This window comes from Acinonyx jubatus, chromosome A3, assembly GCF_027475565.1.
Source record: "Acinonyx jubatus isolate Ajub_Pintada_27869175 chromosome A3, VMU_Ajub_asm_v1.0, whole genome shotgun sequence".
Lineage (NCBI taxonomy): Eukaryota > Metazoa > Chordata > Mammalia > Carnivora > Felidae > Acinonyx > Acinonyx jubatus.
This window is the reverse complement of record NC_069388.1, coordinates 113,265,464-113,397,977: the sequence shown is the minus strand read 5'-3', so window position 1 is coordinate 113,397,977 and position 132,514 is coordinate 113,265,464. Positions and strand designations below refer to the sequence as shown.

The window sequence follows — 132,514 nt, the reverse complement described above, 5'->3', positions numbered from 1 at the left end:
ACTTCAAGACTTAGCAAAATTAAATATGGATTAAAGACTCTACTTTTCAATGGTGTTGGAATAATCAGACATACTTATGCAGAAAACAAACTACAATCCATACCATACCCAAAAATGATCTCAAAATAGGTCACAGAACTAAATGTAAAACCTGAACCTGCAATATTTCTAGAGGAAAAGAGAAGAGAATCTTTGTAAATTTGTGTTCGGTAAAGATTTTTTAGACTATGACACTAAAAGCACAGCCCATGAACAAAAGAATTGATACATTTGACCTCATCAAAATCAAATACTGTCAGAGACTCAAGAGGCAACCCAAAGATTGGGAGAAAATATTTGCAAAGCATAAATCTAATAAGGGACTTGTATACAGAATATGAAAAGAACTCTCAAAACCAGTGATAAGAAAACAAAGAACCTAATTAAAAATGGGCAAGAGACTTGGGCACTTCAACAAAGAAGACACATGGATGACCATTAAACACACCAGAAAGTGTTCAGCATCATAAGGCGCTGGGTAAATGCAAATTAAAACAACTACATTAAAATACAAATTAAAACCACTACACGGAGAAACTACTGCATGTCTATTGAAATGGCTAAACTGTAAAAGACTGACCATGCCAAGTTTTAGTGAAAATACAGAGAAACTGGAACACTAGTAGTAAAAATATAAGATAGTACAACCACTCGGAGATCAGTTTTTTTAAATGTTTATCTATTTTTGAGAGAGAGTGCAAGCGGGGGGTGGGGTAGAGAGTGGGGGGCAGAAGATCTGAAGTGGGCTTCATGCTAATGGCAGCAAGCCCAATATGGGGCTCTAACTCACAAACTGTGAGATCATGACCCGAGCCAAAGTCAGATGCTCAACCAACTGAGCCACGCAGGTGCCTCTGTAAATCAGTTTGATAGTTTAAGATGTTAAACCTACAGTTTCTATGTGATTCAACCCTTCCATGTTGAGGTGCTTTCCCAGAGAAATTACAACATACATCTCCAACAAAGACTTGTACAAAAATATGTACAGCAGTTTGTTTGTAATGAATGTCCATCAATAGGTGAATGGATAAACAAATTCCACACAATGGAATACTACTAAGCAATGAAAAGGAATGGACAGGAGTAAATCTCATGATAATTACATGGAATGAAAGAAGCTACACAATATAGAGTACATGATCTAGGACTACATTTACAAAAAGTTCTGGAAAGCACAAACTAATCTATAGTGATAATAACACAGAATAAATGTTTTCTTGAGGATGGGGATTAGGGAAGGCAGGAAGGAAAAATTACAAAGTAGAATGTGGAAACTCTGAGAATTACCAGGCTTCTGCCTTTGGAAATCTCTAGACCAGAGGTAGGCACTAGTATAGGGGGTGAGAGGAAACTGCCATGCACCCTCCTCTTTCCCATAGTAAGGGAGGGCCTACATCAGACAAGTGTTCCCAGAACATTCCCCAAGACTCCCCTTGTCATATGGCCCCAGCAGCAGACTCAGGAATGTCATCAGGTCTACAGCTCAGTGAATATCAGTCCAGCCTCGGAACAGGGCAACCTCCTCTCATTGACGCAGACACTCAAGTAACCAGGGGTCTCTGATAATCCTCTTGCCAGGTTGCAGGGGAGGAGCCTCTCACCGTGAGTTCCAACAGCCTGTGGAGGCCCTGGCCCCCCTGTCCTCCCCCAGGCCTCTTCTTGCACATTCTGGCACCACCAGCAGGTTGAGTGGGCAGAGAACTTGGTGTTTGGTGGGAGACAGTTCTCTTCCTGAGTCTGAAGGAGGGGTTGGTGCCCCTGCAGGTGGATTTCTGAACTGAGACCATGGGCCCTTAATGCTTTCCACCCTCAGCTTCGGTCTTCGGCTGCAATTCTGGGATGTGAGGAGAAATCCCACTTGGCATCCTGTTTCACCATCCAATATAGTGTCAGCTCATTCCCGTGCGTCTGACCTCGCACTTCCTGAGCTGTTATCTTTAGTGTTGATAGTGGGGTAATCATCACACAGTGGAAAGGGCAGCCCAGGCTTCAGAGCCTGGCTCTGCCCCTTACATTAATGGATAGATAATAATCCGCCTCCATCCACTACAGATTTCGTGTGAGGACAAAATGAATTAATACTTGTAAGGAACTTAAAACAATGCCTGGCACAGAGTAAGCGAAATCTGAAAGTTTGCGATTATCTCTTATCATCCCATTGAATAAGCCACCTCACTCCCTGAGTGGCAGTTTCTTGCCTGCAAAATAGGCTCTAACTCCACTCTAATAGGTGGAGTTTGAGGATTGGCTGAGATTGCTCATAAAAAGCACTTGGTGCAAACGCCTGCACGTAGCAGGTGCTCGGTGAACGTGAATTCCCTTCCACTCCCCTCCACTAGGGTCATTTTGGAAGCACGCCCCTTGCAGCAACATCGTTTGTCATAGGGGAGTGGGAGCCAGGTCCCGGGAAGGTGCTGTGCTGGGTAGGCTGGGCCAAGACATGGAACCAAAAGGCAAGAGCCATCTCTGCTTGCCTGAACCAACAGGAGAAAGAGTATTACTGCCTTCCTTCACGTGGGATGGGCCCTGGGCAGGGAGGCACAAGCGTTGGGCTCTGGCCTCAGCTCAGCCTTCGAACCATTTGTTGTGCAGGATGGGACAGGTGTCTGAGGCCTCTCTCGGCGGCTCCCCATGTGGAGAGGGGCGGGGCCAGGGGATGTGCACCCCGGGGTTAATTCTGGCCAGTCATTCCCTGCAGACCTGTCCGGTGCCCATCCTCCTTCCCATCCTCATCCTAGAGCTCTCTCTTGTCAACCTTCCACCTTGATGATAGTTTTTGCTACCAGATTTTGTCATTCTCTGGCACAGCTCAGCGTGCTCATTCCTCCTGGACGCACTTCTCTGCTCTGCCCGGAGGATGGTGAGGAAGTGACATCTCCATGGAAACAGGTGTTGATCCCACAGTTGCTTAGCGATGTGCTGGTGTGCTGCAGGATGATGTAAGCCGTGCTCTGGTTTCCCTAGGGGCTTGGCGTCCTTTGATGTGTCTGTACTATTGGAGTTGGGATGATCCCTCGCTTCTACCCTTCTTATGCAAAAGTAAAAGGCAAAAAGAACTGTTGTAAGAGGAGCAGTGTCAGGAGTCACAGGTGAGATGATGGTGACACTTTTGCTGGAGGCCGACAGGCTTGGGGAGCCTTGGACGCTGTGTGCAGGGGGGCAGCTGCCAGCCAAAGGCGAGTCCTTGGTGCTCCCCCACCATGCTGAGGGCGGCCACAGTGCATTTCCCCTCCAATGGCCCCTGTCCGCACCCAAGCTGCCCTAGCCTTTGGGGCCAGGACGCAGACGGAAGCCTACACACCAGATCTCCGATACTTAAAATTGTAAACCAGGCCAGCAGATTGTTAAACAGAGTATATTCAATCCTCTGGCCGTGGCAACGTGGCAGGCAGAGTAGTAGCCCGCCGAAGACGCCCACGTCCTAATCCCAGAAACCTGAGAACATGTCATGTTACATCAACATTGTAGGCAGAGTTGAGGCTGAGGAGTTGACTTTATGACACGGAGGTTTGTGGCAGATTATCTGCGTGAGCCCTGTGCAGTCCCAGGGTCCTCAGAAGCGGGAGAGAAGGGCAGAGTGGTGCCATGTGAGAAACCCTCGACCGGCCTCTGACGGCTTTGGAGATGGAAGAGGCAACAAGTCAAGGGATATCAGTGGCCTCTAGAGAAGCCTCTAGAAGCTGGAGAAGGCAGGAAGACAGATTGTTCCTTCGAGCCTCCAGAAAGGAACGCAGCCCTGTCGATATCCGGTGAGACTTCTGACCCAGGAACTCTAAGATAGCAAATCTGGGTCAGTTTAAGCCCCTGGGGTTGCGGTGACTTGCTGTAACTGCAGAAATCAGTACAGCAGGTGTGGCCTGTGGGGATGGGCACAGCCACAGGAGACAAGAGTGGGTCTCGTGCTGGGCACGGCACAGAGAGGGGCCTTCTTGCCTGTGTAAGTGCAAAACTGGTCCTACCACTGGAGGAAAAAAATGCCATTTCCTTCCTTTGGTAACTTTCACAAAACAAAACAGGGGCACTTGGGTGGCTCAGTCGGTTAAGCATCCGACTTCAGCTCAGGTCATGATCTCACCGTTTGTGGGTTCAAGCCCCATGTCAGGCTCCGTGCTGACAGCTTGGAGCCTGGAACTTACTGCAGATTCTGTATCTCCCTCTCTCTGTGCCCCTCCCCACTCTCACTCTCTCTCTCAAATAAATATTAAAAAACAAAACAAAGAAAAAGCCCAAACAAACCAAACTAGCCCAAAGCTTCCCCATAAAGCCAAAGCAAACTCTCCACGCAGCAGGAGAAAGTAACGCAGCTCTTCCGAGTGAGGAAAGACCGTGGGGCCTCCTGGACTGGCGTGCCCTTGCTCACTGGACTCCACCGCTAACTGGCCGTGACCGTGTTGGACCTCAGAGTTCTCACCTGCGAGATGGAATTCAGCGAGTACTCTAGGCAATGAGGAATTCTCTTTTCCTTCCCTTGGTTATCCGGGCTAAAATGTTCCCCTCTCTCTATTCCATGGACCTACGTCCTACAGGCCCAAGACACAACGCACCTCCTCCAGAAAGCCCTCCCTGACCACGCTCGTCGGCAGCGCTTTCTGGCTGTAGCCCTCTTACAACCTTGCTTTCTTTGTGTATAGCGGCACGGTATGCAAACTTAGAATAAACTCATCCGTTCGATGACTGTTTCCTGCCCCTAGTCACTAATAGAAGCGCAATGCTGGCCACTGCAGGTCTCACCAAATCATTGTTGGGCAGCTGATCATCAGTTACAGTGTTCAGGGCCTGGGACAGCTGGGTCCATTCAAACGAAAGCTTAAAAGAACGTGTCAAGCTTAGGCTTACCTTCTCTGCAGACAGCTGTAGCCTGTTTGACCCCATGATCTTGGAGCCTCCCAGACTCCTCCTTCCCTGGGACCACTTTGTCAGCCACATGTAGGCCCAGCCCTGCTGGGTCCCTGCGTAGATTCTTTCCTAAACTGGGGAGAGTTGAAAGTTCAGCAGCTGCGGGGGGTGCGGGGGGGGGGGGGGGGGGGGCGGGGATTTGCCCTGGAGGCAGCCTAGCCAGGCTCCTTCGCTGGCCTGGAACTCAGGTCTACTAACAGGCTGTTTTCCTGGGGCCAAGCCCCGCCCCCAGCTCTTGTTCTAGTTGCCATCTGCGTGCTCTGGGCCTTCACAGCCCACCCCAGGTCTGTCTCTTCTACAACTCACCCTGGCTGGGGTCTGCAGAACTGCTCCTGAGACCCCGTGTCTTCTGTATGACCTTTACGTGTCTCCTGCTCTCGGGACACCTATTGACCTGCCTGCCAGGACACTCACCCCCCACCCGTGGCTACCCTGCCCTGTCATAGCCTCCCTCCTGTCCCGTCTCCTCTGTATGCATCGTGGCTTCCCAATAGGATTGACTTTGCCCTCCTGCCTGCTCTAGATCCGCCCCTCTCTACTTACCTTACCTGGTGCATGCACAGCTTCAGGTGAGGATGCCTCTCTGCTCGGCTCTGGCTTGTATCTCTTTTCATTCCTTAATTTATTTGTTCACTTAGCCAGTCAGCCATCCAGAAAATATATGCCTAAGGCCCGCTCAGTGGCAGGCAGCGTACCAGAGGCTGGGCTCTGTGCTCCAAGCCCACACAGGACTGACACCCGAGGCTTCCCCCTCTGTTCCTCCCTGAGCCCCCACGTGGATGGTGGATCTGATCGTGTCCACCTGGAGAGCTGTTTATACAATTACATTAACCGCACAAGGAAGAATAATAGATTCGATTAGCTTACAATGCTGATCTTGCTAGAATTCTTTGGTATAGCAAGCACTGGTGATAATAAGTTAACCCATAAGTGCTACATTTAATTTTTAGATATGTCATTTCAGATGTGCCTTGAATCTTTCAAGAAGTCCTGGCTGAGACTTTTTTACATCCGGGAGTTGGGACAGGAATTGTCTTCAGCCAGTTAGAGTTCAAGAAAAAGATCAGCTTGGCTGGCTGGCCGACGTGGCCACCAGGAGCCGCCCGTGCTGGCAGAGAGACCTCCGAAGCAAAGCGAGAGTGTCCGGTGAGGGTTGTAAATGTGTATCACGGTGTGAAGGTCAGCGTCACGTGGCTGCAGACAGCACTGCTGTGCCGTTGCTCCCGTGCTACAAAGTCAAGCTAGAAATCTGAACGCTAAACATGTTCACAACAAAAGCACAGCAATAGTTACACATTTTTAAAAAGCTGTATATTTATTATCGTATCCCACGGGGTATTTATACTGGCGACATTTGGCTCCAGCTCAGTGTTTAATACTTGGCCATTCTGCATTTGGCCAAGATGAGTGTTCCGTGCACCTCGAAAAGGATCTAATTGAGACTTCTGTGTTTCTTTCCTTGACAGATATTTTGTCCCAGTTAAAAATAGTGCTTCGCACAAGAGCTGAAAACAGGCTTCTTCACTAAACGCTTCCTCAAGCTGGTTCTCAGCCTCCTCCTGAATCATTACCCTCAAGCCAGTTCGCTGAGATCTCAGGGAGATACACGCCAAGAAACGCCACGCTTCCTCCGGGGAAAGTGCCAGCGGGTGCCCACCCCACTGCGGTTGAACCAGCCCACACCAGGTCTACGAAGTCAGGCAGGGCTGTCCATTCCAGGACCACCTCCTGGTCTTCCTCAGGTGAAGAGGAAGGACCGCCCCTTCTGACCTGGTTGAAGGAACCTGCAGTCACTCCCGGGTCTCTATTTTACCACAGCCTGTTAGCAGCCCAGAATAGCTCCCGAGCCTTCGATTCCGTGCTCCGGGCAGAGTCTTGAACCGTCAGGAAATGGTTTTTGCGGTGTGCCGAGGAGGCAGAGGGGGAGGCAGGGATGGAAAATCCAAACATCCCTCCCGAGTCACAGCGAAGAGGCAACCCATGTTTTCAAGTCAGTCTGGATCTCAAACATTGAGTGCCACTTGCGCGATGGGTTCCTGCCATTCTTCCCTCTGGTAATTAGAAGAAGTCGTGACAGCCTGTGGAACCATCCAGCTGAGTAAGGGGAACAGGTCCCTGAGCTGGCGGGAACTGTTACTGAGGCCTCGCCCACACTGAAGATCATAATGCCATGAAGAAAGTTCTGGCAACTCTGGAAACCTAAGGGAAAGCATGCCTGTCTCCCCCACCCCTGCCAGTATTCAGTCACATATGTGCTCTTCGTCTTCTGTATAACTTCCATCTTGGCACGTTTGAGAGAGAAGTTTGCTGTGTTTGTCTGCCCAATGGGCTGCCTTCATTATAGATTGTAAATAACTTCTTTCCAGAATTTCAAGAGTTTCTTTTTTTCTTTAGGATGACATTTAATATTTTCCATGCAGTTTGCCTTTCTGGGAGAATGTTCTCAGGGATGAGTAACTTTGGGTTGTCTTCCTTTCAACTGCTTTCCCTATTTTAAAGGTCTCATTCTTGGGGCGCCTGGGTGGCTCAGTCGGTTAGGTGTCCGACTTCGGCTCAGGTCATGATCTCGCGGTCCGTGAGTTCGAGCCCCGCGTCGGGCTCTGGGCTGATGGCTCAGAGCCTGGAGCCTGTTTCCGATTCTGTGTCTCCCTCTCTCTCTGCCCCTCCCCCGTTCATGCTCTGTCTCTCTCCATCTCAAAAATAAATAAACGTTAAAAAAAAATTAAAAAAAAAAGGTCTCATTCTTATATATATTTTTTCAAAGCGATACGTTTGATTTGAGGTTTTAGGCTGAAACCCAGCTTTTTCGTACAAATTCCTGCCCATGTGCCATTGTTTTATCTTCTAAACGAGCTGACAGAATGAAGCCTGCTGGTTAGCTGAGACCATTTCGGGTACTGCCTCTCGAAGTAAGGTCTGTGCGACATCCGTGTCCACAATCAGTGTGCTTCCTGGAAATGCAGTCTGCTGGGGCTAGTTGCAAATATATTGAATGAAAATTTCAGTGGGGCAGGAGGAGGCCTTGGAATCTGAATTTTTCACAAGGGCAGCAGGTCGTACCTGTCACTGTGGAGTTTGAGAACCACCATTCCAGCTGAAGGAGCAGGAGTGACCTTTACCGGATGTCCTTCCCGCCTGCTTTTCTCCACCCATCTCCTCAAGCTGGGCTTGGGTCTTCTTGCTGGCCCTGGTAGCTTTCAGTAACTTTCATACGGTTTGGAATCTTGACGGCCAGGCCGCAGGCAAGCTGCACTATCAAAGCTGGGCCCCATGGAGATGAATTTGACCAGAGTACCTAACGTGGAGCTGGTTAGGCAGAAGGCGGCGCTTGGGAGGTGAATGCTTCCCCCAGTTTCCCCCATAGAGGCAACATTAAGAAAATGATGACATTTGAACTGCACATGGAGATTAACAAATGAGGTTTCCCAAGGCTGTAAAGTGCCAGTCTAGAGGCTCTGGCCTGCTGCCCCCACCCCCACCCCCCAGCCTGGTCTGGCACCTCAAGGGCTGAGGAGACATGCATTAGATGCCTGTGGCTCTCATCCAGATAAGAAATGAATGGTGGCCTGTAGAAATAGAGAGGAGGAAACCAAACAGTACATATTGAGGGTAGGAATTTAGACTTAATAACCGATTGCATGGGGTGCCTGGGTGGCTCGGTTAGTTAAACGTCCGATTCTAGATTTCGGCTCAGGTTATGATCTTGCGGTTCGTGCGTTTGTGCCCCACATCAGGCTCCACACTAGTAGTGTGGAGCCTGCTTGGGGTTCTTTCTGTCTCTCTCTCTCTCTGCCCCTCCCCAGCTCACTCTCTCTTTCTCACTCAGAGTAAATACGTAAACTTAAAATACCCCAATTGATTGGATGTGGGGAAAAAAAGAAGAGAAGGTGTCAAAGGGCTGTGGGTTCTGAGCCCAGATGGCATGTTGGGCCACGGACAGAAGTAATGACAGAGCCCAGCCTTGTTGCTGCGGGAGCTACTCCTTCACTCCTCACCTGTCCCCTGTGTCCTGCCTGAACCCACATGCTCTTCCCTGGTCATCTGTTCCAGGCACTACTCTAAGAGATCTGAGGCTACAGAAGGTAGAGATGACTGCTTTCCCCTCCCAGCCCCTGGGCTCCTGCTAATAACGGTGCATTTCCCTATTTTATTTTTTAGTCGAGAGAGGCATACACAGGTTATATACCTTGTTCCATGACTTGCCAGGGGGATTTACCTCCGGCCTTTTCATCCTTAAATCAATGTTTTGTGTGTTTTCACAGTCATCACCGACATTTCCACCTCAGCCCACTGACAGATAACAAATTTTACTCTTTCTAGCAGTCTTGCACTGTGGGCAGATCAGGCTTCTCAAGTGCATTCTACGGGGGAGGGACTCCCAGGCTTAGAGCTGATGCGGCTGCACCAAGTCTCCTGGCCAGCAGGTGGCAGTACAGGGAACTACCGCCCTGAGGATGGCGCCCCCTTCTGCCCCAGCGAATCATCAAATCCCTTAGCCCAAAGTGCAATCGCTCTGTAACTTGCAACCCCAAGTCGGCTTGCCAGTCCTGAATGGCAGCAGGAGGGGGTCCACTTCCAGGCTGTGCAGAACCAGGGGACAACTTTAGGGTGGGTTAGGTATTGTGGAGCCTGAAATTTGTACATTTTGAAGAGTGTCTTTAGGAAAAAACGTGCACACATACACTATCGCAAATTTCACAGCAAACAGGGGACTGTGCAAGTGAGGGGTCCTGGAGACGATGCTTCATTGTCTCCCCAATAACCTGCCTCTGTGTAGCCTCTGCGTAACGGGCTGAGCGCTGCTGAGGGCGCGCAAAGCCTTGGGTCACTTTTCCCTTCTGCTTGCATCTTGCCTGGCAGAGGTGCAAAATTACAGTATCTTTGCATTTGAAAACAGCACTGTCATCCCAGAGCCCTCGGAGCCCATTCTACATGTCAGGCTAATTATTAGATGATGAAATAATGGTTACAGTGTGTGCCTTCTGGGTGAGCTCAGCAGCTGCTAAAACACCCTGAGAGGCCAAGTGACATGTTCGCAAAGAGGGGAAGAACTGAGGGTTTCAGTTCTGAATGGTGAAAATTCCGAGCTGAAGCTGCCTCCAAGGCAGAGGATGGGAGGGAGGCTGTGTCCCTGGCTGGAGGGGCCTGCTGCAGGTACAAGCCTTCCCCAGGGAAAGGGTAGCAGTGGGAATTTATGGAGCCAGTTTAGCTCTTTGCGTGCATTGTTTCCTTTCATTCCCCAAGCAACCTTTTAAAGTGGGAGCTATTATTACTGATTACTAGATGAAAACCACAGCCACACAGCTGGTAAGTATTGGAACCCAGATCGCCCTGGGCTAGGATCCCCAACCTCTCCTGCCTTTTTTTTTTTTTCCACGAACACCCAGAGGCCTCACCTTGCATTTATAAATGACATCCTCTGACTTCGCCTTTCCTGGGGACCTCCCTTGCGCAGGGCAGTATGGGAGGTATGCCACCAGCAAGACGACCCTTAGAGAGGGTTGCATTAGGTTGATGATTTGCAGATGTGCTGTGTTGAAACCTAGGAAGTCCACGGACCTTCTGGGAAGGGGGAAAGGAAAGGGAGGGGTGGGTGGGGAGGGGTGGATGAGGGATAAGGCAGCTCAAGAAACTCCCCCCACCCGCCCCCGCCCCCAATCCAACCAGAGCAGGGAGCTCCACCTTCACACGCTGTGCTGGACTGGGCTTCCTGATACATTTTTGTTGGAACAGAGGGTTCTGTGTGCCCCCAAACGTTTGCAGCTCTATGTGGACCCTACTAGCCCTGCACCCCCCACACTGGCTGGTTGGGTGGGAGGATTATGCCAGGTTATCCAGGGAAAGTGAAGGAACTTCTTTCTTACAGCAATCTGGTGAAGTTTATGAAGCCCTCTTCAGAGCAAAATTTTTAAATGCATTAAAGGAGAATACATCCGATTACAAAAGGCCTCCAATCATTCGCATGGAAATGCGGTTATCAAAATATTTTTAAAAACTTCAGATTTGTGATCCCGTATCGCCTGTGCTCTTTTGTGAACACATCAACAAGATCAGTGACAGGCCTGACAGGCACCGTAATTCTGAAGTCGTGATGAGCTTAAACAATAATTTAAGACTTCTGCAACAAGTGCGCTGTATCTGTGGATTCTACTGGTGACAAATCACAGACGCTGCTAAATTTGTCTGAGGTCCCTTGCATACATTCATCATAGCACTATGCAAAAGCTAGTGCTTTTAGAAAAGCTAAAGTTTGGCCAAGGTAGTGAAAAATAAAGATGTAAAAACCTTCCGTGGACTCCTTGAATTGTGCCCACAGGCCGTAATGTAAACCTATCAGCACAGGACAGGTGAGCTATTCAAATTCATACCCATGATTCCGGTGGTTGGCATTTTCTTCTGGGTCCACGGAGCCCTTCGTGCTTAACTCTGTGCTCTAAGTCCTGGTGGCCAGTGCGGAGGGACATTTGTCCACATTTTCACTGAATTATGATCCAAGTGCCTCTGGCCTGGAGACTGACCTTTGATGTGTCCCCCCACCGGGGAAAGCTGCAGGAGGAAGCCTGTGGGGTTCGTTGTAGGTCTGCGGCATCTGATCCATTGCCCCAAGACCAGCACACTCACTCCTGCCCTAGCCCATGCTCAGGCACACACTACAGGCTCATTCCCCAGGAGAGAGACTCCAGAAAGACCCATCAGGTGGCCTTCTCGGCTCTTTCAAAATAACAGAACATCGCTGCTGCAAAGGCATGGGACTAGGCAGCCGGCAGAGCTTCAGAGAGCTATTTTGGGACAAGTGGCTTATTTTCTTTCCCTGTGATGATTTGTTTTCAGACTCATTCACAGAATGCCACGCAGGCCAGAGGAGCGGAGGAGGGGGCGGGGCTTCCTCCCCTGGGCCCCGTGGTTGGAGGAGGTAGGGGAACAGGGCTCCGCCTGCCTCTCCTGCTCCTGGGGAAGGAAACTGCCGGTGAGAGCAGTTTGCGAGAAACCCCACTGTGGTGGCCGATCACCTGTGGGGTGGCCCACCATTTGGCAGGCTATTGGCTCAGGCTGGAAGATGGAAAAGGGCTGAGCAGGGCTTGGAGAAGCCCAGGTAGCGTCAAAGAATGTCAGAGCTGGAAGGGACTGCAGAGGGCGTGCAGCCCACCCCCCTCGTGGAGCAGATGAGAAGTCAGAATATGGTCGGGCAGGCAAGTTCTCCGGGCCCAACGCCACATGGTACGTTAGGGAGGATTGCTTGAGGCGCTTGGCTCCCTCTCTATGGGACTTTCCTCTATGCACAGCACCCAACCCCAACTAGTATCTGCACACCTTCCTCCCCTGGCCTGTGAGGTTTGTTCCCATGAAAGCATTTTAGGCTCCTTGGCCCAAAGCAGACATGACCAGCTCAGCTCGGAGATCTCCCTGCTCTGGGAGACTGCCCAGGGGTCTGAGGTAAACTGAAAGGACACAAACTCCCCAACTCAGGGAGCAGGGAAAGGGTTTGGAGCCACGGACCCACCAGAGGGTGGGGTGGGGGTCGCTGGCCCTGAAGCAGGCCTTCTTTTCGGGAGCCCCCTGCCGGAGCCATACAGAGCCCCTCGTTCACACCCAGGGGCCTGGTGGCATCACAGGGCAGTTAGTGGAGGCTTGGTGGGGGTTGTGGGCTAGCCTCCCGATGAAACTCAGACCTCTGGATTCTCTGGCTTTGGCCTGGCGCCACGCCTGCCTTTGCACCGGTGAGAACGGAAGGCTGAACTTCTTTCCTATGTGGTTCCAGATGCCTCCTCACCAGCCCTCTGGTCCCTTTCCTCTTGTGAAGATGCATGGCAGGACGGGCACTTCGAGTAGGCCCCCCGGGGCGGGAAGCCACAGAAGCAGGACTGACCGCACACTCTTCCTACCTGGAAGCTTCTGGGCCTACCTCCTGCCACTCTGAAAGGGCAGGCCTACGCTGGCCAACTCCATCTTGTTCTGTGTCCTTCACCTTGACCACGCCTCCTCCCCTTGAGTAACCTCCCGATCACCTGCCTAACAGGACTCAGACCCTTCCCCAGCCAATCGGCTGGAGCCACAGCCATTACCTCACCAACTGCCCCTAGGCCCCAATAAACCCTTTGTCCTTTTGAAACTCGCTCTCTCTCCCCGGTGTCTCACCGCTGCGTCGGTGCAGGTAGGGGACTGAGCTCGAGCTAGCTCGAATAAAGGCTCTTTTGCTTTTACATAGGACTCGGCTCCCTAGTGGTCTTTGGGGATCACGAATTCTGGGCATAACAACTCCTGGTCTTCTCTCTCACCATGCCCTTGTGTTCCCTTGTGAGTTCCAGTCATAATTGCCCAGTGACAGCTTCCCAGATACCTCAGGGGGGCTCACACTTTGCACACACGCCTCCTCTGCTCGATGCTCTCCCTTCGCTCATCTGCCTCAAATGCCCGAGCCATCCCAAGCCTGGTTCAAACCCCAGCTGCTCTGTTGGGCTCCCTCCATGAAGGCGGGACCAGGTCCGATGCTTTGAACCCCCTGGGCCTGGGGGCGCCTGGGTGGCTCAGTCGGTTGAGTGTCTGAGTTCGGCTCAGGTTGTGATCTCGCAGTCCGTGAGTTCGAGCCCCGCATCGGGCTCTGCTGACACCTCAGAGCCTGGAGCCTATTTCAGATTCTGTATCTCCCTCTCTCTCTGCCCCCCCCCCCCCAACTCATGCTCTGTCTGTCTCTCTCTGTCAAAAATAAATAAACATTGAACCCCTGGGCCTGCCTCAAAGCTGGACTCAAAGTAGGTGTTCAGAAACTATTTATTGAATGACTTTATTATGCACCAGCTGTGGACTCTGCACTTTGCACTGTCTAAAGCATAACTGTCCTGTCTTTTGGCAACTCTAGAAGCCAGGTGGAGAAAAACAAGATACCAGCCCTGCCTGGCAGGACATGTGCTCGCTGAATCAGACGTACGAATAACCAAGATTCAAGGAAAAAGAAGAACAACCAATGCCAAGTGTGGTTTCTGCTGCTGGTGGCCTCCGGGGGAGGGGTGTGTGTGTGTGTGTGTGTGTGTCCCCTGTTCACTTGTTCTACAATCGCAGGATCAAAATGTAGATTTCCTATTTGTGTGTATTTATAGCCTTTTACTTTACTCTGTTTACATTTGTGAAAGTTTTGATGTGCATAATACATTGGTACAGTAATGTGCACCATACATTTAGAAATAAATATGGATTTGTTGGAGGGCATGCGGAGAGATGTTTTGACTTTTCAAAAAGTGTTTATTTATTTTTGAGAGAGAGAGAGAGAGAGCATGAGTAGGGGAGGCGCAGAGAGAGAGAGGGGGAGAGAATCCCAAGCAGGCCCTGTGCGGTCCATACAGAGCCTGACGCGGGGCTCAAACTCACGAACCGGGAGGTCATGTCCTGAGCCGAAATCAAGACTCAGATGCTTAACTGACTGAGCCCCTCAGGCGCCCCTGAAGGATGTTTTGCTGGTAAAGAGTATTAGATTAAAATGGGTTTAAACTGTTCTGAGTGGTAGCCTTCTGCCAGAGGGAACGCTAGGAGGGGTCCTGGGAATCTGGCCCCTCCCCCGCCTCACCTCTGCAATGAAGGACACAGCCCTTCCCCCGACCTTGCCCCTTCCCCCAGTCTCTGACTTCCTTCCGAGGAGATGGGGACTTCCAGAATCTGTGCTCCTTGACTGGTCACATGCTCCAGCCCCTGGCAGCCAGATCTGTCACCCTCCCAGGCCTGGGCAGTGAGCAGGGAGGGGACACAGCATTTGGACTTCCGGCTGCAAGGAGAGCCTCACGCTGCCCCCAGGGAGAGATGCTCCGTGGCCGGGATGGGTCTCAGCTGAGCCCACCGGGGATAGCAGTTGACATGGAAGCAGATGGAAGTTTGCAGTTCAGCTTTCCCAACAAAAACCACTTGGAATTTATGTCCGCGAACACACCGTTCCACGTTTCTGCCCAAATTCCTCCCACTGCTGCCCAGAAGCCTTTCCATTTGCAAACAGCCCTGCCCAGCACTCGGGAGGTCAGAGCCATCCATCACTACCAGGAGTTTATTTCAACCGAAATACTTTAAGTCCCCGCTGAGAGCCAGGCCTGGGGACAGGCCTGGGGACAGAAAGCCAACACAGACAGGGAGGAGGGCAGAGGCCACCCTTTCGTGACCTCATTTTCAACTTTGTACCAGGGACACAGCTGTCACTTCACAACATGATTCGTCCTCCAGCAGACTTGCGACGTACAGATTATCACCCCATTTTACACATGAGGAAACTGAGGTGTGGAAGGCTGAATAATATTCCCTCCCTGAAAAGATGTCCATGTCCGAATCCACGAACCTGTGAATAGTTTCCCATACTTAGCAAAAGGAGCTTTGCATATGTGATTGGGGATTTCAGGATGGGAGATTATCCTGGATTATACAGACGGACCCGTGGAATCACAAGCATCCTTAGAAGAGGGCAGCAGTAGGGCCAGAGTCAGAGGAAGAGGCTCAGTGATGAACGCAGAGGTCCAAGTGATGCTGGGCCACCAGATGAGGAACACGGGCGCCTCGAGACGCTGGAGAAGACACCGAAAGGGATTGTCCCCTACAGCCCGAAGGAGCGCGGCCCTGCAGTCACCTTGATTTTAACCCAGTGAGATGGACTTTGACGCCTTTCCTCTAGAACTGTGAGAGGCTAGAACTCGTGTTGTTTAAGGCATCAAGTGTGTGGTATTTGTTTCAGTAGCCCCAAAAAACTGATGCATGAGGCATTGCTCTCCCCACGGCCACAGAGCTGGGAGTGGCAGAGGTGGCATTTGAACCCGGGGCTGCCTGTCTCCAAGGGTTCGGAAGATGCTGAGACACTTTTCACCAGGGCTTGGAGCCCAGGAGGAGCTCTGGCTTGGCCAGGTAAGGGAGGCGGTCAGGCCCGCAGCAGAGGTGGAGGCACAGGTGCAGAGTCCCTTGGAGGGGGCTCCAGGAGGAGTCAGGAGCTGAGAAGGTGCTAGACCAGTGATGTCCACAACTGTGCAACGGCCCCAGGAGCCTCCTCCCAGAGGACTTGCAGCTCTGTGTTCCCACAGGGATCTGGACACAGCGGTGCCCCACTGTGAGCTCAGCTGGCTGAGCGGGCAGGGTGGCCTTTCCTTGGGCTCGCAGAGGAGCAGAGCCCAGCTCTGCATGACCAACCACGGGGCCTGGGAGAAATCACCCAGTGGCTCCTGTCCTCAGTTTCCCCATCGGAAAGATGGGGGCAGCTATAGCTACCTCATCAGGCTGCTGGAAGGGTCTGTTGTGTGTGGGTCACAGCGGAGCCGAGTCTCAGCTGGCATGTAGTTCTTGGGCCCCGAGTCTCCCCTCCGTCTGGCTGGCAGGTGCTTCTGCTATACCGGTGGCCAAGTGATTTTGATGGCACCTTGGGTCTGGCCACAACATCTGGTAAATTCGCCTCTGTGGGGCTTCTTTCCTGTTCTGAGCTTCCATTTCCCCATAATAGAGAGAAGTAGCCTCTCGAGTTCTTTTCCATGGGGGAGACTTCTGGCAGCCCTGCCCCTCTGGCCAGCAGCCCTTTAACAAAGGAGCACACCACTCCTGCTTCTCCCCTTGGCCAGAATCCTGGGGGAGGCCGGGTACAGACGTCCCTCTGCGCTCGTCTTCCTGACTGTGCCCTGGGAGCATGGGGACGCGGGGGACAGGAGAGCAAGAGGGGAGAGCCAGCACCAGCAGTCTCTTCAAGTGACTCTTTCCGGATGTGTTGGGAAAGTTTCGTTTGGGGACACATCTACTCATGTGGCTATATTTATCTGTGAGAGAGGCAGGGTATTTTTGAACGGATGTAATTTCTGGCTCTTTCCCTAGAAAAGAAACTTCTCATTCCTATTCGTCTCTTCCTGCCTCTGCGTCCACTGCTCACACCCTTCTTCTGTACAAACACATACATGCACACACAGACACACACACATGCAGACACACACACGTACACACAGGTGGCAGAAATGCAGATTCTCGGTTCCACAATTACTATTCCGAGACTCTCTGTGGTTGACTCATGACTACCTCGTGTGATAGACAGAAAGGCTGGAGGGAATAGAAAAAGCACTGAAGAAATTGTGGCTTTGAGCATTTGTTTTCTTTCAATTTCACCGCACACTCACCGCGACTGAGAGAATGAGGTGAGGGCGGGAGAGAAGGACCCTAGAGCCCCCCCACCCCCCCACCCCGCCAGGCTGGGGGCAGGCGGGAGGCCTCAGGTTGCGATGAGCAATTTGTTCTCTGGCTCCAGTGAAGGCTGCTGGGCAGTCGTACCCTGTTTGCGGCCCACTCCAAGCCGAGTACTGAGCACCGGGGTGAGGAATCTGCAGGAAGATCCCGGATGGCCAGGCAAGTTTGAGAGACACCGCGGTGACCTCCTGCAAGGATGACTCCTTCAGTTCTGCATTTAAATTAAAATAACAACTGGGAAGTCAATCAGGGAGGTGGGAGACTGGAAACGGGGCTCCAGGTGTCTGTAGCTACATCATGGACAGGTTGTCTCCGGATAGCGAAGTCACAAGGTTTTCTTAGAAGTTCCTCCTAGAAGGTTTATGATTTTCAGTTTTACATTTACGTCTCTTCCCAGTATGTAGCTTTACAGTAAGTTTAGTAAGTCTTTAAACCAGATAATGTGTGTTCTCCAACTTGGCTTTTCTTTTTTCAGAGTGGGTGTGGCCATTCAAGTTCCTTCCCCTTTCCATGGAAAATTAGCATCCGCTTGTCAATTCCCTTTCGACATTTTGCTGTGGGGTCTTTTTGACCCTGCACTAAATCTACAGATCGACTAGGGGTGAGCTGACTTCCTCACAAGCCCCCACTTTAGGGATTCCCTTCGTGCCTGTTTCTCAGAGAAATATTCTCTTCCTGCCCTTGATCCCCCTTTGTTATACGTTGCTGTTGGTTGTTAGCATTCCTTACCCTGGGGGTGAAGTTGGGGGTGGGCTGGGGTGGGGGGGACACTCTCTGCTGAGCTCAGTGTCAGTGTTAGGCAGGTGCGGTGTCCCTGTGTCTTTGTCGGAGGCTACTTCTGTCACCCTGTCCCTCCCCCTCCCTAGATTCCTGGTCTGTGTTTCCACCCCTCTGTGAGGGGTACAGGGTTTACTCTCCCTTTTCCTGGACACATCGGGTCCTCACCTGTGCCCTAAGAGTGACAGCATTTGCTGCCCTTTTCCCAGTGGCCTTAATTCTTTTTTCTAAGGGCTATAGGGAGTAGGATCTGTGCAGGCTTCGTCTTTTTCCTGAAGCACTGTTTGCCCCAGACCGGATCCAAGACGTTTGTTCGGGCCTCCCCACTCCTCCCTGCCCACTGTCCTTCTTGTGAGCGCCTGGTGTGGTCCATGGTGAAGGGAGTACAGGGGGCTGGGTCTCTGCTTCCTGCCTGCACCTCCCGAGGGACCTGTGCCTTCACGCAGGCCCCACACTTGGCCTTTAGCAATGTTCAGAAGTTTGGTTGACTTCTTCTTTCCAGCTTGTATGGTGTCCAACATTTGGAACAGGTAAGCGAGCACCTGGGTCTTGTCTCTCCTTGGAGGTGCTTGTTTTCCCTAAGACTTCGGCTATGTGTATGCCCTCTACCTCGCTTCTTGAAGGGAAGAAGGGGTCATTTTAAGGAAAGGGGTCATTTGGTAGATTATTTGGCTTTTATTTTTGATAAGGGTAAGAGTGATGCTCTTTGCAGCAATCCTGAAGCCTTTGAGACTAAAAGTCTAGAAGCTTAATTTATTGAGCGGCGTTAGGCGATCTTTAAAAATGGAATTTACGGGGCACCTGGGTGGCTCAGTCGGTTAAGTATCTGACTTTGGTTCAAGTCATGATCTCATGGTTCGTCTCAACCGACTGAGCCACCCGGGCACCCCATTCTTGTATATAGTTTTAAATTGAAGTTCTGAATAAGCTATACAACCACATGGGTCTCTGTTCAGTAGCATACAATAAAAAGTCTCCCTCCCTTCCCTATTAATCCACCCCCCCCCCCCCACTCTCTCCAGGAAGCCAGCGTCACAGCCCCTTTCTTACCGTTTCGGGAATATTTTACGCGATGACCAGAGCAGACGGCTATTCTTTCACTTGCTGCGACACAAGTGATGGCACACTGCACACTGCCTCTGTGTTTTCCCTGGGCAACCTGTGATTTGGAGACGGTTTCCGACCAACACAAAGGGTTTTCAGGAGCTGCTGTCCCTCAGGGGTCCCTGCCTCCAGAGGTAGCCACTGGGGGGTGGGGGTGGGCAGGTAGACACTCCAGGTTAACCGGAGCTAACTAGTTCTGACTGCCTGTGAAGCCGCAGGCTCTGCCTTAAGCCCATTAAACAAATGACCTTAGTAAGTGCTCACAAGTATCCCTACAGGCAGCTCCAGGATCTTCAGCCCCAAGTAAGAGAGGTGGAGCCCGAGGCTCCAACTTCAAACAAGAGCATCTCCCGGACAGTCTCTCAGGGTGGAGGGTGGGGCCCCACTGGTCAGCTGCCCTGTCCCCACACCACCAGGCGCAGGCTGTCAAATGAGACCCACAGGAGGGAGGACAGAAGGCAGACTCTGAGTGGGACAGGCTGGTGGTCCCAAGGTGCGGTTTGGCACAGACCCACTGGCCACCATGTGCCTTCCCTGGGGACATCTGGGGATGAAGGGATTAGAGGCCACGGAGCACAAATGCAATTGCTAAAGGAGTTCAGGCAAAGGAGGATTAGCTGGGGATTTGGAGGAACTTTCCCACAAACCACTGTGGCTGCCAGTGGCAAAGATCCCTCCGGGATCCAAAGAGGTCCTGTTGGAGGAAGCAGAGACAAAAGGACACTGCTTTCCTGGGGTCCTCGGCATCTCTCGGAGGGCCTAGGCTGGGCCTCGGGGCAGCGGGGGCCTTGACCGATGGGAGCCTGGGCTCAGTGGGCAAGGGCACCCTCAGGGACTCGGGGCCCTGGCTCCTACTCGCTTCCCTCCTTGAGCCTTAGGTCCAGGTGTGACTCCTGAACCCCAGCGGGCCCCGAGTGTGGAGGGCACTTGCCAACAGCTGTGGGGGGTACTGAGTTTGCTCCCGGCTCGGCCCCACTGCAGACGCTCCCATCGGTGCCCACGGCAGACAACTGTGCCCTCCACACATCCGTATTGCTCCCCTGTGCCCAGCATGGTAAGAGCTCAATAGACAGCTTCCAAGGATCTCTGGGAGCGCACTCTGTGAGGGGACAGCCAGAGAAGGCTCCCGTTCCACGGCCCCATGCTGCCACCTGGCTGTCCCAGGGAAGGAAATGACAAAGACGAAGAGGGGATGAACGGATAAGGCTGATGCTGGGGATTGGACATGGAGCTCTCCCCTGCACCTGTCCTCATGCTGTCCACTGAGCATCTCGTCTGAGGACAGGATACCGAACATCGCATATCGACTCAGGTGCTATTGCCATTTGTGTGGCCGGAAACATCACTTGTGTTCTTTTACTTAATCCTTACCACAACCCTGTCGGGTAAAGATTTTAGTCTTTCCACCTAACAGAGGACAACAAGGTTCAGAGATGTTGAGTGACTTCCCAAGGTCACACAGCCAGGACATGGCAGAGCTAGGACTGGCACCATGATCTGTTTGGAGCCAAGCTCATGCTTCTTTGGGCTCTACATGCTCTTCCCAGAGAACCTCCCAATCCTCTGATGGGCTTGGGGCCAGGGGAGGCGACCGGGCAGGGAGGACAGGTCCGACCATGAGAGAGACTCAAGGGGAATCAAGAGCTGCAGCCAGGAAGCATCTGCTTTTGTCCTCCATCCGCCCTAGACAGATAGGGGCACAAGGTCATAGCCCTGCAATCTTCGACGTTATCCAGCCATTTTCCAAACAAGCATCCCATTTACAAAAGGTGGGCTCAGAAATGTGGATTCTACGGCACAGCCCGGGAGGAAATGTATGTCTCTGGGAACCTTAACAAAACAAAATTTTCATGTTGATGCTTTGGGTCCGTGTGTGCGCGGTATTTCTCCCAGAGCATTTGAACTGTACTGTACAGAAAATACTGTCACAAGGAAAGACTTTACAAATTGTCTGGCTCATAGTTGGCACTCGGTAGTGAATTCAGTGAAAGAAGGAAGGAAGGAATTCCAGATGGGGAAACTGAGGCACAGAGAGGGAGAGATATGTTCCCAAGGTCACAGAGCTACCCCAGAGTTGGGTTTAAGACTTGGGGCTCCTGGGGCTCCTGGGTGGCTCAGTCGGTTGAAGCATCCAACTTTGGCTCAGGTCATGGTCTCGCGGTTTGTGGGTTCGAGCCCCACGTCAGGCTCTGTGCTGACAGCTCAGAGCCTGGAACCTGCTTCGGATTCTGTGTCTCCCTCTCTCTCTGCCCCTCCCCTACTCACGCGCTGTCTCTCTCAAAAATAAATAAACATTAAAAACATTTTTTAAAAAGACTTGGGTCTCCTGGTACCCCTCTGCTCTCTTTCCACCCCCTGAATGGCACTCGGAGTGGCTACTGGATCCAGCAGCTGGAGGGAAGGTGTCTGTCCCAGGCGAAGGCACTGAGGAGCAAGTGAGGATTTTAGAGCAGGGGAGTTGCCAGCCAGAACTGTGCTTTTGCCAGATAGCCAAGTCCTTCCCTGTTCTTTCATTTGGCTCTGAACACTTTTTTCTGGAGAGAGGGAGGGACAAACTGATCTCACAAATCCTAGTCCTGGGCCTGTTATTATGCCCAACCCTGGGCTGCGTTTGTCGCCTGTCTCATGACGTTAATGAGGTTACTTGGCCCAATTCTCAATTCACTCAGTACACCTGTCCCCACCCTCCAGAGGGCTCCCCTGGCAGCCGAGGCAGTGACGGAGGTGATCATCAGGCTGCTCCCACCATCGGGGCCCTCCGGGGTCTGCAGGGGGCTTCAGATGAACCCCTCACTCAGTTACCACGGGCCTCACTGTGGGCCCCACGGGGTCGGGGCCTTCGATGTCACTATCCTAATTAATTCTCCCTCAGCCTTAAGAGGCAGTACTTTTCCCCTTTTAAATAGACATTGGTGTTTTGAGCAGTTTTAGGTTCAGAGAAAAAGGGGAAGTTGAGAGAGTTCCCGGATACCCTGTCTCACACGTGCACATCCTCCCACCGTGAACATCTCCCCCCAGAGTGGGACCCTTGTTAGGTCGCCAGCCTACACTGACGTATCATTGTCTCCCCGAGTCCACAGTTTACCCGAAGGCTCCATTTGGATGCTGTATGTTCTCCGAGTTTGGACCAGAGGCGGTACTTTTAAGTGCCTGTTTCCAGAGGAAGGCAGCTGGGCCCGGAGGGTGAGGATTGTGCCACCCAGCCGAGAGGTGTCAGGATCTGGGCCTTGTCTTCCCACTCCACACGGGGCCACAGGGCTTCCTGCAGAAAGCGCCCTGTGTGGCAGAGGTGGCTGCTGGAGACAAGCCTGAGCATGTGGAGCTGGCGGGGCCACAGACTCACGGAAGCCCACATCAGCCGATAGGGAGATGCCTTGCTTCTTGCGCTGGTTGGGCAGTGTGGCATGGGGGGGAGGCGTTCAGTTGTTCTCACCCTTTTGTGGGATTAAACAATCTGCCACTAGAGACATGTCTGAATTTTCCCCCTTCCTGGATGTGATTTGAGAGGTGGCCATTTCTCAGAAGGATTGATCAGCTATTGTAACGTCGGCGCCCTCCCCACTGGGGCGCTTCTGGGGCCTCCTAGGCTGTGCTGAACCACCCCTCCCAGGGCAGCAAACATTTGGCCCCTCTCAGGACCGGCCTGGCTCTGCCCTGGCAGGACCCCAAGCCTGGAGCTGCTTCCTCTCGCAAGGCTACGTGGGCTCCCAGAAGAGACATGGGAGAGGTGTTGAACCCCAAACCCCAGCTTCTTTGCCCTACTTTGGCTTTGGAGTGACACCCCGGGCTTCTGAATTTCAGCTCTGCCTCTTATATCTGTGTGGCCTTGGGCAAGATCCTCAGCTTCCTCATCGGATAGTGGTGGTATTAGTCTCACAAGGAGGTTTAAGGATTGGTGATGAAGGCACAGAGCTCCTGGCACATGGAATTTTCTCCAAAAGGGGGGGTCTTTTTCCTGAGCCAGATGGGATTACCTCTGGCAAGCTCTAGCTCGGAAATGCCTCCCATCTAGAAAAGATGCCTAAAGAGGCTGCAAGACAAAGGGGCCAAGGAGTCCCGGAGCCCAGCCTCCAATTATCCAGCTGACAAATAGGAATCAATTCTACCTCTGTTACAGTCATTACAACTTTATCACCCATGAAGCAGATCCACGAGCCCTATTTGATTTTCATTTCAGAAACCAGCTATCAGTAGTGACCTCTCCACGGGGTGCTGGGGCTGCAAGGAGCTTGTGAGCCTGAAGGCCCCCTCCCCCATCAAAGGCCAGGTGGCTCCTCACTTTCTATCTCTGGTCCAGTGGAGGTGATGCTCCTCTCTTGGAGTGCACCAGACCTTGGAGAATTTGTAGGATGTAGAGTCCAGCCTCCTCCCCCCAGGCTACTGAATTGGAAAGTGCAGAGGTAAGCCCGGGAGCCTCCATTCTTACCAGGTCTCCCCATGTCTCTGGTTTGGGGATCTCTGCCTCAGAGCATCCACTGGGCACCTGCCTCCCTAGGGAAAGAGTGCAAGAAGCAATGCCAGAAGTTTATGTGAGTTCACGGAAGAGGAGAACAGGATCTTACTGTCCTTTATCCTTTACAGAAGGAGGCACTGTTAGCGTGGTGGAGAAACACAGACTCTGGAGTCACACACACATCAGTTTGAACACCATTTCTATCCCGTATACTAGCTGCTTATCCTTCTCAGCTTACTCCTAGCTTTTCAGTGCCTTCTCAACATTAAAATGAGAATGCTAAAATCTATTTCAAAGAATTGTACGTGAGCTCTTATGAAATCCGTGAGGGACATGCACAACACAGGGCCTGGCACAGAGTAGGTGCTTAACTCCAAACCCAGCTTCTTTGCCCTACTTTGTAACACGGGACCCCGTAAAGGTGTCTCAGCTGGTGCAATGCCAGCCATGGACAGCAGAGGGTGCGAGAGGGACACCGCAAGGCATACGGAACAAGAACTCCCCCTCCTGGCTCCAGGGGGCCTTTTTCTTCCTCCAAGGTGACTGCTGGTGGCATCTGGGTCCCCTCCCCCAGGGTGCTCTCTCCAAGGAGTTTTGCTGGCACCCAGAAGGGGGCCTCCTGCACTCCACTCCAGCCTGCTAGTGCTCCAGTGAACTTCCCCACCACCCAATGGGCTGTAGCCACACTCTGTCCAGCATGGTCTGAATCTCATCCAATTTCTTCGTTCCTTCTTTGGGTAACCTCCCTCAGCCCTAGAGGTGGCAGCTGCTTCCTGCATCTTCTACACCTGTCTTCCTTAGAGTCCTCTATTGCCCCTTTTCATAGTTAACTACCTTTCACTAGCTAATAGTTCTCTGTATTAAATTTTCCCTATTCAAACAGCAGGTGTGATTTTTGTCTCCCGACTAGACCCTGACTCATAGATAGTAGGTGTTGTACAATGACGATTCACCTGCTCTCCATCTCCAAAAATGTGTTTCCACCTGTACTATTTAACGACCAGGGAAGATTATCACTCACCACATCCCCAACCTGAACCAGTGACTTCCTTTTCCGAGGGATTCCAGAGTGCCACCTCGGTATACCTCCCGGGACGGTGCAGGGGGAACCGTGAGGAGTAAAGGGAAACAGACTCAGCGATGTCTAGCACTTTTGCAATTTGCATATTGGAAAAACCCAAGGTCTCTTGTGGAAATCACATACCACTCAAAGACTCTACTTTGGGAAAGATTAATAAGCCAAAGACCAAAAATTGGTGATAAGTGACATGGTTCAAGAGGTGGAGAGCCCAGCTCTTCCGGTATCAGAAATAAGGTGGGACTCAGGAAAGACTCAACCAAACTCAACCTCTTTGTCCTCAGCTGTGCCAAGGTAGTGTGAACACCTGGGCCCGGTGGGGGGGTCCTGAAGCCTCTGCACCAAATCCGTTTCTTACTCTTTGTGGTTTGTGGAGTCAGTATATGGAGGAAAGTGTGTTAAAAAGAACCCATCTGCATTGTTCTTTAGGGATATATGAATCCTATGGACCCCACCAATGGGGCAAGATTCTGGCACCCCAAATGGACAAAACCAGGTGAACTGCCCTGACCCCAAAAGAAAGCTCAACAAGGCTTCTTTCTGGCTGGTTCTGTTACTTTCCCCCACCCCAGCAGCTGGCAGTCAGGATGGAGACGTCCTAGGCCTGAAACATCTGCGGTCAATGGACTGGCCATGTGGTCCTGTCTTGTGGCCGTGTGGAGGTGGGTGTGCGGCAGGACTGGGCATGATCACGTGGGTGGAACCCCAGGGCTCCAGTGGAGAAATCTGTCTGGGCTGTGCCTTTCCAGTAGGGACATCCTGCCCTAAGGATGGGCCTAAGATCCTTGGCTATATGCCATAAGTCACGGGTTCTCAGAGTCTCAGGGGACAAGGCAGCTGGAAGAAAGACATAAAGGCCAAACTCCTAGTTGGAAGAAACTGAGGGCAGATGGAGAGATAGTTGCAAGACTGAGACTATAACCCAGGGCCCTTTACTCACGCCGGGGGTTACTATTTAGCAGTGGGGAGTAGGGTGCTTGGCAAGCGCTGAGTGGCAGACCTGGGCTGTGACTAGTGGGGATGGCCACTAGGTGTCACTGTCCCACCAGCATCAGCGGCCCCACTGTGGCCTGATTCCACCTCCCAGGGGAATACCAATGCTAATGGCCAACCGTGGAGTAAAGGGGCTTTTGAATTTGGTCACAAACATTGTTGAGGAGCAGTGACTCCCAGGCCGAGGGAAGAGAGCACTGTTCAATTTGTTTCTCCAGAGAGTGGGTCCCAGTAAGAGCTGTCGCTGCCACAGCCTCCTTTTTCCTGGCTAATAGCTGCCCCTTAATGATGATTATGGATTAGAATCATTAGGACCTGGCTCCTTTGAGTTTGTGATGTGGAAGGGACCTTAGAGAACTCCAACTTCAGCCTCTTCGTTTTAGAGAAGGAGGCCCAGAGAGAGAAGGCCTGAAACACATACAGATGGCTGGAGGCAGAACTGGGACTTGAGCCTTACACTCCAGAGTCCTTGTCCAGTGCTCTGTCTGCTCCACCGTGCTCCCTTTCTTTGCATATTTTCACTCGTTTGTTCTCGTTAGCATGCAATGAGCACCTACTATATGCTGTTTTCTTTTTCTTGTGGCAGAACCAAATTGGATACTCTTAAAGTTGTAAGATATCAGTGACCAAAGCAGGATGGCCCAGATGGGGATCAGTTTCTTTTCCCTTGGTCCAGAGTATTTGCCAACATCATCGACTCTTTATGCAAAACACGGCAGAAAGGAGACCAGAATCGGAGGCAGACAGGTGATAGGACAGTTCCACGGATGTCGCAGCTCAGATGGTGCATGCTCCAGGTGGGTGTGCTGGAGGTGCTCCTTGAGAGGGAAGGGGCCTTTGGAAGGTGGATGCTTCGAAGCTGCAACAATTGTGGCCGCCAGGGGGCAGTGTTTTATCACATCCTGCGTGGTCGCCGAGTGTTATTTTTCCCAGTGCTGAAGAAAGTAAATCTTTTAGGGGAATAGGGGGGTGTTTACAATAAGAGTCTAAGCGTGAAAAACAGAAAGATATATCGTCTGGACTTGAAATGATCTCTCAAAGTCAGTGATTTCATCGTTCTGCCTGTCTCTGCTTTCACTCCAGCAGCTATATAATTGGCATAGCTGTAAAGCTGGAGAATTATGTCCTTGGGTCCAACCCCCTTTCCTTCAGCTCTTCTCCCGTGGTCCAGAGTTGTTCATAACCCTAGGAACTCTCTGGGGGCTTTGGGCGGTCTCAGAAAGAATGGTCTAGAATCTTGTTAGATATGCCCCAGCCTGTGGGGCCTCAAGCCAGTCCCCCTGCCTCTCCTCTGTCCTCCGCCAGGCTGCAAAGTCAGGCCCAATCACCCGTTCTGCATCTGCCTTCTCAGACACAGCCATCACCTGCTTTGCGGCAGCCCAGGGCTGCTGTACTCGCCATTGACCATTCCGCGGGGATATTAAGCACTTTTGGCTTGGCTTGGGGGATGGTTAATCAACAACCTTGTCAGAGTGATGGATTCTTCTAGGATTATTGCTTAATTAGCTTGTTTGAAGGGAAAAATAAAGCAGGACATCAGTCGTCTGGGGAGCTGGGAGAAGGGGGAGAAGGCAGCTGGGAGCGGGGAGGAAGGACTCCTGGAGATCCAGCTGACAGCAGCAGAGTGTGGCTGGGGCAGTGCAGGTGGGAGGCGTTAAGCTGGGATTCATGGGGCATCTCAGGGCCACCCTGGCTGCATCACTCAGTGGAGTCACAAAAGCAGTGACATCTGAAATGTCACCCAAGGACTACAGGCATCACTGGGGAGCTTTAAATAAAAGCGGATTCCCAGGCCTAGCCCTAGACTTTCTGGATCAGAATCTTGGAAGCTTTTTGTAATGTTATCCCCAGTGATTTTGATGAGCAATGACATTTGAGAGTTATAGGCCCAATATCGGTGTCGGGCAAGTCAACATTTTTGCTGGTAGTGGGTCTCTGATGACAGGGAGCCATCACCCACACCCCCACCCACACCCATGGTCCGTCGTCTTCTTTCCGTGATCTTCTGATCTGTCTTGTCCTCTGCCCCTCCCATCTTACTCGTCTGTCTCTATTGTTCCCTTCCCAGGCCTCGTTTGTCTGCCCCACTGGAATCTTCCCTCTTCTCCTGGCTCTCCATATCATCTGCTTGTCTTTCCTTCTCTCGCCCTGTTTCTCTCTTTTCTGCTGGCACCTGACACTCCTTACATCCCCTTCTATATCCTCTCCTGTCTGTAAGGGACTGGAAGCCTGAGAACAGCCTTGCCAGGAGAGTTCCCGCCAATTGTAATGGGGTGGCAAATTCTTCCCCGGGCCTCAAGGATCTCATCTATAATATAGCAAGGAGAGCCTGGCCTCCCTGCTTCCCTCATGGAGTGGCTGCCGCTGTAGAGCTTCTGAGAGTCTGGGGGTCAGGGGGCAGGTGAGGCCTTGTCATTTGTTCCTTGAGGTCCCTCACCCCTCCCCACCCTCTGCCTGGCACCGGCTGTGTTCCTTGCCCTCTGCCTCACTCCCAGGGACAACATAGCCTGTTCTAGGAACCACAGGTGAAGGCTGGCAGAGCCAGAGTGTCTCCAGTCCTGCTTTGGGGGATTTTCTTGACCTTGGCTGAAGGGTGAGGGGAATCCTGGGAAGGTACAGCCTGGGATTAAGATGCCTAGTCTGTCCTGTGCCAGGGCTAAGGATCAAGGCCCTTCCCTCCTATGGGGACATGAGGACAAAGTCTCCCCCCACCCCCACCTTCCAAGCAGAGAAGCCAGGCGCGCCCACAAGGCCCATGCAGAGCCTCCCTAGGCCCTCAGCCTCCAGTGCCTGTGTGGCTGTGAGAGTCAGCTTTTCAACTAATCAGCTGAGTAAATTCTGCCATATATCCTGTTAGTTTAAAGAGAAAATGAGACTGGTTCTTGAGCAAAGCCCTGTGAGGGAGAAAACTACTATTTTGTGGACACCCATCCAGTGGGGCAGAGGCAGCATGGCCACGTTGGGCTGCTCACCGCAACCCTAGATCTGCAAAATTCCTTCCTTCTTGTCTCCCAGGGCCTCAGAAGACCCAGAAGAAGTCTGGAGCGACATGTAGTTGGGGCAGCAAAGTGTGCAGGTGTGTTGGTTTTCCACCTGGACGTTCAGGTGAAGTCCTGCAGGAGATGGGCTCATTCATTCTTCTGGTCTTCAGCTCCCCATCCCCCCCCCTTTTTTAAAGCAGAGTCTGTGTTGATCTGTTGGTACCAGTGTTTCACATGCAGAAAATCTTATGTAAGAGAGAAGTCTGACAGCCCAGCAGTCTGAGTCTTTAGGCATTAGCTCTGTCTACCTCCTAAGTCCATGCTGATAACTGTGGCCAACTATCCTGACTAAGCATAGGGCCTGGAGGCGAAATGACCTGGTCCGAGGTTAGCTGTGTGGCTGTCTCTGCTGTACTACTGACATGATCATGAGCACTTTGCAACAGCCCCTATAGGGTACAGCTTAGGTGGCTGTGCTTGTTCCTCATTCCAGGATGCATCCACTTCCAAATGCTGACTTTGTTCCTGAACATGGACGTTTGCAATGGCGTATCCCTGCCTCGTTCCATCTGCCTTGGATGGTGTCTGTTCAGAAAGGTTACAACTCAGGAAGATCTCCACCCTCCTGTCCTCTTGAGTTCTATTTGTAAGGACTCTCCCACTGGGCCATGCTTCCAGGAGTGCTTTCTCAAACTACAAATTCTCCTGAGTGGGGTATGGCCTTGTCACTCTCTGGAAACTCTTCTATGTTGTAATGGGCCATGATGTTTGGGAGACACCTTCATGGATGAAGAGGGAGGTAGGTACCTGCCTTGGTGGCTGGATTTCTCTTTCCCCATTTTTTTTTAAATCCATAATTATGATTCTATTTCTCACAGAGTCCAAGACCTTTGTAGAAACTGTGTTTTGTTTTGCCATTTGGCTGTGAAACAATCGGGATTCAGACAGTGGAAGTATGGTCATTCTGCGACATCCAGCAGACTTCTCCCTTATCACCCTCTGGACCCATGGGTGGGCAGACTGACTCACTCTGGCTTTTCCTGGAAATGTATTGGACTGGAGGGAGGGGACTGAGATGCCTCTTCCTCCCTTCTTTCCCACAGTGGAATGTCTCCTGCTTCATCTTCCAGAGAGTCCCAGGCTGGAGTCCCGAAGTATCCAGAGGACCTGCTCTGTGACCTTGGGCTTACTAGAACCCGACCCAGCCGAGGGCCTGGCCCAGGCTCCTTGAAGGCAGCTTTGACTACATTTCAGGGAAGGGCAGGTTTCAATGTGTCACCACCACAGAGGCAGCGCCACCTCTTCCAATGAGAGCCAGGTTCTTGAGGGACTAATAGAAGCTTGTCCTAGAGAAAGACACAGATGCTCAAATGCAGAAGGCTAGGGGAGAGTAAAGAAGCTTTATCTTCCTTTGAGTGACCACAGATGCCTGGGCCTGTTCCCACAGATACTGTTTGGGACCACCCGACAACAGCGGAGAACCTGTACCACCTGCTGGTGAGGCTGGACCAGTTCCATTACACCCATGGCTCCCCAGTGGATGGGAATGTCTACACCTCATTCTCCAAAATTCCTCGGAGGCCCCCTACCCACTTACTCTGCCCTTAGTCCAAACTGCAGCCCCCTGGGCACCTGAGTGCCTGTGGCAGAGTGGAGGGAAAGGTGGGGAGATACTCTTCTGACTCCCTGGATGGGTTGGAAGGGCTGAGACCAGAAGCAGCTAGAATAAAAACAGCTCTGTCCTCTGTTCCAGCAGGATGCTGGTCTGATGGCTGTGGATTCTGGTACAAGAGTGACTTTTCTCAAGTTGCCCATATCCTGGATGAAAGAGTTCTTGCATGGACATTTTTTTTCCTACAGCTATAATCAGCTAACTTTCCTGGCCGTGTGGTAAAGAAGAAGCCTTGATTCTTCTTTTCTATCTCCTTCCTTTTCTCTTGAGTCTTAAATTCTTGTCTCTTAGTCTAGTTACTAGTTTGCTTATTTATTTTTTCATACAAGTCTAGCCTAATGTACACAGTTTAAAAATCCAAATAGTATAACAAGGCGTGAAGGAAAAACAGCAGTCCCCTGTCCCATTTGTGTCCTAAATTCCTCTCTGCAGACTCTTTCTTCTGATGCCTACCTCCATATTTCTAAGTGATATGCCTGCACAGTTATCCCTGGAATTGTCAATGTTAAATGCTACTGACTGCTTACGCTGGAAGATTGGGCTGGCATGCTTCTAACCTATTCCATACCTGCTTTTCTCCATTCGATTCCCAATATATTTATGTCACTTTTTGTTAAATCAATGTTCAATTTTTATTTTAATTATGGATGTACTGTTCACTGCTGACTGAAAAAAACTCTAGAATCACTTTTCCATTTTTTTCCTATAATTCTTTGTTCTTCCAGGAGTTAATAATTACCTCATTAAAAAAAAATCTGCTTAATCTATGTCATTATCCTAACAATTCTTCCAAAACTTTCCAGCAAAATTTAAAAATCCTTCTGAGCACAATTTTACCCATGATTAAGTAATCAGATAAACTGCTGATTCCATATTTCTCAAAGACCACTCTTTTGGCTCCTTGCTGGTCACTCCCTCTCCCTCTCTGTGGGACTTCCCCAGTCAGTGAAGGGTCGTGTTCTGATTCATCTGTTTCCTGGATGCCAACTCTTCCTCCTTCTTGCCTTATGTCATTGGAGTACCCAAGTCATTTTTTCCAGCTGGATACAGTTCTCTTTAAGAGCCAGGTATGGAAGCACCTGGGTGGCTTGGTTGGTTAAGCATCCAATTCTTGATTTTGACTCAGATCATGATCTCACAGTTCGTGAGCTCAAGCCCTACATTGGGCTTTGTGCTGACAGCGTGGAGCCTGCTTGGGATTCTCTCTCTCTCTCTCTCTCTCTCTCTCTCTCTTTCTCTCTGCCCACTCATGGTCTCTCTTAAAATAAATAAACAAACTAAAAAAAAGGCCAGATCTGGAAGGCTGGATACCCCAGGCTCTATAGTCATCTCCAGGTGTATGTTGGCTAAAGCAGGTAAGGAGTTTCACCTTGCTACAGGCAAATCCAGACTTCCACATCTCAAAAAGAATGTCTTTGGTCTGCAGGATACAGGAGATGGATTTACTAGAATAGGAGAAAAATGTTGTTGGTAAATCAGCAGGATCGGAGCCATTGCCACTCACATTTCACTTTCATGCAGAGTGAGAGAAACTGGCCCCTTGCACAGGACAGTTTACTTCCACGTAGTGGTAAATTGTTACAAATAATAATCTCCTTAGATTAAAGCATTTCGCTACCATATTGAGGGTAAATAAACATGAATGTGGATGACATTAGCTAGACAAACTGTCAGCAGAGTGTGACTACATTAAAACTCTAGACTTGAAATCAATTACTATCAACGTAGCCTTAATTCTCCAAGCACCATATACCAATGCATTGAGTTTTCGTATTTTTTTAAGTATGAATTTGATATTTTAAAACAATGTTAACACAAACATTGTCTGCAAGATGATAATGGGGGTACATGCTTTGTTCAAAAGAAAAAGAAATAGATATGACGTGAGGGGAGGAAGAGGAGTTGTCTGATTGCACATTTCTATATCCTAATTTACTAAGTCAGAGCACAGCAGATGGGTTGAAGATGAGAGAGAGAGAGGGGGAGGGTAACAGAAATGTCCCAATGGGAGTACATGCCAGCTTGCCTGGTGGGTCCAAAGAGACTGATGAGGGGGCTTTAGTAACCCTAATCCCTGGGGAGAAGCTCACTTAACTCCTCTGACAAGGCCTTCACTTGTTCCAGTGATAGCTTCATTGCCCAGAGGGCCAAATGAACAAGGAGAGGGAATTTTCCTTGTGTTGGATGTTGGCCAACAGTTAGAGTCTCTTTGCTAACCTGGGAGTGATGGAAATCCTGGAGGAAAGTAACTTTGACCTCATGGGAACAAACGAAGGAAATGTTGGGCAGAGTCGAAGTGTGCCCTGGACTCAGGAAAGCATATTTCAAATGGGTGAGAGGCTCAACAGGTCAGACAATAGCCTTTTATAAAAATATATATATATAGGTCATGATGTACTGGAGATTATAACAAGATAATGTTAATTGTCTACTTTCTAGTAGTCCTGATGAGCAAGAAACTAGACAGATAGCTGGGAGTAGGAAGAACTGGGTTGAAGACAACTTTTACAAAAGTTGGGACAAGAACAAATAAAGGAAGACACGAACCTGAAAGGGCATTTCTTTAAGTCATTTGGGAAGTTGTTATTGAGTAGTTTCTGTATGCCAGACTTTTGCTATGTGCTAAGGAGATAGCAGAAAAAAGACATATCTAAGCTGATAGTCCAGCAGGGAATACAGATATCAAGCAGGTAATTAAAAGTGTGTCAAATAAGCAAACTACAAATAGAGGGGAACTTCCTCAGCTTGACAAATATTTAACATTATTCTTATTGACAAAAGACTAGGTATTTTCTCCCCAAATCAGGAACACCAAGCAGACAAGAGTGTCTGCTTTCTCCATCTTTAGTCAGGGTTGTACTAGAAATTCTAGCCAAGACAATTAGATAAGAAAAATAAAAATGGCATCCAGATTGGGATGGAAGAAATAAAACAACTTGCAGGATTGCAGATGACATGATTTTGTATATATAAAATCCTAAGGAATCCCTTAAAAGCAATTAGAATAAATGAGTTAAGCATGGTGGCAGAATATAAGATCAATATACAAAAATCAATTTTATTTCTATACACTAGCAATGAAAAATCTGAAAATTTAATAATTTATAATAGCATCAAAAATACAATACTTAGGGGCGCCGGGGTGGCTCAGTCAGTTAAGCGTCCGACTTCGGCTCAGGTCATGATCTCGCGGTCCGTGAGTTCGAGCCCCGCGTCGGGCTCTGTGCTGACCGCTCAGAGCCCGGAGCCTGTTTCAGATTCTGTGTCTCCCTCTCTCTCTGACCCTTCCCCATTCATGCTCTGTCTCTCTCTGTCTCAAAAATAAATAAACGTTAAAAAAAATACAATACTTAGGGGGCACCTGGGTGGCTAAGTCAGTTAAGTGTCCAATGTCAGCTCAGGTCATGACCTTGCCATTCATGAGCTCGAGCCCTATGTCAGGCTCTGTGCTGACAGCTCAGAACCTGGAGCCCGCTTTGGATTCTGTGTCTCCCTCTCTCTCTCTGCCCCTCCTCCACTTGCACTCTGTCTCTGTCTCTCTCAAAAATGAATAAACATTAAAAAAAATACAATATTTAGGAATAAATTTAACAAAAGAAGTACAGGACTTTTACAGTGAAAACAATAAAACATTGCTGAAAGAAATTAAAGAAGATCTTAAAAAATGTTCATGGATCATGTTCCTGTTCATGGATCAAAAAGCTTTATATTGTGAAGTTTGCAATACTCCTCAAACTGATCTACAGATTTATTCAATTGCTATCAAAATCCCAGCTGCTTTTATTTTTTCTGACGAATTTGTCAGGCGGATGCTAAAATTCATATGTAAACACAAGGACCCCAGAATTACCGAAGCGATGTTGAAAAAGAAAACAAAGTTAGAAGATGTAAGCTTTCTGATTTCAAAAGTTACTATAAAACTATAGTAATAACACAGTGTGGTACTGGCATAAGGACATATAGATCACTGGGACAGAACTGAAAGTTCAGAAATAGATCCTTACATTATGATAAATTGACTTTTGAAAAGAGTGCCAAGATAATACAATGGGGCAAAGAATAGTCTCTTCAACAAGTGGTCCTGGGGCAATTGGATATACACTTGCAAAACAATGAGCTTGGACTCCTACATCACCAAAATTATCTCAGAATGGATCGAAGACCTAAATGTAAAAGCTAAACTATACAACTTGTAGGAGAAAAATATAGGAGTAAATATTCATAATCTTAGATGAGGCAATGATTTCTTGTATACAACACCAAAAGTTTAAGTGACACACACAAAAGGTAGGTAAGCTGGGCCTCACTGAAATTAAAAACTTGTGTTCTATAAATGATATAGCCAAGAAACTTAATAGACAACCTGTAGAATGGAAAGAAATGTTTGCAAATCACATATGTGATAAGGGACTTGTAGCTAAGATTGTAAATTCTTACAAGGGGGCAACAAAAAGTTAAATAAACCAATTTAAAAACGAACAAAGGATCTAAACAGACATTTCTCCAAATGGGCAATGACATTTCTACAAATGGGCAGTGAGCACTGAAAATATTCTCATCACGAGCAGTCAAGGAACTGCAAACCAAAACCACAATGAGGTTGTCACTTCACCCTCTCTAGGATGGCTCTAATAAATATGACAGACAATAGTAACAGTGTTGACAAGGAGGTGGAGAAGTCGGATCTCTCATTCCCTGCTGGTGGGAATGTAAATGGTGCAGTGGCTTTGGAAAACAGTCCCTGAAAATGCAACATATAGAGTGACCATGTGACCCAGCAATTCCACTCCTAGGTACGCACACAAGCGAAATGAAAATATACATCTGTGCAAAGACCTGCATACAAACATTCATAGCAGAATTATCCACAGCAGCCAGGAAGTAGAAACAACCTAAATGTCCATCAACGAATGAATGGATGAATAAAATATGGTGTATTTACAAAATGAAATCTTATTTGGCACCAAAAAGGAATGAAGGCTTGATACATACTGTCACATGAATGAAAGAAATCATTACATGACCATGGTTGCATGACTCCAATTATGTGAACTGTCCAGAATAGGCAAACCTATAGATTCAGAAAGCAGATTAGTGGTTTCCCAGGACTAGAGGAGTGGGGCAAAAATAGCAAGTGACTGCTAATGGGCATGAGGTTTCCTTTTGGGGTGACAAGAATATGTTCTAAAATTATATTGTGGCGATGGTTGCATAGCTCTGTGACTATACTGAAAATCACTGGACTCTGTATCTTAAATAGATAAACTATATGGTGTGTAAGTTATATTTCAGTAAGGCCCTAAAAAAAGTAAGGAGTGGGCAACAACAACAATAAAAGGTTTGTTACAATTAAGGAAGTGTGATAGTGAGTAATATGACAATCCAATGGGGTTAAGACACAAAAGGATCAGGAGTTATGTAACCCCAGGGCCGAGTAGACAGTAGGGGCAAAGGGTGTGAGGTTGACAAAAAAAAATGAAATATCGGAGGAGATAAAGGTAATGCTGGTCTGATGGGAGGAGAATGAAGGAAGGAGGAGCGACACAAGGTATGGTTAGATAGGTGGGCAGGGGTCAGATGATGCAGGCTATGTTCATGACTGTAGACTTTTCCTAAACAGCAATAGCAATCGGAAGACATTGAAGTGTTTCAACCTGGAGAGTGCAATGATCGGATGCACGTTTTATTTTTATTTAGTACTATTATATTTTTAGTTTTAAAAAGAGAAGGAGAACCAGCAGAAGAACCAGAGAGAGAGAGAGAGAGAGAAAACCCTAAGCAGGGTCCATGCGCAGCATGAAGCCCAGTGTGGGACTCAATCCCACAACCCTGGGATCATGACCTGAGCCAAAATCAAGAGTCAGACTTAACTGACTGAGCCACCCAAATGCCCATGGATGTGCATTTTAAAAAGTGGGCCTAGACTGCAGGAAATTGACTTGAGGGGAGTAGGTGGGTATAGGAAAATCAGAGGGAGCCGAGGCAAAAGTCAGGGCGAGAGATGATGTCTGAAAAATCCAAATGGAATAGTTTGAGGGGAAAGTGGGAGGTGAGGATGTGGAGACATCTTGTATGAAGTTTGGTTGTAAAGGGAGGAGAGAAATGGAGTTGTAGCTGGAAGGTAATATGAGATGGAGAAAGTTTAAAAGATAAGCATGTTTCAGTGGGAATTGGAAGACTCCAGAAGAGAGAGTTAGTATTCAGAATATGGAGGAGAGAATTCATTCAATCAGGCCCTTGTGAAGGGGGAAGTTAATGAGATCCAGAAAATCCTCAGAGGCATATGCCCTCTAGCATAACAGGAGGAAAGTGGGTGATGGTGACAGATGAAAGTGAGTTTGTGGATTTGGAGCCAGAACTTCTTCATCCTCCTACCTCCAATCCTGCACAGCAACCCAGGAGCCAAGAGTGAGTAGATATACTTTAAGAATATGACATCAGAGGGCAGCGATTAATGAGGAAAATGGGAACACTCTCAGGGATGATGATAAGTGTTAATGAAAGAGATTGAAACACACATAACCATGTATCTTATACTTCCTTCTTACATAATGTTCAGAACAGGAAATGTAGAAAAAAGTTGAGAGAGAATTGGGATCCTGTACAGGAGAAAGGGTAATGAGAACTGTCCAGTTATTTCAAAAGTTCAAGCGTTAAGTCCTGCATGCTGAATTAGCTTAAAGACAATTGAAGAATCATTCCTGACGTTAGAAATCATGCAGATTGGAATAGGAATCGGGCAGATTGGAAATGGGAAATATTCAAATGTCCTATTTTTAAAAAGGAATGAAAGGGGAAGTCAAGAAAATGCAGGTGAATCTAATTAACTTTGATCTCTGCAATGTTTGTTAACTTGTACTCATTAAGCAGCACCAAGAGTTCATCAGGAAATATTTATGCTAAAATATTAAATATTATTTTTTTATGGAGACAGGATCTGCCTCTTGACTTTAAGGTGCACAATTGGGAGATTAAACAAAAGCTGTTTACAAAAATAATAGGGACCCCAAAGGCGCTGATCACAAGACCTCTACATAGCAGAATTGTGTATTTCAAAGGGACACTGGCATTTAGAAAATGATCACCAATAGGTATCAGATGAGAATCAACAGGGATGAGTAAGGAGAGACCTCAGTGAGGCAGCAGAGCTATCTTCAAGTATGAGAAGGTCTTGCGTGTTCAGTCTTTTTTCTATGGTGGTCCAGAATAGAACTTGAAGCATGGGTGGAAAGTTCCAGAGAAGTAGTCTGTTGCCCCTCAATAACGAATACCTAAAACCTGGGGCTGTCCAATGATGGGGAGCACAAAATGTTGAGCACCCCAGTCCTGGAAGATTCTAGCAAGCTGTTGGGGCTTCGGTAGGGTGGGGTGTGGACTATGTGACTCTAGGGCCTGTTCCTTGAAAATAAACATGTAGAAGAAATGTGACATGGACATTAATTTTTTAGCACACTCATGCTAGAAATATAGATGCTGATGCCTACAGATATCTGAATAGCTGCATAGCGAGGCAGTGGTAGATCTCAGGCTGAACCCAACTCTCGACTCCCCAAGTCTGATCATTTCTATTGCTTCACATATTAGCCTTTCCTGTGATGAGTGATTGCCATGCCTCTTTGGAATTTCAAATGAAGAATTCCAGAATGAAACTGGACCACTATTATACACCACATACAAAAGTCAACTAAAAATGGATTAAAGACTTGAATATAAGACCCGAAACCACAAAACTCCTGAAAGAAAACATCAGGGGTGAACTCCTTGACATGGATCTTGGCAATGGCTTTTTGGATTTGACACCAAAAGCAAAATCAACAAAAGCAAAAATAATCAGGTAGCACTACAGCATACCAGAAAGCTTCTGCACAGGCAAAGAAAACCATCAACAAAATGAAAAGGAACCCTGCCAAATGGGAGACAATATTTGCAAATCATATATCCAATAAGGGGTTAATATCCAAAATATACAAAAAACTCATACAACTCAACAGGCAAAAAAACAATAATCAAATTAAAGGTGAGCAGAGAAGATCTGAATAGACATTACTCCAAAGAAGACATAAAAATGGCTAACAGGTACTTGAACAGGTGTGGAACATCATTAGTCATGAGGGAAGTGCAAATCCAAACCACAACGAGAGATCACCTCACACCAGTTAGAATGGCTATTACAGAAAAGACAAGAGCTAACATGTGTTTGTAAGGATGTGGAGAAAATGAAACCCTTGTGCACTGTTGGTGGGAATGTAAATTGGTGCAGCCACTGTGGAAAACAGTATGGAGTTTTCGCCCCAGAATTTACAACAGAACTATCATATCATCCAGCAACTGCTTTGGGGTATTTATCTGAACAAAAACACTAACTCAAAAAGATATTTGCACCCCATGTTCACTGCAGCATTATTTGTAACAGCCAAGACATGGAAACAACCTAAGTGTCCCAACAATAGATGGATGGATAAAGAAAAGGTGTTTTATATACAAAGGAATATTCGTCATGGAAAAGAAGGAAATCCTGCCATCTGTGACAACATGGATGGACCTTGAGGGCATTATGCTAAGTGAAATAAGTCAGAGAAAGACAAATACTGTATGATCTTACTTATATGTGGAATCTAGAAACAAAAATCATGGGTACAGAGATTGATGGTTGCCAGAAGTGAGGGTGGGGGGCAAAAGGATGAAGGTGATCCAAAGGTACAAAGTTCCAGTTATAAGACAAAGAAGCCCTGGGGATGTAATATACAGCATGTGACTACAGTTAACAACACTGTATTGCATGTGTATTTGAAAGTTGCTAACAGTGTAAATTGTAAAAGTTTTCCTCACAAGGAAAAAGAGTTGTAACTATGTGTAGCGATGGATGTTAATTAAACCTATTGTGGTAATCACTTCATAATATATACATATATGGAATCATTATATTGCACACCTAAAACTAATACATTGTTAAATGTCAATTATATCTCAATAAAAAATAAATTAACAAATAAGAATTCTAAATCCCTCACTCATGACTTTCAGGCCACATGCTTTCATGAATGTCCACTGCTTGTTCCATGCATGGCTTGAGTGAAACCTGCAGCATTAGCCTTGAAATTCAGGGGTGCTGTGCAGTTGAGCCCTGACCCACACAAATAAGGGCTCTGTAATCTCTGGGGAGGTTGTTCCCAACCTGGGTACAGTTCCTGCAGGAAAAGAGGAACTGTGCTCCTAGAAGGAAATGATTCTAAAGCTGCCACGTCTTACCTGGACTCTGGGGTCTGCTTTACTCCTTGCTTCAATTGTACATGACCAGGTTCATCCACTGAGAAATAAGCATCATTGTTATGACATAGCTTTACATTTGTCAGCTTAATACAGAGCAGGGCAAATGGCACCCTTCCCTCTTGAAAGATCTCAGTCTAGTCTCATCAAACTTTCCCAGCTAATTTGAACCCCTTAAGAGACCTCAACCTGCCCATAACAGCATATATTTTGCTACTCTCTGAGTAGCTAAGCAGTGAGAGGGATAGCGGAGGTTGGCCAGCTGGCTGGGCCAGGAGGCTCTTTCTAAAGCTCAATGGGAGTGAGTTTAATGTACAGTGAGCTCAGCAGGTGTTCTTAAGTTCCCTCTTGGATTTATGACTCCCACATAATCCTCTGCTTTATTAAGCTATTGGGAAAAAAATAAAATCTGTCTGCCAAGATCCTAAAGCAGCCTTGGCAGCCAGTAATATATAAAGGCAGTAATTGGAGGTGGGGGGTGGGTGGGTGGCAGCTTGGCTGGCCTCGGACAGACTATCCAATATCCTCAGGGAGAAAAATGCCCCCTAGAATCAGGAAAGGGGGGGGTGGCCTGGAGCTGTGCCCTGTGTCTGGGAGGGGAATGTACCTCACCTCCATTTTTGTCAGGTAGAGTCCTTTTCCATCATTGGAGAGGTTCTGGAAAGTCTCTAAAGAGGAGGAGAGGAATCAAGACAGGCCAAGGGAGAAAAAAGCAAATATGGTGATTCCGCATACTCTTTTACTCTCCACAGTATGCCTGGCCTCCCTCCTGGTCTCTTCCCAGCAAACCTCACTCTGTGGGACAGCCCAGGGCTCATCTCTTCAGAAAAGCTCTCTGTCACTGCTTTGGCCCACATGTACCTCTCCCTCTTCTAGTACCCTTGCACTTTGCACTCTTCTACACACGGCCAAGGGGATGTGTGGGTCTGTCTTATAAAGTACTCCACATGCAAAGTTTGGGGAATCTCCCTTGTCCAACTGAGAATTCTCTGGAGGCTTATGCCTCAGCCTTCTCTTCTGTACTCCCAGAGCTCTGTTCCCTCAGTCTTTATTAACCACCTAGCTCAGAGATGGGGGGTTTACAGAGGTGCTCATGCCAGGGATGGTGAGGATTAGGATGAGGCCAGGCCCCATTTCTACCCCAACCACAAGTCTCGAGCTATAGTATGGCTTGGGATTTCACATAGGATTTCATTATAAAAAAGGAGTATGTTGCTAAAGTGTCCAAATGTTTGACCCACATAGTCGAATTTCTAGAGCCTTGGGAATGCCTTCCTGCCCCCACTTATCCACTTGTGTGTGAATTCCTTCAGCAGAGACCCCATTCATCACAAGACTACAGAGTAGGTTTAAACCGCAAACACCACAGAGAAGAGACACATTGATTAAATGAACTTCCCGAAAGAGGCACTAAATAGGGTGATGAAGAAATGAGAGACCTAAGACAGAGGAATGTACTGGACAGAACGGGTAAGGATGCAGGGTACCCAAGCTGATTACACCGTTCCACAGGCTAATGTTGTTTCTGCCTCTGGGAGCAAGGGCTCCTCACGCAAGATGCCAACCACCCCACTACGGAGGCCTTTCCTGGGCCTGGAGCAGGAGGGCATTCCTGGTCCTCTCCTGTGTTTTTTGGTCATTGTGAAGGTCTCCAGATGTCCCCCAGGTGACACTTACTTGCCATGGCTTCAAGTCGCAACAGGAAGCAGACCAGGCTGGGGAAGCTGACCCTGCCACTGTGATCACTGTACCGGAGGGTCATGAGATCCAGAAGCTCGTTGCTGACGGAGGTCCCTGCAAGGAAGTCTGGGCCATGGGGTGGGGCTAGTGAGTGGGAGGAGGCTGGAGCAGGTCTGGTCTTCTGACGTGTGAAGTCTGAAAAACCTTCTCAGAATGGTGGCCTTCTACCACTGTTTCCTACTCAGCCTGGCTCAGGGGTCAGTTCACTCCACTTTGTACTTTTTAAAAAAAATGTTTATTTTTGAGAGTGAGAGACAAAGCATGAGTGGGGAGAAGCAGAGAGAGAGAGGGAGACACAGTATTTGAAGCAGGTTCTAGGCTCCGAGTTGTCAGCACAGAGCCCAACGTTGGGCTTGAACTCATGAACCATGAGATCATGACCTGAGCCAAAGTCAGACACTCAACTGACTGAGCCACCCAGGGGCCCCATTCCACTTTGTATTTTTATGGTTCTATGGTTGCTTCCTTCTTGTTGGTTGCCGGGCCCCAATGACATTGTTCTGGAGTTTGGCCAGTTACCAACTCAAGATACTCAAGACACTGACTGCGCTGGGGACAATCATCTGCTAATTCCCATGTGAAATGGAAGCTTCCAGGACACCCAGAGTTTGCTCCCAGCCCTGCCTCTGTCAGGCCTCTCTCTGTTGGTGACTTTATAAAACAACCTTGTTCCCCAACTCCATGACTGTGTGTGGGTCTTACAGGTGGGTGCTGCTAGTGTGAGCAAATGTGGTTCCTGGAAGTGAGAGGTTTAGTCCTAAGTTGGATGACCAGGAAAGAGGCTGGTCCTCAGAGGGGAGACCACAGTCAGAAGGTGGCCACAGGCGGGCAAGGTAGAGGTGCCTTGCTGTCCTGCATGTCTGGTTATGAGCTCCAGGAGGCACCAACCACCTAGAAGACAAGAGCAGACTAGCAAATGGCCACGCCTGCAAGCTTTGGTGGGCCAGCAGAACCTCACAAGCCAAACCATCCATCAAGGGGATGAGCCTGGTGGCCTGTGGGTCCCATGCACCAGAGACATTTGGTTTCTCTAGCAGAATTAATAAAATGTGAATTTGAATGCCTTTAGATAGGATATGTACTCTCCAACTTGCCACATTCAAAATCACCCTCTTTTCTTATGGTTAGCTCCACTGCCCTTTTCAGTTATCTGCTTGGTCCTTGAAGATTTTTAATTGGATTCCAACTATTCTCTATCTTTCTCCCTTTTATTATTCTGGAGTCATTAGTGTGGTCTCCTATGGGATTTCATTTTTCTGTAGCTATTCGAGGGTTCTCAAAGCATAGCCCCCAGATCAAGAGCATCAGCCTCACCTAGGAACCTTCCAGAAAGACAAATTCTTCAGCCCCACCCAAGCTCTCCTGAATCAGAAACTTTGGGTGAGGGATAAGGCTCATCAATCCGTGCTTTAACAAGCTTCCAAAGAGTTCCAGGTTTGAGAACCGCTGCTGTCTACTATGAAGAATTAAGAGAAGGACAGATGCTAAGGCATAAAGATGCTTCTTCCTGCTCTCCAGGCTGGGAGTCACCGGAGGAAGAACCACAGAGTCCCTCTTTCCCTGGCATTTACCTGGGGGAATCTGATCTAACGTTTTCCCAAGGAAGGTAGCAGTTTCTAGACTTAACCTTTTTGTGATCCATTTCCTCCACCAGTACAAGGCAGATAATGACTCCTGATCACAAAGTAGTTGGAACAATCAAATGTGATGACGTGAGTGCAGGTTCTCCCTGAACTCTGAAGCTCTTAGGCACCTACAGTATGCTTATCATCATCCGAGGGCTCAAAGCACTTGCACTCTTGAAGCAGACAGGTGTTGTTTGATTTCATTTTGCTCCAAACCTTCTATGAGGACAGTACATCCACCTGCTCATGGGTGTTTAACCCTGACAGCCAGATGTTGACATGGAAGTATCTCTAAGGCAACCTTGAGTTTTGGTAGGGTATCAATCACGTGGGGTTATTTTCCTACAGTAAGAGTTGTTCTGGGATACAAGGCAGTTGGGAAAGTTGACTGGCACATGGGAACTCAAGTTGGGGAGGATGGAGACTGAGTCCTGAGCCTGGAGGCCCACAGATGCCAGTGTAAACCCTGAGTTTTGGTAGGGTATCAATCACGCAGGGTTATTTTCCTACAGTAAGAGTTGTTCTGGGATACAAGGCAGTTGGGAAAGTTGACTGGCACATGGGAATTCGAGTTGGGGAGGATGGAGACTGAGTCCTGAGCCTGGAGGCCCACAGATGCCGGTGTAAACCAGGACAGAGAACCTGCTGCTCTGTTTTCTCCTGACTGTCGGCACTGGTCTTGCCTACAAGCAGGCTAAGGGTGTGCACGCCTCTCTCTCTCTCTCTCTCTCTCTCTCTCTCCTTCCCTCCACCCACACACACATGCACACACACCCCACCATCACTGCTACCTCAATCATGACACCCCCAAGGGGCCCCTGCTTTACCTGCATCCTTTATAGCCTTCCACAAATCCACACTCAGGAAAACTCCGGAACGTTTCTGGATGTTCTGGAAAACATTCTGATTTGGGAAAAGAAGCAAGAAGTCCATGTCAGTGCCCTTGCCCACCTTAAAGAGGATGTCCTGGGCAGAGAGAGTTCTCAGAAATCCCTTTTGCATCCCTGGAGGCATAAACCTTGAGTGGATCCAGCTCAGAGGCAGCTCAGCCGAGGATGGGGGGAGAGGCAGGAATGGGCTCCACCCGGTGAAGCCGATCACGCTGGCCACCAGCTGCAGGGCCATGGGTTCCTCTCCCAGGCCTGCGCCTTCCTCTCTTCTGACCTCCTGTCTTTCCTTCCTCATGTCCTAGACTGGGCTCCTGACACGTGGCAGCTTGCTGCACTCCGGAGGTGCAGAGTTCACTAAAGACTTTGTATAGGGTGGTGGTGAAGATTTGGCAACTGAACCACTGGGTTTAAATCCTGGCTTGACTATTTACCAGCTGTGTAACCTTGGGCAAGTTAATCTTTCCAGGCCTCAGTTTATGCCCCCCCCGCCCCCCCCCCCCCCCCCCCCCGCAGCACCGTGTGAATTACATCACCTGCCTCATGGGGACTGTAGCTCAGGGTCAGTGAACAAATTTGTACGGAGCACTTAGGAGAGCGCCTTGCACAGCAGTGAGCGCTGTGTGGCGGGCAGGCGAGGACTGTAACTTGGGTCCTAGCGCAGCTGCAGGAGGTAGTGACTCTAAGCCTTCATCTCTGTGCAGGGCAGCTCTCCATGCACCCGGGACTTTGCTGCCTCTCCCTAACTCTCCCCGGAGCCCCGATCAGCATCGCACTTCCCAGGTGAGGAAACAGGCACCTGGGCAAGTGACTTCCAGGGAGTAAACACACAAGCGCCACGCGACTGAACTTGGGCTCCTGGTCTGGGACCTGTGCTCAGCCGCCCACAGGAGCTGTTCTGAGGCAAAATACCCCAGCCTGTGTGCGAGTGACCGAGGCCGACTGGGGCAACAATCGCTGTGAAATAGCAGCCCGAGAACATTTTCGGGCCTTCTTTGACTTTTGGTGAATATAGAGCAACTCTCAAATGGGATTCGCTTGCTCATTTGGTCATGAGTTCGGTCACTCATGTTCAGCAGTTCAGCAGTTTTGAGCGCCTGCTGTGTACTAGACACTAAGAAAGGCATTGGAGGAAGCCGATGACTATGAAGGGGCCCCTGCTCTATGATCTAATGGGGGGACACATCAGCCATTCCAGTGTCCTCAGAAAAGCCAAATGACTCCAAGCCAGGGATTAGGCGACACATCCTGGTATAGCCACATGAGAATGCTTCATTGTATTATTGTAGATTCGGGTGTTAGGAGCTGAGGGGGAAGCACCCGAGCCTGGAGGAGGCAGGCAAGGCCTCAGGGGAAGCGACTCTTGCGGCTGGACAATCAGTGTGGTAGATACTGGCCAGGCTCTACGTCACACACCTGGGGTCTGAAAAGAGCGAGTGGGATGAGTACAAGGGCTTCTCCTGGAACCCAAAGTAGGGTCTCAGCTAAAGGGGCTTGCATACAGCTCTGATGAGTTCAGACCTCATACTGAGAACAACGGTGAGGCCACAGGCCACATCTGTGATGTTGTCATATCTGGCACGTGGATGGGAGGGGAATGAGATGAACTAGTGCACCGGAGGAGTGTCTCAGGGGCCCGGGGAGGACTGAGGAGGGCAAAGTGAGCTGGTGGCTTTACTATAGTCCACGGTGACCCTTCTCTTCTCCAACCTCCTAGAACATTCCTCACCCTGCCACTTGCTCGAGCATTGTCTTCTAGTAGTGCGTGTATGTCTTCCTGAAATGTGACCCTTCTTGAGGGCAGGCCTGGTGAGTTCCTCCTCTTTCATGCTCCTCAACCCTGTGGGGGTCAGGCACCCAGCAGATATTTGTTAAACTGGACAAAAAGAGAACATTGCCGGTACCTGGCACTGGATGAGACGGCTCCACAGCCTTGAAAACTCCTCTTGCTCAAGCCTCCCATTCGCTTTGAGCTGGTGGGGAGTTAAGAGTTAACCATGCAGCATGCAGGGAGCAGAGGCCCTGCCGACAGAGCCGGGAGCCGTTCTATCCATCAACCAGTCCAGTGTCACCTGGACATGGCCCCACAGCAGCCGGCTCCCACTGTGTCTGAAAGGGACCTGGCTTAGCTTTAATTTACAAAGGAAAATGGACAATCAGAGGGAGAAAGAAGCCCTGAGGAAAGGAGGTCAATATCACTTGCATCCGGGGGAAGAGAAAGCCCTGAACACAGCCTGTACCGGGAGGGGTGGGGCCCCTGGCAGGGGGGAGTGGGAAGGAGCATGAGGGGTCATTGCAATGCCTGCAGCAGCACGAAAGGCAAGTGCACATAGACACAAATGGCATTAGAGCCAGGCCCAGTCACCCCGTAAGATGGGTTTAATGAGAGCTAATGCGAGGAAAAGAATCCAACTCTGAGTTGCTTCAGGGGAGCGGGGGGTGGTGGGAGGAAGGGCAGAACAGACCTGTCTGTTTTGCAGGGGTTTGGCAGACCCAACCTCCCCCAGGACCACTGGCCCCAGGCTGTGGGGTGCCGTGGGCCACTTTCGTTAATCAGTGAGGGTTTGGGCAGTGTCTCCCAGTGATTCCAAACCACAGCCAGCAGAGACAGGGCCTGATTTATGACTTCATCAAGAGGCCCTCTTGTTCGACAATGGCCGGCCTCCCATTCCCAATCGGGCCTTGTTAACAGTGAAGAAGTGGGGGTCGGCCTCACTCCAGGGAGGCCGTGTACACAGAGGGATGAGCCTCAGAGCAGCAGCTGGGGGGCATGCCCATGGGGGGCTAGTCTCTCCTGCCTGGATGGGGCAGCAGGGGAGAAATAGCTCATCGGAGGGAGAAGTCAGGACAGGAGTCAGGAGACCTGGGTTTAATTCCCAGTCTGGCCACTGGTGTCCCTGGAACCCAGGCACGTCTCTGGAGTGCTCTAGCCCCAGCTTCCACAGCTTCAGCTGCAGTCTGGTAGCAATCAAGGGGTATGGCTGCTGTGTAGATCAAGGCATTTTCTCCAAGTTTCAGGGGTTGCTATCTTCACTTAATGGGGACTTGGTGAATAAGGAACTTAATGAAGACTTGACCAGTGGCAAGGGGAAGGGCGGAAGGAAAACAGCCCCCTTGGTGTTACAGGGAGGCAGTGTAGAATGATGTTAGGACACGGATTCCAGAGGCTGAAAACTCTTCAAACACAGGCACAAATTCTGACTGGCTGTGTGATTACTTAACAAATTACTTAGCCTCTTTGAATTCCTTCTCTTTACTTCTTATATCATGGGGGCTTTTTGCAAGAACCACAAGGAAAAGTCCATATACCAGTACTGTTCTTGGTGTGCCATAGACACTTGATAGATGGTAACTACTGTCATGGTTGCTATGCTTGTTCTGGAGAGTCAGTGCATTGGTATAGAATCCACAGAAGCCCAGACTCTCTGGTGAGCCCTTAGAACCAAAGAAGAGAAAACACTGAAAGTAAAAATGTTCCTAACATCCGAATTAGACCCCTGGGGAAGCCTGCAGAGCAGATGGGCTCTTAAAGTTGCAAGAGGAGCCAGGGTGTGGGGGGCTGCAAAGGATACATCCATCAGGGCCACGATGCTCTGGCACTCATCCAAAGAGAAGGTGTCCCCTGGAGTTCCTGGAGGGCAGAGAACAGGAAGGATGGAAATGTCGGGGGTGGGGAGTGACACCAGACTGGCTCAGCAGTGGGCATGAGGTTGGGGCCAGCAATCCTGTGGGTCTGACCTTACCTCTCAGGAGCTCTTGGTTGAGAAGGCTCTGAAGCTGGGTTGCATCAATGTCCAGCCCCTGATCCAAACAAGAGAGGAATACAGGAGTCCCATCCATGCTCAGGAGCTGAGGGGCATTACCTGCCTTATTCTGGAAAAGCACTCAGATTTCTAAGCCCTTGCTTCCCACCCAGTGCCCACCTACCTCTGCCATGAAGCCTTTCTCGATCGCTCCAGGCCATGGTGATACCCCTCCCGTGAACATCTGTAGTGCTCATCACTCCTAACGTTGGGTACCATGTGTGGGTCACCTTGCATTTATCTCTTCATTTATTATGGGGCCGGACAGCAGTGGTTCCTTCCTTTCTGCCTTACCTGGCACTTAGGAGCCCCTCAGGAGGAGTATTGTTGAATGGATCAACTCAGCCCTGAAGGTGTGTTTTCCCATCTGCCTCCAGGAAGGGATAGAGAGAAAATATGACTACCGAGTATGTGAGCATAAGTGTGAATGTGAGTGTGTGTGTGTGTGGTAAGAAGAGATGAAAGTGCCAGAAATCTAGGCTAAGACCAGCCATTCTAATTGAGCACATTACTTAGCATTAGTTTTCCTAGCTACTGAAGCAAAAAGGAAGACATGGTTTTCCTTGGATTAAAAACGGGAAGCAGTGGAGGCTGAGGGGAGAGAAACTTTTCCCAGCCGGAACTTCTGAAGTTGTTAACTGCATTCGATTTTCTCCTAGGGACATTGAGCAGCTTTATGGGCGGTGTCTTCCATGATGATTCTATAGAGAAGCAGAGCCGTGCTGTGCATGGCCATTTCTTACGCGTAGGCTGGTAAAAGCTGAGGGGGTGATGTCACATCACATCAGCACCCTGGGAAAGCTTTACGTGGGGGAGGGAGCCGGAGTGAGGTCCCTCAGCTGGTGGCTTTGCAGAGTGGTAATGGGTCAGGTGGAGGAAAGTGTCTCATTGGGTTCTTCTGAGAACCAGCACCCCGTAGATGACAGGCATGCTGTCCCCAGGGATGGCCTCACCACTCAACTGAAAGCAAAAGCAGTCCCACGGCCTGTCCTCATGGGAGAATCCCTCATAATGCCCCCAAGAAAAACACCCTAACAGTGTTTGAAACTGGCTCTCAGTCATCCCTCCAACATCTCATTGACTGGGTTATGTCAGCAAAGTCAGCATTGTGTGCCCACTAGCAACAGAGTTCTTTCCTCAAAAGAATCATGGCATGCAACTTGCAGACCATTTGGTAAGGAACATTTACCGTTACATGGAATGTAAGTTATCAACTAGAATGTAAGTAGCTTTGGGACATGGACGATGTCTCCTTCCTACTGCACATCCCTCTATCCTAGGACAGCTTGTGATTTGGACCCTGCACCCAAGAACCACCAAAATGTTTGAGGAGATGAGGAATAGAGATGAAGGCTGCCTTAAGCAAATTCCAAAACAATTGCACATTTTCCTCCACCACTTCGATGTAGGATTCCTGAGGAGCTGATGCCAAAACTTTGTGTGGTGCTTAGAATGTCCTAGGTATTTTGTATATGTTTGCCAATTGAATAAATGGTAGATAGATGGACATTACCTAACTCAGAGGCTAAGAGGTCCTTACTTTCTGGCAGGCAGACTTGGGTTACAGTACCATCACCACTATCATGGCTGATGAAGGTAGATCATGGTAGTGGTAGCAGTGGTAGGAAGTCACTGTGTTCGCTTGAAACTAAACAGATAGAGATCAGGAGAGAGGACTCGGGAGTGCATGGACAAACATCTTGCTTTCAACTTTCATTTGAGGCTACAGCCTCTGAGAATTGCTTATAGGCTGTGCAGAATGATGCCAGGCTAGCCCTGTTCAAGGGTGCCCAGCCAAGAGATGAAAAGGGGCTGCAGTCCAGTCTGTTTCACTTCCGAGCTATACACCTTGGCACAAAGCTGTGTGTGTCTTTTACTTTAATTCCTACAAAGGCCCCATATGGGCTACCAGTTATCCTCTATGAGGAGACATTTGGTTGTTATTTGGAAAAACCCTGATTAGGGAACCTGTACCATTTGTCATATGACAAATTATATTTTTTATTTCAGATGTGCAGGTGCATGAACCATGTTGAGGATTTTGCCATCTGGCCCTGAAAGAAGCTTGGTCTCAGGTCTCCTAATTAGGTCCTGTTTGTTGCCTTGGGGCAATAACCTTAGTTTGGACATCTGCTCTGGAGAAGCTAATCTGTCTTAATTCAATGTAGATTGACAGAGCACCTTCTCTGTGCCAGGGACAGTGATAGGTATTGGGGACAAAGAATGCATATGGTGCCATCCCTTCCTCTGGGAGCTCACAGACTGGGGATTATCATCTGGGAAGACTTTGTCCTGCATCAAGTGAAGTGCCTTCTAAATCAGCCAGATGTGGACCTGAATCCTGGGCTCATATTGATTTTAAGGAGTTCCATATTGAGCGGCTCCTCGTAACACTTTCCCCTCATGACAGCCACATTCTTCATTTCTCCTTGTTTTTCCCTCTGGGCCCAGGCTGCCTGAATAATTTCCCTCTCAGCAGCCTCCTAGTTACCCCATTAGCCCACTGAATGCCTGGCATCCTTCCTGTCCTTGGCCTCTGCCTGGCCCAAGGCCGACATGGGACACATGATCATATCTATCCATCACTTTGCACTTCCCAAACCAACATGACTATTAATGGCAAAAGGCCCATTGTGCAGAGCCCTTGGCAGATGTTTTTATCCTGGCAAGTCAAGGAGTTCTTTATAACGGTTTATTAAACCATTAAGAAAAACCTCTGTGCACCTAGGTGGCTTGGCAGGAAAAATATCATTGGTGCCTTCAATGAAGCTGGCTAGCTCCTGTGAGGAATAATGTCAAACTGGAGGGAGTGAAGATCAGGAGAAGGAAAGATTTCAGGGGGTATTGCCAATTACTTGTTTAAAGATTTAACCTCACCCCATAATTAGCCCCATCCTTACCAAGCTGTACACCCCTCCCAGATGTCTCCTAGTTCTGGTTTGGTAGCCCTATTAGTTCTGGAGATATCCAGGGAGAGAGACTGATAAAATGACCAACTACATCACTTTTCTTCTCTGTATCCTGATAAGGGCCTGGGATAAGTTTCCTTTCCTCTAGTCCCACCATCACTCATCCCATGCTAAGGACTGTACCTGGTGAGCGTATTTGTGGAAGATGCTTCCTTGGGAGCCATTTTCCAGAAGACTTGCCTGGATCAAAGGGAAAATAGTCAACATCAAATTTCTGTGGAAGGAGACTACCTGTCTTGGACAGTGAAGGCACAAGAACCACTCCCCACACCTGGATCTGAGACAGAGGCTTCATCTAGCAATTGAATAAAATTTGTAGGGGAATGGAACACTGGAGTTTGTGGAAGAGGATTGGTTCCAGCCTGACACTGGAGGCTTGGTCTTTCCCCTCTGCTCTGCCCCTTTGAGCCATCATTGGCCCATGATGATGGTGTCTCTTCTCACTGGTCAGTGCTTTAAGGTAAGAAAGGAGACAGAAGTTCTTGGGCATGGGATGTGGTCAAGGAAGCTTGCCAATCAAACCTTTCCACATACCTACCTTTAGTGTTGTAAGGCTGAAATTGCTGCTCGGGTTCCTAGAAAACCAGGGAAACAGTGTGACAAAGGATGAAAAACTCACGATTTAAAGGAGGCTTGAATATGGAGGACACCTTAGGTGGCACTGGACATTTATACCAAGGATCTGAGTGGAGAGACTTCAGCACAGCAGGTCGTGAAGTGGGCAGCCATGACAGTCAGCAGACAGATAAACATCATAACCACGTACCTAGTCTTTTGATTGGACATCGTCTGGTCTTCCAATTATTTAGCAAATGGTTCCTTTTCACAACCAAGTACACATGCACAGTGACCCCCATTGCCAAGGTGGCAGATAAGCTTTGTCTTATGTTCCAACTCTGGTGGCACAGTGGCTATCTGGCATATGGGACCGAGGCCTCATCCAAGCTCAATTGTAAAGATGGCCATGATGAGAGCAATGTCTGCCTCAGGTCCAACAGGGGGTAAGATGCCCAGCAGGGATATGTATTTGCTGATCCCAGTCTTGACCACTGAGTTAGCAATGAAGACTCTCCATGATTGGGCTCTGTCTTTCAGGCCCATATTTCACTGTCTCCCTGATGTACCCCACCTTCTGGTCACATTTCAGACAACTGCCAGCCATGCCATGTACCACCTTCCTGTGCATATGGCTGACATCTCTTCTATTTCAATAGACTCTATGCTCACCCACTTCCCTGATTCTGGTCATGCTGTTTTCTTCAACCTGCACTACCTTTTCCTTTAAACATTAGATTATGTTTTCCATCAAGGGATAGCTCAAATGCCATTTTCTCTAAGAAGCCTTCCTCAATCCCTCTTGCCAGATGTGGGTCCCCTTACTCTGTCTTCCCATGTGACTCTGCACTCCCACTGAGCAATGGCCACATCCTGCTCAATAGTCTACTTATTGGTAGAGATTCTCTTGCCACCCTTTGTGGTGGGCTTCTTGCAAATGAGCCCCCCATGTCCCCTGATGCAGTACATGCTGCACAGGATGACACAATGTGTTCTTATAAATTTAAGTGAAATAAAACAGTTTGAAACCCAGAGTTCCTGTACCTGTCACCATCTGGCATTTTCAGGAAGATCCGGAGCAAAAACTCAACTTCTCTGTATGTGGCGATGACCACCACGTAGGTCCCAGGGCTCAGACTGAAGTACTTTGTGAGGTTGCACTTGGTTTTAGAAACTATGCCCTTGACAGCGTTTCTGAATTGAGAAAAGAAGGTGGGTGGCAACCTCTTCCAGAAGGGCTGGAACTGGAGGAAACATGAAGATGGTCAGAAAGCCCCTTGTGTGCATGCGCCCAGCCCCCAGGAGAGCCCGCCACCTTCCAGACCCCACATCATTCACCAAAACAGCATTACAGGCTCCAAAAAGGGTGACAGTGCTTACCTGGACTTTCAAAATGCCACAGAGTTCAGACCGTCATTTAATAGAAACACTGACACCACAACGAGTGTAAAAAAAAAAGTACGGCACATGGTTTCACCTCATTAAATCCCACAGTAGCCTGGGTTTTGGGGTTTATGTCTCTGCTCATATATAAAGACTTTCATGGAAACTAGTGAAGTTGTTCCAACACTGAATGACTTTTGGAGCCCCAGAAGCCCCTTCCCTCCTGAACCTTCCCCAGGATGCTTTGGACTGTATACAGCACAGCAGAGTTGGACTCCTTTATTCCCTCCATTTCATCTTCCCAGCAGAGCCCTGGAATCTCTTCTCATTGGAGAATAATAGGTCCTGATCATTTTCCTTTTATTTCAATATTTTCTTAGAGATAAGACAATAAATATAATGCAGTTCCCATTACCAGATGTCACATACATATTACATAATAAAAACCCCTTACTAAATAAATTTTCCCCAATACAGTCGAGCATGGGGGTTCCATCTAAAATGGTTATGCAGCGTGAAATGATTATTTGTGAGCTCTGCCTTGGGGAAAAACAGGGAGAAAGGGAGAGTTTCTTTTCAGGGGGTGGAGACAGGGCTGAGCTAGGAGATGAGACGGGAGATAGGTCACTGTCCCGGGTGGGCAGAAAGGGCTGGGTGGAACCTTCACAGTGACTTTGCTGATACTAATAGTGATCCCAGTAGGTTTGGAACCTCATTTGCTTGAACCCTTGTGGCAAAAGCAATGATGAGAACCATTCTACTCCAAAAAGTCAGCACTGCCCTGTGGCTCTGGGTGTGTGTGTGCGTATGTGTGTGTGTGTGCGCACATCCATGAGTGTGCACAGAAGTGTGTGTACCTCTTGCAGTCCAGAATTTCCCTGCTTCCCTGCTCGCCTCCCTCCACTGGACTCTTGCAGCCTTTTCCAGGCTCCCTATCTTTCAGAGCAGACTCACTCAGTGGCAACAAGAAGCATGAGTAGGTGGCATGGTGGTCTAGTGCTCAGAGGACCAGCATTGAATTAACACAGGCCTAGTTGCACAAAGACCTGACCCTGTAGTTCCAGGGATGGGTCTTGTACCTTTTCCTGGGCCGAGTCCCCACTCCTTTCTCCAGCTCTGGGAATTAAAACACTGATCTGTTCCTTGTACCCGAGTACCTCCCTTTGAAACCCTTCAAGAAGCTCCGCTTCCATGACCAGGGTGCCCAAAACCAAAATCAGATCCTAAATTCAACTCTGTGGCTAGGCCACTGGTATCAGGGGCCTCCTTGCTGCCTGCTTTCTGCCTGGGCTTCTGAGTATCCCCTGCTTGAAGATGCCCTGTCCTGACCTCTCTCTACCTATTGGGGCACCCCTGGAAGGCCCAGAGGAGCTTCCCTGGACCCACCAGCATGCTACAGGGACTACCTGTTGGCTGTGACTTCATCTTGCTCCCTCCCTGCCATCCTTGGTCCCACACATGCCCTGGCAGCAACAGCCCCACAGAGCCCACATCCATTTAAGGAGTCTGAGTGCCTGTAACTCCATCTGTCCTTCTCCATCCTTACTCTTCACTCATCCTGCACCAATGCGGGGCCTGCTTAGGAGAGGGAGCAAATTTGGTTGTAAGATAAGCTAGATATGCCCTGAAGGTGCATTTGCAGAGTGTGTATCCTGTTTGTGGTGGATCTAGGGGTGACGAAGAACATGAGGCTAAAGTCCCTCTAAGATGCCACTAGCTCTGCTTCTTAAGTGGGAAAGAAAGGGCTCCATCAGTGTTATCTATTGGAGGCCAAATGCTTGAGGATAGTTTTGTGGTTCCAGATCCTCTTAGATGTCAAACCAGAGAGCAACTCAAGGGGTCCAACCCCCAGAACAGGACAGCAAACACACGTCCTGCACTGTTGCCCTGTTCAGAGATTCTAAGCTTGCATCCGTCATCCGTCACAGGACATAACAAGAATAAATTTGCAGCCACGAAACAGCAAGAGATGTGCCAAAGTTATGGTGTTGGAAGAGGCATAATGCTTTACCGATGCACAGCAACAGAAGCAGGAGAAGGGGCTGAACCGTACCTGAGGGTCGACCTGTGGGGAAGAGAAAGAAAGGCAGGTTCAGGGACTTAAACCAAAACTCAGGGTCAAGCAGATCCCAACAGCCCAGCTCCGGACCCTGCATTCCTTCTTCCTGGGCAGACAGCCTGTTCCCTGCACCCCCCAGGGGACGGGACCATTACTCATCCCCTGTGCAGAGATGTGAAAGAAAACCTGACCCACTGTAGGTTGTAGGGGGGTCAAGGGGGAAGGAAACTCAGCTCAGCCAGGTGTGGTTACTCTTCACAGCAATGATGATAAAAGAGAAGGGAAGAGAGAGCTGTTAACAGGGTTGGAGGTAAGACAGAACCTAGATCAGATGTCAGTTTCTCAACATCAGGTGTTCCAACGTGAAGAAACTTCTTTTATTTCATCATACCACTGAAAGATATGGTGGGAATTTGTTCTAGGCCCCCGGTGTTCGTAAGGAATGTCTGTGTGCATCTGAATTGGGAAATACCTAGTTTTAATCTTGAACTGAATATTGCACTGAGGACACAGCCCTATTTTTAAGCCACTCTGCCATCTGCAAGATGCTTCCGTGTAATGTGTTGGATTGTCACGGTGACCCTGAAAGCAGATACTGAGACCCTGTTTTATGGATGTGGAAATAGTTCCAGCAGTCTAAGTGGCAGAGAAGGGAATAAAGCAAGCTTCTTTTCTTCCTTGGTGATTAACACCCACCACCCGGCAGTGTCTTCTGCAGTTGGTGTGGGTTTCAGTTCTTTTCCTCTGCTAATCCTGCCTAACACCACCCACCCCAACACACACAACCATGTGTACAGACCACCTGATTTTCCCAGGCAGACTTTTCTGGAGCCCAAGAATGAGCTGGAAGCTCCCAGCCTGGGAGAGCAGCTTTGGGGTGAAGATGAAATGACTTGTCCACCCTTGTCCTTTTTCTCTGTCCTGTCTTCTGTTTGTATCCCACCCATGTTTGTTCTGATGCAAGGCAGAGCAGTGCTTCCGTAGGAGTTGGGAGTCATGGGACCATGCCAGGGTGGGAGGGCCGTATACATTAGTCGTGCAAGCAGCACTGCCCGCAAACACCATCAGAGCCCTGCAGACTTCTGGAGGTCTACTTGCTGGCATGCACACAGCCTGTTTCTCAGCCAAACTGTGAAAGGAACCCAAGTGTCTCTTGAGCTGCCAAAGACTAGATGGTTCTCTGGTGTTCAGCTCAATCAGGATCCTGCAAGATCCACTGGGACCTCCTGGGAGCCTGAAGAGACCTCAGGTTTGAGTTCCTTTTTAGCAAAGTGTACAGCTGAGAAATGCATCTCTGTATTTAATCTCAGTAGATATTTATCTCAGTAGATAAATGGGCTCAGCAGTGTTTAAAAACAGATAGGATTATGATCTTTCCAGGGCTCCTGAACTGTAAAGACTTTGGGCAAACTGGTTAACACAAGGCTGCTATGATGTCCAGCTCTGGGGCACCAGACTCACAGGTGGCAATGTGAACAGCATCCCCAGTTGTGCACTGGGGCAGCCCTCTTTCCCTCTGTGGGCTTCTGTCTCTCATCAGAAGAGGGGTGCAGTCCTGTTTGGTGCCCTGAACTATTAAACTATTAAATCCTGGCTGAGTAGACCAGATGCCTCCATTCCTTCCCAGCCCCTTTCCTTTGTTCTTCCCAGAAATAAGAGTTGGGGGTACTCTGAGGATGAGAATCCTCTCAGAAGGCACCTGAATCATTTGGGATTCTTGGCTGGAAGCAAGAGATACCAATCAGCGTGGGGTGAGCAGAAAGCCATTTATGGGAAGTCTAGAGGATGCAGCTGAGAAAGTGGGTGGGAAAGAGGGGAGACGGCTATGCAGCTGGACACCAGCCCAGGATCTGCCTACACTGCTGCTGCCGGGCCCCAGGATTTGCTGTACATAATCCTTCAGCTGGTTCTACCACTTTTAATGACTTCCTCAAGAGTCCAAACCCAGAGTGACCAAAAGGAGGGGGTGGGCAGGCATGAGAGGAGCATCTAATTGGACAAGTCTGGCTCACACACCTACCCCATTTGCAGCCAGGGGCTGGGGAGAGAGAGTATTTGGTCTCTTTGGTTGCTGCAGTGGGGAATTAGGCCCTGCCTTCTACCAAGTGGAAGAGAGCGTTCAGGTGTCTGGTGGTGAGAAAGATGACAATTGTCCACTATTGCATCCTTAGATGTTCTTTTCCAGCCTCAACAGGTTTCAGGCACCTCAGAAGTACTGTGCCAAACCCCAACAATTTATTTTCCATTGATTTCATGCAACTGGGAAGCAGAAATGGGCTCAGAACAGAACCCAAAGGGCTCTCCTCCTTCTAGAGCCAGAATCATTGTTTTCCTTCGAGCTGGGAGCATCACCAGGAAAGCAAGTGCCTCCGCCTTGCTGAGAGACCCAGACCGGGGACCAGGAGCTCTGGTATCAAGTACCTTCCCTTCTAGCCAGACCTTGGGAAGGTCACTCTTGCTCTTTCAGCTTTGGCTTTCATATCTATAGAAGTAGTGTTTGAAGCGATAAGTGTGAACACGCTGAAGTACATTACCACCGTGAAGTCTTCTCATTGGAGTGAACTACAGCCAGGACTCAGGACTGCTCCAGCATGAGCAGAGTACCCAGGAGCCCTGCCTGTCATACATGAGTTGACCCATGGTTCTGACTGTTGCCTTAGTCTCAGTGAACAGGAATGAAGATTATTCCTAGGGATGCTATAATCAGAGCCCCAGCCACAGAGGCTTGGAGGACATCTGGTGCCCAATCCCCAGCTCTGCCATTAACTCTGACCATATCACTTCACCTTGCTGGGCCTCAGTTCCTTCAGCTCCACTATAAGGACAAGGGATCCTAGCATTTGATGGGTGTGGTACCATAGTTATCCAAGTCAGTCCATAGAGGGTGTGGAGCATATGATTTAAGAACCATACACTTTATCTTTGGGATGCGTTAATTTGGTGGGGTTCCCCGGGTGGTTCAGTCCATTAAGCGAACGACTTCGGCTCAGGTCATGATCTCACAGTTTGTGCATTTGGGCCCTACCTCAGGGTGTGCGCTGACAGCTCAGAACCTGGAATCTGCTTCAGATTCTGTGTCTCCCTCTCTCTGCCCCTCCCCTGCTTGTGCTCTCCTCAAAAATAAATAAACATTAAAAATTAAAATGATTTGGTAAAGGAGGTGGGAGCAGAAGTATCAGATTTTCTTTAGTAACACTTTTAAGTAGTCTCAAAAAAAAAAAAAAAAGAATTCTCCGATTAGCTCCTCCCAGTGGGATGGGTGCAGGCTGGTGGGTGGAAGGATGACCCCTCAGGAGCTGCAAAGCTGGTTGGGAGGGCCATGGGTGTGAGGAGGGGAGGCCAGGTAGAGAGAAAAACCTGGCTTTGGATGAATGGCCAAGCATATATTTGCAAGCCAACCACCAAGACTGGATTTTGGTCTAAATACAAGAGAAAAACATACCTCCTGGTTTTACATCCAGGATTTATTTTTTCCTTTAAACTCCTCCCAAAGTTTAGCCAATGATTCTCAAGCTTTCATGCACGTAAGCAGCACCCAGGGAGCTCGTTACAATGCAGATGTTCAGACTATAGCTATAGAAGTTTAGATTCAGAAGGTGTTGGATGGTCCCAGGAATCTGCATTGTTAAACAGCTGGTCTTGGACCAGACTACTTTTTGGATAACAAACATTTGGGCTTGCAGCATACCAGGAAATGCTGACAAGTGACACGGTTAGGAGGTGTGTCCCTCTGTGAATTTGGTCAAGCCTGATCTCCTCTCAGGTTTTCCTGTAAATTTAGAGTTGAACCAGGTGAACTCTATAGCCCTTTGGGTTTTATGTCTGAGGTAGTTCAGTGAAATCTCCCAGCCTAGTCAGCTTCTCTCTCTGCACAAGGAATACACAAATGTCCGAAAGGGCAAGCCCTGAAGAAGGCTGCCTTACCTTGAATACCTTGAAGGTGAGTGGAAATTTCTCATCTTTTGCCTTTAAATTTTGCAGCATGATGTTGAAGGACATGACGACATTGTTGTCTTCCATACTCTCTGGCACAGAGAAGATGAACTGCGTGTCCCTCAGAAGTTCTTCTGCATGAGAAAGAGCAGTCACTGGAGCTCAGTTCAGCTCCTATGACTCCCAGATGGGGCCATGTTCGTTCAGAAAGCTCTGGTGGGTTGTATTGGACACTCTGGATTTGGAGACTAAGGGGCAGGCCCCAGACCCCATGACTACTACTTATAGCACAAGCTTCTTTGTTTTGTGAGACTCTGTCTCTTCCTCTTAAAAACAAGAAGGGGAAGAATATTCCCCACTGGGTGAAAATGTTTCTTAAAGTTGGGGGCTATTTTTAATCATAAGTGGAATTTCAGAATCCTCAGGTATGTATGAGCTTACACACTGGCGATAACCATCAGAGCCTGGAAATGATGTCAATCCCCAAGCACCAGGGGAGACAGAGGAAAACAGGCAGAGAGATGGTAATTCATAGCACTCCACTACCCAAGCATGCTCCTCGGAGCCAGGGCAGGAGACAGAAGGAAGGTGAGGACTGTTAGATTCAGATACACGAAAGAATGAAGATAAGTCAAGATAGAGCTGAAATCAATACACATCCGCAGGTTCGGGTCACAACTGGGAAGCTCTGAGAGGGGAATGCGGAGACACAGAGGCTTCCTGTGAGGGCTAGACTACATAATGCATTCAAGTGTACTTAGCAGCGCAGGGCAGGTGCTCACGCACTGGCTCCCTTCTCTCTTTCCCTTGCAAAGAATCACTAAGAACAGCCCCAAGGTACCATTTTGGTTAGTTCATTGATATGCACTATATCCAGGGAAGGGGACTTTGGCCCCACAGTCAGACAGATGTGGCTCTGGAAGGTGAATCAGTAAATTTGCTACCCAAGTATGACTCAGGAGTTTCTTAGAGTCCATCCATGACCACCAGAGTGTGAAGATCCTTGAGGTTGAAAACAGGGGCACCCTGGGGTCATTCAAGCAAACCATTCTCAACAGGCAGGTGCTGGGGAAAGGGAATGCTCATGTCTAGGTGCAAACACACCCACATTCACACTCACACATACGCGAACTTGTTTGTGTAGCTTCTCCTATGGACGATGTGTACGCACGCTCAGGTTCACGTTCATAGGGAGCTATTTCACTCATCTGTGTCACAAATGGGAAGCAGGAGGTGCAGCGAGAATTTGTGACCCTCCCAAGGTCATACTTAAGATTTACCTCAGGGGAGCCCAAAGACAGGTTCAGAGGTGCCCACCTCTGAGATCTCAGTATGCTGTTACAGGATGTACCAACCAGCATGGGACAGGAATATTCTCCCTTATGTCTGGATGGGGCAAGGTGATGGTTTAAACCAGGCCCCGACTTTTGTCCAGTGTTGTTTCCACAGCTCCCCACCACTGAAGAGCGGTCAGCCTGTCTTTCTGGGAGGTGGGTGGAAGTCAGTAGGACAGTGGGAGAGCATGACAGGGCAGGGGAGGCACACTTGAGATTCTCCCACCCAGCCCACCCAGCAACTGTTTCCCTTGGAGAAACACAGCTGTCCCTTTAGGCTGACAGATTCCTCTCCTTTTAAGTTCAGGCTGATGGTCCAGAATCAAAAGCCACTGAGACTTGAAGCCAGGACTGGGCTAGGGCTGGAAGCTTCCATCTGGCAGAATCATCACCAATGTCATCACTACCTGTGGTGTTTCCTGGAACTGCATGGTTCTTAAACATCATTTGGGACCATCTTTCAGGAGGCATGTTTCCATGGTTTAGACTGACTGGAAATTGGTTACATACGTATAGGCAGGAAAAGTTGTCTTGGAAATCTTGACATGACATCCTGTTATAAACAGATACACATCATTTCACTGGTTTTGTCCCTAGGGTGGGGGTTCCCATCTCCCCACTGTACCTTTGTCAATTCTAGTCTCCATGGACTTACCACTGTCCTACCCCAAGACAAGGGCCTCATTCTGGCTCATTCACTATCAAGTACCTTTCTGTTCCCTCCAGGGGTTGAGAGAATAGGACAGAATAAAATTTCTGGGTTCTGCATGTCTCTCTCATGGCCAGAAGGATGGCTCTTGTCTCTCTCCGCTCTGGGTCCTATACACTGTTAAGAAACGCCTTTCCCTTGGTTCCTTTGCCAAATTCCTTGCTGAATCAGAATAAAATGGGCTCAATACCTAAAACCCCATCTTGTACTGTGATTACAGTGGAGATATTGGAAATATTTTTCCTTTCTAATTGACATTTGTCTCTCTGCTTCTTAATAACTTAGACCCAGTCTCCTCTTCACACATGCTAAATTTTATTTAAATATGTTATTAAGTAAACCACAAACCTCTCAGGAAAATGTCCGTATTATCCTTTAAGATGTGAACACATGGCAGAGAATGGGTTTTTAAAACTCTAGTCCTGCATAGCTGCTGGGCGAGGATATGGATGTCTCACTCAGAACTCTAGAGTCAGGGCTGGGAGATTAATACTGAATTGCTCTTTTGGAAGACTCTGGAACCCCAGGGTGAGACTGTAGGTCCTAATGGGATGGCGTAGAAGATACAGGCATGATAACCAGGCATCCTGGTTTTCAGGAAACTGTTGATTTCAAAGGTTTGGTGTCAGTATTCCCTTTTGCCATTCACATTTCCTGGAAGTTCTGATATTTCAGACTGAAATACCTTTCACGCAAAGAGAAAGCACACAAATAATTTCCCATCCAAACCTTTCATGTCTTGGTGGAAAAAACAGTCTCCTTCTACATAGATCTCTACAAAGCTAATCTCTAGTCTCACAAAAGTGTAGGGAAAGGGGGAGGGATTGAGGGTGTGGGCAATAAAGTTTTAAAATGTAACTTTAAAAAAAAATACCAAAACTCGCCATCGTCCTTATTCTCATACAGCAGTCTTCTCCATTGGTGGTGGGTTTCCTGCCATTCTGGCGACCTGGGCACACAGAGACAGACCACAGGGTGAGATCTCCCAAAGCGTTTCACCTCAGCAAAACATGCCCCAGCAGAAGCCCTGTCCCTCATTCATTCTGGGGGTGCAGGTGGAGGGGGTCATTCTACCTAGTGACAGGATTTGGTCATTCTCTGTAGGCTGGTGGCTCCCAAATTGTCCCCAGCATGATCCTCTTTCCTGAGCATTAGATGGATACATGCTAGGGGCCATGCCACATCTCCACCAGAGCCCATAGTGGTCTGGAAACCAACTTACCCCAAACCGCACCAGTCCTCTGTCTCCTCCCATTGCTCAAGTGAAAACTCAAGAAGCCACTCCCTCGTGCCCCCTGACATCCAAACAATCACCAGATAGCAATGATGTAGGATTCCACCTCTGAAATCCACTTACTTCCCTCCTTCCTGCTGCCCTCCTAGTTCAGGAAGCCTCATCTCCTTCTTGGACTTCCCATCTCCCTCTCCATTCTGCCATCAAAAAGAATCTTTCTAGAAGAGAAATCAGATTCTGCCATCTCCCTGCTTAAAATACCTTTTCTTCTCAGGATGAAGTTAAAACTCCCACATCAGAACCTTGGCCTCTGCCTACCTCTCCAGCCCTACCTGAGCGGCTCCCTACTTCCCCACACACCCCACACTTGAATTCTACCCTTAGATCACAATTGTCCTCATCTCCTTAGTAATACCTGTCCTGCCCCCACCCTGGCCTTTGCCATGAGGCTCCCTCTACCCAGGAGACTCTTCCTCCTTTCAGTCCTTTAACTCAATGTTATTCCTCTTTCCTCCTAAAAGGTACCTCTGCTGGGAAACCTTGACTGTTCCCCTGTGGTGTCCCCACTTCACCTTCAGAGTCAGTGTCCCTCCTTGGGACACACACGATACCCTGTACCATTCCTGTCTCAGGACTTAGTGCTCTATGCTTCTAGTGCTTGTGGATTTCTCGCTGTCCCTCACTAGACTCCGAGTTCCAGGAGCTCAATGAGCATCTCTCACCATTACCTGATCACAGGGGCTGGCACAGGCCTTGGCAAACAGGCATGCAGCAGTTCTCTGCTTGCTTAATTTATAAAGTTGTCCAGTTCATCGGGATCATGTTTTCCAGAAGCTAGTCCTAGGGTCTGTGAAGGAGGAGGCCCTGACAGGCAGAAGGGAGCAGCTGTCGCTCCCTCAGCCCCCTCCTAGTGGGAGAGACATGCGCATAAGCAACAGGCCCCAGAGGCACAAACATGCAATGAATTTATCTCTAGGAGTGGCTTGTACCGAGGGCCTGGGTCAGCTCTGTGCTGGAAAAGCAAGGCAGGGACCACCACTCAGACTTCGGGCTTTCAGGCCGAGCCAGTCAGATGTGTTATTGTAAAATGGCAATTTTATAATTAAGTGATAATTTCATTTTCTGCAGTGTGTAAGGAAAAATAAATGTAGTGTAAATCAATATGCTATCGATTCACGCAAGTTTGCCTTTAAGTGTGTGCGTCTGAAATTTCAATTATGGCGGAGATTGGACCATCCGGCTCCATCTATCCATTTTCACTCCTTAAAAAGTAGGGGGGAAATCGACCACCTGCATGGAGACTTGGCCCCGTTTCTGGTGGGAGATGGTGAGCCTAAACGCAGCCGGTGTGTGATCCTTCAGAGTTAGTGTGGCCAGGTGTGCTCCCGTTCCCTGCTCTGTACACGACTCCCCTGTCGAAGGGCCTTCACAAATCCTACGCCCGTAGGGTGTAAATCCAAATTTATGAGGTGACATTGGGCTCTCTGGCCCCAGCCCCCAGCATTTCTTTTCCAGGTTCTGCTGCTGCAGGCCAGTTTGCTCGCCCCAAAGAACACACTGTAAGTGATCCCAGCTCAGCACAAGCTCTATACTTCCCCCCAACTTCCTGGTGACCTCTTCCCAGGTGAGTCATGCTTTTTTTTTTTTTTTCTGCTTGAGTTCAAGTTCGACTCTGTGAAGCTTGCTCTGAACATACCAACCCAAGGGAAGCTTCTCTTCCCTAATCTCTGGTGCCCCTTGCTGCCTTCACTGCTCATGAGATATTTAGCACAGGGGATGTGGGCAAATTATCAACTCAGTTAAATCTGTTGCCTCTTCTCCTATGCAAGGCACATGTGTCATTGACGTGTGCCCTTCCTTCACTCCAACCCCAACAGCCAACCTGGAATCAGGGATTCTGCCAGTCACAACACCCCTGGGCCATATTGGCAACTTGGGGTAATGACTGAGAAGAACTGGCAAAGGCCAGAGTTTAAGATTTACCCTGGGGGAGGAGGGAGGCTACCCCAGGGAAAGAGGAATGAATAAAGGCAAGATAAAAGGAGAAAGGGGAACAGAGAGTAAAAACACAACGCTCTCCAGTGGTTCCTGCTGTTGCAAGTTCATCCCCCTTCTGCTGAGGGGATTCAGCAGCCCTGTTCTCCAGGGGGCATCTGAGACCCACCAGGTTCCTTCTATGAATCCATGTTGCTTATTCCCTCCCTTCCGCCTGCCCCCCCCCCACCCCAATGGACATTGATCTTATGTTTGCCAAGTGCCCACGTGAGCTGGCACATGCCAGCTGTTGGGGCTCAAAGAGGATCAGAGTGGCCCTTGCCACAGACCAGCCTGTGGCGTCATGCCAGGTTCTGGGCAGTCAATAAGCAGGACAGGGACACTGGCCAACTCTGTGTTTGCCTTCCAGAATGCACTTCTCACTGTATTGGTTTTTACTGCTCGTTGGGTCCTGTTCACCTGTTTGTCTGAATGCTTTGCATTTCCCTTCAAGTCTTCCTCTCTTTCCCACCACCTCCCCTCCCCTTGCCCCTTGCTGGCTGCCGGGGGAGCAGGTAACCTGTCACTGAGTGATCTATCACTGGCCATCTCATTCTTAATCAGCAAGGGGGTGGGGACCAGGAATCAGTCTTCTTGGCAACTGAGAAATGCTAGCCTCGCTCCAGGGAACCACTGGCCACAGAGCTAGTCCCCACTGGCCAGCCAGGTCAAGAGAGTAGCTGCCTGCAACATAGCCAACGGGCATCTGACACTTACCTCCATTCACTTCTCTGAGCAAGATTGAGTCCAGACATCAAGTGGGAGTCTAGATCAGTAGGGAGGATGGACAACCCAGGTGGCCAGATCTTTGGTTCAGCTCCCCAACTGCCCCCCAAAATGAAGTCTTTTCCTCATGGTGTCATCAGGATCAGAATCGCATGGGATCCCTTTATGGGATGAGGCTCCTCCTCTCCATCTCTCTCTGCCGATAGAACTTGGCTTCTTTCCTACTCCCTCCCCAACCCTCAAAACAAACAAACAAACAAACAAACAAACAAACCCTCATTCTGGGTATGTGGGTTCACGGCGCTGGACTGTAACCTTCTGGGGGATAGATACTGGGTCTTGTCGTCTGTACATATCCCACAGTACACAGTGCACTTAGTGCAGAGAGCACACACTCGGTGTCTAATAGATGCCTGGTGAATGGCATCATGGGAATATGAGTTGGGCCCACAGCCGCACACCGGTGTGAACCGGACAGGCCTGCAGTGAGATCCACAACAGGGAAGACAGAGGCCACCCTCTGGGGGCGGGGTGTTCTCTGCATCCCAGGTCTTCAGGAAGGGTAGAGACAGGGTTTCAGAAGCCATACCCGTCTGCCCAGTGCCCTCTCCATTCCGTGTTGCCCCAGGGGTTCCACAGGCGGATAAGATCCTCCCAGCTTCCCCGGTACTGAATCTGCAAAGAACAGAAAAAGAGACTCTCAGGGCTCTCCAGCAAAAGTCAGCAGAAAGAGGGGATATGAATGCAGCTGCTTTTTACCTCCAAGGACTAATTTAACTTCTGACCTCATTTGGCTGCAGCCAGAAAAAAAAAAAAGAATTGAAAGGAAAAAAAAAAATCAATGTGTCTCTGCTGCCTGCGTGAGGTGGGAATGAGGGAGGAGGAAACAGCCCCTCTCTCTGCTCAGCACCTCAAAGGGTGGGCACAGCTTCATCATCTTGTATCGGTGCCTCCTGGAATGTGGGCTGAGACGTCAGAGCAGATCAACAGCGTGTGGTGCTACAGAGGGGACAACCTGATGGGTCCCCAGCCTCCTGCAAGTCCCGTCCCCACCGGTCTCTCCATTCGACAGACAGGGCTGTTTCTCTGCCTGCGGCCCACAGGCAGCTGTGCCGGGGTCTCCATGGTGTGGTCCTGAGCGACGATGTGGAGGCGGCAGACCGAGCAGGAGCGGGATGGCCTGGGGGGCAGGAGAGCCCCTCATAGCTCTTCTCAACCTGCACCCTGGCACTGCCCCAGGCCCCCATCACCCGGCCTCTGCCGGCACCTCGATGGGCTGAACTTCTTTTCCTTCCCCAGGCACCTCATGGTCACCAGCTCCCAGATACGGAGGCCAGCACACGTGCTTCTTCGGGCCACGGAGGCCAGAGGGCAGGATCGTTGACAAGTTACAACGGAACAGTCGCAACCCTTTGAACCTACATTCCCAGATACAGAAGCCTTTGGCCTGGTGGGGGGAATTAAAGCATGGTGCTGTTGTAGGCATGACACTGATCTGTGCTAAGGTCGTCTGTGGAGGCCAAGGCCTGCAGGGGTGAGAGAAGGGCCTCACTTGCTCAGTGGTTCCAGGTCAGAGGCGGTGGACAAAGCCAGAGTGCAGGGTCACCATATGGAAAAGAAAGCCACGTGTGAAGCCGGGCTGGGAGCCAGGTGCCGGCTGAGAGCATTACATCCTTCACCCCTCACCCCCACCCCCCGCGGTGGATGTTTATAGAACCCTCATCTTGCACAGGAAGAAACGGAACACCAGAGAGGTTAAGCAAATTTCCCCAGGCCACAGAGTAAGTGGCAGAAGAATTCTCACTCCAGCCACTGTCAGTCTCCTAAGCCCAGGCTCCTGATTTGGAGATGGGAACAGATAACGGCTTCAGCAATCCAGGGCCAGCTCACTCTCTGGTGGGGCCACAACCCTGACCTCTCATCTCACCCCTGGGTCACCTGGCCATGGCCCATGTCATCACCAACAGGGCAGTGCCATGAAGGAGCAACGCAGTGAGACAAGGGCCAAAGAACTTGGCTTGGAGAAGGTTCTTTTCCATCCACTTCTATCTGGCTGGCGCCGTAGGGGAAGGTGCTTTGGCTTTTAATGCCACATGGGAGAGGAGAGGCTCCTGGCACATGCTCGGGTTTCCCACCCCTCTCTGTCCCACCCCTAGGCACTCCAGGCTTTGCACACACAGTCGATTTATTAACTGGCAGTGCCTGATGGAGCAAGGGCATGAAAAATGGTTGCCCGGTGGCCCAGAAAGCTTAATGAGCCACCCTCAGTGCCTAACATAGTCTCGGGCTCAGTTGGGCACAGGGGAGACGAACGGCCAGTGAGTGGAAGGAGCCGTAAGCAGGGCTAAATGAGGCATGCAGATAAACACTCACCCCCTTGCCCAGGGGAGGCAGCGCAGAGCTAGGTGCATAATAAAATATGCCAATCTCATTTATCTTCCTGTGTCCTGCCCGGAGGAGGATGAGCAGATTAAAAAACACACTGCATTTATGGGCTGGTTTAATCTTAGCACTCGTGGTCAGTTGTCACCTCCTCTTTCTGGAGGAGAAATCTTTAACCAAGTCAAGTTCCTGGGCTTTGGCAGGGAGGCTCGGGAGTCACACCCAAGGCCAAGGTCACGACTACCTCTGAGAATGAGCACTTGTTTCACTCTCCTGGCTACTTACTATACCCCTGGCCCTGGTCAGTTCCCTCAGAAAGGGTATCCCTGGGTGAGAGGTGACCCTCGTTATCTAGTGTAGGATAATATTGCCTCATGTGTATTCTATTAAATGCTAGTTCTGCAAGCTGTTAATAATTCTTCTGAGAAGTGGTTTCATGATTAATGGTAGATTAAGACCAAGCTGTCCCTGTATTGTCAGTACTGGCCTTCTTAGAGCCTTTAACATGCTAATATCCACTGTGAATCTCCAAGAAGGGGATATAGTGAGCAGCATTTCCCAAGGGTATTTGGAAAACTGCTTTCACAGAGGATCTCACCAGGCTGGACTCCTTACAGCACATGCTAGGAGGTGTTAGCAGACCCTGAGTGGCAGGAGGGGTGGGAGGGGCAGGGGGGATAGACCATCCAGGACAAACAGTTTGATGGCCAACACTAAAGGGGAGGTGTCCTGTTTAGACCACTCACTGTGTTGTAAGAACAACTCCTAGTGTGTGCTGTGGGAGAGCCAACATTCAGGCTATGAACAGAACCATCAGGAGCCCAAACCCTGATTCCCGTATTCACCTGTATGGGCTTAGCCCTAGGTGTTCACATGGTCACTCTATAACCTGGCAGTCACTTTTATCCCATGCCCAGCTCTGCGGGGACACACATTCCACGGCCATCTGGACCTCTTAATTCACAAGTCCCTTCTCCCCCGTGTTCAGAGGAGAAACAAAGACTGTCTCCATGTATAAATGGCCTTTTCCAGGAGTGGCAGAGACAGCACGCAGGTACCATGGCTCCTTCATTCCATGCCCAGCACCGATATCATTCTTCAATCACAGCTTTTCCACTAAATCTGGAAGCAGTGCCACAGTCTTGTTCACACATAATCCAAGCAGCACTGCCAGTGGATCCAGGTTGGCACACGAGAAAACCGATTTGCTACCCGTAGCCTAGACTTTCCACACCTGGGACAGGGAGTCGTGGGAAGCAGAGTGTCTATATGGCCTGGAGTGACGATGGTACTGGCCGTCCCCACTGAGAATTCTGAGACGGCCTTGGGAGAATTCAGGGGAGGAGAGTCTGGGGCTGCTGCGTCTAGGATCTCTTCTGGCCAGGGTTAATCAGGACATCCTCATCTTTGTTTGTGGGAAGAAATGTATTTTGAGCTCCTTGTATACATTCTATGATGGAGGCGGAGGTTCAGTGACATCATCTTCAGAGGCCAAAGACAGATGCATTCATTCAGTCATGCAAGTGTACTCATCCATTAATCCAATGAGCATTTATTAGGTACCTACTGTCTCCCAGGTGCTGTGCAGAAGAAGCATTTTGTGATGGATCTCCTTAAGGAGAAGAGCGTAAGGCAGAAGATACCATCTTTGTTTTGTGGAACACTTGCCAAAACACAAAACGATGAATCAACTGACCTTAGGTCCCTGGACAGGAGGTGGACGGATACAGGGAGAAGGAAGGCAAATGTAAGAAAGCATGCCAGAAATAGAACCCGACACCATACGTTTTATGGCTCATAAATACCTGTGAAAAATGTACCCTGGAGCTTGGAACACTGTCTCTTAGGGCCCAGAGGACATCATCAGACCCCATGAGTTGCGGGAAATAGAGAAGACTGGGGAACGTGTGTGGGAAATCACTGTGTGTGGGAAACCACACAGCTGTGTGATAAGCACAGAAGAACTGAGGAGACATGGTGTCTAGGCCCACCCATTTCAAGTAGCTGTGTTAACCCTGACCTTCCCCTCGCAGGCCTCAGCTTCTCAATTATGGATGGAGGAGGCTGGACTTTAGCAGTGTTTTCCAGACCAAATGATACTGCACACAGTAATCACATATACTTTCGTCCACCTAAAGTCAGTTTCTGCATCAATGGGAAGAACTGTCCTCCTCCTCTGCCTCCCCCTTTTCCATGGGAATAAAGTCTAGCTGGGCATATGGTGGCCTAGCTAGAGAGTATGTTTCCCAGACTCCCTTGGGCCTCAGTGTGGCACTTGGTTGATTTCAGACTAATGGGATCTGAGAGGAAATGGGGTGTGTGTGTGTGTGTGTGTGTGTGTGTGTGTGTGTGTGTGTGTTCTGTGATGCGTGCTTCTCTATGGATGTATAACTGTCCCCTGGTCTCTTCCCTGGCTGGGAGAGGAGGGACTTGGAGCAGCTGCCCTGGGCTCACGGGTAGAGGCCCCATGTTGCAGATGACAGAGCCACCTGTCAGCTCTGGGTTTGCCCGCTTACCTCAGAGAGAAATGAACCTTGTTTGAGCCCCTGTATTTTGGAGTGTCTTTGTGGTAGCAGTTTAGTCGACACATAACAAATAAAACCCTTTCAGAGCAAAACTTGCCCCAGGCAATCGGGTGGCTCATTCTGTTTTCTTTTGGGGCTAATCCCACAGTCTAGCTAGACACTCAGCCTGCCTGAGATCAGGTCAAGAATGGCAAGATCGTTAGTAGGCATCTGGGGATAAAGATGCTGGGCACCAGAGTTTCTGGATGAATAGAAGGAATATTCGAGGCCGTCCACATTGAGCTTGCTGAAGGCATGTGATGCTGACCCCTGCTTAGAGGAGCAAGAAAACAGGGCTCAACCCCCGGAAGCCTTACCCGCTCGGCTCCGGTCACTGTGTAGGCATGCTGACTCACCAGGCCGTCTTCCATTCTCCTGGCCTCACCTGTTGGCTTTAAAGGACGAAAGCAGACCAAGCATTAAGCATTCACAGGCTCTTCAGAAAAATAGAAAAGCACAATTCAATCAGCAGCTAAGCTGTGGTGGGATGAAAAGCATCCCACTGACTCACACTGGAACGGCATATGTTCTTGGAACTCTTTTCTAGAGAGGCAGAGTTTGAAGGCTGCTGGGTGGTTGAGGCCCCAAGCATTTCGTACCTCAGGGGACTGCCCCATTACTGACAGAACCCCACTGAGTCCCGAGGCTGACCTGGACTGTGTGCTCCTCCAGTCACTGGTCACCAATGACACACAGCACAAAACACGTCAGTGGGGCATTCTGGGGGAGTCGGGAATACCCACCACCCCCGTGCCATGAGTAACTAACTGGAGTGCAAAATGCATGTTAGTTTTCAGGTGGCATTTCAGATTGGGGGTGTGTGACTCAAAGCTCACGTGTTTACAGGGTGAAGGAAACATCCTCACGGATAGGGGGCTGGCTGTCTCAGAATAGACTCCGAAATAATTTGGAGGATCACCCAAGCTTTTCAAAATGGGACACACTGACCTTGGGATGCTGTCTTTGGAGCCGGTGAGAATCAAAGAGTGGCCCAGTCACTCCAGACCCCACTGCTCACATGAAAGCACTAGGTAAAGGCTTTGGAGTCAGGCAGCAGCATCTGAACCCTGATCAGCCACTTGCTGGCTGTGTGATGGTGAGTGTTTTACTTGGCTTCTCTGAGCCCATTTTCCTCTTCTGTAAGTGAATTCTGCAACCCCTCTCCCAGAGGGAGGGCTGCTGTGAGGATTCAATCAGGCGGCCTCAGTGAAGGATGGTCTCCATGCTCTGTGACGTCTGCTTGGCCATGCCCCGGACTACCTGAATGGGTTGGTGGCTGGACATTCCTGGGCGAGGAAGGGCTCCACCCAGTGTCGGGAGTCTACTCACCGAGGCCGGGGTGCCGCAGGTCACCAGGGAGCCTGCCTTGGCTGCTGTCTTCAGCATCATCACCAGGTCAGAAGGAAAGGAGTGCAGGTCGATGCTGGTGACCACCCCTCCTGTGAGGTCCACCAGGGCATCAGGAAGGAAGCCGTAGTGCAGGTTGAGATAGGACCCACGAAACCTGGGAGGGGGAAAGTCACAACCGCCCCTGTGGCGACTTTGATGAGATGTGCCAGGCAGGGAGGTTGCCCACCTGACATCCGCATATTGCCCAGAGAAGGAATGCCTGATCTGCACCTGCACTAGGGCCACCTGCCTTCCATTCACTACGATGGCGTTTCCAGCAAAGCGCCACTGTCCTTCCCCTGCTCAGCTGGGGCTGGGCGGCCTCACAAACAGCAGTATTGTGCAGAGGTCAGAAGTGCAGGTGCTGGAGCCACAGGGCAGGGGCTGAATCCCAACCTCTCCTTATATTTAACCGCTTAACCTTGGACAAGTTATTTAACCTGGCACGTGGCAAGCCCTCAATAAACACTGGATATTCTGGTGATGAATGTCCACTGTTTCCTGTTCAGTTTAATGATAGTGGTAAGTATTCATGTGAGGGATACTGTGCTAGGCACAGGCTGTTCAAAGATGGGCAACCCCCTGTCCCTGCCCTCCAAGAGCTCAGCCAATGACCCTGATGCCTGCTGTGGCCACATGCAGCCTCTGTTCTCATGTAGTGTGAAGCATGGTCCAGAATTCCTACTCTCAGGACTAACCCACTCATCCCAGGATCATCAGGGATGTTAGTCAACTTGACTGAAGGTAACACAGGTGAGGACAAGTCCTACACAACATGACTTCAAAGCAAGCCACCTGGAACCCTCGTACATGTTCTGTAAAGCACTTCTTCCCACTCTTGTGTGGGGTTTCTGCCCCTGCCCAGGGTTATCACCTCATTTCACTTCCTCCCCATTATCCCCCAAACCTGAGTAGCCCCAGTCACTCACTAGAGAGGCCGACAGATTCCAAATTCAAGAGCCAAACCACTCGGGTTCAACTCCTGGCTTCCCCTCCCATGAGCTCTCAATCCTGGGCAGGAAGCTGAGACTTTCTAAGGCTCCCCTTGCTCAGTTGGGGAGTGGGCATGTAACAGTCCCTGCCTCGATGGGCTGCTGTGCCCCTTCTGCCAGTTCTTGCATGGATGACATGCAGAAAGTATCTGGCTTGCAGAGTGCATGCTTGTTACATCACTATCAGGCACAGCAAGGCCACCCTCGCTCAGCAAGGCCACCCTCACTCTGCTTCTACCTCCACAACTGTTACTTCTTTGCAACAGCCCTCTGCCATGGGGACATTTTCCTTAGAATGTCTACTTTCTGCCCTTGGGGTTCCGTTTGCTATGAGAGTGAGTGGATCATCTTGGAACAGAGAAGAAATGCCTGAGGGCCCAGGGAGAGCTCGGGGAGGAGCACACCTCTGAGTTTATCCAGGTAAGGACAGTGGGATGGGCATTCCAGGGAGGAAGAATCCCCGAGCCAAAAAAGCATGGTGGAAGGGAGCCAGCGATGGTGCTCCTGGAAGAGAGGCTAGATGGACCACTGAAGCAGGCCAGACAAGGGCAGAATTGTTTTGAGAACTCAAGTTCCTGTCAATGGGGTCAACCGAAAAGGCTCCCAGGGAACCCTAAAATACAGGCAATGCAAACCCACAAAGGACATGGAGCTGAGGCCAGGCAGGGAGTGGGGAGAAGACCCTGCCTTCTGGTCTCAGAGCTGCCCAGTGGGAGACTTCCTCACCACTGCCCCTGTCACTCAGCCTTCTCACCAGAGACCTTCTCTTCTGTCCCTGGAGGGATAAGCCAAGGCCAAGACCCTCACAAGCTGATGGCAATGTGGGGAATCTCTGACCATGGCTTTCTTTCTTGTCCTGTGAATCAGGGAAGGGGTCTGGGTCTGAGATCTTCCCTGCTGCCCCTCCAGGGGGCCTTCAGCCTTCCCTTCCTGGTCCTTCACTTGGAAACAGTAAGGTTGACTGGGTAGGCTTGTGGGGTCCTCCAGACCCTCTTATCTCACTATATCTCCACCTCTGCCACTGGGCGTCACTCAGAATTCACGTAAGTTCGCTTCAGCAAATACATGTCAAGTAGCCAGTCAAAACAGGACAACGTCCCAGGCACAAATGCCACGGAGGGCTTAAAAGAGTCTTTTTATAAAAGAAAGCTCTGGATACACAGAAGGGCCCTTCTACAGAAACTGCCATGTGACAGATTGATCTCAACTTGTTAAAACTGGTTCTTAATCTTATCTTCCTATCTCCCTAGACTCTTATCTCTGGGGTATTTACTTAGTCAAATTCAAAGTCTTATTCAATGACCTTATTCAATTCAAAGTCAAATTCAATGACCATTATCAAAGGGTCATGCCTAGTTGGGGCTGAATGCCTGACTCTTGATTCCCCACATGTATTCTGGCTCTGGGTCCTAGATTAGGAGGGGCTTTGCTGAAGGTACTGGAAGTTCACAAAGATTGGGGTTCTGGAGCCCATTCTAGAACCTACCAGTGTGACCTCCCACACTGCAACAGCCCCATCTAGATGCCCTTAAGAGCCCTCTCTGGCTTTAAACAGGGCTGCATCAGAGCCATTCCAGAAAAGCAGCCCAGGCCCTGTCCTGATACATTGGCCCACTGCTTTGGTGTCTATGGGCCTCCTCTGATACCTTATGCTTACAACAACCTACAGTTGCCACAGAGATACTCAATGCATGGGGAGGCCAGCCGCCCCTCTCTCACTGTCTCTCCACAATGTCCACAAAGCCTGTCTCAGCAGAAGCTGGGTATTTTGACAAGGAGTTATCTCTCTGCTTCACAAACATGAGCTCACGAAGACTGCTGATGCTTCAGAAACATGGCAACTATTCTTAGCCCCCTTTGCTGACAGGAAACAGAAAGGGAAGAAAGATAGAACTGTGTTCACCACACCTGTCATTACACCTTGTCACCTGAGCCCAGGAATTCTGAGAGCGTCTTGTTCTCGTCTCTGTGCTTCAGCTTCATTTGGGGGAAATGTCTATCTGCCCAGCAATGCTAGGAAAGAGGGATGAATTTAGACATCTAAATCAGAACCAGAAAGGGTGCTGAGATGCTGTGACTCTTAATTGCCAAGATTCCATACAGGATGATATGCAGCCTATCAGATCTTGTCCCGCAATCTCCTTTTTTATGACTTCTGGGGACAAAACCTTGCCAACATAGATCTGACTCAACCGATTCGTTTCCAGACTCCCCAGTTGCAAGGAAAGTTGAAAGTTTAGAATGCATGTGTTCACTGGCCTACATTCTTGGCGGGGGGAGGGAAGGAGGGTCATCTCCATCTGGACGAATGCGTTCTCCATGTTTGTGCTGTGGTAATTGTGTGCCAGACACTGAGTCCCAAAGAAGCAAAGAGACAAATCTTTTTCCTATAGAACTGACAGCCTCAAGGGATGATGGAAAAGCACACAACAAGGGGAACACTTGACCTTGGGCTGCTCATTTCAGTGTTCTGAGCCTCAGTTTCCTCATCTTTCAAAGAAGGAGGTAGGGCTCGAGACTGACAGAGGTCCCCTCCAGCTCGGATAGCTCAAATTCTATTGTGCTCACTCCTGCATTCTATGATTTCCTTCTTTGGTTGGAGGGGAAAGCTTTTAAACAGCTTACTAGTTTGAAACATTTTATCCTCACTAGATTTCTTTAGGCAGTAGAATGTGGATTCTGGGTCCACTTTCCCATTTTCTTTTCAAGCTGAATGATTGCTTTAGGTTGACTGTTAACAAAATGGGGTCAAAGTCATCATTTCATTCCACAAGGTTTCTAATTCTCCAAGTGAACTGGCATGCTCCCCTTTTCACATAAGGGAAAAGCAAAGCCCTGAAGTGGGGAGGGCTGAATGCACAGTGGAAAGAAATGGCAGTGTTTGCGTAAATCACTTAGAAGCAAATTAACCTCCCCAAACATATGGATTGGTTCAACAACCTTGGCTGTTATCTCGGATTCATTCTCAAATGCTAATGAACAGCTCTTCTTGACACTGGAAATGAGCAACAGCTTTAGTTTTTCACAAATAGGCTTGACAAAAAGAATGCAAAAAAAAAAAAAAAAACAAAACAAACAAACAAACAAAAAAAACCTCTTGAGATGCATGGCTGTTCAAATTGTAACCTCCAGAAGGGTAGAGACTGGGGTGGTCTGTGGGGTTGTTGGCATCCTCATGGCATAGGAGTGAACTCAGCAGGGTCTTCAGTCTTCCTAACTGATGTGCCTGGGTCAAATAACTGAAAACCCCAGCAGATTCCTTCTAGTGACTACCATCACATCACTATTTGGAATTTTGGCTTTCCAATCTGTAAAACGTGGTGGGTCATGGTGATCTTTGGGGAACCTGATTCTATGACACTCCAGTAATTCATTTGCTCCTGAAAGTGATGGTCCTTTTGTCCCCTAGCATTGATTTCTAGCTCTGATGTGTCCCTCACCTGTGTAGGTCTCTATGACAGTGACATCTTCCACACAACATACAGTTTTGCTCACACCTATTGAAGCCAGTCTCAGAGTCTTTATCCTAGTTCCAAGCACAGTGCCTGGCCTATGGTTAAATGCCTAATTAACATTGTCTGAATAGATGCAACTCAAAGAGGCTAAATAAAATGTATGAATTGGGGTGTTTATAAGTCATTGAGCTTGTTAACACTAGAAGGTAGTCTTTGAATCATGGTTCTTGGACCATATAATAAACAGCAATTCCTGCCCTGTCCTCCCACACAGATACAATCTCATAGTGGCCATTCCAGGCCCCCAACTGCTCCACCTCATTTTGAACTGTCCTGCCCCTTGGTCTTTGCTTAAATCCTTCCAATAGTTGGGAATAACTTCCAACATATCCCCTTTCTCCTTGCTGAAATTCTACCCATCCTTCAAGGCCTCACTCAATGCCATGTCCTCTATAAAGTCTAAGCCTGACTCTATGAGTCAGAAAGTCAAGATTGTTTTCTTTCTCTGTCCTCTGATCAGACTTTGACCTGATATTATATTTTATTTGGGCTCTTATCCCAGCCCTTGAAATAATAGTGTTGTTAGTACCTATCTCTGTCCAGCCTTGCCCTGCCCACTCCTTGTTATGTGCCTCTGGGTTCCTCCTGTGGCTCCAACAGAGCCTTATGTACAGTGATTGTTTATGAAGCATGCCCAGCTAGGTGGCAAAGGCTCTGATGCTCCCAGGGAATCATGTGCATTCAGCAGAGCTGCCAAAAGTCCTGGGGCCAGCTGCTGTGGAGCATCCATCAGGACAAGCAGCTGGGCAGGTAAGGCCAGCATCGAGGCCCTGTGCTGAGGGGTGGGCCATCCTTACTTGGCATAAGCTTTCTCCAGCAGGCAGGGCCAAAACTCTTGGTTGTTGTTGCGAGGATGCACAAAGAGATATTCCCTGTTGAGGACAGGCAGGCGATCATCAACCACCACTTCAACCCACTGGCCACACTGCCAAAACTAGAAGAGAGATGAATATATGCCTTAGTAGAGCTGCGGCAGAAGGGAGCTCCAGGACCCCTGACCCATGCCAAACAATAACCACTGTCACCACACAACCTCCCCAGTATAACAACAAACTCTATCCAGAACAAAATCCCAGCCGAGGTCAGTGGACAGGGGCCTGGCATGTCGACTTCACTGGACGGATGAGTCACAGGCCAAGTGAGTCAAAGAAAAGACATGCTGAGAGGAAAGAGACTTGGGTTTTTGTTTGACTTTGCTACTAACTCTGGCCTCACTTTGGCGGGTCCTTTATGAGCTTCAGACACACAGGAGACTCTCCAAGTATATCTTGGGCACAATAGGGCAACACAGGGAACAGTTGCTGAATAACAAGGAGAATGGTAGATACAGAGTATTGTAACGGGGGACAGGAGAGCCTACCAGGGGCTAAAGGCTTGAGGGAGGCGGCAGGATTTAAGCAGGTGGCAAGGAGGTAGGAAAGGCATCCCAGATGGCAAGGACAGTGTGGGCAAAGGCCCAGAGGCCAAATGATGAAGATTGCTCTGGAGGACTGAGCAGTGAGAGCCTCGCTCTGGCCTTCCTCAGCTCATGTGAAGATGTCCTGCCATCAGAGTAGCAGAAATCAAACTGGCTAGCACTGCTACTGCTAAGAGCACAAATGAACCAGATGTTTCTCTCCAAAACAGACTGCTTTAATCTTCAGTGTTCAACTCTTAATGGTTCACCCGGGGACATGACCAAATGAGGAAAATTCATAACAAAGCCAGCCTTTTGGAGTTTCTTGGCTGGTCTCCCCTGTGCTGGATAAGCAGCAGAGCTTCCAGCTTCAGGCTTGAGTCTTGATGAAGGCAAGCCTATGACAGGTGGGCTCAGAGTAAAGCTGGGTGGATGTGATCTATCATCTGCTTGGCAGTGACGGGAAGCCATCCACATGGCTTTTTCCACATCTGGGTGTCACAGATGTTGGGCTGTTTCATCCAGCTAAGGATGTACTTCACAGTAGAGGAGACTGAGACAGAGATGTCAGTGGAGACAAAGCAAAGAAGATGTTTTCACGGTCATTAGTGAACTCAGTGCACTGAAGCTGGTTCCGGCACAGCTGTGGATTTGTGTCCCTACTGCAGTAAAATGTGTAGACAGGTGAGGTTAAAAGCCAACAGGGGTGTTACTAGGAGGAAGGTCATGAAATATGTTTGGCACACCAAGGAAAGCTAGAAGTGGGGTACTGGAAAAAGAGCCTGATCTGGATTTGGGGTTTAACTGGATAGCAAATGTAGTAGACAGTGGCCAGTTAGTGGAACTGTGCTTGAATACTGGTTTTACCTTTAGTTACCTGAGCAATAGATGTTGGGTAAGACACTGAATTCTCTGGGTATCAGTTTCCTTATCTGTCAAGTGGTGGTAAAGTATGAACTTCCTCATAGGGCTGTGATTGGGATCTGATGATATTGTGAAAGTAAGATCAGTTTTGAAAGTAGTAACTATTTTTCAATAGCTTCTTTCAGGACCTTGGATAGTGCCTGGTGCAGCGTAGACTGGGATGAGTCCTGGCTTGAATGAGCTTCTCTGCTTGGTTCTCCCTTAGAATTCACCTTCACCCCAATATTCCCACATGAGTAATGCTGACCAAACTTGCTCTCCTTATACAAAGGGAACACCAGATAAGATCATTGTTTCCAGAAAGGATGCAAATGGTCAAGAATGAGGTCACCAATCTGCATTTCCTGGTTCACCTCTACTTGAGGAGGGCTGGCATCTGAATAGTGTCTGGACCCTCCGAGAAGCATGCTGGTGCCATTTTGCCAACACCCAGGTGTCAGAGGGAAGACAGAAATATTTTGAGCAAAGTAGCCATGTTGCCTGGGCACTGGGCTCTTTCCAGAAAGCAGTGCCAAGTTCAGAGTGATAAGAAGAGAGGCACAGAAATCAATACCTCAGCTGTTTCTGGAGAATTGTGGAACTTTCTCACCATTCAGAAGGGCAAAGAGTGTCCTGCTTGTGCCTCAGTTTCTCCTAACTACCTGTTACTACCAACACTGGCAGTCTAAGGTGAGCTCAGACAGTAAACCTTGCATCTTCTAGCTCACTCCTTAGTCAGATCCTTGGACCACCAGGATAGGCATCACCTGGGAACTTGTTAGAAGACCTAGTATGCAATTAGTTGGACTTTAGGAAGAGAATACAAAGTAAAGGAGGACACCCAGAAAAAAATGAAGGGAAATTTAGCTGAGCAGAAAAAGGAGTAAAGTCTTCAGAATGAAAGGGCTCAATGAATTCCAGCCAAGATTAGTTTCAAAAAGGCACACATCTGGGCATACTTCAGAGAAATTTCTGAACACCAAGGAGAGAGAGAAAGTACCTCTTATAAACTTGAAAGAACATGTTGCATACAAAGCCAAAAGCATAGATTGACATTGGATTTTTCTTCTGCAACATTGGAAGCTGTAAGACAAAGAAATAATGTTTACAGACTCTTGAGGAAAGGGAATGTGATCCAAGAATCTCAAACCCAACTGACATATCATTCTTAAGCAAGGGCAAGTGAAAATACTCATGTGATCAGAGGAAATTATTCAAGGAACTACTACCTAATGAGGATGAAATTAGAACAAGGGGAAATAAGATAAGGGGAAATGAAGGGTGAAAGAAACAATGGTGAGCAAGGAGTTTAAAATATACTTTTATAAAAGTATATTTATAGAAATATGGAAGTGAAATTGATAAGGAACAGATGAACAAAGAGAACAGAAAAATGTAAATAACAGGAAGCTGAATTAGCAATATGAGCATCAGATAGAGAAGAATTCAAAGCCCAACACATTAAACACAATAAAGAGTGATATTGTGTGAGCTTTATTCCAACAAGCAGATAGCAAGAACATAAAACTTTGGGCACCATAGAATAAAACAGGAAAAGGTTAAAGCTAAAACATCTGAAAACATAAGAAGGACGCTCCAAGGTATAACTCTGGGGAAGAAATTCAATTCACCTCTTTTAGAATTTGACAAATCAAGCAGACAAAAGTTAAGTCAAGATAAAAAAAGTTAACTGGAGACACAACAATCTGCAAATCAGAAATCTTGACTCCATATGTAAAACCTCTGATCACTGGATATTCTTCTCATATGTCCATGAAGCATTTGCAAAAATTGTTGTAGATTTGGCCATGAATAAAATTTTAATAATTTCCCCAAATGTAGAGATTTTATGAATATTCTCTGATCATAGTTTAATAAATAGAATATAAACTGTAACCAAAGCTTAATCAAAACTAAAAGTACATTGCATTAAAGTTAATAAAAGACATTTTATATCAAAACCTGTAAATAGATAATATCTCATATAAAAATTTATGGTTTTAAAAGTTTTCATTATTAAACAAAAAAGACAGAAAAGTGTACAGTTTCAGAAAACAAACAAAAAACAATAAAATTAGCAGAAAGTAAACAGTACTTAATAAAAATAAATTGAAATTAGTTATATAGAAAACAAAACTCCAAAAGAAAAACAGAATAATGAAAATCAAAGGTTGATTTGTTCAAAAACCAATAAACAGATTGCTTTGGTTAAGAAAACCTGTATTATGAAGAAAAGGAAAAACAAAAACATAGCACAGGGATTGATAAAGTGGATTTAACCATAGATTAGAAGAAATTAAGTGAATTTTCAGACAATCACATAAGCAAATTTTGGGCAATAAATTTGGTCTGAGAGAAGTAATAGTTGGTTTTCCTGGCAAAAAAAATTTCAAGATTAACCCCAGAAGAAATAAGAGACACAAACATTTTAATAGCTGTTGAACACATTGGAAGAGTAAAAGAAATCATGTTGAAAAAGGAAGTGGTTCCAGATCTTTTAACTATTGTCTATTTTACTTTCAAAGATCAGATAATCCATGATTAACAACCATTGTTCAAATTATTTCAGATCAAGATATGCAAAGCTCAGTAGGTTCATTTAAAAAAGCCAACATAACTCAAACATGGTAAAAACAACAACTAAAAACCAATTCTACATGTGATATAGATGCAAAAATTCTAATAACATTTTTAGCAAATTGAATCCCACAGTGCATTAAAACAATGGCACACCAGGAGAAAACATCACTAAAACCAGGAAAAGGCAGGACTTTATTCTTGTCACTCTTATTCAAAATTGCAAACTTCTAACTAATGGGACAAGGACAAAGGGCAAAGTAAGTTCTATAAATAATAAAAGTAGTGACAAAATTATCTTTATTTGCAGAGAATATTCATTAACTAAAAAATCCAGACTCTACTAAAGAAAAAAAAAATTGGAACTAATTAAGGAATTTGGTAAGGTGGCTAGATACAATTTAGTATTTAGTAAGGAGTGGCTTTCCTCTTACCAGCAACATCTAGATAGAAATGAGGGGGGTGCCTGGGTGGCTTAGTCTATTGAGTGGGCTGACTGGCTTAGGTCATGATCTCACGGTTCAGGAGTTCGAGCCCCACATTGGGCTCTGTGCTGACAGCTCAGAGCCTGGAGCCTGCTTCAGATTCTGTGTGTCTCTCTCTCTCTCTGTCCCTCCCCTGTTCACACTCTGTCTCTGTCTCTCTCAAAAATGAATAAACATTAAAAAAAATGAAATGAGGGGGAAATCTCATTCACATTGGCTGCAAAATTGTAAAATATTTGAGAATACATTTAACAAGAAGGGTGTGACACCAATGTGGAAGCATAGCTATAACATTTTATTGAAGGGCATAAAACTAGTTCTGAATGAATAGAAAGATATACCATGTTTCTGGAAAGGAATAATTAAAATAATAAAAGTGTAATGTTTCCAAATAAATACATACATTTAATGCTACTCCACTCTGCATCACAGAGTGCCTTTTCTTTTTAATTAGACACAATGATTTTAAAATTCTCATCAAAGAATAAAAGCGCAGGAATTACCAAGATATTTTTGAGGAAAGAACAACGAATAAGGAAGGAAAACTTACTCTGCCAGATGTTGCGACTTACTCTACAGCTACTGTAATCAAAATAGCAAGATACAGCACAGGAATCAACACAGACAAAAGCTCTATGATGTGCAGGGTTCTTGATTAATGACTTTTTTTTTTTTTTTTGCTAAGTGTTTCTGCTATTTCTTTTTATTTGTTTACATGAAAACGTTTTAACTCCCAGCTCTCCCATGTGCTGCCAGACCTTGAGCTCAAATCCTTTCTTAGAGGTACGCAAAGTAACTAACGCACGGGTGAGCCTTCCATTGTAGGCTAGCAGACCATGAGAATAGTCAAGATACTCGCCTGCCTGTGCTCACAGAGAACCTAGGTGAGAAGTGTCCCAGTGGTGCACATACCCGGAAACGGAAGATCCCTGCGTAGTGGCATGAAAAGCTTTGGTCCATCAGGATCTTCTGCAGGTGCTGTGGGTTTTGTGTCAAGGAGCCCAGTGCTGCCAGGAACCAGCAATCTCCTGTGAGGGGACGGAAGCCATGAGAGGTCTACTGAACACATCTGGAAGCCCCACTCCACACATTTCGTGGGTCTTTGTCACCAGAATCCATACACCGTCTTCTGAATAATACATTCCTTTTCTGCCTGGGAGAGGAGAACTGGGGAAGGGTTCACTGGGGCCAGTTCCAAGCAAGACAGAGAAGGAGCTGGTGATGATGTGGGGTAGGGGTGATGGGAGTTGGGGTGGCTATGAGGAAGGTAAAAAGGGATGGGGAGGGGGATGGTGATGGTGAGGGAAGTCAAGAGAGCCCCATCCAGGAGTGCCTGGGTAGCTTACTCGGTTAAGTGACTGACTCTTGATTTCAGCTCAAGTCATGATCTCAGGGTTCATGGGTTCGAGCCCCACCTCAAGCTCTGCATGGACAGTGCAGGAGCCTGCTTGGGATTCTCTCTGTCTCCCGCTGTCTGCCCCTCTCCTGCTTACATGCGCACTCTCTCAAAATAAATAAATAAACTTAAAAAAAAACTAAAAGTGAGCCCTAGCCAGGCCTCAGCAGGGTTGTTGGGACAACCTGCCTCTGATTCGCATCTTGCCAGAGCTGCCCAGAGCTGAAGTTACAGGAAATCTTGTTGCCAGTGTGAACAGTCCATCCACACAGCACCAAGGGTGCCGACCTTGCCTCCTCAGAAGCTGGGGTAGAAATCTGTGGGTCTGGGTGGGCACCTCCTTCTGTCCCTCCCTACCTGGAGGCTGACTTCAGGCTGTCTGCCCTGATCCAGGGCCAGGAGGAAAGACGTTGAGTCCTTACCGGCCTCTCCTTGTTGGATGTCAAATCTGCTTGCACCTTCCAGGATGAAGTGAGGTTCTGATTTACCCTCTAATATATCCTTAGGCAAGAGGGAGAAAAGCCATGAGCATCTTTCATTCCTCTGTGTCCCCAAGTGGTACCCAAGACATCACTCACTTTGTCTTTGAGGGGTAGAGGTTAATTCTTAAACAGGTGCTTAAAATCCGAGTTAGAAAAGTTCCCCTCATTCTTCAGGTTTGATTGCTATCAGGAAGGCAGATGTCAAAGGGGAATATACATAACTGACAAGACAGGCAATAAATGTACAAGCAAAATGCAGGAAAAGATAAACATAAATAAAGGCTCAGGATCCTTACATCAAATAGTCAGCCATCCTAGTCCCAACTAGCTGTGTTGTAGTAACAGGTTATAAACAAACAAACAAAAAGATACATTTGTTAGAGGACCCTTTTATAAACATAATAAAGCATTCATTGTGACATGTCCTCTCTCAGCAGTAGGGCATTCTAGGCTCCAAGTTCGAGTCCAGCCACACGCTCTACCGGATGCAAGATGTGTTACTCCGACCTTTGTCCACTGAGGGCTAACTCACAAACTGATTCTAGAAGACCCCAGGTCCCTTGTCTTGGGTACTGTTACTTGGAGCCCAGTCGTGCCCCAACCTCTAACACACAGAGCGCGTGGCAACCACAGAAAGGGGTTTGAGAGAGGACTCTGTAGTGCTGCAATATCTAGGGAGAATTTGGGGAACTCCCAGCAGACACAAGGATTGTGAGAGTTCTGGAAGGGGCTCCCATGGGTCAAGGAGCCCCAGGGAGCCCCCAGGTTTTCCCTACTGGAAGTCTGCAGGATTACCCTCAGCACCCTCTCTGTGCAACTGTCCCCAGATTTCTACTGCATTTGCATACTTTGGTCATTGTTCCTGTATCATTTCTTTTCACATTGACGAATAAGTCCCCCCAGAGAACAGGCCTGCAAAGTGGAAGTGGATTTATTTGCTCAACAGCCATGAATATACAGAGTCCTGTGCTTTGAGAGACCTGTCGGCCCTTCAGAAACTGCCAGTTTCCTGGTGGAGATGCCAAGAGGCAAACAAAGGTGTGCAGGTCTGCAAACACCTCAGCCCGGTTTGTGTGGGAGGGGTAATTGCCTCACTAAACCTGTTCCCACTACCTTCTCTACAAATAACTGGCCGTCTCACATTCACCAGGAGAGGTGCACTCAGGCTCAGACCCTCCCCGGGTAGAGGCACCAAGCTGGCCTGCCCTTTCCCCACATCTGGGCTCCAAGCTGGGCAGCTAAGTACCCATATCTGGGGGGATGCAGGGACCTCCCCCAACACAAGCCAGCAGCACAGAACTCTTTGCAGGGCCATGGAGGGAGTGAGTGTCCCGGTTCCAGGACAACTCCAGGCACTTCACCCAGCTGTCCCCAGCCCTTCTACTGTGGAAAGGAGGTAAAGATCTCACTAGCATTTGCTGTCACTGAGCAGATGCTTAAGATCTTCCACTCACAGGAATTAAAGAGACAGGAGGCCAGTGGGCTTGGATGGGGAACAAAGATAGCTTTGCTCAACTTTCCTGACCTGCCCGAAGCCCCAGCTCTCCTCTGCTGTTTGCTCTGGTTTTCCCTGCAGTGTGACTGCAGAAGGGGGGTGGGCGTGCTGAAAGTCATGGAGACAGACCCAGGGTGGAACCCTGCCCTGCCTTCTCCCTGGGTGACCTTGAACCACTTCCTTATCTGAGCCTCAGTTTCCTCATGTGTGAAAGGGAGACTCCGGTGGCAAAGCCATTGAGGCACTGACTACCTTGCTGAGGTCCAGGGGCTTTATTCACCCATCGTCTCCCACTAGCCTTGCTAAGCAGGAGTTTTTCCACCTAACAGATGAGGAAGGATGTGGATCCTTGGGACATTGGACAAGGTACATGTTCAATAAATATTGATTCCCTTCTGTAATATTTGCAAAATTCAAAAGGCCATACTCACAGACAAACCCAGAGCCTCAAATGCATTCATTGTTAAACATGATAGAAAAAAAACATGAATTAAACAATCAACTCATAGATGTTAGAAAGACAAAAAGAGCCTCAAATAGAGGCAGAAAAAAATGATAAAAGACAATTAGTGAATTCTAAAATAGAAAAACAGCAAGACCAATAAAGCAAGTAACTCGCTCCATTTGGGGAAAAAGGTTTACATAGACCCAACCTTTAACAAATATGGTAGGGAAACCCAACTAAAATTAGAAATAAAAATGAGATTTCAGCAATACAAAAACATGACGTAAAATTCTATACTAATCAATTTAAAAATAGTGATGATTATCCGACTAAAATTAGCATGGCCAAAAATGATTCAAGTTAGTCAGTAAACTTTAAAAGATAACTTTGCAATAGTATTTTCAAATGATCAAAGAATATCTCCCTGACAGCTCTGTGAAGGCTTTCAAGTACACAGGATTTCCTGGGGAGTTCTCTCACACTTTCAGGGAATAGACCATTCTTGTATCACTTACAGTTTCAGCGAAAAGAAAGAAAGGGAAGGAAGGGAAGGAAGAAAAATCCTGCCACCATTTATTTTAAGAAGCCAGCATAGCCTGGGACAGTGAAAGCACAAGAACATACACACATTATAGACTGATTTCACTTATGAAATATACCAAAATAAAACACATGGCAAATGAATGAGCAAGAAATTATTAAGACTAACCCACTATAATCAAGCAGGGTTTGCCCTAGAAATGAAGGACGCTGATTTTGTATCAGGATATATAATAATATAAAATAGCATTTACATGCACCAAAGGAAAAACAATTTATATCCTTCTAATGAATGCCACACAGGCATTTAATAAATGCACAACTTTCTCTGATTTACCAAAATGTTAAAAATTAAAATAAAAAAATTGTAGTTAATTAGGAACAGAAAACTATTTTCATGCTATGAAAATTAAATGGCAATTATTGCAAATCAATATTCAACATAAAGTTTACTGGCAAACACTGGAATTGTCTTCATCAATGTTGGGCACAAGACCAGCATCTATATCTCCTATCCTCTGAGCTGCCCATTCCTTCCCCACCCTGGGCTTTAGAGAGGTGCTCGATGATCTAAAAAGTGCAGAGGTAGGAAGAGATGGAAATTACACCCAGAAGCATTTTAGCCTGCTGGGCTGATTTGCTGAGAGAATAGGTAAAGATGAATGGATAAAGAAGATGTGATACACACACACACACACACACACACACACACACACACACACACAATGGAATATTACTCGGCAATAAAAAAGAATGAAACCTTGCCATTTGCAATGACATCAACGAAGCTAGAGTATATTATGCTAAGCAAAATAAGTCAGAGAAAGAAAATACCATATGATTTCACTCATATGTGGAATTTAAAAAGCAAAACAAATGATCATAGGGAAAAAAAGAGAGGCAAACCAAGAAACAGAGGATTAAGGCGTGCACTTGTGATGAGCGCTGGGTGTTGTAGGGAAGTGTTCAATCACTAAATTGTACACCTGAAGCTAATATTATGCTATGCCAACTAACTGGAATTTAAATTAAAACTTAAAAAGAAAAAAGATGACTGGGAAGATGGCAATGTCTGCAGGCATCACCAGGTGGGATAGGCACACCAGGACAGTGAAGTGTGACAAGACTGGCAAGTAGTAGTCTACACCCTGAGTGTGACTCAGAATCACCTGAGACCTTCGCTGCCCTGGAGGCTGCTGGCTGCTGCCTCTCACAGCCTGGATTTAGTAGGTTAACTGGAGGTAGTGTTCAGCATTTACACAGTCCAGAAGATTCTGAAGCCCTGCCAGGGAAAGGGGGCAGGTTCAGGGAAGCTGAGCAATTTGATTACAGATCTGCAGGGAGAGGGCTGTGAACCAGGCAATGTGGCTCCATAGTGCTCAGATCTCTCCCCCGCCCCCAGACCACGCATGCAGATAGGGGCTTCTTGATGTCCGTGTTCTCTGATTCTGCGAGAGGGGCCCTCTGGAGGGTCTGAAACATCATTTGTACTGAAGAAAGGTGTGCTGGTTAATTTTATAACTTGACTGTGTCAAGGGGTCCCCAGATATTTAGCTAAACATTAGTTCTAAGTATGTCTGTGTTTCCAGATGAGATTAACATTTATTTGAATTGAGTTCAATAAAGCAGATTTCTGATCCCTGTGTGAATAAGCACCATCCAATCCACTGAGGACCTGAATAAAACAAAAGGTAGAGGGAGAATTTGCTCTTTCTCTGCCTGATTGATATGGGTAATATCCTATAGGATATATAGATATATAATAGATACAGACACACACACACACACACACACACACACACACACACACCCTATTGTTTCTGTTTTTTTTGGAGAACCCTAATACAGAAGCCATCAGCAATAGTCATACTAAGTAATCTTCCCAACTTCTACACTGTGAAGTCCTTTCTCGAGGCAAATTTTGGGACAATCTATGTTATCTTATGGATGCCAGAAGCACATATAATTCAAGAACCCCTGGAATCTTAACAAATACCCTCTGTGAAGTGGTACCAAACCAGGCATTCTCCTGCAATCGCTTCTGGAGGGGTGTCTTCCAATGCAACATCACTTGCTATGTTTTGGAGTGATTCCTGCAATCATTTTGAAGGCTGCTGTTAGATGAGGGAACATCAGGGTCAGCATGTTGGCATTCAGACACAGGCTAAATATATCATTCAGAGGGTGGGCAGAGGTCAGCCTGGGCCAGGTGACAGAGTCACTCCCTTTACTATTTTTGCTAGAGAGCTTTGTTTTATTGGCATCAAAGTTCTTTGGCTCGATGGCATTTGTTTGCTGGCAGGTTTACCTTGTCACCTTCTGTTACCTGTTGCCTTCATAACCTACACTTCTGTGTCTACTTTGTTAACACTTTCCTTTTCTGAAGAACTCATTTGGGACCTAAGGTAAATCATTTCTAGTGAACAATCCTTTCAGAAACTCCACTCCACTTAAAAGATCAAAGTTGTTACCCGGGTAGGTGATACTGCATTTTGGGATGGCCACAGGCCAGGATCCACAACAGGGCTGGGTCCTGAGCTCTGAGCACCCATCAGACAACATGTTTCAGGCCCACAGCCATTCTTCAGTTGAGAAGCAAAATTATTCTCCCAAAGTATGGGGTCCAAGATGAAATTGCCATCTCTCAATCTGATACACATTGGTGACCCTGCTGTGAAGAATTGTATCTATATTTCTGTGCTGTCCAATATGGTAGCCACAAATCATATGTGGCTACTTTAAATGAGATTAAGGGGTCCCTGGGTGGCTCAGTTGGTTAAGTGTCCAACTCTTGGTTTCAGCTTGGGTCATGATCTTGTGGTTCGTGGGTTCGAGCCCCGCGTCGTGCTCTGTGTTCACAGCACGGAGCCTGCTTGGGATTCTCTCTCTCCCTCTCTCTCTTCCCTTCCCCTGCTCGCTGATGCTCTCTCTCTCTCTCTCTCTCTCTCTCTCAAAATAAATAAATAAACTTTCAAAAACTTTAAAAATAAATAAATAAATAAGATTAAAATTTTGATCCCTCAGTTGCATTGGCCACATTGGAAGTACCAATAGCCACTTATGACTAATGGCTGTTGTACTGAACGGTACCAAAAGAACCTTTCTATCATCATGGAAAGTTCTCCTGGACAATGCTCATCTACTGAACAAAGATAATAATATGATCTACTCACAGGGCTATTACGGTAATTAAATGAAATGAAATGTCATATGTAAAGTGCTTAGATTCATACTTATTGCATGTACATACTTGATAAATGGGATTTAGCATTATTTATGGAATTAAAATTCTAAAAGGAAGCACTCTAGCACCAACTTTCATTCAGGAAATATCAAATAGATACACCATATACAAGTCTAATTCTCAGCATTGTCTCTTGCTGACATGGGGTGGGGGGTGTAGGCAGTGCAGAGGCTCATGAGGAGTTGGGTCTCCTCAGTGCCATTTGGTCAGTGCAGGGTCACAGGCTGTTGCAGAACCTGACTGACTGCCACTGGGGGGGGGGGATGTGAGAAGTGGGGTGGAAATTTCTAAACAAAGAGAAGCTGAATGAAGCAAGATATGAAGGAGCTTCTACTTCAAAGTTCCAGCAGCAAAATGGATTAGGTTGATTGTTAGAGGGAGAGCAAGAAGGAAGGAGGGAAGGAGAGAGAGGAACGGGGGAGGGGGGGAGAGGGGGAGAGAGGGGGAGGAGGGAGGGAGAGAGGGAGAGAGAAGATATTATGGGACATTAAACAACCTTTCTGTGCCAGGCATAGAAAGCTGAGTTTAGTTGTATGCCAACTCTTAGTCACTCTTAGTGAATCTACCAAGACCAGGTGAGTATTCAAGGTAGAATGATATCCATGATGGTTTAGCACTTGCTTAGAATACGGAGCTTCCCCATTGTCCTTCCAAGCCTTGAATATGGAGATGGCCTCAGGAGACTTGGTGCCACCTCAGCCATTATACAGGTGAACTTAATTTAAGGAGTGCCAGCCATACCTCTGGACAGTGACTGGGCAAGCTCTAGAGTGGGAGGCAACCTTCTGAAAGTGGTGACAGGCAGCGGAACATGAGAAGAAATTCTCTCCACACTCCCTGTCAGCCCCCCTTAGGACCTTAAATGGTTTCATCTGACCTACATTTCTCTCTAAATGTGTTTGCTGAAATTAGCTGAGGGCTGGTGCTGGCTGGACTGTGAAAACCCATGGATCCAAAAGGACAGCCCCTGAGGCTGCTACCCTATGCCATCCCTCCCAAATTAATTATAGCAACAATAGCTAGTGTTTAGTAAGTGTTTGCAATGTGCTAGACTCTAAATATTGTCTTCATTTATTCCTTAAAATAATCATGTGACGTACAGGTACAACATTTCATTCTTACCTCATTCTTTTTCTCCTAAAAAATGGAAAGCAGGACACAACACAGAGATTGATTCCTGGTTACCTAGATGAACTAGGAGTCTGTTGGTGCACAAAATATTATTTGTAGCAAATAGGAAATCAGAACACAACATGAGCTTACAATGAGGCCTTATGGAGACAATATAGTGTGATAGGAGTACAGGTCTTGGAGATAGACTCTAGGGTTCAAATTCCAGCTCTACCATTTTGGGCATGTTACTTAACTCTTTCTATTTCTCCTCTGTAAAGTGGGGTTAATAATAGTACCTCCTTATAACATTACTGTGAGGATTCAATGAGTCAAAGGACCTAAAGTTGGACCTACCATATGGTCAGCACTATGTAAGTGTTGGCCATTCCAACTAGGATTGAACTACACTGGCCATGGCTCCTCGTCCAAGGCTCTTCTCAGGCACAACTATAAGCTGTGGCACTTGAGGATGTCACCATGTGGAAAGGGTGAATTCAGTGGCTTTCTTGTCTACCATTCTACCTGTTAAACCAGTCAACCTACGGAATCTCAGCTGCACATATGGAGCTTGAAACCCATGTCAGGGGCCTGTAGATAAAGTCATTCCTTCATCCATTCACTCACTCATTCATTCAAATCCTAACAGAGTCCTGTCGGGCACACAATCCCATGTGAAGGAAAGTGCAGCATATGGAAGCTGGACTGTCACCTTGTGCAAGTCACATCCCCTGTCTGAATCTGTTTTCTTCTCTATACACCTGGGAAAGAACAAAGGAGACAAAGTAGAACAGGACACATGGAAAACTCAGGAAAACACTATACAAATGTGGACACTGTGATGAGGGACACAAAGACATTTGTCTCAGCTTTTGGCTGAGGAGAAGAGTGGGAGTAGGACGTATCTTCCTCTATTTCAGGTTCCTGGAAGGATTCTGTGGAAGTCCTCTCACTTCTGTTTGCCTCAGTTTCTCCTTGCCCCCAAAAGATAAAATTTGAGATGTTGCTGAAATCAGATAGTAAGAAACTCTGAACCCTTCCTAAATAGAAATGTTATAAATTCTCCAACACTATAAATATGGTCTTGTATCTATTGCTCAGCACCTTGTAAAAAAGAAAAAAAAGAACATTTCTAAAAGAATCTCAGCTTCTAAAAATAACAAGGGGAAAAAATATATAACCCTTCCAAACTTTAAATAGAGTTCTCTGTTCTGCTCCCCTTCGGAGGGGAAGGCCAGAAGAGGATAATTTCTGGGGACTTACTGCCTCTGGCTGGTGAGATGGATCCTAGAAGCCTGAAGCACCACCATCTGATCCTGAGCCCCACCTGCGCCCTGCTCACACTTCCCTCTCCAAAACTACAAATCTGCCCCCTTGACATCAGAGCAAGTGTTGGTACCTCCAGAGTTTAATGTCTTATTTTATGTTATCAGAAAATATCCTTTTTGTATAGACTAAACTGGCTTTATTGAAAGTACTCAGGAGAGTGTTTGGCACTTAATCAGTGCTTGGTAACACTTGCTGATATCATAATCATTAGCTTACTAGACATTATCTTATTTTCTCTTGTTCTAGGTTCTGCTGGTTGCTTTTGGAAGCAAGAACAGGAAGATTGGCCTCAGGATCCTTAGAGTGGTCCTTACCTGGATTTTTTTCCCTAATGAGATTATGAGAATGGTCAGTGGGCTGAGAAATATTTCTTGGGAACGAATATAGTTTAGAAAAACCAACAGGGCTCATCTCGCCACAAGGTTGAGTTAGTGACCAACTACTGGCATAGGGATTTGAATGTTTCCCTGAAAGATCTTCCTAATTTGATGTCTAAAATTCTTTTATAAATGATCAAGCCTTTACAAGACTGACAATACATATATAAATGAGAGGGGTGAGGCAATTATTTAAATTCATCCTATTTTATCAGTGACTGACATGATATCTTCCCTTTGACTAAATTCTAACAGGGGAAAAGAAAAAAATAAAGACAGTGGTAACTGAAGAGAATAAAGAGTGATGAAGACTGACAGATGGGCTCAATTGTGGAGATGGAAGAGACCCTAGAGACCAACTACCACAATCTTCATACCCATGGTTTCCCATTTCTCAGATAAGAACACTGAATCATGCAATCTAGTGATGTGCTCAGTGTGAGAACTGGGTTAGAACCCAGGGGTCCTGGTTGCTGGTACAGGGTCCTTACATCCTACTGATGATACAACACTATAGCTAAGGGACCAGATAAATTTATCCTATTTGGTTTGGGCCACCCTTGAAAACCAAGTCACGTGCCCATCCTTCTTTCAGTAGGAGGTACCATGACAGGCAGTTGAGAGGGCCCAGGAGCTGGGTGTGTTTCTGGGGGGCTCACTCACCTTTGGCCGTCTCCACATCAGTCTGGAGAGGTTTTTTCCCTGGAGCAGCTGCAGACCTATGGAGGAAGTCTCCGCAGGGAAGGTCTCATCCTCAAACAGCAGACCTCTGCTTAGGCAATGATCCCGCAAGAAGTTGAAGTCTTGGCCCTTGAATTTGATGACAGGGGTCTTGGCTAGAGTCTCCTGGTTGTGTGCCATGACTCTCCTTAGAAGATGCCTAAGGCCTTTTCCTTCTGGTAAGAAAGAGAGATATTTTTAGGAATAAGCTGTCAAGTCCTTTGCATCATTAGATGTAAGCCTTGGAAAGGCACTCAGATGTCCTCCCACTACTTTACAAGCGAGGGGACTGAGACCCCGAAATGTTCTGTCCCCAGTGACACATCTAGTTGGTGGGTGATCCCAGACTAGAATCCAAGCATCCTCTTCCCAGTCCAATTTTCAATCCGCTCTACCGAAGAACTACTCAGTATGCTCTTATGTGCATGAGAGACTATGGGGGGTGTTTGTACATTAATGAACATTTATTGAGTGCTGACCTGGTGCCAGGCACTTTTCTGCATGCTGGCAATCCAAAGATAAATCCGACATGATCTTTATCCCTTAGGGGCTCATTATCAAATAGGAAAGACAGATAAGACATTTAAACAGCTAGCTATCATTCAACAGAAAGTGTCTAATTAAAAATGTGTACAAAATCCTGTGGATATAAAGAGGAGGGGCCATGAGCTCCCAGGAAAAGTCTAGGATGACTCTCCCACAGACAGTGACATTTGAGCAGGGCCTTGAAGGAAGCAGAATGTGCCAGATGGAGAACTGGTTATATATATATATATATATATATATATATATATATATATATATATATATATATACACACACACACACACACACAAGCACGTATATATACACACACACACACACACACATATATATATATACAAGTTATTATCTATATAATTTAGAGTATCAAGTGCACAGAGGCCCAGGAGTTGAATTGGAAAAGTCATGGGTGTTAGAGAGAATGGAGGGGTGGGCAGTCTGGAAGGGTCAGTGGAGGTAGGAGCTGGGGATAGGGAATGTTGGCAGAGAGGGCCAGGAAAGTAGGTTGGAAAGCTGGATTGTGACATGTTTTATGTCCTCTGCAAGCACTGCAGGGACACTGAAAAGGTAGGTAGGTCACAATCAGATCTGTGTAAAGGATTGTGGAGTGAGTTAAAGGCCACATGGAGGGGATGGATAAGGACTGTGGCAAGGAGGAGGTTAGGAGGCTGTGCACGTGTTCGTGGGAGGGACAATGTTAGAGCATTAGTAGTGAAAATGATGGAGAAACAGACCCCAGAGTCATTCTATAGGTAGAACCAATAGGATTTCATGATGAATCAAATACGGGGTTAGGGGAAGGGGATGTGTAGTGAGAAAAAGAAAAGGCAAAGTGGTGAACAATCAAATGGGCTTTAAAGTTTGCTTTCTGCTTTCATCACCTACCTACCAGTTCCAGAATTTGGAGTTAGTATTCAAGCCTGCAAACCTCTTTCTCCATCTGTACAGATAAATGATACCAACCTCATAGGGTTTGCTGTGGTATCAAATGAGGTTCAAACTAACATACCAAGCAGAGTGGCTGGCATACATAGGCACATAATAAATGTTGACCTCCCAATTTCCTTAAGGATATGTCAAGGAAATCTAGCATTTCTTATTCAGGAAGCCATAGGGGTGTGACTGATGCCAATGACCAAAATGTGTATCACATCCTCCATCTGTGAGGGAAGCGGAGTTGCATCTGAATTCTGAATGCACACTTACTGGCTGTGGGACTTGAAAAGTCTCCTTAGCCACTGACGTAGTGCTTTTCAAACTTCTTTGAGCAGGACACAGAAGACCCAAGACCACAAGACCTATGGACCTATCCATTCCTCCTTAACAGCAGAAAAGGAATCAAGTGATGATAAAGAACTAAAGAGGGAAATAAATGAACAATTCATGAAGAATATGAGCTTACATTCAAGATCTTGGATCATACAAAAAAAAAAAACCCACACAAACTCAAAATAACTTAGCAATGTTCTTATAGTTAACATATAATAATAATATGTTGTAAATTATTTAGATAATACAAATTCAGAGGCAGAATATCATCTATAACGTGTCACTGTACATGCATATGCAGAGGGAATTATGCATACAAATGTCTAGCAAATGAGGTAAAAATAATTTATGTTTGAACTACTAGGTTGGACAATAGGAAACTTGCATTTTTTTAGGTCAAAATTGTTCAGGGGTCCTGGGTGGTTCAGTCGGTTAAGTGTCCAACACTTGATCTCAGCTCAGGTCATGATCTCAAGGTTTGTGAGTTCATGAATTCAAGCCCCAGCCCCACATCGGGCTGTGTGCTGACAGTGTGGTGCTTGCTTGGGATTCTGTCTCTCCCTCTCTGACCCTCCCCCTGCTCTCATGCATGCACACATACTCTCTCTCACTCAAAATAAATAAACTTTTAAAAAGTTGTTAAATATAGTCCATTTCGTATGGTTTCACCTAAGGTAAAAATGTTTTATTTGGTTTAGCCCAATATGTTACATACATTTCTCCAATCAAGTTCTTGGAAGATAACAGGTGAAAATACATCTATATACCTCACCACTCACTATAGGGTTAAGAGGAGAGCAACCACAGATTATATAAAAAGCTGAAATAACAGTAAGGTATCATTCAAGAACAAGAAAACAGTAATAGAGATTGATTGCCAATTCAGGACAAAGGCAATGACACCTGATAATGGAGAGTTGTGAAAATTATGGGTCTTTCAGTTCTGCACATGCTCAGTGACAGTGGAACCAAGACACCATTGCCAAGCCATGTACCTCTCAGTAAAATATTCAATGACAGTGTATGATAAACTCCAGTATTGAGCTGATTTTAGTTTAGGTAACCCAAATGGTTGCTCTTAATAACACAATTATGGGACAGCCTTTAATTGCATGTAAAAGTGAGTTGGAAGAGTTTGGCTTGACCTCTCCATCAGAGTCTTGCCAAGGCCTTATGTTTAGGGAGCAGTTCCCAGGCCATCTGTAGGGCCCCCACCGCTCACTATTGCATGGTGGACTGGTTGACTTTAGGGATCCCTGTGTAAGCCTCACTTTCCTCATTTGAGAAATGATGACAATAATGTGCCTGTTACAGAATTGTTTTAAGGCTCAGATGAATCTGGGCTTGTCAAGTACTTAGCACTGTGGCTGGTAAACAGAAAGTGGTCAATAAATAGTGGTTATTAGCATGATTATGATGATAATTTTGATTATGAAAAGTACTGTGCAGAGAGCCCCACACCTTCAGAGATGAGAACTTGCTCTTATTAATGACATCTAATCTCAGAGGAGCTTGTAGGGGTGAGGCATCACACACAAGTGCTTAGCTTTGCTACTTCTCTGCACCCACTGAGAGCCCAAGAAGGAAAAGAAAGACTCTGGGGGACAGGCGGCAGGCCTGGCTGTCTGCTGGTGGAGGAGGTGGTCCGCTGCTCTGGGAGAGAAGAGAACTTTGATGGGAAAAAGAGAAAGCAGGCAGGCAGGAGAGAGAGGCTCCCTCCTCCATGCACAGACCTCAGACCTATCAGGTTCACTGTGTTACCCCCTGGGTTGCTTATGGCTTTTCCAGGGAACAGCCTGCTCTCATTTTCTCAAGCAGGAAGGGTCTACAGAACTTGACATTTCACTTTGTGTGCAGCAGAAAAAGCCAACCAACTCTCTCTCCTACCTGTCATTTTAGGGAGGGATTTTTTGGCTTATTTCTTTTATTTTTCCATCTTGCTTCACTGTGAAAGGTAAATAAAGGCAGAAGACTCAGCTGGCTTAATTAAAAAAAAGAGAGAGGGAGGGATAGAAGTTCTACCTGCCAGTCAGGATAAAACTGTCTTACCTCTGGTTTATCTCTTGAGTCTAGCAAGAAAAATGGCACAGGAGGTGGGAAAATGGCAAAAAGAGTTTATATAAGGTTCTTAATGAGAGAGATGGTGAACTAATGGATTAAGTTCAGAACTAGAGTGAGAAGCAGGCAAGAGATGCAGTTGGTGGCTATAAAACCTGGTCTGCTCCCCTCAGTGTCTATGAAGTAAGTTTCACTCAGTCCCTGTTGTGTCTTCTGCTGAATTGGGTTACTGTGTTAGTCTGTCGAGCATGCAACAAAATCCTGCAGAGTGGGAGCTTAAGCAATAGACATTTATTTCCTCACAATTGTGGAGGCTGAAAGTCTAAGACCACGATGCCAACACAGTCAGGTTCTGGTGAGGACTCTCTTTCTGCCTTATAGACAACCACCTTTTTGATGTGTCCTCACATGACAGAGAGAGAGTGTGCGCTCTCCCTCTTGTCTTATAAGGCCACAGTCCTATTGGAGTAGGGCCTTCTGCTTATGACTTCACTTACCCTTAATCATCTCCTTAAAGGTTCTATCTCTAGAAATAGTCACAGTGGGGGTTAGGGCTTCAATATATGAATTTGGGGGGAACACAATTCAGTCCATAGCTGTGACTAACCCCAGGCTGTCTTAACAACTCTCTGCCCCTGGGAACACATTTTAGGCAGTGTGCAAGCAAAGAGGAAAGGGGGCATATCAGAGAATAGGTGAAGGATGCCGGTAAACACAAGTGAAAATGACCCAACAGCACCGAGTGTATAAACATTATTCAATTTCGTGGAAAGACAATAAGGGCTCCTGAATGGCAAAAATGTCTTAGATGATAGTATCTTTGGTCTGCCAGCACCTAGTGCCAGGTCTGGCACATAGTGGGTATTCTATAAAATTCTTGTTAAGTGTTGGTGGAATGAATGCCACATAGTAGCTATTTTTAAGTGTGTTTGGTGGAGCAGAAGCCTCCACAGAGAACAGATTCAGAGGTCATATGGTTTGGAAAATATTTCAAGTCCAGTAGTCCTCATGGAGATTCACAAAAGCTTCTTCAAAGAACTGTTCAATAAAAAACAACGACAAAAACACTTATTTAAGCTTGTCTTCAGGATTTTATACATACATAACCAGCAAGTCTTTTTAAAAAAAAAGTTTTTACATTTATTCATTTTTGAGAGACAGAGAGAGACAAAGCACAAGTGGGGGAGGGGCAGAGAGAGAGGGAGACACAGAATCCGAAGCAGGCTCCAGGCTTTGAGCTGTCAGCACAGAGCCCGACGCAGGACTTGAACTCACAAACTGCGAGATCATGACCTAAACCGAAGTTGGATGCTTAACCAACTGAGCCACCAGGCACCCTGCAAGTCCTTTTGTTGGAAAATTCCTATTAATACATAGGAAAGATGCAAAAAGTTAAATGACTTCAGAAAAAAGAAAGAAGCCCCAAAGTTAAATGACTTCAGAAGATTCCAACTCAAGTCCTCATTCTGCCCCTTATTAGCCACAAGATGCTGAGAAAGTTTTCTAAGCACTTAGCACCTCATAGAAGGTGGTCTTGGATGCATAGTCTGAATTTAATTGGGTCGATTCCTGCTTTCTTTTTTAAATCCATGTTCTCCAGAAAATTATAATAGGACACAAAAGAATAAGAACAGAGCCTCAGATGGACATGTGATACAATACCAAAAGCTGTGACTTATGTGTAATTGGAGGCCCGGGAGGAGAGAATCAAGATAGTAGAGCAGAAAAAGTTTTTTGTAGAAATGGTCAAACTCTTCCCCAGTTTGGAGACAAACTTTTGAATCCAAGAAGCTTGAAAAGTCAAGAAAACCAGGACTAGACACATCATAATCAAGCTGTTGGAAACTAAAGATAAAAAATGTTTGAAAGAGCTAGAGAAAAATGACACATGAAATTGAAGGGAATAATGATGCAAAGGACTCCAGATTTGTCACAAGAAGCCATGGAGGATGGAAAACAGTAGAATAACTTTAAAGTTGCTGAAAGAAAGAGATGTTAGCACAGAATTCTGTGTCCAGTGAAAATACATATCAGGAATCATAGTGAAATAAAGAGATTTCAGATGAACAAAAACTAAGGGAATTAATCATCCAAAGACAATGCTCCAGAAGGAATGATGAAGGAAGTTCTTCAATTTAATAGGCAATAATAACAGGGAAAACTGAATTTTCAAGAATGGCATATGGTAAATATATGAGTAAATATGCAAGACTGTTTTTTTCCTCTTATTCTTTAAAATACATATATGTGTTTAAAGCAAAAATGAAAACATTGTCTGGAGATGCTTCAAAGTATTTGGATATCATTCATATGACTGTAACATAAGGAACAGTAGAAGGGAAGTAAAGCTAGTCACATGGCTGCAAGTGTTCTATTTTACATGAAGTGGTGCAATAGAATCATGAAGATTGAGTAAGTGTATTATAATCCCTATATAACCACTAAGAAAATAAAAAGAGATATAGCACCCCCCAAAAGACAATAGATAAGATAAAATGTGATACTAAAACATGCATATTCAAGTAATCAAAAAAAATCAATAAAGAGGGAACAGTGGATAAACATACAAAAAATAGACAAATCCAAGTATATCAATAATTACATGTTAACTTTAGTTAAAAGGCAGAGATTCACAAAGGAGATAAAAAAGCAAAACTCAGTTATATGCTGCCTGTGAGACACACTTTAAATAAAAAGACCAGATAATTTGATAGTAAATGGATGAAAAGAATTATGCCATAAAAACAGTAAGCATAAGAAGGCTGAGGTGCATATTAATAGATTTACCAAACAGACTTCATAGTAAACGGTATTGCCAGGAGTGAAGTGGGGCATTTAATATTGGCAAAAATTGATCAGGAAGAAATAAAATCATTAATGTGTAGGCACCTAATAATACAACCAGAAAATACATGAACCAAAACTTAACAGAATTAAAGTGAGAAATAACTAATTCCACAATGATAGTAGAATTTAGCACTCATAGTTTAGCAACTAATAGGGCAACTAAACAAAAATTTTAAAAATCCGTGAAAACATAAAAGATATGGATGACACTGTTAATCGCTTTGATTTTATTGGCACATACACTGTACTACATCTAAAAATTCAGAGTATACATTCTTTTCAAATATATGAAATGTATTCACCAAAACAGAAAATACACGGGGCCATAAAACCATGTATTCCAAGGAGTGAATTACACAGAATATTCTCTAACCATGACACAATTAAAATTTTAAGTTAGTACCAATAAGATAGTTAGGAAACCCCCAAATACCTGGAATTAAACACACTTCTAAATAATTTATGAGTCCAAGATGATATCATGATGGCAATAAGAAAACCCACAGACGTAGAAGGAAGTAAATAATACAGACAAGAGCACAAATTCATAAAAGAGAAAAACAGTAGAGAAAATTAGCAAAGTGAAACTTTTCCTTTGAGAAGACCAACAAAATAAATAAATCCAGAATCAAACAAGTTGAGGACAAAAGAGTGGGAAGACAAGTCACCAATATCATCATTGATAAAGGGTTTATCATCATAAATCCAATAAATATTAAAGAGTTCATAAGAGGCTACTACTACAAAGAAACTAATGTGAAAAAATTTGCTGTGATGTGAAATGGATGAATTTCTTGAAAATTACAAGGTATCAGAGTTGACCCAAGAAGAAACAAAATTTGAATAACCCTATATCTAACCAAGAAATTGAATTTGTTAACAAAAGCTTCCCCCAGAGAAATTCCCAGACCCAGATGGTTTCACTGGTAAATTCTCTTACACTTTCCAGGTCAAAATAGCACCCATCTTGCACAAAGTTCTTCAGAAATTACAGATGGGAAACACTGCTGAACTTACTTTATCAGGTCAACAGGAGACTAATAACAAAGCCTCGCCAAAGAACCCACACCCCCCAAAAAAATTATGGATCACTATCCCTCATGAACAGAGACAGCAAAGATCCTTCACAAAATTTCATCAAATCAAATCCAACAATGTAAAAAAGAAAAGAGAAAGAATAGTACATCAAGGCTGAGTGAGATTTATTTCAGGAATGTAAGGTTGGTTTCATGCTAAAAAAAAAAAAATCATTGTAATTAACCATTTTAAAAGGCTAAAAAGAAAACCAATAATTAAAATTATTTTACAAAATTCAACATATATTTATGATAAAAACTCTCAAAGGAGAGTTACCTAGAAAAAGTAAAAACATTCTCAGACTAATGAAGGGCATCTATAAAAATCTACAGCTAAAATCATAGTGACAGAAGAGTATTTTTCCCAATTATGATCATAGTTAAGGCAAGAATGCCATTGTCATGTTTTTTCTTTCTTTCTTTTAAAAATTTTAAAGTTTATTTGTTTATTTTGAGAGAGAAAGTGCAAGCAGGGGAGGGGCAACGAGAAAGAGAAGGAGAGAAAGAGAAAATCCTGAGCAGGCTCCTCACTGCTAGCACAGATCCCGAAGCGAGGCTCGAACCCCTCAACCATGAGATCATGACCTGAGCCAAAGCCAGAAGCCCAACCAACTGAGCCAACCAGGTGCCCCTGACACCATTTTTTTTTTTTTTTAGCATTCATAATAATCATTTTTACTTAACACTGTATTGGAGGTCCTAGCCAGCTCATTAAGAAAAGGAAAAAAAAAATCAGGAGGAAAAATGGTCCTTATTTGATATTTTGATTGTAGAAAATTCTAGGAAATCTACAAAATAACTAACAGAATTAATGATTGAATTTAGCAAGATACAAGGTTAATATAAAAAAATTAGTTATTATATTCTAGCAGTAGGCAATAGGAAAACAATAGCATTCTATTAAAAATACTTGGAAAAATATCTAACTAAAGACATCCAAGCTGTCTGCATCAAAAACTATAAATCATTGCTAAGAAAAATTAAAGAAGACCTAAATAAATGGGGAGATGTATTGGGTTCATTAATTGGAAGCCTCAGTATTGCCAAGATGGCAATTCTCTCCAAATGTATCTACAGATTCAATACAATCCCAACTGAAATTGTAGAATGCTTTTTTATTAAAGAAATGGATAAGCTTACTCTAAAATTTACACTTAAATTCAAAGGACCTAGAATAACCAAAGAATTTTTTTTAAAAGAAATATATATTTTTTTTTAAAAGTTAGCCAACCCACCTTCAGCTGGCAAAAAGATGGACAATTAGATAAACCAATGGTGCAGAGTGGAGAATCCAGAAACAGACCACAACATAAATTGTCAATTATTTTTTTGACAAAGTTTCCAATTTTCCAAAGTTTCCAAAGATTAAATGGACATAGAAACACCTTTAAAAAAAAATGATGCTGGATCAATTGGATATCCATATGGGAATCAAAGTAATCACAAACATAAAGATAAAACTTAAAATTATAACACTTTTGGGGTGCCTGGGTGGCGCAGTCAGTTAAGTGCTTGACTCTTGATCTCTGCTCAGGTCATGATCTCACTATTCATGATTTCGAACCTGGCCTTGGGCTCTGCCCTGCAGGTGCGGAGCCTGCTTGGGATTCTGTCTCCTTCTCTGTGCCCCTCCCCAGCGTGTGTGTGTGTGTGTGTGTGTGTGTGTGTGTGTGTGTGTGTGTGTTTGTGTGTGTGTGTGTGTGTTTGTGTGCGCGCACGCACGCTCATGCTCTCTCTCTCAAAATGAATAAACAAAAAAAATTTTCAAATTGCATTAGAAGAAAACAGAATACTTGCATAGAGGAAGACACAGGAAAAATGTTTGCAAACTTAAGGGTTGGAAAATATGTCAGTGACAGACCACGAAAAGATGAGCCTTACAAGGAAAAAAAAAATGCACCAGTTAGACTTTTTCCAAAGCGTGAAAGACACCATTAAGAAAACAAAAATGCAAACCACAGGCTAAGAAAAAATATGTGTGACATACGTATCAGGCAAATGACTCATAACCCAGAATATACAAAGAACTCTTTTAAATCAGTAAGAGGAAAAGAACCCTTTAAAAATGGTCAAAAATCCAAACATTTTCCCAAAAAACAAAAATAGGCAATTACCGACATGAAAAAATGCTTTACATCTTAAGTCATCAAGGATATGCAAATTATTACTACAACGAGATAGACACCACACACTCATTAGAAAGGCTAAAATTTCAAATGCTGACCATCCTATGTGTCCTTAGGGAGATCAAACAACGAAAACGTTCGCACGCTATTGGTTCGTATGTGACACGGTAGGACCACTGAGTGGAATTTATGGGTTTGTCTGTGCATATATTCAACCTCACTGAATATACCACATTATTTTCCAAGGTTGTACCAATTTATAATCTCACCAGCAATGTAAAAGAGTTCCCATCACTCAGTCTCCTCACTAGCACTCGTTTTTGGCAAATGTCTTATTTGTACCCATCTGATGGGAGTAAAATGCCAACTCCTTGCAGTCTTAATTTCTGTTTCCCTGCTTACTGGTGAGACTGAGCATCTTTCAATATGTTTATTCTTCATTCACATTCCCTCTTATGTGAAATGAATATTCATATCTTATGCCCATTTGTCGACTGCGTTGTCTTTTTCTTCGTGATTTGTAGGAATTCTTTATTTACTTTGGATAGTCATCTTTTCTTGGTCACATGTGTTGCAAATATCTTCTCCCAGTTGGTGGCTTATCTTTTTACTTCCTTTACTGTGTCTTTTGATGAACACAGATACTCTTCACTTTATACAAATATAAATAAATGTGTTACGACTATTTGCTTAGAAATTTAATTTTTATAAATTGAGCCAAATGTTAATACTTATGGGAACTTAATATAAGAAACTTTGGGAGAGAGTCTCTCTTTTAAAACAGGAAGTTTAGGGGTGCTTGGGTGGCTCAGTTGGTTGAGCAACTGACTTCGCTTCAGGTCATGATCTCAGGGTTTGTGAATTAGAGTCCTGCGTTGGGCTCTGTGCTGACAGCTCAGAGCCTGGAGCCTGCTTCACACTCCGTGTCTCCCCCTCTCTCTGCCCCTCCCATGCTCATACACTGTTTCTCTCTCAGTAATAAATGTTAAAAAAAATAAAACAGGAAGTTTGTTTGCAATTAACACATTCATTCCCTTAAAGCATGGATTTAAATTAAAAAAAAATTTTTTTAATATTTTATTGAGAGAGAAACAGAGACAGAGAGACAGAGCACGAGCAAGGGAGAGGCAGAGAGAGGGAGACACAGAATACGAAGCAGGCTCCAGGTTCTGAGCTGTCAGCACAGAACCCGAAGTGGGGCCCGAACGCATGAACTGGGAGATCATGACCTGAGCTAAAGTCGGATGCTCAGCCGACTGAGCCACCCAGGCGCCCCTAAATTTTTTTGTATAATTCTATAATAATATGTTTAAAAAATACAATATTCACAGCAACATTCTGAAATGGACTTGCAAAGAAACACTTTGACTACTTAGGAAATGATGCTCAGGTTTCTAGAAGCAAAGATCACCTTATCAAAACCAATTACATAACTTTCCCTCTTTTTCTTTTTTCCCTTCCAAAAATAAAGTTCCTTCTTTAGAGGAACAGAAGAATGCCACATACGTGTGGTCATGTGAGTTGAGATATAGAGAGAACACACCTTGATTTTTTAAAAAGTATTTGATAAAATTTCTCTTTCTTCCCTGTATTTATATAAGGTGGCAAAAACAAACTCGACTGCAAGACTGGGTTGGTTGTATCCTGTAGTATTGTATGGTCCAGAAATACAGTGTAGTATAACACAGGAGAGTATGCAGAAGTCACAATTTGAGCCAGAAATTATGGATGAATAATTCTGGATTATCTCAAAATCATTGTACTGTGATAATCACAGAACTCTGTCCCTTGTCCTGTCCTGTTTAACATTTGTATCTTAATCCTGGATGAAGATGTTGGCATGAAAATGAAGATACTTTTCAACTTTTCCATCATTTTAATGATATAAAGGAAGAACAATTATCCAAGCAGATGGCAGATTTAAAATTCTAAAGGACCTCCAAGCTGAGAACATGGAAGTTACCCAGGGAAACTGCAAATCTGTCTTCTCATTTAAAAGTTAACTGTGCAAGTAAATAGTGAGTGGGATTTGCCTTGGCTCAGTTTCATTTTGAAAAGATTTTGTACGGCTTACTTGGCTTCCTATTGTGAATGAGGCAATGTGGTGAAAGACGTGCCTGCCATGAGCTGCTGCCACAGCAGGAAGGCACTGCTGTAGACACCATGGGAGCTCTGGTCCTGTACAAAGTTGCTCTTGACCCGTGGTGGACATCCAGTCCACTGTGTTCAGTTCCGGGGGTGGGGGTTACATTTCAAGCAGCACAGCAATGGTGTACCCTTAATGGTAGCCAAAGCAGGGTGTTAGGGTAGCTAGCACAGGGCACCTGGCCAGAACAGAGCCCTTTGCTTGCAGGCAGGGTTTCCCAGTGCAGTTATACCTGCTTGGAAAAGACAGGGATTTTTTTTCTAATGGCACAAGAATGCCATCACCTAAACACACAAGGAACCTAGAGATCACTTCCTGGGAAGTGGGAGATCTAGATGTGTTCACTGGGAGAAAGACTGAGGGACTTACAGGGACTGTCAGACCCAGCCCAGAAGTTCTGTTCCCAGCCCTCCAGAATAATCCTGGTCTGAGAGAGCACAGATTCAGCCACCCCTGGTCCCACAAAAATCAAGCTCCCTGTTGCTGTTTGTTCGACCTCACCAGGGTTATGTTCCTATTCAGAAAACTGGGTTTTGCCTTGACCTTTTAAAAATTAAAAAAAAAAAAAAAGACCCATGAGATGGTGGTCAAGAGCATGTGGGATCAGCTTGAAACTTGAAACTTTAGTTTGACTTCAGATATCGCTTAGTGACTGACTGATCTTGATCAATGTTCTTACTATCTGAGCCTCCTTTACTTACAAATAAAATGGGCTGGAGGTGGTGGTAATAAAACCAGCCTCAGAGCATGAGGTAGGTATTAAATACCAACATTCTTTTTAAAAAAAATTTTTTTAATGTTTATTTTTGAGAGAGAGAGAGTGCGAGCAGGGGAGGGGCAGAAAGAGAGGAAGACACAGAATCTGAAGCAGACCCCAGGCTCTGAGCTGTCAACACAGAGCCCGATGTAGGGCTGGAACTCACAAACTGTGAGATCATGCCCTGAGCCGAAGTTGGACACTCAACTGACTGAGCCACCCAGATGCCCCAAATACCATCATTCTTATTAAGGGCTCTGTGTGGGAAGTAAGAGCTGTGTGGTAGGTCTCCTGATGATCACGCTGTCAGGATCTCCTCAGGTGCCCACTACCCTATCCATGAACCTGAGCCCTGTAACAGGCAATGGGCAGGCCAGGCATTAGCCGGTTGCCTCCTGACGCCCAACAGTAGTTTTCTCCGGATCCCCAGAGTGGTGTCCAATAGCCTAGCACATGTAGCTAATGAGCACTTGAAATACAGCAAGTGCCACTAAGGAACTGAATTTTAAATTTTATTTTATTTTAATTAACTTACATCTAAATTTAAAGATCTACACTTGCTAGTGGCTGCCTTGGTGAACAGTGACGAAGAAAAGATCTGCTAATGGCATGGATGACCATGTGCGCTCTCCAGTGGTGATAGTCAAGCTGAGATCGGATAAGCTTAAAAGCGGGGGTGGGGGGGGTGGGGGGGTGGTGGTGGTGCAGAAGAATCCTTGCATTGGACAGATCCTGTCAAGAACTTTGACCTGCAGGGGTTCTACTGCTTTTCCTCAACATCCAAGTTTTGCCACCAAATCATCCAGTCACTTTCCGCCAGCAGCTCTGCAGGCTTTACAGTGACAGGTGCAGGGCTTGCCTCCAGGAGGAGCTTAGCATGTCCCAGCAACAAAGGGTGATTGGGTGATTCCGTGTCCGTTTTGTTTTCAATCAGCTAAGAAACGGGAAGCCCCGAGTTCAATTGTTCCCTGCCCGGGAGTGATGCACACAGCTCTCTCCTGGCTGGTGTTTTTCAGAACAATGGAAATAAATCTGATGTAATGTAGCGGAACACGACAAGGGATGGTTTTCCCCTTAACAAATACTCGTTTGAAATGGTGCCCAAACCCTGCACGAGGAGCGATCTATTTCCCACAACAGTGTTCCAGCAAAACCCATTACTAATTCCACAACTCAAATTAAAACTAACAGAGCTTGAAGGCTGGGGCTGACACTCTCTCTGCTGACAAGGAGCAAGAAGAAGGGTGGGGGAAGGGGCCCTGTGCACTCGCGTGTGTATGTGTTTAATTACACTGTTTAACACATTGAGAATAATTTAGCCACCCGAGTGGAGAAAATAAGGCACTTAACTGCTCTCTGGCGGAAAAAAGCCCCGTGCAAACCACTTTCAGCTCTATGACACCTAGGCACACTTCAGGGCTTTGGAGAGAGAGCAGGGTGAAAGGAGGGAGAGGTAGATAGACTATGCGAGACGAAGGGGGAGAGAGAAGGGGGAGAAGGAGAGGGAGACAAGAGGCAGGGAGAAACCGAGGGGAAGAGAAGGAGGGGGAGGGGAGGGGTAGAGAGAAAAGGAAAATTTTGTGCATATACAAATCAGCTGGGAGTAGGGAAGGCCCAGGACTATTTCTCAAGGAGACCTAGTAGGAGGTAGTGTGAAGGTGAAAGTGAACATAAATTATAGGTTTTAAAAAGATACTTAACACCCACACCAGTGCTTCTGCTGGGTCACTCCCTGACTTCAGAATCATCTGAGTTTCCTTGCCTTTGTGGCCTGAAAGCTGGGAGTGGGGTGTGTGGCCCCTGGAAAGGCAGGCCTCAGAAGAAGACTATGTGGGCTCCCTATGCAGGAGAAACTGAGGCTTAAGACCAAGGAAGAGAAGTTTTGCCCGCATTGGGAGGAGATTCCTATCCAGCTGCCAGCTTCAAGGCTGGCAACCGGGCCCGCAAGCAGAGTATGTCACTGTCCCCACCAAGGGGCATCTTTTCTGTTTCATTAGGGCTGAGAGGGGTCTGAGGTCATTACCCACGAAGGGCCACAGGAGCCAGAGAAACGCAAGAAGGCTCTAGCATGGCTGTAGATTTAGAAAGCTCCCAGACCTGGAACAGTTACCAGAGAAGAAAGTGCTCGAACTCTCCGTTGCCTTCCAGGAACTCTGGGTTCAGCATCAGGGCTGACCAACTGCCAAGGAGAGCACAGTCTGGCGAGGAAGAGGGGGAGAGAGACAGCACCAAAATAGCTCTGTGGTCCATAGAGGTGTAGCCCCATCCTCTTTGCTCCCTGGTGCCCTCAACATGTAGACCCAGCCTCTTCTGACACCCAGGGTCTCACAGGCTCAGAGACCTCAGCTGCTGGGTCCCTCCCCCACCCCCACCACCACCAGGAGCTTCTGTGGGGGTAACAAAACGACTGCTGTCCAGGCAGAAGGGAGTCTGTGCCACTCTGCTGAGGCTGTGAGCTGTGGGCAAGCTGTCCCCTCCTCTTGCCTTTGGAACACTCAAAAGGCTGGACTTCCTTTTAGGTGCTTTTCAACTGTTATGTTGTGTGTTTCTGGAACAGAAAACGTGGGTTCCCTAACTGATATTGGTGGGCAGACAATGAAATCGGAACCCACTGAATATATTATCCCTTTCAGTTAAATTGGGTTTGTCATGTGTGAACATAAAAAAAGAAACTTGCCTTTGCATAAAAAGATACTCCTTCCCATCCCCCAAGTTCTCTGATACGTGTCATTTAATCACAAAACAAGCCTAGAAAATTCCCTAGCAGACTGGCCATATATTCTGAGGACAAGGCAGAGCATTCCTTCTGGGTTCTATATGTGCCCCAGAAACACGATGTCATATTTGGTATGATCGTGGGATTTCTGGGTGTGGATTTTTTTTTCCACCCATAAAGAGAAGATACTTTCTACTTAGCTAATTCCAGCTCCTTCTTAAGCAAATTAGGGGGTGTTAGGACACTGGGGACTGTCATGTATCAAATTATAATCTGGGTCTTTAAGAGGTGCAATTTCTTCTTTTTTTTTTTTAACATTTTATTTATTTTTGAGACAGGGAGAAACAGAGCATGAACAGGGGAGGGTCAGAGAGAGGGAGACACAGAATCTGAAACAGGCTCCAGGCTCTGAGCTGTCAGCACAAAGCCTGACGCGGGGCTCGAACTCACAGAAAGCGAGATCGTGACTTGAGCCGAAGTTGGCCGCTTAACCGACTGAGCCACCCAGGCCCCCCCCCCTTTTTTTAAAGCATCTGAATTCGTTCTTCAACAGATTACAAACACAGTGGTTTGAAATCACACGCATTTGTTATCTCACAATCCTGTAGGTTCAGAAGCCTGGAATTATGTGCGTGGGTTCTGTGCTCAGAATCTCACAAGCCTGAAATCCAGGCATCAGCCTGCTGTGTTCTCATCTAATGTTCAGGCTTCTCTTCCAAGCTGACCACAGTTACCAGCAGAATTCATGTGCTGATGGTTGTAGGACTGAAGTCCCTGTTTCCTTGCTGGCTCTCAGAAACCATGAGGAGCTATTTCTGACCCATCTCCCCACCCAGGGAGCCCAGCCCCCCCAGGGCTTACCTCCCAGAGGCATGAACCAGAGAGGGTGTGCCAAGGACTGCGCACACTGGGGTTAGGGCCTTTTCTCTTTTTTTAAGTTTCTTCGGAAATTGGTTCTACATTTAGATAATCAATGTATTCTTAAATGATTTCCTTTTGGCCTATCTTGCAGCAGAGGAGAACAAAGAGAAGGAAATGGATGGGAAGGAGACAAAGTGAGAGGAGAGGGGGGCAGGGATACAGAAAGACAGAGACAGCAGGTGGGTGAGGGTCGAGATCCTGAGGGAGAAGGGGAGTGCAAGGAAGGACAGAACCTACTACTTAAAGTCCTTCTCACGCCAGCCCAGCATCCTGGGTTGCTGAAATGGAGCCCACGCATCCTGCCTGTTTTTTCCTCCTCAGATGCAAATAAAACAGATGCAGTAATGGAGACTCCCAAGGGAGTGCTCTGAAGTCCCCTCCTGCGACAACAGGCCCATAGAGCAAGTTCCGGGGCACTGCCTCTGGCCACCACACAGGGATGCCAGCAGCTGGACCTCAGATGTCCCAGTGCACATCTGGCATTCCTGGGCATCTCAGGCCCATGGAGGCCACAGGAGCAATGGGCCAGAGCTCTGGACTGGGAGCCTACTGCTGGCTCCACCAGTGGCCGCTCCCCACTGTGGTGGTGGGGGGGTGGCAGTGGTGGGGAGATAGGGTCAGTAGCACCAGCAGCCAAGCACCCTAAGGGAGAGACTCCCTTTTCCAATCAGCTCCAGGACGTATGACAATGGTGTGTCCCAAGCTGCTTGCTCTGAGACTTTTCTGAAACCAGGGTTCCACCCAGGTGGATGGGGTCACACTTGTGGGGTTGGGGACAGGGCATGGACCAGTGGGAGAGGAAAAGTCTTTTGAAGGGCACCTGAGTGGCTTAGTCGTTAAGCACCCAACCCGATTTTGGCTCAGGTCATGATCTCATTGTTCGTGAAATCGAGCCCGATGAGGGACTCAGCACTGACAGCCCAGAGCCTGTTTGGGATTCTCTTTCTCTCTCTCTCTCTCTCTCAATAAATAAACATTAAAAAAAAGTTTTTCAAAAAGAGCTCCTGAATAAGTATGTCAAAGAGCACCACAAAAGAAAATGAACTTAGAGCTTGCGTGTGTATAAATGTGTGTGCAAAGGTGAGTGAAGCTGAGAAAAGCAGGTCTCAGGGAGTTCCCATACACCTTCCTTTATTCTTTCTCACCCTGCCCTTAAAAATTGCAAGAAGGCAGCCAGAGCATTGGAGGGGTTTTGGGGTAGGAAGGGGAGACAAGGAGGAAGAGGAGCAGAGGGTCGAGGCAGGCCTTCGAGGCCCTGAAGGGAGGTGGGAGAGGGACTGTGCCTGCAGAGCCTCAGCTTGGGTTGGGCGGATGCCTGAGCAGGGTGGAGGTGGGGGGTGGGCGGGTAGCAGATACTGCCTCAGGAAGGCTCAGCCTCCCTCCTGCTGCCTAGGCCTGGCGGCCTCGTGCCAGAACAGACAAGGCCCCAAGGGAGCCATGGGGAGGCCTGTGCTCATCTGGAGAAAGTGACATGGTCACAGGAAGAAAGGAGGGTTTGCGGACAGTGTCAGAGGGAGACAGGGCGCTGGATCAGAACAGGCTGGGAATTGAAGGAATGCGCCCTTGGTGGGCAGTGGTGGGCTGTGGCTGGTAGTCCAGCGTCCTAGAAGCCAGCCCACCCTGAATGCCTCTGAATTTCTCCCCCAGGCAACTTTAGTACCTGAAAGGAGGTTGGGGATCCTGGAGATGGGGCATAATGACATAGCTCAGCGGCTGGCAGTCACTTCTGGGTGAGGACTGGACTGGGGACAAGACTTGATGTTTGGCGAGGAGAACTGAGCAAACATTCCTAGGACCCCTCCTACCTCCAGCACTGATCCAGATGTGGGTCACTGGCCGCATCTCCTAGAGGCAGATGTGTGGTCACTTCCGATGGAGACACAACCCTAGGGGCTGTGGTCCACGGGCCGTGATGGAGTCTGGCTCCTTCTCTGAGCTGCGTGAGGTCCTGGTCAGGCCTGATCTACAGGTATGGGAGGCGGGCACAGCAGAGCTGATCCAGCCAGTGATCAGAGGCAGAGTACTGCCCGAGGGACCATCATTTCAGCATAAAATTAACCAAAGGTCCTGGCCAGTCTCAGTTTTAAAGGTCCCTTGTGGCTGTATTGGCAGCGCGAGGATGTTAACCCCAGAGTCCAGGGACTCCGAGGGAGCCCATCTTGGGTCACTACCTCAGGACAAGACACTTTTTGCATCTGCCATACCCAGCAGGGGGGAGGCAGTGGGATCAGCCTTCACTTCCTCACCCCTCCACTGGCTCTTAAAGACCGGCATTTGTTTATTAGCTAAATAGATGGTCTCTGAGCAGGAGGAGAGGATCTTCAGCTGCCTTTTGGTGGGGAGCATCACAGTTCAGGAGGGCCTGCCAGGCCCCTTAGGGATCACCTTGTTAACTATCTTAGTTATTAAAATAAGGAAATAGGGTTTGGCCAAGCTTTCCTGGTTGTTTATTGGGAGAACTAGCTTTGCAGACTGGCCAGCAGATGTGGCCTCCCGTGATATTACAGAATTTTTTATTCCAAACGGTTCCTGCAAAGCAAACAGCAGTGCATGGTAGTGAAGTAGTCCCCTGAGAATTCGGGGATGAAGACAGAAGCAAGACTCAACCCAGGGTGGCCTGGCCCCAAACAGTGCTTCCAACCAGGCTCTGGGTTTTGAAAGTGCAGGCTTACTCAGCTTAACCAGTTTCCCTGTTTTGTCCCCAGTCAGAGCCTTTTATATGCAAATCTGAATCAGGACTCTTCTCGGAAGGAGGGATCAGAGAGACACAAACAGATTATGTTTGTAGATTATGTTCCCATCACCCAATGTGCTAAGTATTGTGTCCTCCCACAGGTGTCACGCACAAAAACACGGTTTAGGTCCAGCTGGATACAGGTGGGGCAATGCGAGAGAATGTGCTCAATGACTATCCAGATGATGCCACCTGGGGGTCAGCCAAGTTCTGTTTCTTTCCCAGGACAAACAGGGCAGTTGGCAGGTCATAACCCAACTAGAACTCCAGAGGGAGAATGTCTTTGTTTACTCTGGTTAGGTTGGGTTCAAGCATAACAGCTAGAACTCAGTCTCCCTAAGAAGAGAATCACATCTCAAAGATGACCCAACCTTAGCAGCCACAGAGGCACAGGCAGGGACTGTGAAGCAGCTGTTGGAGTAGAAGGAACCACCTGTATCTCTGAAGTGATCAGTCTTGTGGTTAACCCAGATTTTTCAACTTTGTTCTTGTAATTATTAAGCTAGAGCATTTGAAAACAAAACGCAAGGTCTGGGCCCCATTCCTTCCTTCTGCAAATATTAAACATGTGTTATGTGTCAGAAGTTGAACATGGGTGGAAAAGGTGATGGGATTCCTCCCATCAGAGTATCCCTTAATGTCAACGTTGCCCTTGTGCACAAAAGCAAAGATCCTGTCATTGTAGGAAATATGCAAAGCTGAGATGATCTTCTCTTAGGGAGTCAACTCATCCCTTGCCCCAGTTTTCCTTAAAGCTTAACCTTGGACCATTTGCTCTGGTGGGAGGCTCAGCATCTGAAAATTAAGACGCTCTCTGGGGAAATTCATATGCTCACTCAGGTTTGGACCACCACCTTGGTCCAAAGCCCCGGGAGGTCACCAATCACACCCTACCTACCTGTTTCCTAGATGAGCGCATCTGATGTCAGCAGTATTCCAGGTCAGGACTGGCTCAGCAGCAGCAGTTTTGTGGGATGGAGAGTGGCAGAGGAGGGTGGCAGGTGAGTCAGCCCTGTGGCAGAGTCCCAGAGTTCCGGGTTCTTCCCTCAGGCTCTTCCTTATATGCGCTCACCAGGTAGTGCCCCACCTTAGTTAAACAATGTCTCCTGGACCAAGCCTCAGGGCCTCCTGGAGGGAGGACAGTGAGTTTAACTGCAAAGTCTTCCAGACACTTCTTGGCCCAAGCTGACTGTCTCCTCCCAATCCTGGCTCACTTCCTGGAGCCCCCAGCTGAAGGTACTATTTCTTGGCTGCTGGATTGTGTTTCTCTCATTGTTTCCAGATATTTCAGTTTCCTTGTTTCACTACAGGAATCAAATGGGTGTTTCTACAGAAACCCCCTTGAAGCACAGAGGAAGTGCTAAGAAGCTCCAGGAAGCAGCCCTCCTTGCGCCTCATTCTCACACAGGATGTGCGGTTGCCAGGTGTTGTACATCCAGAGGGCCCATTCAGAGTAAATCACATCACCTGGGCTTTCTGTTGGCGAGACCATCTTCTTTCCCCAGATAGGTCTCAGCACACAATAACGCTTGGGCGTGGGCAAGGTCTCTGCATCATCACTGCTTAATGGATTGGGGAGAAAGGGTCAAGGTGCTTCCTGACTCCAGAACCCCGAGAGCCCAGCTCACCCTGTGTTGTAGGTGAGAATGGTAAAGTAGGGAAAGCAAGAAAAAATGTGGAAATCACCAGGAACCGATGTGACTGGATGCATCCCCAAACTGTCATGGCAGGCAACAGAGGGATTTAGAACCCGGAAGGAAGATTAGAGCACTGGAAAGTGTGGCTGAGTCCGTGGCCCCTGGGAAGTAGCCAGGTAGATGTGGAGGGGTCCCTCCGGTGACTGGAAACTCCACAATTCTTAGCTATCTGACTTGGGCAAGTCCTTTCCCTTCTGAAGCTTGGTTGACTAATCTGTGAAGTGAGGGTTATGACCCTTGCTTAGCTTCCCTCATATTTATTTACAGGGACACCAGAACCCCAGGGAACACACTCTGCTAGAACTTTCACTATAAATACAGTCTGTAATAAACACACTATTTTATGAATATAATTAATGAATAAATAGACCTCAATCTGTGTGTGTGTGAGCAACATGATTTTACTAATAGGGTATGCAATCAAAAACATTTGAAAGCCATAGTTTCCAAAAATATGGTGTGAAAATGCTTTAGAAGGCCCTTCTCACATAAGCATATCTTGAGACAGAGCCTAAAGAAAAATAACTGGGAGTTTTCCTGCTTACTGATGATGATTTCGTCTTCTCCCATGTCATCAAATAGTTGTCCCCCACCCCCTCAGAGCAGGCACTGTTGCCCCAGAGGCATTCTTTGGGAGTATTGAGTTACAAGGGGAACTGTTTCCCAAAGGAGAGTTCTCGGTACCAGGAGACAAGTTGTGCTGTGAGAACGGGCGAGTGGGGCTCTGGAAAGAACACTTGTATCAAATCCAAGGGACCGTTTTCTTTTGGGGCTTTGTTGGCTCTTTGGTGTTCTCTCTCCTCATTCACATGTGCTCTTTAGAAGCCAACCCTCGGGGATTTGTGTGTTTCAGAGAAATCCAGGGGATTTAAACTGGGTGACCCCGAGTCATAATTTTCTAGCTGGTCTTCCTCCAGGGCAGAAGGAAGTGTGTCATGCCCCTCAAATCCTTTCCACGAAAAGCAGTTGGCATCAGCTCTGAGATGCAGTTCTTTGGTCCCCAAGTAGGCCCCAGCTCCTCTTGCACGGAGTCAGGATGGCCTACAGGACGTGAGATGGTCACTGTGTCACAAGGCCCAACCATGCCTCCACCATCACTGCCGAGTGCACAGACCCTGCTGTAGCTGCTCATGCCTGGGCCACCGGGGCTATGCCTCCAGTGCCCACTGGACGTAAGAAATGCAGCCATCAGCCCAGGGCTGTAGTCACCCGCTCTTCCTCTGCCAGTGTCATGGTGTTCTGGCCATCCCTGAGGCTGCTGCCCACACCCCTGCGGCTGACACCTCCAGCTCTCAGTGTCCTACAGAACTGGCAGAGCAATTGCTCTTTTTTGCAACCTCCTCTGAGCCAGGAGAAAATCTGAGACAAACTGGGCTCAGGGTCTCCTTCCATGCTTTGTGAACCCAGGCTACATAGTCCTTGAACTAGTCTTGCCCATGGAGAGTCTACTCTCCCTTGGAATGACTTGTTTCTCTGGAGAATCCTCATTCATTCACGTAGACACTTCGGAGTGCTCCCTCTGGCCAATGTCTAGAGACACCTCAAGATACCAGCTCCTGGGACACACAGTTCTTCCTGGCTCCCTCCTCTGCTGCTGCTTCCCTTCTCTCTTTCTTCCCTCTACCTCTCTATTCTAGGTCTCTGGCTACTTCCCTCCCCACCATCATTCCAGGCACCATGCAAGGTCCAGGAGACACAGCAGCAAAGCCAGTGCACATGGCAAGCCCTGGCTGCTTAGAGTCTAGTGAGAGAGACACACATGAAACCAGTAGCCACAAAATGAATTGGAGGATTTTACTTGTGACCAGAGGGGTAGGGGGGTGTGCACATCTACGAGAACCTAAAGCAGGGAAACCTCATCTCCATCGAGGAGTCACAGGAGGCCCCCTATGGAGGGACAGATGGAAGAGGACCCCACCAAGAGAAGAGAGTGGTAGAGGTGGTCCAGGCAGGCGTCAGAGTGGTGAGAGAGTACAAATCCCAGAGGACAGCTTGATGAATGTTTCATGACATGAAACCCATGTTATTAGCACCCAGGTTAAGAGAAAGGGCATTACCAGGACCCCAGAGCCCCCTTTGTACCTTTACCCATCACAATCCTCCAGGATATCCCCAAGATAAACTGTCTGCAGTCCTGTTCATTTTGATAAGTTCCATCCTGTTGTTTTTTTTTTTTAATAAGAAAACAAATACAGCATTGATTTAGGGGATTAAATCAAATGCCCCTGAAAAATATGCCAGGGGACTGTTGTGGCAAGCCAAACAGGCATTCAGAGTGTTTGCCACATAGTTAAAAGATCATCTGACAGATTTCATTATCTTTACATTCCTCTGTGGGTAGAAAAAATCAAGTCAACAAAGTGAGTTGATGTGTGTTAGTGCCAAAAAGTATGAAGTGGCCGGAGGCTCACCTAGCTTGAGTTTGCTGTGCAACGGACTGTGTTCTGGATGGATTATGAACTGCCCCAGTCATATTCTTAGGCTCAGAGAAATAGGTGAAAAATCCAGCATTATCTTCAAGAGAAGCATTATAAGCCCACAAGTTTTCAAATCACAGTGTCCTTGCCCTACCACTTACTGATTGTGGAATTTTAGAGAAGATACTTAACTCTAAGCCTGCTTCCTCAACTCCAAAATGGCCTAGATAATAGAATCTAACTCAGCAGACATCATTGAGGATGAAAAAAGCAAAGACAGGTAAATTGCTTCATGCTAAGTCTGGTACACAGTAACTGTTCATTAAATGGGGGCCATGATTTAGTAAAAGCAGACATAGTTCTCTGCTGGTGGAAGTTTAGGAGAGCTAGTTTGGAAGAGAGTGGGGACTTCTCAGGTGGAAACCAGAGGCATGTAGAGGAAGGACCAGATGATAGCCCAGATCAGAAAAGGACAGCCTGATGCTGACAAAGGGAACATCCAGAGACCAGCGAGGGAAAAGGAACTCATTTTCACTTGTTTCTTAAAGTTCTGTTTCAATAACAAGTCAGTCAACACATGGTTAAGTATTGCCTGGAGAAACCAACAGAGACTGGCATGACACATTTGTTTCTGGTGTTGCCACATGTTGCTGAATTGAGAAAGACAGAAGCATTTGGCCAAGGAGAAATGAGCTCTGCTACTGATGTGGAAACCTTAGTAATGGGTGCGCTGAAAAAAAAAATGAACCCCTTCCCTGCCTTCTGATGTGGTGGCTGTGCTGGAGAGGGCCTGGAGAGGCCCAGGTCCCATTGTGCTGAAGGAGCAGGAAGACAACACTCTGGGAGATGTGTGTGCACATCAGGGCAGGGTTATTGGGTGATTGCTATGCCTCCTTCAGTGTTCCAGCATCCCTCAGGGTGAGCTCCTTTGGTGAGCACCCAGGTCCGTGAAAGTCCAAGGTGGGCACTGTCGTTGCAGCTTGAGGAGGATGCACAGACCAGGACTGTTCTGGGACTATACATGGGTGAGGAGACGGGAGATAGGACTGCCTTTGCTACTTCCTTCTTTGACTGCATCTCCTGTAAACAAGTTCTCAGGAATTTGAGGCAAGAAGGCTTAGGTGAGCCAACACATGGGGGTGGGTTAGGGAGGGTTGGAGTAAGTTGTATTGCCTACTTTCATTCTTTAGCTAAGCCGGGGCCTTGTGGAAAACCTATCCTTTCTCCTGAAGGGAAGAAAATGGGGTGGAGTAGGGACAAGTAAAATAATAAGTGCACAAAATTAGTGCAGAATGGCCTAAAGACAGAGGAAGGGCATTTGGTACACAGGTGGGGAAATGTCACACTTGCCAAGGAAGTTGGTGACCAGTCTCTGGGGTGAGCAAATGTTGGGGAGGAGCAGGGGGCGTGCCCAGAATAAAGGACCAACAAGCAGGTTCTTGCAGGGACTAGGAATCCATCAGATCTGAATCACCAAATTCACATTGGGCTGTAGTGGGACCACTTAGTTTTCAGTCAGTTGCCTTGAAAAGAGGACCTCAGACCCACCCAATGGGAGAGACCCTTGGGACTGTCTAAGAAAATGATCCCGCAGAGTCAGGTTTAACAAGTGCAGCTTCCTCCTATGGATTTCTGGGCTTCTCCATCTGTCCTCCAACATAATAACAAGAAAACTAATTGAAAAGGATGTCTAAGGTCATTTGGGGGGTACCAATAGAAGAGGATGTCCTGAAGAGACTTGTCTCCATCTAAGCCAGTCTTGAATGTGACAAAAATACTGTAACAGGGCAGATAAATGAATCCCCAGAAGGAAAGAGGAAAATAGGCAGGAGCCTTAGAGAAGAAAGAAAGGGGAAACCCTGGGGCCTGAAGTAGCCGAAGATCCTCGTGAGATCCTTTACAGGGCTGTTAACTGTCCACTGACACACCATCTATGAAAGATAATCAAAATAATTTCATTAATATGGATCCTGGCACCATCACAAGGTAATGAAATGAGGAAGTTAAAACTGCCAAGTGTTACTGTGTACGAGGAATTCAGAGATGCTTCATAAAGATCAGACTGTAGCCAAGCTCAGATATGCCAGTGATGATTACAGAAAGCCAACAAGGGAGGTCAAAGAAATAGTTGTGCCTCCTTGATAAGAAGATGCTACTGTGAGGTTGCCTACAAACCTATTAATATCTATTTTTATCCATCCTAGAGCCATATTTGTATCTCGAGAGGACAATCGTTGGACAATGGGCTGAGCTAAAGATGAATACAGAGTGCTCCGTTGCAAATTCTAAGTCTGAACAATCAAGCTTTATTCATTTCTTGTTTGCTCATCATATTAACCTTTTATTATGCAAAGCTGTCAGTTCAACTGCACAATGCAAAAAAAAAAAAAAAGAATATTGGGGACAACTCACAAGCGATGTTTACCGTAGCTGATGAAAGGAAAAAAAGTTTCTAGCAGATTCTAGAAAGAATCTGCTGAAGAGGATTCTCCTGCTCATCCTCGGATCCTTGTTGGCAAGCTGATCTGCTCATCGGGGACCCTGAACTGACTCCTACTCTAGTGTGTGCTGGAAAGGGTTCCTTTCCTTCAGAGGAGGCAAAATTTTCACGCCAGTGAACTCATGCATGAGAGAAAGCTCTCTCGGGCAGTGGGCTCTCAATGGTGGTTCTCAAACTTAGACACACAAAATTCACTGGGGGAGGGTGTTGTTACAAAATGTAGAGTTTTCTGTGGGGCCCAAGAATCCTCAGGTTAACCGGCATCCCAGGAGACTGCATTGAGGATCAATCCCTGTAGTGACCCTGGTGGCCGCTGGTCTACTGCTTAGAAAAGGCCACCCCCTCCTCACATGCACACATGGACCCTGCCAGGACACTAGTGCTGTCAGAGGGTCATTGGGCCTTCACAGGGTCAGGAGGTAGGGCTGCCTCCTGTGAGCATGCCAGGGGCCCTAGAAGGGATCTTCAGTGGTAAGTCAGGGCCTTCTGGTCACAGTAAACTTGTAGAGCAGATTTTAGGGGCAGTTGTTAGACGGCCCTGCCTGCCCACCACTGTTAGCCAAATGATTCTCAATCCTGACTGTGTGTTAGCATCACCTGCAAAGATTTTTTTTTAATTATTCTCCCCCAAATCAGTCAAGTCAGACACCTGGGGTTGAGTGAGGGTGCTCCTGGCAGTCATATATTTTAAAAGATCCTTGAATGATTCTAAAGTGCAGCCTGGATTGAGAACCATGGGTTTAGTCTTGCTCTTAGCTCCTTGGGTCCTTCTCTCCTTCTCCCTCACGGGTAAGGGCATTTCCAATTGCTCAGTGCATGAACTACCCCCTCTGACTACTGAAAGGCCCCAACTCTGCCACCCCATCCAGCCTGCTATTTCTCAGAGCGCTAGATCCCCCCAACCCCAGGCCTCTCTGCAGAGAAGACCCTCTTCTCTCAGTGTGGTACTAGGGGAGGATGCTAGTCTTCAGGAGTCCTGGAAGGAAAATGTATATTTCTGTATCTCCTTCATTCATAGCATGCAAATGATTAATGGTCTCAGGTCTTAAGGCAAGTTCCCTGAGAAACAGACTCTGAGAAGGAGATTTATGTGCAGAAGGTTTACTGGGGAATGCTATTGGGGTCAGTGCCTGTGAGGCAATGAAGAAAGAAATACTGGGAAGAGGGAGGCACTGGGCAGAAGGGCAGAGGTTGTTGCAACAAAGGTCGCAGAACACCCCATGGTGGTCTAGACTCTGGATGGACCTTAAGAAGGATTCCACTTTACATGAATAGACGTTTTGCCAAAGAAGACATCCAGATGGCTAACAGACACATGAAAAGATGCTCAACATCACTCATCACCAGGGAAGTAGAAATCAAAACCACAATGAGATACCACCTCACACTGGTCAGAATGGCTAAGAATAACAACACAGGAACAACAGGTTTTGGCAAGAATGTGGAGAAAGGGGAACCCTCTTGCACTGTGGGTGGAAATGCAAACTGATGCAGCCACTCTGGAGAATAGGATGAAGGTTCCTCAAAAAGTGAAAAATAGAACTATCTTTGATGCGCCTAGGTGGCTCAGTCATTTAAGCATCTGACTTTTGCTCAGGTCATGATCTCAAGGTTTGTGGGTTTGAGCCCTGCATCAGGCTTTCTGCTGTCAGCACAGAGCCTTCTTTAGATCCTCTCTCTGCCTCTCCCCTCTCCCTGCCCTACTGTCTCCCTCAAAAAAATAAATAAACATTAAAAAAAAAATAGAGGGTCACCTGGATGGCTCAGTCAGTTAAGCATCTGACCCTTGATTTTGGCTCAGGTCATGCTCTCATAGGTTGTGAGGGCCCTGCATGGAATTCTCTCTCTCTCCCTCTCTCTGCCCCTACCTCTCTCATGCCCTCTCTCTAAAATAAATGAACATTTAAAAAAAAAAAAAAAAGAACTGCCCATGATCCACCAATTGCATTACTAGGTATTTACCCAAAGGACACAAAAATACAGATTAGAAAGGATATATGAACCCTGATGATTATAGCAGCACTATCAACAATAGCCAAATTATGGAAAGAGCCCAAATGTCCACTGACTGATGAATGGATAAAGAAGATGTGGGGTACACACACACACACACACACACACACACACACACACACACACACGAATATTAGTCACCAAAAATAATGAAATCTTGCCATTTGCCACGACGTGGATGGAGCTAGAATGTATCATGCTAAGTGAAATAAGTCAGAGAAAGACAAATACCATATGATTTCACTCATATGTGGAATTAAGAAACAAAACAGATGAACATATGGAGGGGAGAGGGAAACCAACAATAAGAAACTCTTAAAGATAGAGAACAAACTGAGGATTGATGGAGGGAGGTGGGGAGATGGGCTAGATGGGTGATGGGTATTAAGGAGGGCATTTGTTATGATGAGCTCTGGGTGTTGTAAGTGATGAATCACTGAATTATACTCCTGAAAACGATATTGCACTGTATGTTACTTAACTGAAAACGATATTGCACTGTATGTTACTTAACTGGAATTTAAATAGAAATCTGAAAAGAAAAAAAAAAAAAAGAATTGTTGCACTTTGAAGCATGAAGGCAAGGCTTTTATATCCCCTATATGGACCAGTAACTGGATGTAGGCTGCATTTGGGGAGGCAATGTGACCTTGGAATGGGTGACTCTTCAGTCAAGGACAATTCAGGGCAATACCTGGAGTCTTCCTACTTGACTGAGAGCCACCAGCTGTCAACATGCAGCAGGTAAGGGAGTGACATGTGGGACTGAATGTCTCAGCCCCGAACCAGGATCTACCTGTCATACCACTTCACCCACTGTACCAACCATACTCAAGGTCTTTATTTTTTGAGAGAAATTTTCAGTAGAAATGAATATCTTACTACTTTGCTTGAGGAAGAGAGGCTTCTCCGTGGCCTTGAGAGGCCACTTGAGTGTGATATAAAAATCTCTGGATTTGGATCAGAATCCCAGCTTGGACCCTTACTTATTTTAGGTAAGACATTAAAATCTCTAGGCCTCCATTAATTTGTCTTTGCAATGGGGTTGATCCATAAGTACCTTGCAGAGTTGCTGAGCATTAAATGCAGTGGGTGTGCAGTATCTGGGGCAGTGGAGTTTGTGTGACCTGGGTTTTGCCCACCTGAGCTGTCTCTCTCTACAGGACACTTAGGAAAAGACTTGTCTCCAATTCATGCTGCGTGTCTTGGTAGCTGAGATGCTGAGAGAACCCTGGTGCTATCCCTGGGGAGACAGTTGCACCATGTTTGGTCCCAGACTTGCTCACTTCTCAGATCCTCACTCTTCTCACTGGAGTACCAACAAATGCCTTGTCCAGTTTGTCTTTAATTGGTGGCCTGGCAGGAGGGCTTGCAATCTGAGTGGAGTGTTGTAATAGTAAACAAGACTCCCCCCTGGGTCTGAAGAAATCTCAAAGTCAAGGTGAAAGACAACCACCAGTGAGGACAAAGAACTGACTCAAATTGGATTTCTGCTTCATCAGTGGGGTTGCCAGTCTCCTAAATGATATTCATTATGAAGTTGACTAATAACCAACCTTAGCAAAAGGCTGTGAGACTATAAAAAAAAATGAGACTCAAAATAATATATTCAATATGATTTCCACTACGTTTTACAATGGTTCAGGAAAATTCTGGAAGCAAAAATGTCAAGATGTCACGATAACTGCCTCTGCATGGTAAGACTGTGGCTGATTATATTCATGCCTTCTTTACATGTTTCTATAGTTTAATTTTTTTCCATGAGGAGCAGGGGGTGGAGAAAGAAAAGGAAAAAGAAAATGGAAAATGTGCTCCCACCAGTGGAAAGGCACATGCCAGTGTTTCCCACCAGCTTCTCTCACAGATGATGATGGGCCTGTGGAGTGGGAGGAGGGGTGTGCAAACCTGGGTGTCTGTCTCACTTCCCCGGGGCTCAAAATGTCTGTGTGAGGAGATATTAGCAAAGCAGACACTTGTGCTAATAAGCACTTGGGAGCTTGGCTGCTGCATGTTTGGGGGGAGACTTGTTGTCAGCTGCTGGCTGCCTGTGTGGGTGTGTTTCCTGGCCCTCACTGGATAATTTTGTCACCAAGGACAACATTTGTTGTTCTACATGAGCAGCTCTCCCGGAGAGACAGAGGGAGGGCCACTGTTGGTCAGGTACCAGGGCTGAGGCAGAAGAGTAAGAAGGCTGGTATACCAGATGTGTGAGGAGATGGGAAGCTGTAAGTAGCACTAAGGGGCATGCAGAGTCCCAAGGTAGTGTGGACGGGGCTTGGATGGGCCCTGGTAAGTCCCATCTGTCCTCAAAACATAGTCCAGTTCCTGGTGTTAGAGAAGGCAGTTCGTTAGGTTCTAACAGGATACCTGGAGGCCAGCAAAGAGGAAGACAGGGCCAGCTGTCGGGGAAGAGGCCGGTCCTGGAAGTACTCGAAAACAAAACCACAAGAAGCCAGATCAAACCAGACACGCCCAAGATGGTGGGTGACGTAGCAGGTAACCCCTAAACAAATAAGGAAGAAAAAGCATGAAACTCTACTTCCAAGACATCCCGCCCCAAGTCATGAATATTTGATCCTCTTGTTAACAACTGGCAGTATTTTTTTTTTTAGAGAGAGACAGAGAGAGAGAGCAGGGGAGGGGCAGAGAGAGAGAGGAAGAGAGAATCCCAAGCAGGGTCCACACTGTCAGTATGGAGCCCCAATGTGGGGCTCGAACTCACAAATGGTGAGATCATGACCTGAACTGAAACCAAGAGTCAGAGGCTTAACCATATGAGCCATCCAGGTGCCCCAACAACTGACAACACTTGTAGAGAAATCTGATAGGAACTCGAACCCTTCCAGTGCATGAAGCTCTCTCTCTCTCTCTCTCTCTCTCTCTCTCTCTCTCCCACTCACATTTCAAGAGTGTATTTCTGCTTTAATAAACTTTCCTGCTTATATTTCTCACCTGCTGTGCTATGTCTATTTTTTAATTCTTTCCCATAATGAGACCAAGAGCCTGACACATTTGGGACAGGCTGGGTTGAGGCTTCAGGACCCAGGGTCTCCCCAGCTCAACTGGCAACACTGTGAGCCTTGGGACCTTTGGGGACAGATATTTTCACTGGTTTCAAGTGTTTTTCAAATATTTAACCCATTGAGAGAATCCTTAGCAGAGAGCCAGGCACGTGGGGAACGGACATCAAATGGGTAGGTGCTGATGAAGGGGAAGAGAGATTTTAGAGCTGGAAGACAGTCTTAAGATCACCTTGTCTTGCCCCTTTGTTTTACAGGGGAGAAGTTGAGCCCCAGAGATGTTAATAATGAACCTGGAGTGACCCCTATCTGAATCAAGACCAACATTCTGCAAGGGTAGACTGTTGGAATGTGTTGTGAGTTGAATTATCTGACCTGGAATAGGGTATGTTGGAATCCTATCCCCCAGTACCTCGGAATGTGACCTTTATTTGGAGAGATGGACTTCATAGAAGTGTGTAAGGCACACTTCTGTGTGTAAGACAAAGCACAACTCTGAACCCACCTGAAGAGCCCTGGCCTGGAAATGGGAAGATGGAATAGATTAGTCATTCTGAATATAATTTTTCTTAAAAAAAAATCAGTGGAACTGTTTCTTCAAATTTTAATTGGAAGGCCAAATAAATAAAAATTAATAATTTAAAAAAATGCGTTGTTCTGTTTAAAAGTAAGCAAAAGACTTGAACAGATATTTCTCCAAAGACGATATATTAATGGCTAATAAGCACAAGAAAAGATAATCAACATTATTAGTCATCAGGGAAATGCAAATCAAAACCACAATGAGATACCACTTCATACTCACACGAGTAGCTATTATACATAAAAAAAAGAAAATACCACATATTGACAAGGACTTGGAAAAACAGAAGCCTTGTACACTGCTGGTGGGAACGTAAAATAGTGTGGCCACTATAGAAAACAGTCCAGAAAACACTAAAGAAAGCAGCTGCTCAAAAAATTAGATACAGAATTATCATATGACCCAGGAATTCTGCTTCTGGGTATATATATCCAAAAGAATTGAAACCAGGGACACAAACAGATATTTGTTCACGGCAACATTATTCACAATAGCCAAAGAAGGAAGTAACCCAAATGTCCAGTGATGAATAAATGGATTTTATTTTTTTAATTTTAATGTTTATTTTTGAGAGTAAGAGAGAGCGAGAGCATGCAAGCAAGGGAGGGGCAGAGAGAGAGGGAGACACAGAATATGAGGCAGGCTCCAGTCTCTGAGTTGTCAGCACAGAGGCTGTCACAGGGCTTGAACCCACAAACCTTTAGATCATGACCTGAGCCGAAGTCAGAAGTCAGATGCTTAATGGACTGAGCCACCCAGGCACCCCTAGATTTTTTAAATGTGGTACATATACACAACATAATAGTATTTAGTCTTTTTTCTGAGAATGTTTATCATGAAGAGATGTTGAATTTTGTAAAAGCCTATTGCTCAACAGAGAATTTCTTTTTTTTTTTTTTTTTTTTTTTTTTTAGTATTTGGTCTTAAAAAGAAAGACAATTCTGACACTTGCTACAACACAGATAAACCTTTAGACTTTATGCTAAATGAAATAAGCCAGTCATGAAATAAAAAATACCATATGGTTTCACTTGTATGAGTACACAGAGTGGTCAATTTTATGACATGTATATGTTAACATACACACACACACACACACAAGCTGCTCTCATGGAATTGTTGAATATATTTTTATGTGTTTGGGCTTCCAAATAAGTTTCACTCCTTGTACCCCACCCTAGAGGTGAAGTCCCTGAAGTGCCACAGAGAGATCTGAAGGAAATAGATCTAAGAAACCCTGGACTCCTAGATCCAGAAGCTTGTTCCACCTCTCACCTCACAGGAGTTCATGACCTCTGCAGACCTTTCCCTTCTAGGGGCATTTTACCTCTGCGATATGTCATCAAATACTGTAAACTGGAACTTCCTTTCTCCACCCTGTCCTCCCCTTCCTTCTTCTCTAGTTAATAAATACAGGGTTTCATTTTCCAAGCTACAAGTCCATTCAAAGAATTATAAAGAAAACGCCCTTTCTTAAGAAATTCACTATCAAAAGTGAAAATCCTTCACAAAACTATTCTTCCTATGCAAACAAGATCATAAAAACAGATGCATCTTATTTCTAAGAAATACTTATGTCAACAGGAAATATGTATTTGTTTTTGAGTCTGGTTAACCATTTAGGTAAAAGATCCCACCTCAATTAACCAGATTGATCACAGCAGGACCTTCAAACAGTTTGATCTTGACCCTTCAGGGATTTGTGTAATTTAAAGATATGCTTTTTCCTGGTTGATACTGGGATAAAATTGGCTGTGGACTGTGGGATGAAAGTAATTTCTCTCGTTTTCAGAATTTTATGTGAGAATGAAGCTTCTAGAAGTTTTCATAGCAAGGATTTTTCTGTTAAAACAAAAGGAGTGAGGAAGTGAACCTAAGCATGATAACTCAGAGAGCTGTGATCTACTTACATAATTTTTTGAGACAAACTATGATTTTTAGTTTTTAATCATTTATTTTTTATTTTATTGTATTTGGTTTTATCTCATTTTATTTTTTCAATAAGATTTGGTAAGATTTTGCTAGACTTAATTTGGGCACAGGTTGGAGACTTGCAGATTTCCCAATGTGCACTGGTCCATTTTTGCAACTTATTTTAAAAATGTATTATTTAGGGGCACCTGGGTGGTCAGTTGGTTAAGCGACTGACTTCAGCTCAGGTCATGATCTCAGGTTCATGAGTTCAAGCCCTGAATCAGGCTCTGTGCTGATAGCTCAGAGCCTGGAGCCTGCCTCAGATTCTGTCTCCCTCTTTCTCTGTTCTTCTCTTGCTCACTCTCTGTCTTTCTCTCTCTCTGTCAAAAATAAATAAACATTAAAAATGTATTTTTTTAAGCTAGTTGGGTCCTTGGGAAACAAATATGCAGACAGTAAGAAACAGCACTGGTTAACATGCAGGCAATCTCTTTTTCACTGTTATATTATCTTCTTTGTGATGATTCCAGGTGTTTGGGTTAGTCCATATGTGTATAATCCTTTAAATGGAGAGTCTGCTAAAGAGAACTTTGTTTTGGAGAACACTAATTGAAAGGGGTTATAAGGCATCATGGTAGAATAAGATGTCCCTCATTTTTGTTCCCCCTGCCAAAAAAAATAATTCAGCACCTATCCAGGGACAAAGGTGCCCTTGTGGAAGATATGGGATCCAGTACCATACACCAAGAAAATTGGGAGAAGCCTTGCCTACCTGTACACTAGGAAATATGCATACAGATCTTGGTCCTGGTTGTGGTACCTGCAGTGGCCCATGAATTGGCTCCAGTCCCTCTTAGCTGTAGTCTGAAAATCTGTGAAAATTTGGAAAACTGTTGTAGACAATCACCCACTGACAAGACAGTCTTTGTGGAAGTCCAGGTTTCCAGAGTAGAAGCTCTGAGACACTATTGGAGAAAAAAAGGAAGGAAGGAAGGAAGGAAGGAAGGAAGGAAGGAAGGAAGGAAGGAAGGAAGGAAGGAAGGAGAAGCAAAGAAAGAAAGAAAGAAAGAAAGAAAGAAAGAAAGAAAGCAAAAGAGTTTGGACACATTGGAGAATGCTGTTAGTAAAGACTGGAGGAAATGAAGTCTACTTCAAATATGAAGGCAGCAATGCAAAATTTTAAGGAACACGAAAACTCAAGGATACATGATACCACCAAAGGATCAAAATAATATTCCAGTAATCAAGCCCAAAGACATGGAGATCTGTGATTTATCTGGTAAAGAATCCAAAAGAGCTATTTTAAGGAAACTCAATGATCTACAAGAAAACATAGAAAGACAATTCAATAATTTTGGGAAAACAATAAACAAATGAGAATGAGAAGTTAACAAAGAGATAGAAATCACAGAAGAGGACCAAACAGAAATTCTGGAGCTAAAGAATACAATGAATGATGTGAAAGTGCAATAGAGAGCACCAACAGAAGAATGGGTCAAGCATAAAAAGGAATCTGTGAGATAGAAGACAGAACTTTGAAATTATCCAGTCCAAGAGGGACAAAGGAAAAAGAATGAAAAAGAGTAAAGTAAGCCTACATGATCAGTAGGACAACTTCAGATGAACCAATTTGCAAATTATTGGAGTTCCAAAAAAAAGAAGAGAGAGAAGAGGAGGCAGAAAGCTTATTTAAAGAAACGATGGCTGAGAACTTCCCAAATCCGGGGCAAGACTTGGATATCCAAGTTTACAAAGCTCATAGGTCACCAAACAAAATAAAATTAAAGGGATTCTCTCCAAGCCACTCTAAAATAAAACTGTCAAAAATCAAAAGCAGAGAATCTTAAAAACAGCAAGAGAAAAAAAAAAATAAAAAAGCTTGTAACTTACGAGGTAACCCCCATAGGGTTATTAGTGGAGGTCTCAGTAGGAACCATATAGGGTAGGAAAGTGTGGGATAATATATTCAAAGTGCTGAAGGAAAAAATCCTGCCAACCAAAAAATTCCATCAAAGTTATCCTTAGAAATGAAGGACAGGTTAAGACTTTCCAAGACAAAAAAAAAAAAAAAAAAAAGATGGAATTCATTCATCACCACTAAATCTGCCATAAGAAATGCTGAAAGGAGTTCTTCAAGCTGAAATGAAAGAACACTAATCAGTAACATGAAAACTTATGAAAATATACAATACACTGATAAAGGTAAGTAAATGGTCAAATTCAAAATACCCTAATACTATAATACAGTGCTGTATCAATCACTTAACTCTAGCATAAAAGTTAAAGGACGAGCATAATAAAAAATATCTATAGCTATAATAATTTGTTAGTGGATACACAGCATAAAAAGAGATAAGTTGTGACACCAAAAATGTAGTGTTTTTATATGTGATTGTTATCACATTGTTATCAGTGTAAAATAGACTGCTGTATCTATAAGATATTTTATACAAGCCTCATGGTAACTATGAAAAGAAAACCCATACAATATTCACAAAAGGTTAAGAGAAGAGAATCAAAGCATTACACTATGGAAAAATCAACTCATAAAGGAAGGCAGCAAGAGAGAAAGAAAAGAACAAAAGAACTACAAAAAGCTAGAAAATAATTAATAAGATGGCAAAATAAATCCTGACCAATCAATAATTACTTTAAATGTAAATGGATTAAATTACCCAATGAAGAGGCTGAATAAATTAAAAAACAAAAAGATCAAATTATATGCTGCTACAAGAGATTCACTTTAGCTTTAAGGACACATATAGGTTCATAGTGAGGGGATGGAAAGAGATATTCCATTCAAATGGAAATCAAAAGAGTGAGGGTAGCTAGCTATACTTTTATCAGACAAAATAGACATTAAGCCGAAAATGGTAACAGGAGATAAAGTCATTCTATAATGATAAAGGGGCCAATTCATCAACATGATATAACATAAAATAAACAACCTGACTTTACACCTCAAAGAACTATAACAAGAACAAACTAAGCTCAAAGTTAGCAGGAGGAAGAAAATCATAAAGACCAGACCGAGAAAGAAAGAAAGAAAGAAAGAAAGAAAGAAAGAAAGAAAGAGCGAGCCAGAAAAAAAATAGAAAAGATCAACCAAACCAAGAGTTGTTTTTTTTAAATATAAACAAAATTGACCCAACTTTAACTAGACTATGAATAAAAGAGAAGGCTCAAATAAAGAAAATAAAAAAATGAAAGAACAGATATTGTAACTGATACCACAAAAAATCCAAAGGATCATAAGAGATTAATATGAACAATTATATACCATATATTGGATAACCTAGAAGAAATGGATTCATTCTTAGAAGCTCAAATAAAATAAAAAATGAAAGAAGAGACATTATAACTGACAACACAAAAATACAAAGGATCATGAGAGATTACTATGAGCAACTATATACCCATAAATTGGATAACCTAGAAGAAATTGATACATTCCTAGAAGCATACAACCTACCAAGAGTGAATCAGGAAGAAATAGAAAATCTGTACAGACCAATAATAGTCAAGGACAGCTAAACAGTAATAAAAAACTTCTCAACAAAGAAAAGCCAAGGACCAGATTATTTCACTGGTGATTTCTACCAAACATTTAAAGAAGAATTAATGCCAATCCTCTAATTCTTCAAAAAAATTGAAGGGGAACAAATACTTCAAACTAATTTCACAAGGCCAGCATCACCCTGGTACCAAAGCCAGGTAAGGACACTACAAAAACAACAAAAACAAAAACAAACAAACACAAACAAACAAACACTACAAATATCCCTGATGAATATAATGCAACAATTCTCAACAAAATATTAGCAAACTGAATTCCACAGCACATTAAAAGGGTCAGATATTATGATAAAGTAGAATTTATCTCTGAGATACAAGGATGGTTCAACATATATAAAATCAATAAATGTGATACACCACATTAATAGAATAAATGATAAAAATCATATGGAAATCTCCATAGATGCAGAAAAAGCATTTGACAACTATATTCTTTAATGTTAAAAACTCCCCACAAATTGAGTATAAAAGGAACATATCTCAAAACAATAAATGTTATACATGATAACCCTGCAGCTAACACCATACTCTATGATGAAATGTTGAAAGCTTTTCATCTAAGATCAGGAATAAGACAAGGGTGCCCATTCTCACTATTCCTATTCAAAATAGCACTAAAATCCTAGGCAAAGCAGTCAGGCAAAAAAAAAAAAATATATATATATATATATGTATATATGTATATATATATGTATATATGTATATATATATGTATATATGTATATATATAATAATAAATAAAATAAATCCAATTAGAAAGGATATAAAATTATCTTTGTTCACAGATAATATGATCTTAAATAGAAAATCATAAAGACTGCCCCTGAAAACTGCTAGAATAAATTAATTTAGTAAAGGTACTGGGCACAAAATCAATATATAGAAATCAGTTGAATTTTTATACACTAACAACAAATTGCCCCCCAAAATAAATAAAAAACTCCAATGTTATTCACATACAATAGCATCAAAATGCAATAAGGTGCAAAATGCAGGTGAGATATGTGTACTGAAAACTATTAAGAATGATGAAAGAAATTAAGGAAGAAACAAATAAATGGAAAGATATCCTATATTTATGGTTTGGAAGAGTTAATATTGTTAAAGTTGTTCATACTATCCAAAGCTATAGATTCAATGCAATCCCTGCCAAAATTCCAGGGGCATTTTCCATACAAATAGAAAAAATAATCCTAAAATTTGTAGGGCACCACAAAGACACCTAATACCCAAAGAAATCCTAAGAAAGAATAACAAAGCAGGAGACACCACACTTCCTGGTTTCAAGCCATACTACAAAGCTAGAGAAATCAAATCAGTACAATACTGCTATAAAATTAGACACATTGACCAATAGAGCCCAGAGCCCAGAAATAAACCCATGCAAATATCATTAACTGACATTTGACAAGGGAGCCAAGAATGTTTAATGGGGGAAAGGCTCGTCTCTTTAATAAATGGTATTAGGAGAATTGAATGACTACATGCAGAATGAAATTGGTAACACCATTCACGAAAACTAACATGAAATGGAATTAAAGACTTAAACATGAGACCTGATACTAAAAACTCCTAGCAGAAAACATAGGGGGAAAGATCCTTGACAATGGACTTAGCAATGATTTTTTGGATGTGACTATGACACCAAAATTGCAGAGAACAAAAGCAAAAATTAATAAATGGAACTATATCAAACTAAAAGCTTCTATGAAGCAAAAGAAGCAATGAAATAAAAAGGCATACTACTGACCAGGAAAAAATATTTGCAAATCATATGTCTGATAAGGGTTAAAATCCAAAATACATAAAGAACTCCTACAACACAAAAGCAAAAAAAGGAAAAAAAACCAATCCAATTTAAAAGGGGGCAGAAGAACTGAATAGACATTTTTTCAAGAAGACATCTAACAGGTACATAAAAAGATGCTCAACATCACTATCAACAGGGAAAGAAAACTCAAACCACAATGAGATATCCTCTCATACCTGTTATAATAACTATCATCAAAAACACAAGAGATAGGTGTTGGTGAGGTTGTGGAGAAATGTACCCCATTGGTGGGAATGAAAATTAGTTCATCCACTAAGGAAAACTGTGGAGATTCCTCAAAAAATTAAAAACAGAACTACCCTAAGATTCAGAGGTCCCACTTCTGGGTATAGATCCAAAGGAAATGAAATCAGGATATTGAAGAGTGATTTGCATTCCTGTGTTCATTGTAGCATTATTCACAACATCCAAGATATGGAAACATCCCAAATTCTTATTAATGGATAAATGGATAAAGATGATGTGATATATATATATAAAATGGAATATTATTACATCAAGGGAAAGAAGGAAATCTTGCCATTTGTGACAAAAATGGTTGGAACTTGAGGCCATTGAAGTAAATGAAATAAGTCAAAGAAAGACAAATATATGGATTCATTTGTATGTGGAATCTAAAAAAGCTGAACTCATAGAAACAGAGAGTATAATGGTGGTTCCCAAGGGTTGGAGGCTGGAAGAAATGGGGAAATGTTGGTCAAAGAATACAAACTGTCTTAGAGCAGAAATTAATGGTATCGAAACAACAACAACAAAAAAACAGTAGAACAGATCAATGAAACCAGAAGCTGGTTCTTTGAAAGAATTAACAAAATTGATAAACCACTAGCCAGTTTTATCAAAAAGAAAAAGGAAAGTACCCAAATAAATAAAATCAGGAATGAAAGAGGAGAGATCACAACCAACACAACAGAAATAAAAACGATAATAAGAGAATATTATGAGAAATTTTATGCCAATAAAATGGGTAATCTGGAAGAAATGGACAAATTCCTAGAAACATATACACAACCAAAACTAAAACAGGAAGAAATAGAAAATTTGAACAGACCCGTAACTAGTAAGGAAATCGAATTAGTAATCAAAAATTTGCCAAAAAACAAGAGTCCAGGGACAGATGGCTTTCCAGGGGAATTCTACCAAACATTTAAGGAGGAGTTAACACTTATTCTCTTGAAGCTGTTCCAAAAAATAGAAATTGAAGGAAAACTTCCAAACTCTTTCTATGAAGCCAGCATTACCTTGATTCCAAAACCAGACAAAGACCCCACTGAAAAGAACTATAGACCAATTTCCCTAATGAACATGGATGCAAAAACCCTCAACAAGATATTAGCCAACCAGATCCAACAATACATTAAAAAAATTATTCACCACAACCAAGCAGGATTTATACCTGAGACGCAGGGCTGGTTCAATATCCACAAAACAATTAATGTGATTCATCACATCAATAAAAGAAAGGACAAGAACTATATGATCCTCCCAATAGATGCAGAGAAAGCATTTGACAAAATACAGCATCTTTTCTTGATAAAAACCCTCAAGAAAGTAGGGATAGAAGGAGCATACCTCGAGATCATAAAAGCCATATATGAACGACCCAACGCTAATATCATCCTTGATGGGGAAAAACTGAGAGCTTCCCCCCTAAGGTCAGGAACAAGACAGGGATGTCCAGTGTCGCTACTGTTATTCAACACAGTTTTGGAAGTCTTAGCCTCTTCAATCAGACAACACAAAGAAATAAAAGGCATCCAAATTGGCCAGGAGGAGGTCAAACTTTCACTCTTCACAGATGACATGATACTGTATATGGAAAACCCAAAAGATTCCACCAAAAAAACTGCTAGAATTGATTCATGAATTCAGCAAAGTTGCCAGATATAAAATCAATGCACAGAAATCAGTTGCATTCCTATACACCAACAATGAAGTGACAGAAAGAAAAACCAAGGAATCGATCCCATTTACAATTGCACCAAAAACCATAAAATA

General features: G+C 46.2%; 1 protein-coding gene and 1 long non-coding RNA gene across 3 annotated transcripts in view; one reads left to right on the top strand and one right to left on the bottom strand.

The window, feature by feature from the left end:
- The window catches only part of LOC113592481 (uncharacterized), a 13,637-nt gene extending 6,198 nt beyond the window's left edge, over positions 1-7,439 (top strand). Inside the window, exons 2-4 of the long non-coding RNA XR_008289594.1 lie at positions 2,826-2,978; positions 5,900-6,081; positions 6,402-7,439. This is a non-coding gene — a long non-coding RNA (uncharacterized LOC113592481). The remainder of the gene's footprint in view (positions 1-2,825; positions 2,979-5,899; positions 6,082-6,401) is intronic.
- Positions 7,440-31,405: 23,966 nt separating this feature from the next.
- CAPN13 (calpain 13) lies at positions 31,406-112,250 on the bottom strand. 2 transcript variants are annotated; one of them, XM_027077738.2, is made up of 23 exons: positions 111,864-112,250; positions 91,716-91,948; positions 82,453-82,531; positions 81,547-81,662; positions 76,071-76,207; positions 70,707-70,881; positions 69,695-69,769; positions 65,021-65,106; positions 61,312-61,386; positions 60,136-60,281; positions 58,386-58,528; positions 54,414-54,467; positions 52,064-52,263; positions 51,003-51,039; positions 50,588-50,644; positions 47,436-47,493; positions 47,265-47,323; positions 45,597-45,665; positions 43,633-43,708; positions 41,118-41,246; positions 40,053-40,108; positions 39,423-39,480; positions 31,406-31,618 (listed from the first exon to the last, which is right to left on the bottom strand). In XM_027077738.2, exons 2-22 carry the CDS (start codon positions 91,911-91,913, stop codon positions 39,454-39,456), a joined length of 2,052 nt encoding a protein of 683 aa, XP_026933539.2. In that variant the 5' UTR covers positions 91,914-91,948; positions 111,864-112,250; the 3' UTR covers positions 31,406-31,618; positions 39,423-39,453. The 2 variants fall into 2 exon arrangements, with proteins under 2 accessions (XP_026933539.2, XP_053057021.1); XM_053201046.1 differs by having other exon boundaries at positions 54,456-54,467.
- Between the last annotated feature and the right edge of the window lie 20,264 nt (positions 112,251-132,514).

Bases quoted from the DNA above. Each gene is read 5' to 3' on its own strand.
- CAPN13 (XM_027077738.2), bottom strand. From the start codon at position 91,913: ATGGCACACAACCAGGAGACTCTAGCCAAGACCCCTGTCATCAAATTC. The intron at 61,387-65,020 runs GTATGGCTTCTG...CTGTGTGCCCAG, and splicing joins AGAGGGCACTGGGCAGACGG to GTCGCCAGAATGGCAGGAAA. The intron at 40,109-41,117 runs GTAAGTGTCACC...CCTCCTCTTTAG, and splicing joins GCGACTTGAAGCCATGGCAA to AGACTTTCCAGAACCTCTCC.